Below are 144,179 nucleotides of genomic sequence, written 5' to 3'. Positions count from 1 at the left end.
AATGAAAAGCTCACTCAGAGATAGAAAAAAATTACTGTATACAGTATAGCAGAAAAGAAAGTAGAAGCATAGTTCATGACAAATCATCAGTGGGAGGGCAGCCCTGGTGGCACAGCAGTTTAGTGCCGTCTGCAGCCCAGGGTGTGATCCTGGAGACCCTGGATCTAGTCCCACATCAGGCTCCCTGCATGGAGCCTGCTTCTACCTCTGCCTGTGTCTCTGCCTCTCATTCTCTCTCTGTGTCTCTATGAATAAATAAATAAATAATCTTTTAAAAAAAATCGTCAGTGGGAGAGCCAGGGGAACATGACAAGCAGACATGGATGGCCACCCTTCACGGTAGGGTTGCAAGATCATCAGTTCTGGCATCAGACTACCTCAAGATTGAATTCAGCCTCTGCTACTCTGTAGTGTGACCTTGGGCCAGTCCCCCACCCTCCTCTGGGCCTCAGTTTTCCTCATCTATAATATGGAGATAATATTAGTACCTTCCTCACAGAGTTGCTGACCAATAAGCTGAAATAATACACGTGTGGCCCTAGAATGTGGCAACGTGCTCTATGAGTTTAGCCATTGTTATTAATCCCAAATCAGTGGGAGACAGACAAGTAGCATTCCAGTCTTTTCATCATATCTGGCCTGATTATTCCTTGACAGAAGTTGTAGCAGTGGCAAGAGGCCAATGTGAACAGTCGATGAAGAAGATCCCTGATGAATGCTAAAGAACTGAGACTAGCTTTATGGAGAAGCAAACATCAAGGCGTGAGTCATTATATGTATATGTAGGTGCATGAAGGCGCTCCCTCAAAAATGCCAACAAATTGTACCTCTTCATCTCATTTCAGGGCAGATGAGCTTGCTTCACATAGGAGGGAAGAATTTCCTGATAAGGGATTAGGTATAGAGTTCTAAGCAAGAAAGGGTACCTGTTTCCTACTTTGGGGGGCTTAAAATATAAATACATACATTCTTACCCTGCTGAAGAGGGGCTTAGCCAAGGCCCAGTGGTGACTGGTAGATGATTCCCTCCAATTTTTAGGCCTAAGAACCTAGCATTGAACCCATTCTAGTGGTTGCTTTGATTCTATTTTTCTCACACTCATCACCCCTGGAGCTGAGCACTTACTGTGTGCCAAGCATCCTTCAAGGTCCCACATTTCAGCTATATTCCAGACCCCTTCTCCTTGCTGGACCTTTCTGAAATACAGTTGTGCACATGTGCATTCAGTTCCCATCCAATCTCCATTCTTGTCCATCCTCCAGGAGCTCATTTCTGACACACAAGCACATACTCAAGTCAGCCATAATGTGATGCACTTCCCTCGTGTCTGTGCCTAAGGATGGGCTGGTGGAGACAGTGTGATGCAGGTTCAGACACTGAGAGCCTCCCCAGAATCTGGGTCTCCACATTCACTCCTAGCAAGGAGGGCCCCAGAAATCGTTAGTGCAGTGCACGGACTTCCCTCAATTTCTCAGGTGCTGAGTAATGGGGGGTAAAGTAAAGAGAAGAATCATATAAATAGACCACTTGAACAAATGATCATATTCACACATAGGAAACACAAGAGCAAATGAGAACAACAGGGGAACCCGGCACTAATGAGACCGGAAGGCTGTTTCAGTTTCTGGGCTCTGCTCTGTGGAGAGAGCAGAGCAGTTTTAAAAGGGCAAAGCGACTCAGTTGCAGGAATGTCCTGGGGGAGAGAATCCCACCAGGACCAGCTATTATTAAGCTGTCATGAAGGAGGTGGGGAAAGGCTGATGTGTGGACTGTTCTGAGAACAACCCAATGCTGGGTCTGATCAGAGATCATCCTCTTAATGCTGCCTGGTTTTGTTGTTGTTGTTTTTTGTTTTTGTTTTGTTTTGTTTTTTTGAGAAATAAATGCCCAGGGTTACCCTGCATCTTTGCAAACTCCCCAGCGAGCCAGCCCCAGTCTGGGCTTGTGCTTGGGCAGGGGCGAGAAGTGTAATCTGACGCCACCACCTGCTGGCTGGCTGGAGGGCTGGCTGGAGGGCAGTAGGGAAGGAAGGCGGTTGTTTGAGAATCTTTGTAAAGGCTTTGCTTCCTCCCTGTCCCTTCCCTCTCCTCCCACATAATTGCTTATTCCTCTGGCAAAACCCTGATCCTCAGTGGGAAAGTTCTCCGCGTATAAAAGAGGGGTGATAACATTTGTTACCCACTTTTTCGATGTCTTGCAAGGTTTCATGTTTTAATAGTTATAAAGCATCTTGAAGTTCAGCAAAAGGTGACCATTTGTAAACACCTTGAACTGTCATTGACAACTGATATTTAGTGAGCAGAGACTCAGGACCAGAACGTGTGCTTGATATTATATGTCATCTCCTTCAGGCTTCACGATGGCTTGGTAAGGAAGGTATTGCTATCTCTACCTTTCTGGCAAAGAAAAAAAAAAGCTTAGAAAAATGAAGTAACTTGTATACATTTATAGAAGTAAAAAGAGTCTGGCCCTGAAGTTTTCCCAATATATGGTTCAGCCTTTCCATGTACTTTGGATTGTGTCTCCTTGGACTTTCTGTTCATTTATCTAATGACTATCCACTGTGTGCCAGGTATTCTTCATGTTATGTTTTTGTCTCCTCTATATCTGTGTGTATGTCTGTGTCTGCTTTTCTGTATCTTCCTCTGTCTCTTGGTCTCACACACACACACACACACACACACACACACACACACACCCTGAGCCAGGTGGAAGGCAGCCAGGTTATGGATGGCCAGTAGTTCTGGGCCCTACCCCACAGAGCCCTTCTCCCTGTCCTCCTTCCCCCAATCCTATTCTCATCACACAATTCCCAGTGATGTCAGTACCTGTCCCCTGCTAACAGGGCCCGTTTATGACATGAAGCCAGCAGTTTGGAATCCTGCATCCCTAGAGTGAGCCTTCCTTGGCAAGATATGAAGAAGTTTGTCCATTCATTGTATGCTACAATTCATTTGACAATAAATCGTATATTGCTTTGTAACAGCTCTCCTGTTGTTGCTTTAACAACTGTTTGGGCCTTAGAAACTTCCACATCCTGTGTCCTGTTCCTAGAAGCAGGAATCATGTCCTATGTCTATTTCATCAACATCGCTACATATGTTTGACACATGACAGGCATTCAATAAATATTTGTTCGCTTTCTATCCAATTTCCTCCCCTCCTTGGGTCTGCCCGATTACCTCTCTTCCCACTCTCTGTGCTTTCCTGGAGGCTCCTCATCCCCTTCCTTTCTAGGCTTTTCATTCCTTCCCCTCCTCAGGTAACTTGGCATGGAGTCTCATTTACTTGCTAAATCACCTTTTTGGGTCCCATAGGTGGAAAACAAACCAAATTTGGAATCTCCTGATCTCTAAGTTTTGGTTACTCTAGGATAACAGAGTTTGCTGGCTACACGACCTTGACTAAGCCACCACATAGACTCTTATGGGCATCTATGTCTCCCCATAGTCATTGTCTCTTGTCCTCTCCCCCACTTGGACCATGTAAAGGGACATCCCTTGCAAAAGTCATTAAGGTCCTACCAAAGCTTAATGCGACAGACCATTTTCAGCCTTTTATTTTTACTTCTCAGCGCATTTGTCCTTACTGACCAGTTTTTCATAAACACTTCCCTCAGCTTTGATGACATCACTTTTGTCATACCTTCTGGCTTCTCTGGCTGCTGCTTCCTCTCATTATTATCATTCCTACTCTTATTACACATAATTAACATGATAGCTAGCATTAATTGATGCTTCTATGCACCAGGAGTTTTCTAAACTTTCTAGATACTGTTCTGTAAGGTAAGTACTATTGTTGCCCCAATACAGAGAGAGACAAAGGCTCACAGGGGTGACACACTTGCCCAGAGACAGATGGCCAAAGGTGTCTGATTCCAAAGCTTATTCTCACAAAAGAAACGAGACACTGCTCCATCTCATTTGTAGCTTCTCTTCTCTTCACTTTTAGAGCTCCTTGGAGCTCTGGCATGGGCCTGTCTCTCCTCTCTCTGTCTACCCTCCCTGGACAATCTCACCCACTTGACTTGGTAACCATCCATATAGAAATACTACTACATGGCTACCTTCAGCCCATGCTCTTTCCTGACCTTCAGACCTTTTTCTCCAACTGCCCATGCACAGGACAGTGACATATGAGGTCTCAAACATGACATGTTACCTTTCCCTCAAAACCTATTCTTCTCCCTGAGAGCAAACTCCCTCTCTCAATAAAATCACATGATTATCCATCAATTGCCCAAGTCAGAAAACTTAGTGTCCTCTGTTTTAAATCTTACTCATCTTCCTTATTCACCTTTCTTTCTTTCCAAGGGCCTTTAAGACTTGGTTCCTGCCTCTCTTTCCAGCTGTATTTTTCCTTTTAAAAAAATTTTTATTATTTTTGGGGGTGCCTGGGTGGCTCAATCAGTTGAGCAACTGACTCTCGATTTCAGCTTAGGTCATGATCTTAGGGCCCTGTGTAGGGCTCTGTGCTCAGCAGTCTGTTGGAGATGAACTCCCTCTCCCACTCTCTCTGCAACTCCCCTGCTCACACTCTCTCTAAAAAATAAATAAAATATTTTTAAAAATTAAAAATAAATAAAAATTTTATTATTTTAAGTAATCTCTACACCTAATGTGGGGCTTGAACCCACAACCCCGAGATCAAGAGTTGTACACTCTACCAACTGAACAAGCCAGGCCCCCCCAGCTGTACTTTCTCTGATTCATCCCCATTCTTCACCTAGCTGTGATCACCCTATTGCAGTTTCAAGTTGAACCAATTACTTCATCACAATTACTTTCCAACTGTTGATGTAGTTCCGTCTGTTGAAGTATCTCGAGGATCCAGCATAGTGCATTATACATCAAAGGCTCTAAAAATAATATTGAATGAATGAATGAACGAACTGCAAAATAGAGTTAATTATAACTACTTCTCTGTTATATTGGGTAATTGTGAAAATTACATGGAATAGTATTTGCAATTGTACTTTGTAAGCTATGAAATTGTAGAATCCTTGCAACGATAAAAAATTATGCATGGTTGATCTTTTTCAGAATCCCCACCTTCTTTCTGGACCCACCATCTTCTCAATAGTCAAGAAATCATCAAAGTCCTTCTGGGGACTCCAGCTGAGACTAGCCCCAAGCCCTTTGCCCATGGAAGTTCCCTTGGATCCAGAGCTGCTGATTTTGCATTCTGCACCATCTCTGTCAGTTCTATCCCTAACATGGTGCAATTGGCAGCTGCTGCCAAAGCTTTATTATACTCACCCCTCCACACCCACAGCTTGACTCCAGCCCAATTCAATTTGGTTCTTTAGGCCGATTCTCCCCACCCTAAGAAGTCTTAGTGACTGTCTTGCTAGCATCTCCATTCCCAAACACCCTGGAAGTCCCTCTTGCTTTCATTCTTTCCAGAAACTTTGGGAGAAGGAATATCTTGACCATAGATTCTCCTGGCCATGGAGAAGATGATTTGGAGAGGAATAAAATGCTAATATAGTTTTAAAGCACACCCTTAATGGCTGGATTCAGGGTAGAGAGGTTGGAAGGAATGTGAGAAAAGGGAGAAAGGTAGAAACGAGGGGTAGATGTGAGGGTGAGGAGCTGCTGGGTGGGCAGGAGAGGGACTTAGTCCTTCTTGGGCATCCTCAGGAGGCAACAGTCCATTTCAGCAAAGCAGGTGTCCTCTCTGGCCAGCTGCAGAGGTTGGGTGTCCCATTGTCATTTAGTGTTATCCTACTCAGGGCCTATGTTTGATCTCTTAGGATTTGATTTACAAAGAGATTTATTCAGAATCATTCCTGACCTTAGAGGCCAAAATCAAGGGCAATATCAGGTGATTTTGTTTTAATCATCACCAGGGGTACATTTTGGGAAGAGTAATCCCTGTATCGTCTGGTGGTTTCAAATGATGAACAACCACAACAGCAACAACCCCACTGGCTCATTCACATAAGATGGGTGTGTAAATGTGCCCTCTTCTCCTGGCACCTTAACACCTGCTCCTTACACATCCTTTGTGACTACTTGAAAACCACCCTGGATGTTCCCTAACCTGAGGTTATATGTATAAACACATGAGGATCCAAAAAAAAAAAAAAAAAACACATGAGGAAAAAGCAGTTAATGTGATCTGCCTTGGACCATCCATGCCAGGAATGGACAAGCTCTTAATTCCATAGGAGACTGGTATTTATTTATTTATTTATTTATTTATTTATTTATTTATTCATGAAACACACACAGAGAGAGAGAGAGAGAGAGAGAGAGAGAGGCAGAGACACAGGCAGAGAGAGAAGCAGGCTCCATGCAGGGAGCCCAATGAGGGACTGGATCCCCCGTCTTCAGGATCACGCCCAGGGCTGAAGGCCGCGCTAAACCCCAGCCACTGGGGTTGCCCTAGAAGACTGTTTATTTGGAAATCTGGAAGCATCTAAATGCTGTGCGTATGTTAAATTTCTTTCTCTTTTGGAGGGGAATTAATCTCTCTAAACTCCAAACAAAGTGCTGATTGGGGTCTCCAAGTGAACAGTCTTCCCCTGTGGCCACCTGCATGCAGGTGCCTTCCCCTCAGCCCTTTATGCCTCTCTTTTGGCATTGCTGTGCAGAACCTCTTTCTACAACTCAGCCTCATCCTGGCCCAGAAGCAGCACTGCTTGTATGACACTCAGGGTGCTAAGCTTACCTGTGCTTTTCCCTGTTTTTATTGGGCAATTTGGGAAAGTGACAGAACTGTCACAATGTGTATGTTGAAGTCTCTGGGTTTTAAATTCAACAGAGAGAAAAGGAGGGGGCTCATGAGGGTAACAGACACATTTTATCACTTTTCAAGATATTAGTTCTGGAGCCTCATTTTTTTTCACCCTCCAAAAAAAATCCCTGCATAACAACTAGATAGAATGATGAGCGGTGACACCTTGGAAGGCAGCCAGTCTCACACTAACAGTATTAGAGAGATAATATAATTTTAGAACTGGAGGGGCCTCAGACCTGATTTAGACCAACGCTCTCATGTTAAGATAAGGACAGAGAGGCCCAGGGAGGTGTTCTGACTTACTCAAGGTCACATGGGGAATTTGGTCTAGAAATGGTTCTCTGGGCAGGCGAGACCACTCTATCCAGACTCAGGCAGGGTGAGTTGCAAAGGCAGGGTCCATGCAGAGGGCTGGAGGGAGGCAGTGGGAAAGGAAGGGAGCGAGCAGGGCACTGGAAGAAAAGAAGCCAGGAAGGGTCACAGAGAAAGATATTTTAGAAGCATGATTTCACTTTTTTAAAAGATTATTTATTTATTTATTCATGAGAGACAGAGAGAGAGAGAGGCAGAGACACAGGCAGAGGGAGAAGCAGGCTCCATGCAGGGAGCCTGACGTGGGACTTGATCCCAGGACTCTAAGATCACGCCCTTGAGCTGAATGTGGCGCTAAACCGCTGAGCCACCCAGGCTGCCCAGAAGCACAATTCAAATGCAATGGTCAAGCCTGAGACATCTGGGCCTCAGAGGAACCAGAAGGGCCTGGAATGGGCAGAAATCAGACACGGGGAAATTCACTGGGAGTCAAAGCAACCGGAAAAGCAGAGTCAAAGCGGCTGATTTACAAACAGCACAGGGCTCTGCATACAGAAGCTGCAGCTGCAAACCCAAGGACAGCATTTAGATTTATGGAGTGTGGATAGGACTTTTGGTCAGCATCAGTCACCTCAGCCCTGTGAATCACAGCCAAATCTAGATGAGTTGTATTATTGACCATGATAATAGGAGGATGAATGGTGGCTATGATTGCCTATACTGCAATCAACCTTTTAAGATGGCTAGAAATTTTAATCTGGCCAACCCTTGGCCCAGATAATGATGTCCCAGAGACACAGCAATAGTCTGAGTAGGAGCAGCTTCAGAGACAAAGGCCACCATGTACAGCCCTATGATGGAGGGGCCCGCTTGGTCATGGGTCAGAACCCAGGTTAACATAGACCTTGGTTGGAGAGGTGTGTGTGTGTGTGTGTGTGTGGTGGGGGGAAATGGGGGGAAAGACAGCAAAAGCTGGAGAATGGGGAAAACTGAATTGTCTATTTTCATCTCATGGATTCAGAAGCCACCAATGATGCAGAACCCAAACACTAGTGCTACTGATGCTCAAATGGCAAACCTCTAAACAATTTCATTGCCAATATATTCAGATTTTTGTCACAAGTCTTGACTAAGTCACTTAACTTTGCTATGTGTCAGGCTAAATCAACACAATCCCCAAAAAACATCTGGATGAAAATGAAATGCCTCTGTCAGTTGTCTGGGTGTTTTGTCTACCTGACATCAAACAGCTGGATTCTTGGAAACATTTGGATGACGCACTGAATTCTTCATTTTTCATTCAGATCACAAAATCATAAACTCTCCAGCTTGGCAGGAACTTAAAGGTCATCTAATCCCTGATATTTGGCGTAGCCTCAAATGACCTGTTTTGTATTATTGTGCAAATCAAACACTGAGATAGGGGTATGTGTTGTGTCTAATTATACATATTGTATCTTATTTAAACACATGTTTATTTTAACATTTGTTCTCCTTGGCTGTTTAATTGAATTGTAAATGAATCATTTACAGAGTAAACTGGATTATTATATGTATGAAAATACAATGAAATCCTGTAATTAGCCCAGACTTGATTTAAGAAAAAAAGCTGCAGGTGCATAAATGTGCATGAACCTTGATGCCACAGTCAGCATGAAGCCAAGAGACTGCATGAGTTACCTTCACTCCTGAAGCTACCTGCTTAGCTTGAGAGAGACAGCAGTTTCAAAGAAGTTTGCTTTATCTCTTTTTTACTTCCTTTCTTATGGCTGCCATTTAATGAGCTTGAACCAGGTGTCTGTCCCTAGATGGAGACTGAAACAGAGTTAGGGCAAAGGACTGTGAAATTCATTAACTCCACAGATCTGTTTTAGCATCTGAATTTTTCTCATCCAGCTGGCCAAGGCTGCAAGCCACCCCAGCCTCTCTGCATTCAGAGAATTCCTTTAAAAACATTCACCTGGCATCTGAGTGGCTCAGTTGGTTAAGCGTCCAACTCTTGGTTTCAGCTCAGGTCATTGTCTCAGGGTCCTGGGGTTCTGGGGTTCTGGGATAGAGTCTGGCATTGGGCTCTGTGCTCAGGGGGGTGCCTGCTTGAGATTCTCTCTCTCTGCCTCTGCCCCTCCACCTTCCTCGCAAGCACATGCTCTCTCTCTCTCTCTCTCTCAAATCAATAAATAAATCTTTAAAAACTAAAAAAAAGAAAGAAAGAAAGAAGAAAGAAAAAAGAAGAAAGAAAGAAGAAAGAAAGAAAGAAAGAAAGAAAGAAAGAAAGAAAGAAAGAAAGAAAGAAAGAGAAAGAAAACAGTTGCCCAAATGCAGCTTCACAGAGAAGAAGAGTTAAGGAAGCTTTCTCTCCCATAGATTTGGCTTCTGGTCTCAAGTCTGTATTTCATTTCTCTGACAGTCTGCATGGAGCTTTTCATTTTTCACAAGTGGTTCTTTGAGCCATTGACTCCTTTGTCCTGTTAGGCTCCATAGAAATGGGTACAACCAAATTAAGATATAGGAGCAAATGGGAAACACATTCCCAAACTAAATAATGTGTACACTGAGTTAAAATGATGGTCTGAGGAGAAAACCAAGCCAGAAGGTTCAGCAAAAGGAAGAAAGGATGAAATGAAATCATGAGTCAATGAGGCAGGGAGATAGAAGAAGACTGTTCTGGATGGCAGGAGATGTAGATAAGGTGGTTCTTATATTTGCAGTGATGAAAGCTTCTAATAGGGTGGAGGGAAGGTGAGAGTAAATCAGTCAGCCAGCCAGCTGTGTTTGTGGGTACCCACTGGGCACAGAGCATTCTTAGTGGGGAGGTGGCCAGGCTGTAAGAGACCTTCCTGAGTGAGCTTAAAAACTAGTGGAGGAAACCCCCATAGCAAACAACACTTCTGTGAACTTAAGAGAAACCAGAACCATATTGAATAATAAAGATAACTACAATCTAAGCAGGCAGTCATACAGCCACATGTTCAAAAAATAACTCAAGCAATCTAGATAGGATAGGTTTAATACATATGTATGTCAGAGTTAACATTTATCGAGTACTTACTATGCAGTAGATATTGTATTAAGCACTTTATATACATCTTATATATGGGAAATGTGGACTAGCCTGGGAAATATAAACATCAAGTAATATGCCCGTTCATTTTGGTATGAAATGAAAGAAATGAAAGGATATAGGGAGGAGGTGTAGGAACAGATTTTGGCATTCCAGGATTTGACATAACTAGCAGTAACTATCAATGAGCAGCCCTTAAAGTGCAAGAAATGGATTAATGTATAATGTGCTCAGATCAGAATGACTTACATTGGGCAAGGATTCTCTCTTAGCTTTGGGGAGAAAATTTCACTGCCCACTGTTTGCATCTCAATACAACTTCACTGTGCTATGTATTTCATTGAATTTAGTCATTCTTCTGAAAGGGTGTTCTACTGCTTTTTATGGGGGAGAGTATAAACTATTGTTTTAACTATGAAGACTTGCCAAGACCTTATGACATACACTTCATAAAGGCAAAGGATCTCCTGATTTTACAGAGACGTTGAAGTCCCCTGTTGGCTATGGGTAAATTCTCCTATGTCTCTCTGGGGGCTGGCTCTAGGTCTGTACGTGCAGTTCTATTAGAGCTACTGCTGTGACAGCTTTGTCCTTCTTAAGTTTCCTGGGGAGTAACATCTCAGGATCATTCAGGGCTTGGAAATGGAGAACTGTAAAATGTATTTTGGATTGGCCAATCTTTTCTTCAAAAGATACCTGGCCTGGACCTCTGGTTCCCTCTGTGCTGAAAGGACAAGACCCTGAGCTGTTCTGTTCCTTGAATGAGGGTGGCCATGTTCTCTACAAGAGCCTGCTTTCTGCTCTGTAATCTAATGCATAGTCAACTCCTGATAGAATGGCAGCCAACCTGAACGTTGTCAAATAAGCTCAACAGAAGTGATGGGTAAATAGGGCAATAATATTCTTGTAGAGATTTGAACTGATAGACTCCAAAAAAGAATCAGTCAGTACAATGAGAAGCATTGAGAAGATGAATTCAGAAAAGCAGCTGGAAAGAAGGCCTGGTCATGCTTGTGATGAACAGTACAAAGATGAAGGGACCACCTCTGGGATGGGATCCTCCCAGGACCCTATCAGATGTTTCACTCACTGAGAGGTCACTGTTGCCAGATGGTCCTGTGACGTGTCTCTCTCCTATTGCCCAGTAAGCTCCCGTAGACTGAGGCAGGCTGAAGGGGTGTCTGTTCCTGGGAAAAAAAAAATATATGCCAGGACTGTCTACTAATTAAAGATCATCCCAACAGTGCTCCTCAAAGTTCAGTCCAAGGACCAGTGGAATCCCCTCACTGTTCCAATGTGCAGGAACCAAGAACAGAAAGTGAGAGTAAGCATTTGAAACTTTACTAGGAATTTGACTTTGCCCCAACATCCAGTTTTATGGCTGTTGAATAATAATGATAATAAATTTGAACTTGCGTTTTATAAGACTAGGGTACATGTCTGGGGCCTCAAAGATGTTTCCCTAGGTCACTTCTAGAGTGAGTAGATTTCACTGCATTTTTCTAGTAATTTATTTTTATTGTATTTTACAAACTTATCACCAGATGAAGGGCTGTAAATTATAAACAAAACAAAACTTAAAAACAAGTCCATAAGTATGGTTTTGTGAAACTCTGATTTTTTTCAATGTCAGTACATGTACACACACACACATGTGGTTTTGTAGAAATATACAGCAGGGCAAGGAACCTGGGATCCTCATGTTTGTTTGTAAAATATGTCTCTTTTTTTCATAAGTATAGGAAAAAACATGCACATCACTGGAAAACTATGTAGTATCTGTAGAAGACCCTTTGCATTATCTGATTTTGATTCTCTGGGATCCGTTTTACAACTCTCTAAACCAGTAGATAACAGATAGCTTTGCAAAATAATTCCTGTCTATAGATATGCAAATTTTGCCCCTTCAGGTAGAGGTTCAGTTGACTCCCATATCCCCGTGGAAGAAGTTTTGCCTCTTTTTGCACATTCATTTCAGTATTCTTGATCTAGAAACAGGTCTGCTCTCTTTGGATTCTCTTTGAACCAGTTGTAACATCTGCCTACTTCCCTCATTGATTGAGTTAAATAAAATCTCTAGGAAGATGCCTGGCTGGCTCAGTGGGTGGAACATGCAACTCATGATCTCAGGGTCATGATTTCAAGCCCCATGTTGGGTGTAGAGACTACTTTAAAACAAAAAGCAATAAGGGGTGCCTGGGTCACAGTTAGTTGAGCGTTTGACCCTTGGTTTTGGCTCAAGTAGTGATCTCAGGGTCGTGATCTCAGAATTGTGAGATGGAGTCCCTTGGGTTCCACACTCAGCTCGGTCTCTGCCCTTCTCACCGGAGCTCTCTCTTAAATAAATAAATAAATCTTTTAAAAAAATTAAAACAAAAAGTAGTAAAGAAAAAATATGCAAAAGCAAAGAAGGCATGAGCATTCTAAATCTGTATGAAAGTCATGAGTCTACCTTTTCTTGAGAATGATCTTTAACAGAAGTCATGGTAAAACTTTCATGCCACCATCAGAGTGTGGTGTTCATTGAGACAGACTGGTGTTCACTCTGGTGAAATGGGACCCCTTGATAGAAAGCAAAGCCTGGGTACCCAACAAGGCTGAGGGGCTTCTGCCTGGGTTCACTTTCTGCAGCTGCCATTACAGGAACTGAAAGGGATTTTGATTGTGAAAGACCTTTGTGAAAGACCAGGAACTGCCAATGATTTTGACTGCTGCCTCATAATATCCTTCCCATGCCTTATTCCTGTGATATTTTAAAATACACATCCCTTTTATTATATAGTTCAGAAAATGTCAAGATGCAATTGAAGGTAGACTAGGTAAATTAGAAGTATAAGGCTTCAGAGACAGCAAGAATGAACACCAGCCTGAGAATCAAACATCTAGATGTTAACCCAGCATGATCCCTAATTAGCTATATGATCTTAAGCAAGTTCTAACCTCTCTGGGCCTCAGATTCCTTGTCTGTACTTTGACCTAAGGTAATAGCTTGGGGTTTTTTTTGGGGGGGGGGGGGGGGGGGGGGGGGTGGGAGTGTTACTGGAGTAACAACAGTTTTTTCAAAAGAAAGCTTGTGAACAGTCCCAATTTGCAAAACAATGATGGGCACTCTCTCCAGTTGGGTGTCTGCTTGGTTTCAGCTCCCCACACTATGGCCTGCTCTAATTACAGAGGCACCTCAGACCCCAAGGATTCTGTAATAGCACAGCCTCAGAGACAGGGAACTCAATTGCACTAAAGTTCTCCCTAATGCTATGATGTTACAGTCAATTATTTTGTCTCTGAGTTAAACATATTTTAAAAATCCTTTCCAAAGTGTCCCACCCTTTCCTTCCTTGCCCCACCCCCACCCCCTTGCCGATTTCCAATTTTAGTTCTGACCTTTAGAGTGGTCTCCCATCCTCAGTTCCTGCAACCCTTGGGATCCACCCCATAGCTCTAGTTCAAAATATATCCATTGTATTCTAATAATCTGTTTAATTATATGCTTCCCCCACCAGCCTGTGAGTTCCCTGAGAATACAAGCCATGTCACCTTCATTCTGGGCTACCCCTCTGTTCTCAGTATATACCCCCTGGGTTCTCTCCTCCACCCCACCAGTGACCTCCTGCTCAGAACTCACCCCTAAACCTTAGGCTCACGTGTGCAGCTACCTGCCACACAATTCCACTCATAGGCTATGTTCAAAAGCAACATATCCAGGGGTGCCTGTGTGGCTTAGCCGACTAAGCATCTGCCTCTGGCTCAGGTCATTATCTCAGGGTCCTGGGATGAAGCACTGCATTAGGCTCCCTGCTCAGCGGGGAGTCTGCTTCTCCCTCTCTCTCTCTCTCTGCCCTGCTAATGCTTTCTCTGTCTCTTTCTCATGCATGCTGTCTCTCAAAATAAATAAATAATATCTTTAAAAAAAAATAAAAGCAACACACATCCAGAACTGGACAGAGCTTTCATTCAGAATCCTCACCCCATCCTATAGTCCCATCTTGATGAATGGTGCTGCAATCAACCTGCTGCCTAACACAGAAATCCTGGATATCTCTCTTTACTTCCTTGCTACATCCAACCAGTCACATGTCCCTCCGATGCCACCTCCTCTGATTCCTGGCTCCATCTGCCTCTCTCCATTCCCACTGATGCTGCCTTAGTATCCATGACCACAGGGATAATAACAGATAATTTCTTAAAAAGATTTTATTTATTTATTCATGAGTGACACAGAGATAGAGAGAGAGGCAGAAACACAGGGAGAGGGAGAAGCAGGCTCCATGCAGGGAGCCCGATGTGGGACTCAATCCTGGGACTCCAGGATCACAACCTGGGCCAAAGGCAGGTGCTAAACCACTGAGCCACCCAGGGATCCCAATAACAGATAATTTTGATAGTGCTTTTGGGATGCCAAGTGTTGAATGTATGTATGCATTTAAAAAGTGAATTAATTAATTAAGTAAACCCTCTTCATTCATTTAGCTCCTTCAATGTTCACGTCTACTTGGTAGATTAGTGCTGTTAGTAGTCTCATTGGATGGTTAGCAAATTGAAGCCCAGAGAGAATAAATAACTCTCCAGAGCCCAAAAGTATTGGAGCTGGAACTTGAATCCCATTTCCTCAAATGCTAATACTCTAGCCCTTGACCATTTCATGAAAATTGAAATATGGACTGGTGTTGTGTCTCTACCACCAGTCTTGCCCTTTTAAGTCCTTTCTCCATTCTTCTAGCTCAGGACATTTTTAAAAATAGAAGTCTTATCATGTATCTTCCACTTAAAACTCTTCATTGTTTTTCCTTTGCCTGGATGTAGTACAAACCTGTTACCAGCTCACCGGGCCTTCCCCAATTTGGACCACATTAACCTCTCTGGTCTCTTTTCTTGTCACTGTCACCCCTGGTTTCAGTCACATTGAATCATTTGCAGTTTTGAGCACAAACCTCACAGTGTCTTCCATCTGTACCCTCTATACCTCCTTTTGTCTTGTGCCTGGCAAATCCTCTGCCCCACCTCTTTACCCAGCCTGCCCCTAGTCGCACTCCAGTGCTCAGCTCAGAAGTGTTCACCACTAAGAAGCGCTGTGTGAAGCTCTGTGTGACCCACTCCCATTCCCAGAGCCCCATGGATTTCCTGACACTTGTGCTGTTACTCTACATTGGAAGTACCTGTTTATTTGTCAGTGTCCTCCACCAAAACAATCTCTCAGAGGGTGAAGACTGCTTCTGATTTATACAGTGTCATACTTCGCTGTAAGTTGGGTTCCTCAGAAGCAGGGGAGGATTCCTGGCAGATGATTTATTGAGGGAGTGCTTTCAGGTGAAACCCATAGGAATGAGGGAAACCGAATAGGGCAAGGGGAAATGTCTAGCCTCAAGTTGGTCCCAGAGGGAGTTCTGGGTCTTGCTGACAGCACAGATTGTCCCACTTGCAGTGAGCAAGAGGGTTAAGCTTTTATTCCTAGCTTTTATCCACTTGGCTATTGGTTGCTGGCAGCCCCTAGAGAGAGAGTGTGTTTGTGTCAAGGACATAACCTGGGGACAGTGCTTCTCCCCTACAGGTCTCTAGAAAAGGGTGCAGCTGTGAGTCCTTCGTGGCTAGCAGGTGGGTACACCCTCCACATAAGAGGATGTACTTACACACCGCAGCAGCTGGAATGTAGCTGGCCATCTCACACTCAATAAATAACAGAGGAATAAATGACATAACTTTTTCATTCATCTTTTTATTTCTTATTTATTCCTGGCTTAATGATTTTTCTAGTGAATTAAATCCCCTAATCTTTCCAACCTTGCTTTTATTTAAAGCTCTCCAGTGTTTTTCAACCTTCCCTGAACTCTAACCATTTTACAGGGTTCCCAAACTTGAGTAACTTTAGTTTCTCACTTAATGTGTTTCCTTAAGTACTAACCAAATATGTGCATGACTATTAATATTTCTACAATTTAATTAGTTGTTAAAGTCTGACTGGTCCCCAGTCAGATTGTACACATTTCTTCAAATCCAGTAGGATTTGTGGGGTGAAATTTTCTGTCATACTGGCAATTGTGGGAAAATCTGATTTTTTAAAATTTGATTTTTTCAGATTTATCTATTTGAAAAAAGAGCAAGTGTAGGGGGAAAGGAGCAGAGGGAAAGTGAGAGAGAAACTCAAGCAGACTCCACATTAAGGGCAGAGCCCAATGTAGGGCTCAATCCACAACCTGAGATGAAATCAAGAGTTAGACAACCAACTGTGACACCCAGGTGCCCTGACAAATTTGATTTTTAGACCATTTGTCTAGAATTATTTGCTCCAGAATATCTACATATATCCTGCTTGGAGGTCCACCCAAATATATCTGTCAATTCTCCATAATGTATATATGTGTTATTATGGGTAGGGGCCCTTACCTAGCAGTTAGCTGCTGCCTATTCAAATGGCCTACCATCAACAGCTGCCTCCCTAACTGGGAAGATAGAGAGGCCCTCTGTGGAGGGAAGAAGTTATTCCAACAAGAAGGTTCCCTTCTGCTCAAGAGAGCCAGGGCCCTGACTTTGTTCCTCAAAGACATTTTCTCTCTGGGGGAATTCAGCCCCATCAGACTCAGCCAAAAGTTAAGAACCTTCAAAGTAGAGACTGGCTCTTGTTCATCTTCACATAAAACTAGTAATACTTTACACTGCTTAAATGTACTTTCACATATAGTATCTCATTTGATCCTCACAGAAAGCACTGTGCACAAAGAATTATTGGTCCCATTCTACCCATGAGGAAACTAAGACATCTAGAGATCAAATGACTCACCTAAGGTCACATAGCTATTAAGTGGTAGGGCCATGACTCAAACCCAGGATTTCTGATGCCAAATGTGATGGTCTTTTCAGGGCACCCGCCCTGCATAATGTGAGGCTGGCATGCCATATGCCCGCATTAGCTGTTTGTTGGGTTGAATTACCTAGGGCTTCTATTATTCATATATGGGGCTCCCCTTCTTTAGCCTAGATAGCAAGGAGTACATGATGGGCTAGTCTGTGTCGGTTGAAGCATTGGGCCAGTGAGGTCAAGGTCATTGGTTCCATTCTCAAAAGACCAGTTGCTTCTGTCTCAAGATAGTAGCAAACTTAGTTCTAGGATACAGACCACTCTCCTAATTAGCCATTTTGCCTGAGTGCCATGGTCAACAGCAAGGAATGGGCGAAATAGTTTGAATAGACAGGGCAAATCCATCACTCATTCTAGGGAGCATGGAAAGGAAATCTTAATATTTTTCTTTTTTTCCAGGAGAATCAGTGGAGTTACCCATAGGAGCCGCTGGGTCAGTATTCAATGACTCGAGTGGATCTAGACCCAAAATGTTTCTGAAGGAGGAGGTAAGCCAGGCTAAAATGAGAACAGGGGAAAAGGAAGAAATGACCAGCTGGGACATCCAGTCCAGCATATGTCAGGCCTGTAATTAGGAGGTCACAGGGTACATTTTCTGCTAGAGATAACTTGAAGATTTTGAGAAGTAGGAAAGTACCATGGATCCACTGGCTAAATTTTAAATCCAGAATCCCAAATAAAACCTTCACCCAAGTTCACATCTTCCATTCCTACAACTTAGCCTATAGTGACAGGAAAGAGCAAACGCTTTCTAACAAATGCTTTAAAACTGCAGAACCTTATTGCTAATAACATATATAACCATTCGATTTAATGAACACGATTGACAGGCCTGTTGTACATCCACCACTCTACAACGCCCTGGGAGTGGAATGCATGAAGCCTCTGCCCTTAAGTTATCATCCAAGGAGTAAATTCATGGTAGGGTGTATTGTAGAGCACAGATCAAACAAAAAATAAGTGCTGATTGGTGAACGTGCTCTAGGAAATTAAGGAGAAAATCTGGCTGTGACCAGATTCCTTTGGGAAATCTTCATGGGAGAGGACTGAACAGAACTGAACTTTAAACTTTGTTGGGGGGATCCCTGGGTGGCACAGTGGTTTGGCGCTTGCCTTTGGCCCAGGGAGCGATCCTGGAGACCCGGTATCGAATCCCACATCGGGCTCCCGGTGCATGGAGCCTGCTTCTCCCTCTGCCTGTGTCTCTGCCTCTCTCTCTCTCTCTCTGTGACTATCATAAATAAATAAATAAAATTTTTTTAAAAAAAATTTTAAAAAATAAACTTTGTTGGGACCTGATTCTGAAAGCAGAGGGGAGTAGAAAGAGAACTCCTCTTGGGAATCCAGTGCCCCACCTACATTCTTGGGGCTGCTTTGCTATTTCAGCCACTGCTGCGGCAACAGGCCACAGGCAAGCAAAATCTGGCAGCAGTGCAACTTTCAATACACTGGACAGCACTCAGTTTCCCTTCCTGGCATCTCTGCCCTTGCTGCCTGCAGGAACCTGCTCAGCAGATCTGCTACACATGCAAACCTGGAAGTGTGTGGAAGTTGATACCCTACAAACAGCACTTGATCAACAGGGAACAGAAGGAGTGGACTCAATGGGGAACAGCACTGATCAACAGGAAACAGAAGGAATGGACAGATACTTCCTTTCCACCCTGTAGGCTGCCAAGTCTGAGATGCATTAGACAAGGTTCCTCAGAGGGTCCTAACTAAAATTGAGTTCTGGCTGCCCACAGATACATCAAGTCTGCATGAACTGGCTTCTCTTTCTTTGCTGTTTCAATCTTTACAGACCCCCTAAGCACCCAATCCTATTTCTTAGAATCACTTCCCCAAATTAACCACCTGCACACAAACTCTTGTTTTAGAAAGAATCTGGACTAAGGTTAAGATTGAGCTTGTTGCTTTTTCTCCACATCCCTGAAAAGTAGCTGTTCCAGAGACAGGAGAAAGTCATGCAACATGACATAGGGATGGAAGTGCCAAATCCCTCTACCAAACCTCCCAGATCCCTGATCTACCCCGTCTTTTGGCTTAGTCCTGTATGATTTCACTTCATTGAGCTCCCTGAGGCTTGAATGGTGGAGAACCCCACATCTGTGTGGTATAGGACATTTTATTGAGGTGAAGCGGCCAAACCCTGTGCCCTCCCCACCCCCACCATTGTCCTTGAAAGCTGAACAGGGTTCTTGTATTCCTGGGCCCAGAATCTTGGAAAGAGAGAGAGCTGAACATCAGCTTACCTTTAGCACCCTCTATGGGACTCTTGTACTTACCTCCCTAAGTCCCCAGGTCTCCACACTTCCCAGGACCCCAGCCCATCCAGGGATTGGCACTTGATCAGGCTTCAGATAGCCAGGCTCCCCAGACCACTCAGCCCCACAGTGCCCTCACCAGAAAGCATGCTCAGAAGGGCCATTAGACTGGCTCACTCTGATCTTGGTTGGCAATAGGCCTGATCCTCTCTGAACATAGACCATGTTAAGTTTTGTGCCTCACAAGCGAAATGTGATAAGAACTTGGGGAGGATCTCACAGGAATATGAGTTTGAGAAAATGATCTAGACTGAATGCTGAGAGGAACAGGGTGATTCAACTCAGTGAGGAGGAAGGATGTGCACGGTGCCAGTGGTCCCAGTGACTCAGGCCGACTGACCCAGACCAGAGGAGTGGACCACGAAGGTTTGAATTAGGTGGAGAGGTGGGGGAGGGAAGATTGTCAGGGAGGCAAAAGAGGAGAGGATGACTAAGTAGGGTTTCTGGTAAGATTAACAAGACTAACAAGAGTTAAGATCACTTAAGGATGAATAGAGCAATGTCCAGTGAATAATGGTGGAGGGCTTGTTCTCCTCAACAATATCTCCAGCCCTGAGTGATGCCATCAAGCTAAATTTTATCCATGTGTCTGGAAGGTGCAGGAGAATGATATGGAAAGGAGGGAAGAGAGGACAGCAGGAAAGGCAGGGAAGAAGGAAGAATGGCATCTGGAATTGCTGGTGGTACTCTTCCAGTGTTACCAGTCATCCCTACGAGAGCCTTTGATGTGGAGCCTATTCAAGAATGCAGTATGGCCTACGGTTAAGGACACTGGCCTCAGAGTCAAACCTGAGAGTCCCAGCACTGCTTTATATAGGCCAAACAACCCTCAGGCCACATGTACTACCCAGCCACAGTGTCCTCATCTAGACTGGAAAGTCGGTGAGGACCAGGACTTTGCCTTATTCACAGTGATATTCCTGCAAACTCATAGGGCACCTGGCAATACCTAGTTGCCAAATGAGTGAAGAAACCTATGAAGTGGGAATAATGTGAGCACTACTCTGTAGGCAATTAAACATCACAATAACAACATGCTCACTAGAGCCAGGCTCCTTTCATCTGAATCCAGACTCAGCCACTTCCCCAATGTAACAGGTCAGTGAAGGTTACTGAATCTCTCTACACCTCTCTGTGCCTCAGTTTCCTTATCTGTAAAATGTAGTAAAAGATAATAACTACATCTACCTCAACTGGTTGTGGTGCAGCTTAAAACAAGTTAATACACATGAAATGTATAAAATAGTGCCTGCTTATGTATTTGTTAGTTATTATCATTGTTACAAGGCTTAATGGATAAAATGCTTGGCATTTTGTGGTTTTATTCTATACCCTCCTGGATGATTCAACTCTCTGATGACGAAATATAATCAGATGTTGCTATTAATATGAAATATTTTAATATGAAAACATTTTAAAGCAGATAGCTCATTATCTGCCACATTGCAAGATCTCCCTACATGTTAGGTGTTATGGTTGTTGCTCTTTGCTTTTGTTGTAAGAAAATCATTTTGACCCTACTGGATCTGTAGGCCAATAATAAGGCCAGAGGTTCATCTTCAGGATCAGCTTGGAATGGGAGCAGGCAGTGGCACGCATTAACAGAGGAAAGATCCCCAGGAAAACTGCTGTTGGCATTGAATAGGATGGAGTAGTGGAAACTGAGCTGGTTGTAATGTGTCGCCACAGGCTAGAGAAACAGCCTGAACAAGAGCAGAACAGGAGAAAAACAGTGATGTGAAGAAATACAGACACTGAGTAGAACTTGTTGTAATTCACCAGACCAATTTCTTCTTCTGTTCCGTTTGTTACTTCCATTACTAGTCAGAGAGGCTGGTTCAATTCCTCAAGAAGTATTTACGAAATTTGTACTATTTTTTTTTTCCAGCACTGTGATCAGGGTTGTGAGAAATAGAAAAAAAATAGAAAAGCAGTTATAAGGCAGCCTTTGCTCTTGGGCTTACAATCTCCTACAGACACAATATAGTAGACAAAAAAACTAAGATCATTGGGATGCCTGGGTAGCTCAGCAGTTGAGCGTTTGCCTTTGACTCAGGTCCTGATCCCAGGGTTCCAGGATTGAGTCCTGCATCAGACTCCCCATCGGGAGCTTCTCCCTCTGGCTGTCTCTGCCTCTCTCTGTCTCTCATGAATAAGTAAATAAAATCTTAAAAACAAAACAAAACAACAACTAAGATCACCTATGAGTACATCCCTAAATGGACAAAACAGGTAACTGCTATAATACCTTAAGACAAGGGAGACATTGATTCGTTTTTGTTCATCCTTGCAAACGCTCATTTGCTGACTCGTTTAATAGACATTTACTAAGCAGCCACTGGGCCAAAGGTCATAAAGGATAGGAAGCTACTACATGCCTGCTTTCAAGGAACCTGTACTTTAAAACTGGTAGTGATCTGTTTGAGAGCAGTTCCAATATCACGCAGAACACCGTCATGTTTTAGAGGCTTGCTCAGTGTTAGCATTATCAGATGTGTCTGAGTAGTCCTGTGTGGCTTTCTGAGGATGGTGGAATTTGATTTGATTTGAAGGTTCTGTATAATGCACACATATGGGGGTAGGGGATGGGATGCCAAGAAGGAAACTCGAAGAAGTGGAGATGAACATGGTTTATATTTTGTTGATTCATCGATTCACTGAACAGATTTTATTTTTGGAAATATCCATTATGTGCCTTAAAGAGGAATAAGAAATTGTTCCTTCCCTCTCAATGTGTAGTCTAATGGGGGAGGCAGACAGCATTTTTTAAAAAGTATATGACTGTATGAGAAGTGTAACAATAGAGGTATGAATAAAGTAGCAGGCAGAGGCTGTGATGAGGTGAGGTCTCAGTGGGTGACAAGGGAGCCAGGACACTACAGGCACAAGGGACAGGAAATGGAAAGCCTCCTTAGGAAGCACATTGCAGGGCAGCCCGGGTGGCTCAGTGGTTTAGTGCCGCCGTCAGCCCAGGGCATGATCCTGGAGACCCAGGATTGAGTCCCCATGTCAGGCTCTCTGCATGGAGCCTGCTTCTCCCTCTGCCTGTGTCTCTCCCTCCCTCTCTCTCTCTACCTCTTCCTCTGTGTGTGTGTGTGTGTGTGTGTGTGTGTGTCTTATGAATAAATAAATAAATAAAATCTTAAAAAAAAAAAAGGAAGCACATTGCAGAAGCCAGTGTATAAGGGTAGATGAAGAGTCATGGGAAATCAGGTAGTTAGATTGGTAGAGATCATATCATAAGGGCACTTAGAGGACGTACTATGGAATTTAGGCTTTATTCAGAGGACAGGGCAATTAGTAAAAGTTTTCAGGGGAAATCACCTACCACATTTACATTTTGGAGAGATAATGATAACAGTATCTTGTACTATTTGGGTGGGGCCAACTGGGGTTTATAAACCTTAGCCTCACAATAACCTTTATCATCTCCAGAGAGATATACAAAGTTGGCCAAGTTCACCCAAGGAGTAAGGAACAGAGGAGGCTTTTCTGTCTTACCCCAATATGCTGCTACCGCTCTGGCTGCAGTGTGGACGGGATGGGAAGGGAAGAGGCAGAGCTGTAGTCAGAATAAAAGATAGTAAGACCAGAGCGAAAGCAGCAGGGTAGACATGTAGAGAAAGAGACAGAGTCCAAAATTATTTAAGAAGTAGGCTTTCCTGGGCACTGAGTGATTAGACTAGGCATGGGAAGAAAAGTGGGGAGAGGCTAGGATGACACCCCAGGCTTCTACCACTACAACTGTATTTCTTGTGGGGTCATCCACAGGGGAGGAGCTATAGGAAGTAAGGGAGGCAGGTATGGAGGTAATGGGTGAGGCAGTTGTGGGACACCCAGTGACGGCCCCAGTGAGTGAGGGATAGACCCAGCAGGAGTCAGGAGCCAGGCAGGGCTGGAGGAAGAGACAAGCAATCTGTCAGACCAGCCGAACGGGCAGGGCCGATTAGACTGTAGAGAGCCCCAATGACAGAATAACATATGGATTCGAGTTTGAAGGCAATAAGGAGTCACTGAGTCCCTTTGATTAGGGAAGCAACATGGTCAGTAACAGCTTTTTAAATGTCAAGCCTCGAACGAAAATATCCAAGAACTAAAACGGAACTTATTTCTATCCTCCATTCTACTCTGTGGTGAAGGTAACGTATCAGGAAGGAACGGTCAGCACCTCCACACTCAGGGTAGTGCATGGGGCTTAGCAAGCACAGGAGAAGGAGCTGGCACTTGGCTGGTGTCCCCCTCCACGTGGTGCCCTTGATACATTATCCGTCATCGTTCCTGAGGTCTGCAGGCCTGCTCTGTGAGGCTCCCAGCCATGTGCACCTCATAAGGATGGTGAGGGCTCTCCTGGTGAAAGGCCAGAGGAGTCCCAGGTCCTCTCTTTGTTTTTCTTATTCCTGGTACCACCTGGTCACTGAAAGTTAAGAGATGAAAGAAAATGTTGGGTGACGAAATGGAGTAGCGAGTATTGATATCTTGAGATACTATTCTGCCACATAATAAAAATCATATTTTGGGAAAACCAGTTCACAACATTGGACAGGGTATAGTGGAGTGAGGAGAGCCTAGAGGAAACAGGGAGACCACTTGAGAGGCCACCATGGCCATGTGGTATTGTATGGACCATATGCAGTTACTCTGGAACAAGACAGGTGAACCATGTGGGTCCACTTATATGCACTGAGGACAGTACAGAGAGAGAACTATAAATGGATTTTCTCCTCCTTATGGTGTTTTAAATAACATTGTCTTTTCTCTGGCTTGCTTAACATAAGAGAACAGTGTATAATACATATAACATCCGAAATATGTATTAATCAACTGTCTATGATATCAGCAAGGCTTCCGGCCAACAGTTGGCTTTTTGGGGGAATCAAAAGTTATACTTGGATTTTTGACTATGCAGAGGCTTGGCACCCCTAACCCCCACGTTGTTCCAGGCTCAACTGTAATTTATTTTTTTTTTAATTTTTTATTTATTTATGATAGTCACAGAGAGAGAGAGAGAGGCAGAGACACAGGCGGAGGGAGAAGCAGGCTCCATGCACCGGGAGCCTGATGTGGGATTCGATCCCGGGTCTCCAGGATCGCGCCCTGGGCCAAAGGCAGGCGCCAAACCGCTGTGCCACCCAGGGATCTCTCAACTGTAATTTATAATGGACTTTCCCCTCCATTTGATCCTCACAGGGACTCTGTCAGTTGGTCTTATGATCTGTATTTTACAGATAAAACAACAAAGAGAAGTTAAACAGATTAGACAAAACCTCTTGTTAGCTTAAAACCTTGGTCTTGTGTTGAAAGCCTTTGAGAGAAAGAACATCCCTTGTGCATTCCCCACCCATGCATATCCCACATCAACTCGCCTCTCTGGGACCATGATGTCTAAACATCAGAGCCTAAAGGCGCATGTGGAGGCTCTATCTTGAGAGAAGATCCCACTGGGAAACAAGGCTGCAAGCCTTAAAGCATTCCTCGGGGCTTTGGAAGGGACTTCCCACAGAGAGCTGCTTCCAGCCTCACACACAGCCTTCTGCGGGGCCCCTATGTAAATTCTCTGTTAAGATTCAGTGTACTCTGGGCTCTGACAACCATCCTCTGATCCGTACTGGATGAATCTCGGGTACACACGGTCAGAATCGAAGCAGCAGGTGTGGCTGCCCTGGCGCTTTGAATAGGAACTTGTTCAAATCACGTAGCCTCAATAGGAATAGTTTTTCAAAGGAGTGGTTTATAATTTCTCATCTGCAGCAGGAGTGAGGGGGTGGATTGGGAGGAGGAAGGAGGAAGTGCTGTTGGGGGAGGCAGGCAAAGAGACACCTTCCGGGATCAGAACATCAAAGATCAAAGGAGGGGGGGAATCCTCACTTCTGGAGATGAGAGGCCTGGGACAGAATGCCTGAGTAGGTAAAGGAGAGAAAGAAATGAGATATGGCAGGTGGGGCCCTCTCTAGAGAGAACCAAAGAGGTTTCTATTTCCCCACAGGAGTCTGGTATTTGGGGCTCCCTGGCCCTGCCCTCAACCTCTGCAGCCACCTCCACTTCTTCCAAGCTACCTACCGCTCCTGATCCCCACCTTTCTGGGCCTTCCTCCCCCACAGCACCCTCTCTTCCTTTCCTTCTATGGTTTATGCATTCCTACTCCATACGTGCACTAACCTGGGTTGCCCTTCCTGGATGACCCCCCTACCTTCACTCTCTGTCATTGATCAGAATCAAATTTAAATGCAGAATGCCTTGGAAGTTGGACTTGAATCCAGCCCTGATTCCCCATTACCTACACCATGCTTCTCAGACTCCGGCTCACATCAGAATCGCCTGGGGTGCAGGGGGAAGCTCTTTAAAACAGAGTGATGGGACCTCCAGTTCCAGATTCAGCAGGCCTAGGATGGGGCCTGAGAATTTACATTGCCAACAAATTCCCAAGTGATGCTGATGCTGTGGTCTGAGGACCATTAACCTGTATCATTCATGTGGCCTTAATCATGCTCTGCCCTGTATTGATACCTTAATTGAGTGTGTATATCATGCCCCCCAGATGAAACTGAACCATTCAAAGGTAGTGGTAAGTACTTGACTGTGTATCCTACTCCTCACCTTACCCGCCTCGTTGCAGTACCTAGCTGGAGTTTTCTGAGCAGGTACTCAGACCCAATGTAATTTATTAATTGGTATGAAGGGTTAGTCTTGATTTTTAGATAAAATTATGAAATAGACAGTTTGTCCACAGGAGCCTCCCATGTTCCCCTCCTTTCCTTGACCAATTTGTTTCACTCACCCTTCCTCCTCCAGGTTGAACCAGGGCCCCCAAACCATATGACTATCTTACAAACCCCAAAGTTCTATCACCCGTCCCTTGGAGCTTATCAGCAATTCTTTTTTTTTTTTTTAATATTTTATTTATTTATTCATCAGAGAGAGAGAGAGAGAGAGAGAGAGGTAGAGACACAGGCAGAGGGAGAAGCAGGCTCCCCATAGGGAGCCCGAAGTGGGACTCAATCCTGGGATCCCAGGATCACGCCCTGAGCTGAAGGCAGACACTCAACCACTGAGTCACCCAGGCATTCCGGGAATAATAGTTCTTATGCCATAGGGTTCTTCGGAAGTTTTTAAAAAATTTATTTGAGGGCAGCCCGGGTGGCTCAGCAGTTTAGCGCTGCCTTCAGCCCAGGGCCTGATCCTGGAGACCCGGGATTGAGTCCCATGTCAGGCTCCCTGCATGTCCCATGTCTTCTGCCTCTGCCTGTGTCTCTGCCACTCGCTCTCTCTCTCTGTGTCTCTCATTAATAAATAAATAAAAGCTTTTAAAAATACAAAATAAAAAATTTATTTGAAGGACACCTGAGTGTCTCTCATGAATAAATAAAAAAAATCTTTAAAAAAATTATTTGAGAGAGAGAGGGCACATGAAAGTGGTGGGAGGGGCAAAGGGAGAGAGAATCCTCAAGCAGACTCCCTGTGGAGCATGGAAACTGATGTAGGGCTTGATCCCATGATCCTGAGATCAGGCCCTGAGCCAAAATCAAGAGTTAGATGCTTAACCAGATAAGCCACCCAAGCACCCCAGGAAATTTTTTTGAGATTTTTATCTATCTGTCTATCTATCTATCTATCTATCTATCTATCTATCTATCTATCTATCTACCTATCTATCTATCTAAGAGAGAATGCATACACAAGTGTGTGCATGCCTGAGAGCAGGGGAAGGGGCAAAGGGGGAGGCAGGTGGAGAGAGAATCTCCAGCAGACTCCATGCTGAGCAGGGAGCCCCACACAGGGCTCAGTCCCACGACCCTGAGATCATGACCTGAACCAACACCAAAAGTCAGATGCTCAACTGACAGAGCCATCCAGGTGCCCCAGGAATTAAGATGATATATACATAAAGCACTGAGCACTATGCTTGGCACATAGTAAGCAGTCAATATAAGGTGGTTGTTTTGATGTTACTATTGTTACTGTTCTGTAAATAAAGTTTGTCATAATTCACATCTCAGAAGTGACCAATATTGATAGCTCTTTACATATTTTTTCGGGTTTCGTTTCTCTCTCTCTCTCTCTCTCTATCTCTATGTCTTTGCCTCTCCCTATATATGATATGGTGCCCCAAATATGTATACTATTTCACATATTTGTTCACATAACAAATATTCTAGATGATTCTCAAAACAGTCCTACAAAGTACATATTGATAATACCATTATAAAATGGATATTTGATATATCCTCTCTGAAAGTAACATCTTCACATCCCAAATGTTCAAAGGAAATCTCTGGAGGCTAGAATATAGGACATAGGTCAGCAACCTTTTTCTGCAAAGGGCCAGATAGAAATAGTCTAGACTTTGCAGATCATAAGGTTTCTGTTGCAACCACCTAATTCCATGGTTATAGTATGAAAGCAACTGTAGATCATATGTGAAAGAAAAAGGGTGACTGTGTTCCTATACAACTTTATTTGTGGAGATCAAAATTTGAATTTCATATAATTTTCATATGCCATGAAATATTCTTCTTCTTTTGATTTTTTCCAACCATTATTTTATGTTAAAGATTTATTTATTTATTTGAGAGAGAGAGAGAGAGAACATAAGCCAGGAGTGGGGTCAGGCAGAGGGAGGAGAGAGAATCTCAAGCAGACTCTGTGCTGAGTAGGGAGCCTGATGTGGGACTTGATCTCAAGACCCTGAGATCATGACCTGAGTGAAACCAAAAGTCAGATGCTTAACCGACTGAGCCACCCAGGTGCCTCCAACCATTCTTGTAAAATGTAAAAACCATTCTTAGATTGTAGACTGTACCACACAAAAATGTAGCAGGTTGAATATGGCCCGTGGGTCAGAGGCAGCACACTAGCTTGCCATTCTGGAGTGCAGTGAAAAATCAGAGAATGTAGTGTGGAAGTATTACCTTCACATGCCCTTCCTACCTTCTCAGTAGGAAGTATCTTTTTTTTCTGATCAAAATGCATTATCCTACCAAATCTGTTAAATCCTACTCAAGGTTTAGATCACACACTACATCTTCTGTGAAACCTTCCCAAAATTCCTCTGAAGAAATAAATGCTTGTTTCCTCCCCAGATTCTCTTAACACTTCTTTTATAGTACTACATATATACTTTTCACCTACCAGAATCCCTACTAGGTCTCAAGCTCCTTGTGAGTTCGATTTATTTGATGTGCATCCAGAACAAGTACACTGCTTGGCATCTAAGAAGGGTTGAACTGAGTTCCTGAGCTTCAGTCTCTCTTTTGGGGGCAAGAAAGAGAAACCCATTAGCACTAGTCTAGAGGGGAGACATGCAGGGGGTTACTTAGAATCAGGAACATTTTAAGGAACAAAATTCAGGAAGCCTCCACCAGAGCTAGAACCATGGTTTAGAAGGCAGACAGCCAAAGACTCTCTCTCTCTCTCTCTCTCTCTCAGGCCGTGTGGACTCTCCTCTCTATCTCTCCAAGTAGGTTGATTTCATTACTTTTTTTTTTTTAACCTCAGGATTTCTCTCAGTTCAAGAGCTAAGAGAGATCAACTAGCTTCTGTTAAGTCCTAATTAAATTTCTCAGATAGAGAATGTTACTGGCCAGGGGAACTGGTTGCATAGTATAAACACAAGTGCTAGAGCTTCTCTGAGCAGCTAGCCTGGGGATTATTCTCCATGAATGGAGGGAATGTGTTGGGCAGGTACCTCAAAATGCATGTAGTACCTGGGTGCCTGGCTGGCTTAGTCAGTAGAGCATGTGACTCTTTTTTTTTTTTTTTTTTTTTTAAGATTTTATATATTTATTCTTGAGAGACTCAGAGGGAGGAGAGAGGCCGAGGGAGAAGCAGGCTCCATGCCAGGAGCCTGACGTGACTCCAGGATCAGGCCCTGGGCTGAAGGCAGTGCTAAACTGCTGAGCCACCAGGGCTGCCTAGAGCATGTGACTCTTGATCTTCAGGGTCATGAGTTCAAGCCCCATGTTGGGCCTACTTAAAAAAAAAATGCCTATGATCCCTGCTGGCTTTCTTTATCCCAGGATGGCTGGCATTGTGGTTACTTGTAAATATCTCTCTCTTTTCCTCGATCCAGACAGCACTCTCCTTTAGAACACAGTCGTACTCTGTTTTGGTGGCACCAGTCCAAGCACAGTGTTTTGCACACAACAGGTAATAGCAAATGCTTATTGAATTGAACTGAAAATACCACCTTCTATTTGGTCTTTACTGCATCTTTCAACTTTATGAAAGGTACACATTCCATTGCTAGGCATAGGACGTGGCATAAAAGATAAATTTCCTTTCCCTGGCTTCAGTATTTTTTTTTTTTATTGAATTGTCTTTAGCTCAGATAATTGCATTATTTCCATTCCAGGTTTTCAGAGGTCAAACAACCTCAGGTCCAGATGTATTATGAATGCAACTATAATAGTTTCAGAGCAATTATCTCCTTCCAGCTCTGCAGGGCGGAACAACTCAAACTCAGAAGCCAGGCTAGTAAGAAATCCTTTTATATGTACCCCTCTCAGAGTCAGCCCAAAGTGAACTCACAGCCACTTAGAGCAGAGAATTACGTAGATGTGGCTGGTCGCCCAGGTAGCTGCTGCCCGTGCTGGCTTCTAAGTCGGCCTGGGAGCAGCAGAGTGCTTCAGATCATACCTGAATCCCTCTGCCATGAACCAAGGCCAGGGAAACCCAGTTCCGGAGGACGATCGGGGAGGCAGCCCTTTCCTAGCTGTCTCCAGAACTGCTGGAGAGTTTCTCTCCAGCGTTATTACAGCTCCTCTGATCTGCTCCCTTGGGGTAGAAGTTGGCTCATTGTTTACCAAAACCCGTTGCTCCCACCGGTAGCTCTGCTGCCTCTTTCAGTTCTCATGAGCTGCAAGCTTCATACAGAAGCAGCTCTCAGGGAAGGTGCATTACAGATAAAGCCCTCGATTTTATGTGCCTTCCTCGCCTAGGCTAACATCAATTCCTCAATCCTTTCTCAGGGCTTTCTAAGCTCCCTTCCACATCCTGCTTAGAGGAGATGGAGATGGGACAAAGTGGCCTTTCTGTCCCACTGATATGCCAGTTGTACTATTATACATATACTTGTTCCCAAAAGACCCTCTACAACCTGCACAGTTGGGGTGCTTAATAATGCAGATCCAGGCCCATCTTTCCCCCACACGACTGTATTTGGGGGCACATACGTAGGTGCCGCGTCTCCTCGTGTGACCTGCACACGATTTCAAGTTATCATCAGTTAACACACTTACGTGACAATTATAAATATGAATCAAATACATATGAACTTGAGCAAATATCTATCCTTCACCGCTTAATTAGGACCTACTAAAAGCATTCATAGGTCCTTTGCAACAACCAAAGAGCTTTTTCAGAAAGTTGCCTGGAAAAAAAATAAGATGAAAGAACTGCTTAAAAAATGGTGTGTTAGGGCAGCCCTGGTGGCGCAGCGGTTTGGCGCCGCCTGCAGCCTGGGGTGTGATCCTGGAGACCGGGGATCGGGTCCCATATCGGGCTCCCTGCATGGAGCCTGCTTCTCCCTCTCCCTCTGCCTGTGTCTCTGCCTCTCTCTCTGTCTATGAATAAATAAATAAAATCTTAAAAAAAAAAAAAAAGAATCTGTTTAAAAAAAAAATGGTGTGTTAAAAAAAATGGTGTTTTAGGATCATGGGGCATTGAATCTGGTGGCTGCTTCCAGAATGGTTATCCCCTCAACCACCCTACATGGAGCCCATTCTTCTGATTTATTGTAGTTTAGTTAGAAGGAAGAAGCTATATTCATTCATTCCATAGGAGAGAGGATTTCTGTTCCTCACATGATGATCTGTTTCCACCTGCCATCTCTCCCTGGAGCTCAGTAATGTGAATCTCTTGTTAATATATATTTTCAAACTTAAGTTGTGCTTCCTGATATATTTTGCCTATAAAATTGGAAGTTCTTCACTTTCTGCACCTCTCTTAAAGTTTGTAGGGAAGCATATTACAGTCTGTGGATTACCTATATGCTTTGTTCTTTCTCCTATACTGTACCTTTTGGCCACTTAATGCTCTTCTTTGACCTGAAGCTCAGCTGAGAAGAGAAGATGAAATTTATACGAATAATTTTTAACTTCTAAAACACAAGTCTGGTGGTATCTGGGTTGTTTAGTTGGTTAAGCATCTGCCTTCGGCTCAGGTCAGGATCCCAGGGGCTCCCCGCTCAACAGGGAGTCTGTTTCTCCCTCTGCTCCTCCCTTGTTTATGCATGCTCTCTCTCTCTCTTTCTCTCTCTCTCTCTTTCTCTATCTCTCTCTCTCTCAAATAAATAAATAAAATCTTAAAAAAAAATACAAACACGAGTCTGCCATAATGCTTTTCTGTGATGCTTGTACTCTACTCTGGATTACTTTGAGGGATCTTTTCAAGTAGTATTTTAAAATAATAACATCATTTCTCTAAGATGTTCTGTATAGAAGATATTTTCCTTGAGTGCTTATGTTTACAGACTAACAGTTCACGTGGGAAGCTAATAAAGGTAAAGCAAATGATGATGCAATTAGTATGTCCTTTCAATTACCTGTGGTTCAGAAAAATCAATGGCAAGATAGACAAATAAAAAAGCAGTAAAGAGCAGGAGTTGTGGGCCAAACAGAACCACACTTGGGCACTTTTTATTTATGAGCTGTGTGACCACGGGCAAAGCACTTAATCTCACCTAGTCTGTGAAATGAGAACAAACATAACATCTAACATTTGTTGGTTGCTTTTCATGTGCTGGGCCCGGTGTTAATTATGTCACATGCATTCATTATCTCATTTCATCCTCGAAATAATCCCATGAGGAAGGTACTATTAATATCCTCATTTTGCAAATGAAGAAACTGAGACTCAGAAAGGTGAAGTAATTTGTCCAAAATCATAGAGTGATTGTAACTCACTGTAACTCATACCATGCCTATCTGGCTCTAGAGATCAAGTACGAAAGTACTGTGTTGCTGTGGTGGTAATTCTTCTTCTTTTTTTTTTTTTTTTGGTAACTCTTCTTATAGGGTAAGTTGTGACAATTAAATGAGATACTGCACATAAAGAGCATGCCTGACATAGAGTAGTGCTCTTATTGTTACAGATTTTTTACCTATTACTGGCTAAAATTTGTAGAGTGCTTTACTCTTTATAAAGCCTATTGACACAGTAACTCATTACTTCATGATACCTTGCGAAGTATAAACCATGTGGCTCAGAAAGGTTAAAGGGCTTGGCCAAGGTCATTTAGTTTATAAATACATCACACTGGGACTCATCTTTTAATTCCAGAATCCAGTAACTTCACTCTGCCTTTTAATCATGGTGGGGTGGGGAGGTGGCAGGGGGCGGGGAGGTAGCTATATTTTTATGTAGTGTAATATATTTAATTTATTATTGGGAGAAGTGGCTATTTTTAGATCATGTGTTATTTAAAAACCATGTTTTAAATGGAACTTAAGCCCCATAGTGACCCCATAGAAACCTATTGTGAGCATGTGCCAGATGCAGGCAAAGGGAAATGTGGAGGAAGATGAAGCCAGGATCCTTCTTCCTTTATTTTTTTTTTTATTTTTATTATATTTTTAAGATTTTATTTTTAAGTAATTGCCACACCCAATGTGGGACTCTGACTTAGAACCTTGAGATCAAGAGTTGCATGCTCTACTGACCAAACCAGCCAGGCGTCCTCATCCTTCATCCTTTAATTCCAGACTTGCCCCCATACAATTTTTTTTTAAAGATTTTAAAAATTTATTTATTCATGAGAGACACAGAAAGAGAGGCAGAGACACAGGCAGAGGAAGAAGCAGGTTCCCTGAGGGGAGCCCAATGCAGGACTCGATCCCAGGACCCAGGGATCACGACCTGAGCTGAAGGCAGATGCTCAACTGCTGAGCCACCCAGGTGTTCCGCCCCAGTACAGTTTTGAAGCTATTTCCCTTTATTATGTCCCTACCTTTTCATAGTTTATGCCATCTTCCATAGTTTATGCCATAAGGGGTGCCCCCTTATCTTCTCTTCAGTCCCCACATCAGGCCTGAAGACTCCTCTCAATTCTAAAACTATCTACTGGCTTCCCCTTTTCACTTCACTCTGTAACCTAAATGATTTTTTTGATATGAATTAGGTATTCAGAGGAAAGTAGCTTGATGAAATAATTCACACTAATGTATGAGTGGCTGATTTTCCTTAACCCCTCTAGAGGCGTTTGCTTTTTTTAAAAGATTGTTAATATTGCAAGCGTATTTGTCATTGTTGGAAATTCCAGCAGCGAAACAAAATAAAGTGAAAAATAGCTATGACGTGAAAGGTATTTTTGAAGAGATGTGCTATAATTTGAGTAGACCGCCCGGTGAGGGTCTTTCTTGCTCTATCCCTTTACGCCATGACCCTCTCCAGCACACATAAACACGCACACATCCAAACACACATCTCATCAGCTACCTTGGCTTTTAATCTTTACTCCATCAACTGGACACTTACCAGAATGATATCATTTTCGTTCTGGTGAGGGTGCTAGGTCTAATGGCATCAGCTCATTTTATAATTAAGGAAACAAAGCTCGGCCAGAAGAGCCTGGTTCACATCCCCATGAGTGGTGGACTGCCACCAGAATCCAGGTCTACCCAAGGATTCAGGGCATCTTCTTCCACTCCACTCTTAGCATTCAGAAGTCTCATAAAGTACACTGAGAAACACTCCTGCACTAACCTCGATCACTTATCTACTTGAATTTTCTTTTCTTCCCTCTTTGGACTTGGCAGATAGAAGCCCTCAGTGCTGGAGGCAAGAGAGTCTGACTTGGTGTTCCTCCCAACATGTTCTGACCTGGAGGCTGGGGAAGTGCCTTCCTCTGCCAGGTGGGACTAAGGAGGAATTAGAGACTTGGGGCTATTTGGGGGCCTGGCACATGCTTCTTCAGTAGCCCCTTGTGGAGATGCCATGTGAAGACACTAGGATTATTATTGCCCCGCTCTTCTTTCTCTCACTGAACATTTAGATTTTCTCTCTCATGATTGGAAGGGCTCCCTGCTCCCTCCCACCACCACAGAGCTGCAGCAGATGGGTAGGTGGGGGGGAGAGCCTGGTCTCTGGAGAGGCAGGCTGCCTGAGGCCCATCTCAGCCAGCACTTCCTGCCTGAGTGAACTTGGCACTTTGCCAGACCTCTGTGTCTCAGCTTCTTCATCCAGAAAATGGGAGCAGTAACAGTTTATACCTTATGGGGTTGTTTACTAGATGGAGGAGCTTAATAAATGTCACCAGCTGTTATCATCATCATTATCATCAACACCTTGTGGGTGTTTTTAGTCCGCTTTTATTTTTTTAAGGAAGGGAAGCCTTCCTGGCCTCAGCTGCCTTTCTCCATTGCCCAGCAATCTCTAAATCGTGTGGTTACTAAAGGTTAAGTTGACCCTTCATGCAAGAAGGCCTCATTGTGTATAGTGAATCACCATCACTTAGAAGTGGTCAGTGAGTCAGCAGTTATTAGGGGGAGGTCAGAAGGTTCCCTGGCTCAAAGTGAGAGGACCCAAACAGCAGCCCTGAGGTATAGAAGGAAAACATCCATTTGTATGGCGAGTGGGGTATTATGGAGAACCGAGCTATGCAGGTCAGAGGACACAAGGTGATGGGTAAATGCTGGGGCTTTGGAATCACACAGATCTGAGTCTGATTTCAGCTCTACCCTCACCTTGCTGTGTGACCTCAGGAAATTTATTTAACCTCTCTGTGCCTCACTTTTTATCATCTGTAAACGGAGATGGTCTTAATAGAAATGACTTCTATTATAAATGCTTGGTATAAATGCTTGGGAAAGCGCTATTATAATATTATAAATTATATTATATATTATATATTATATATATATTATATATTATATATATTATATATTATATTATAATATTATAAATGCATGGTATAAATGCTTGGGAAAGCGCTAAAAATTAAGTAAATGCTCAATCAAAAGTAGTTACTATTCTCATAATCAGCAAGAATTAGAGTCAGGATAGACAGTTTTAGGGATCAGCATAATGGATAAGCAAACCAAGGTGTAAAGGCAGCAGGAACAAAGATGTATCTTTGATGTGGCGACTGTTAGGTACGACAAGACATTTAGCTAGTATTAAGGGTAAAAAGTCATAATTTATTCCCTGTTGCACCCCTATGAGGGAGTGTTTGTGTGTTCACATAATTTGCATTTTGTAGAAGATTCTGAGAAATAGACTCTAAGCTACCTTTCTGCAAGAATACAGGTCTGGTTTAGCTCCAGTGAGGAGTTAAGCTTCCCTTCAGGTCCTGCAGGTAAAGGGGCAACTTCCTGGCCTGGGCAGGGGAGACCTTGTCAGGCTGTGACCCCACAACGTGCTAAAAATATGAATGTCACATTATCATCCTGTCCTTCTTGATCTCAATTGGCCCTCCTGATTTCATGCCATCTGCAAATTTGCACATCCTTTGTGTTCCTTTTTGCTCACATGTTATGCTTTCCTTTGCCATCTCATTCTCCCCCTGCATGTTTCAATCTCTGGGTTTCCATTTTTCTTCTTCTTTTAAAAATGTGGTGGGTTTTTTTTTCCTCTCTCTCTCTTCCCTCCTTTATACCCCCACCTTCCTCCTCTCTCCACACCAATCAAATTCCTGCTTGCTTCATGCCATATTCATTATCCTACCTCATTCCCCCTCATTCCTAGAAAACAGCTCGGTGGAGACTCATTCACCCTCCCCCTGCAACTCACAGTGCCCACCCTCCATAAATTCCAGCCGCCTGGCAATCAGTAACTTCAGCATCACACTTCACAGCTCTCAGAGTTTACACTACTTGTTACTACTCTCCTTGCTACTGCTCTCTAGGGTTTCTGAAAAAAAAAAATCCGCTTTAAAAATATCCTGGGTACAAGTTGAACCCACAGTTAAAGTTTACTCGCACATTCACACATTTCATGGATTTATTTTAACTAGTAGCTCAGGTCTCTGCTCAATTATGCAGTGAAGAAAGCCCGGAGCCTGGGGAAACCAGTTTTTCTCTACTCTGGAGAAGAAAGGCATCTAAGGATGCAACAGAAACCCCAGAGCTGGATTCACCTTCTCTCTTATCTCCCAGCTCCCCCAACCTCAAGCTGATGGGATCTTGCTGTTGCGTTGGGGGTCATTTATTTAGCTCTCCCTGGAGCTCAGGCTGCCTCCCCGGGTGCGTATGTGTGCACACGTGTGTGGCCACTGCTGTTTTTCCAAAGGGCTCACCTCTCTTCTGCCATTTTACCAGGACACGGGAGGCTCTCCCGCTCTCCCGCTCGCTCCCTCTCCCTTTCTCTCCCTGCCCCCAACTCAGCCTCGGCTTTTTCCTGTCTCTTAACTCCACCAGTGCAGCAACTAGCTGAGCTGCTTGGGCGCGCGCGCGCGTGCGTGTGTGTGTGTGTGTGTGTGTGTGTGTGAGAGAGAGAGTGTGTGTGTGTGTGTGTGTGTGTGTGTGTGTGTGTCTGCGTGCGCAGCTAGGCCAAGCCTGTGAGCCTGCCTGTCACCGGAGAGTTTTAGTTTGCATTCAGAAGAAAGGAGGAGGGGAGACAAGGGGGGGGGGGGGGGGGGAAAGGGGGAGGGGGAGGAGTGGGGGGGCGCCGCCGAGGAGGGAGGGAGAATGTCTTGTTTGTGGCTTGTCAGCAATTGCTTGAGACAAGCTTCCATGTGTGAAAGCTACTTGGCATGAATGCCTGGGCCGTACCAAGTGTCACCGCAGCGAGAGGGGGAGTCAGAAGAAAAACAGATCAGACCAGAGCAGACAATAGGCCCCTAAAGTCTTCCCCCTAAGTTGCTTTGATGTTGTCCTAGTGTCTTGATACCAGGAGGCCAGGGATTGCAGGAAAAGGGTCTTTTTTGTCTTCATTCACTTTCCCCCCTCAGTTTGTGACATGATTCTCCAGAATTTCTCCTCATAAAAAAGGTAAGAGCCCTAACAATCCCTTCCTCGGTGGCAGGCTCGCTCGCCCGTGCCTGCAAGTGGGGGTCTCATTCCTGCGCTGCTCAGGAGGAGCGCCGGGGTCCTGCCGCGGAGCTGTGGCCCGGCCCCGGGAAGTCCTGCGAGGCGCGCGGGGCTGGGGACGGCCCCTCTTTCCAGGGAACCCCGGGAACACGATCCGTGCCTCCGGGTTGGGGGGGAGAAGGGGTGGATGGAGAGGGGTGGGAGGAGGGTGTGAGGGTGGAGGTGTGAGGGGGAGGAAGACGGAGCGGGAGAAAAGCCTGGAGGAGAGGGAGAGCGGCGCCGAGCCCGGGTTCAGAGCACGCAGCCTGGAGCCCTCGGAGGCCTCGCCCGCTCGGAGCTGCGGTTCGGAGGCTGAGCGAGGGCTGGCCGGGCTCGGCCGGGCGCCTGCAGGGATTGCAGCGAGCTTTGTGTGTGTGAAGGTCTGTGCGCGCGCGCGCGCGCGTGTGTGCTTCCCCCGCACTGCCCTGGCGCGCCTGGGGAAGGGGAGGTACCCCAAGCCTTCCCACCCCGAGCCCGGACTCCCAGGCCGAGCGGGGAGGCAGGCGACATGGGAGAGCGAGAGAACTCTGCCGCAGCGCAATCCAGAAACTTTTCCAGTCTCAGGGATTTCTCTGCTGATAGATACTGTAAAGGAGTTGTGTGGTGGGGGGTGGAGGGGGTGGAAGGGGCCGACGGGGGGCGGTGCCTCAGTTTCCCCGTCTGCACAATCCAGAGAGCCGAGTGGGGATGCTGCATGTCTGCCTGGGATTTGGCGAAACAGAACAGACCCTTGTGTCTAAAAGGCGTGGAGAAATCTTCAAGCTAGAGATACTGTGGAATCACCAAGTACAAGTGTTATCATTATTCTTGGTCATCATCATCATCATCAAACCATCATTAAAGACACCCCGAGACAAAAAAAAAACCGGGGAACACAGATCAAGTGTCTGAGCATTTCTAAGGAAACAAAAAGCCTTTTTCCACCTGTTGGCTTCTGTCCTTTTCTCTTGTGTCTTTTTGTTAGATTTATTGGCCGATTTGTACAGAGAATGGGGTGGGAGGGGTTGGGTTTTCCCCTTTCCTCCTCCCTTGTACATATTTTTTTTTTTTTTAAAGAAGGTCAGTGTAAGATGCTTGAAAGAGAAAATGTGCCTCCTGTTATAGTAGTTTATTCAAGTCCTTGTGTTTTCTGCCGCTGGCAGGGCTTGCAAACACATCTGTAAACTCTACCTTGGAGGTTAAAGATTTTTATTGTGGCTTTTAGAGATTAAATGAGATTTATTTACAATTGCTGTTTATCAGAGAGTAAATATCTTACTGTGTGTGTGAGGGTAAGAATGTGAAGGCTCTTTACTCACTGGTGGTTTTGTGGATAAAACCTTTTGCTTTTTAAATTGACATCTTGAGAGATGGGAATAGAAGGCTAAAATCAGTGCCTAATACTCTGAGTTTTTTTTAAAGAAAAAATGTCTGCTTATTTTCTTAAACTGTGGATTTCCCCTCTTCTCTTCTTACACGGTGATTGCTTCAAGGCTCTTAGTTGTAGCTCTCTGAATTCTCTGGGGGAATTTCGCTTTCTTACCTAATTCCAGGTTTGCTGTGACTCTGCTAGTTGTCCAAAAAAATCTGCAAAAGTCTGGGAGGCTGTGCCTCCTTCCATTCTAACTGCAAATGTTCATCAGACTGACTCCCTGTTATAGCTAGAGATTGAAGCAAAGGTCCAGCCCTGGTTGAGAATATTTATGTTCTTCTGTTGGAAGCCTGGAGAACCTGACTTCTGGGTATGAGAAAGGATGAAGGCAAGATATTTAATTGGCCAGGATCTGGCAAGAAGCACCCTCCCCACACACACATAATGTTTTGTTGGAATAGAACTGAACTTCATATTTTAAAACTTAATTTTTTTCCCCACTTTGTAAGCAGAAGATCTTACCATGGTTTGTCTCTGACAAGATTTCAGGTTCTGGATGTCTTCCTAAAATGTTAGAATTTCAGAAGTGCAAGGAAAAGAAAGGTTATTCATCAAGTTTTAAATGAGGACACCAAAGCCCCAGAAAGACCAGCAGTGATCTGAGGGGCTCAGTGCAGCTGTGGTAACATCCAGACCACACCCTGGGGTGTGGGTACTCCGAGGGTTGTCATGCCAGCACCCTTACCTGGCTTCCACACTACATCTTGTACAGCCTAGCACTTGGGCCTGCCAAAAAGACAAGCATCTTTTGAAATCTGCTTGTTGTGCTGGACTATGTAGCTGTACATTCAGCCCTGCTTGTGACACATGGAGCAAACATGGCAGCCACGTGTCACAGCATGAGTTCGTGTGAACTCATTCATGTATTCACTTGCTTATTCAAGTGATGTTTTAGGGGCTATTAACTATGCACCCAGCACCTTGCTGGGCACTGAGGACATAGGAAAGAACAAGGCAGATGTGCCCTTGCTCTCAGGGAGTGTAGCATTTTGGTGGTGTAATCAACATTAACCACATAGTTAAATTAGTAATAATAATAACGATAATTTACACTGAACAGCACGCAGATACTATAATAGGACAGAGGGGCAGCCCCGGTGGCGCAGCGATTTAGCGCCGCCTGCAGCCCACGGCGCGATCCTGGAGACCCTGGATCTAGTCCCACGTCGGGCTCCCTGCATGGAGCCTGCTTCTCCCTCTGCCTGTGTCTCTGCCTCTCTCTCCTGCTCTGTATCTCTCATGAGTAAATAAAACAAAATCTTTAAATATATATATATATATATATATATATATATAATAGGACAGAACATAAAGTTGTATAAGTGATTGTCCTAAATTTGTAACTAGGTGTAAGCTCACTGTCCTTTCCTCTTAGCACATTGCTGTCCCAGCCAACACCCATTCCCCTAGAGGCATTCCTACTCACGTAGAGGCCCAGTGTTTCTAAAGACAGTAAACAGCTCCCCCCCCTTCACACAAGGCAACGGAGACACCAATAGTAACTATTAACCCTTTACACTTGTACTATTAAATAATTCCACATACCTTGTAAGTTGGCTTCTGGAGCAGTCATCTGGGTGATTCACGTTAGCTCTAGCCTTTGCACATTGTGAAACTCTAATGGGTATTGGAAGAGACGTGGTTAGTGAGGCTCTTGTCTCATTTCACTTACTCCTTAGTTTCTCCAGTTGTTACTAAACACTTAGCTGCAGGAAACTCCACCATTATCACTGTCATCTTGAAATTCCAAAGACAATAGTGTAGTAAAGGGCTTTTCCCATTTCTCCTAACAAGGACACATTATCTATAAAGGGGGGAAAAATTGCAGCCTCTTAATCTTACCACAGTCCCATTTTGTTTGGGTTGTTAAAATCGTACTGGTTTGATCTCCCAAAGCAGGAGCATCCTCCATCCCCATTTTGGTCTTGGATGGAGAGAAGGTATGGTGGAAATGCCGGGAGTTTCCATGCTGGTTGATTTGTGTTCATGCTTGTATCATCATTTTCTACATTGTGTGTTTCCCTAGTACTCAAAGGAGAATCGTCTTCAGTGGTGTCAAGCTATCTTTTTTTTTTTTTTTCTAGACTAATTTAGTAGTTTAAAGGGAAGACAGACATGCCCACCTACACAGAAATCATAGGTTTGGTGCCTATACTTTGGGAACCTACACAGGTCATGTGGTTAAATCGTGTGATGAGCAAAATAAGAGTCATTTCTATGTACCCAACGTTGTTACTCAGTGCAGTAGCGGCCCACATTGTAGCAACAGCCCTACCCAGAGCTTGCCATAGTCATCTGCATTTGGCACCTGTGGCCACTGCCTTCTCCTGTGAGCTGTACGACTTCATTTGCAAGTATTTGATCATTTCCGACACCCTCTGCCCAACCCCCAATGTGTTACTCACTGGGGCGCTGCCTCTGGGGGAGGCAATCTGAGTCGGCTTCTTCTTCAGAAGAGCAATCCAAAGAGAGGAGTGATCCAGGAGTGATCGAGTGGGGGAAGCTAAGAAGTGGATAAAACAAGGATCTGGTGGAGGGAGAAATTGAACCAGCTGGGGAGCCAGACAGCAGCAATCAGGTCATCTTTAACTCTGGGGGAATAAAAATGAAGACTGATCACTGCATTGTGTGGATTCTGTGTGTAAATAAAAGTGGAAGAGCCCCTAATCCGGTTGAAGGTAAAACCAACACAACATGTAGAACATCCCCCAAACTTCTTGGTTACAAATACGGCTTTTGCATGTAGGTCTAGTGAAAGGAATTGTGTGTGTGTGTGTGTGTGTGTGTGTGTTTGTGAATGTGTGTGTTTCCCCCCAAGAGACATAAATATAAGATGTAAAATGGAAATTTTCTCCATTTCTTTTAAGCCTTGACATTTTAATGCACTTTAAAATATCTGCTCAGTCCTCTCTTATAATAGCCCTGTGAATTAAGTAATATCGTTATCCTTCTGTTATATTTGAGTAAGATTATGTGACTCACCCAAGGACTCACGAGAAAATAAGGGGCAGGATGGCTTGATATTCTAGCCAAATTTATTCTTTTCTTTAGACACTTAGGATTTAGAGTGTCAATCAAAAAAAGAAGGGTCCCCAATTCTAGTTTAATCATTACATGTTTTTTACAAGTGCATTGGACAGCTTCTGGTTTTGGTTTTGCCCTTCTATGACCTAGGTCTCCCTATTCTGCTCCTCTGGACCTCTTTCAGAATGAGGGGCTGAGCTACATAATTTCTGTTTCCTTCCTGTAATTCCGCATTTCTCTAACTCTATGAATAGAATATTCCATGGATCTGGTCTTTTGGTCACCTTATACAAAGCCCAGTTCAAGAAACTGTGGTTCCCAGAGGGGGGATGTTGTAAGTTTATGTATGTAGGGGATTCATTCTTATATATCCGAACTATGTTGGCATTTTGAAGTGAAAAGCACAATAGGCAAAAGTGGGATTTTAATTTATGGATTGGAAAGAATTGGCCAGTCAGCACATAGGCACATGTGCAAGGAGACTAAAGAACCATTTTCAAAAAAATAGGCTGTTTTGAATGCACATCTTCCTGTATAATAAGTATGAATTGGAAATGGATGGGCCCTGGGTACATCTCTTAGCTTCACTGTTCTTACTGCTTTCTCACAGAAACTGAATTCCTTTTTGTACTGTGCTTACAGATTGTTTTGAGGGTGCAAGGGACCAGTTTAAGCAACTGTAGTGCTGATGATACATGCTATGTGTTAAGCACTATGCTTTGGGGAATGATAGGGCTACTGATCATCTTTATGATATGCAACTCCTGAAGGATGTTGCTGAAGACTTGCTGATATGATGTGAGATATATATATATATATATATATATATATATATATATATATATATAATATATATATATAATATGTAATATACCTTTAGATGTGAATGATAAACTGCTTCTGAAATGTAGCCAAAAGTGAGACAGGCAGGGTAGAGAGTGAATGATGTTTTTATTAATCATGTTTGTATGAGTAGTTCCAGACGCTATTCACTTAAAACTGGTTAAGTCTTTGGAAAGATATAATTTAAAAATTTGGTAGCTCTTTATGTAATTTTCTGAATTCAGAGTAAGATCTTCTACCATGTTTTACGAATATCATCTTGCTTGTAGCAAGGAAGACTGGTTCAAGGCTGCTTTGGGGATTAGTAAACCACTGGCATTCTGAATTGGTCTTATTTCTGTCTGCAAAAAAAAAATGTAACATATAGTTAGTTTATAACTGGTGGAGGGAATTTGGAAGACTATAAATCATAATTTTTTGACTTATACTCTTCCTGTTTTCCTGGTTGCTTAAAATTCCTAACATTGGATATCTTGCTTAACTTCATAAAATCCTAAGAAGTAACTACATAAGAGAACTATATTACTGACTTTATAGATGGGAAAATATGAACAGGCTTGTGAAATGATATGCCAGCAAGCATTTTTTTTTAAATTTTTTATTTATTTATGATAGTCACAGAGAGAGAGAGAGAGGCAGAGACACAGGCGGAGGGAGAAGCAGGCTCCATGCACCGGGAGCCTGATGTGGGATTCGATCCCGGGTCTCCAGGATCGCGCCCTGGGCCAAAGGCAGGCGCCAAACCGCTGCGCCACCCAGGGATCCCAGCAAGCATTTTTTGAACATAAGAACATACTCTATAGAAATATGTGAAATGTGGTTATTAATTAACATCAAACTTATAGGAAAAGAAAAGTATATTCTATGTATTATTGTTGCTAATCTAACTTTTAATGATCTCAGTAATTATCAAAAATATTTTTATGCTGTGTGTTAACTACACTGGAATTAAATCAAAAACTTTTAAAAAAAAAAAACTTTTTTTAAAAGTATTTTTATGTTAGTCACTTAAAGGTTCAAAATGCGATTAATCAAAAGCTTTGAGGAGCTCTCAGTAATTTCCATGAAAATAATAATTGTTCTTTTCCTTGAAAAATGAATACACAAACTCAAAATTAACAGTAATGGCAGTTGAAAGAAGCCAAGCCATCATTTGCTCAGAAAAGAAACTTGGGAAGCCTGAGGTCACTTTATTTTGTCTAATACTGGATACATTGTACCTTCTGTTACCTTGGGGCTTGTGTGGTTAGTGTATGATTGAAGAGAAAAATTTTGCTTAAGGTATATGAATAAGGGACTTTTTGAATGTGGGTCAAGGGCATACCTGCCTTTTCTAAAGATGCCTGGATGGGGTTTAATGTACATTTGTACATGTACATTAAAAGTCCATGATATACTGGGGTATTTAAATCAACCATAGTCTAAAGAATGCAGGGTTTTAATAACTGTGCTAGTGCCCGGGCTTCTACCTTTGCCTGGACATCCCTCTGCCTCATTTGTTCCAAGCCAAATCCTACCGCTCCTTCGAAACTTATCCTGGGTATTTCTTCTGGGAAGCTTCCTAGACCCCATCTCTGTTTCACCACCTCTTGGACTGGGTGAATGCTAATGTGGCCCTTACCACACTGCACTCGTACCCCTACTGCCTAGCAGAGGGTGAAATAGAGCAGGTGGTCACTAATTGCTGTCAAGTGAATACATGGTACACATTGAAATGTAGCTTATTAAGAAATTTAACTAAATACAAAAAGAAAGACATGTAAAAATCTTAAACTACACAACCTTATGTCCCTTCTTATAAAAGGAAATTTTTTTTTCTCAAAGATTTTATTTATTTATTCATGAAAGACACACAGAGGGAAGCAGAGGCACAGGCAGAGGGAGAAGCAGGCTCCCTGTGGGGAGGCCGAGGTGGGACTCAATCCCAGGACCCCAGGATCACACCCTGAGCCAAACAAAGGCAGACACTCAACTGCTGAGCCACCCAGGTGCCCCCAAAAAGGAAATTTTTAAAGATATTCACCCTTCTCCCCCTTTGCAAAGACTAAATTCATAATAAAGTACTATGAATATCCCTGAATCTTTCCTTTTCTTATGCTCAGCTTTTCTCCCCTAAAACTTGTTAGTTTCTCATTCTTGGGCTTTGTGGTTCCCATAAGCTAAGAGTTTACTTTTTAGGTCAAAGGATCATAGGTGATAAATGAGTGGTGAAGTTTGCATTGATATTTAGGTAGGAGCTGGATGGAAGTTTTTTCTATCTCAGAAATGAAAAATAAAGAGATCTTTGAAGAAGTCTGGACAATCAGAGGATAGTAAGGTGAATGCCTGACTTCCAGGAGTCCGCAGCTGTGACCCACCAGAAACAAAGAAGGGGACAGTACAATTAACCTTCATTTTCTAAAGAAGGTTTTAAGTGCTGAACCCTCTGGAAAAGGCCTTCTGGTCACAGAGAACTGACTCACTATAGTTTCCTTGAGGAAAGGGGGGATTCACTGTGAGTGTGTTTACAAATGGGACCTAAAGTTAGAATTGGAAGTTTTCAGGTCTGGAGGTAGCTTTAGGGGCAGCCTCTTCTATATCAAACCTTTCCTCTCACTGTGTGTTGCTTTACTTGGGCTCCTTTTGCTATGTGCTGGTTTGGTCTTCTAGCTGGACTTTGAGTAACCTCTCTCAATCTCATAACTTTTGCTTACACCTGCCATTATTTCCTTGACTTGCCAAGACTGCCACATCCAGAACCCTATCCTCTCCACCCTCTTTCCCTTGTTTCTTCTTCATGTCTTCTTTCCTTACATTCTTTCAATTGTACTTTTTCCTGATAATTGCTTCATTCTCTCAGATTTTTCTAATCCAGATACCTGAGAAAGAATCCAGTAACCCAACTCATTTTTTCATTGCCTTCTTCTAGGTCCCTAACCAGCTTTGCCCAAGAGTCAGACATGCACCTCTAGCCCAGGGGGCTGTGGGTGGGGCAAGGGGTTGTTACTTGGTATAAAACTTTCTTTTAGTAGGAACTATGGAAGGGCCATCTTCCCCTTCGTGTAGGCGGTGACAAATATATTTGATATATCTAATATAAATACATTACGGAAATATAAGAAATTAAGGATAATCAGATTATTAAAAATTAAACTGTTTCATAGTTGACAGTTAGTAGAACGGAGATAAGAAGACTGGGAACAAATAGCAAATTTATAACCAGGAAAGAAATTGGGAGAGGGAAATGTGTTAGAGTTAGTTATTAGATGAGTGACATAATTTCATGCATTTATTAGAAAGCAGGAGTGTGTGAATATTGAAAGTGAGACTATATTGACTCAGGTTCCAGAGGCTGGTTTAAAAAGCAAGCATAATCCCGAAACTGGAGGCCGGGATGGGGATAAACAGGAATACTAAGCTTCCTGGGGAGCCTCTGCCCATTCTTTTTTTTTTTTTTTTTTAAGATTTATTTATTCATGAGAGACACAGAGAGAAAGGCAGAGACGTGGGCAGAGGGAGAAGCAGGCTCCCTGTGGGGAGCCCCATGTGGGACTCAATCCTGGATCCTGGATCCTGGGATCAGGCCCTGAGAGAAGGCAGATGCTCAACCGCTGAGCCACCCAGGTGTCTCTCTCTGCCCATTCTTCTTGCCTGTGTTTTCTTTCTCTGCTTCTTATTCTGCTCTTGATCCCTCTTACATTAGCTTCTGGAGCAATCTGTCATGAACTAGTGATGTGACCTTGGGCTGGTTATTTATTCTCTCTGAAACTCAATTTACTCATCTGTAAAATAGGGATAATGATTATTATTTCAATAGCTTAGTATAAGAATTAAATTAGATGGCATAATATATTTAAAGTGACTGGTACACATTACCTAGGATGTAATAGGTGCTCAGTCAATTGTACCAATTATTCCAGCACACAGGAAGGAAGGAAACATTGCCTGAACAATGTGTTAGGTAATATTTTGCTTGTTATATCATTTATTTCATGTAAGAATCCTGAAGGACTTGTACTGTTATTTCTACTTTAGGAACAAGGCTACAATTTTAGTACTTAATTGAATCTTTGCTATGTGCAAAGCACTGAGTTGAACCCTTTCATGTGTTGTCTTATTTAAGCCAAGTTAGAGGCTATTTATGTTTTTCATCTCCTGGTTGAGGAAATTGAGGTCAGAGAATTTAACTTGCCCAAAGCCATATAACTAGGAAGAGACAATGAGAACTTGCATGTAACTCCACCTGAACTTAGGTCCAGCTCACTCCAGAGTTTTCCAAACTCACCTAATGGATGAATGTGAATATGACTGAATCAAGATTCAGGTCTTGGGTGGGGCAGTGCTTTTGCAGTTCACTGACTGAGTGACAGACAGATGAGTAGTAGGAAGACATACACACTTCTGCTGCATCTGAATCTGAATGCTGTGATTAGACAGACAAGGGCAAATTTTGGAAGGACGACAAAGGAAAAAAATTTTAATAATTAAAATATGTCAAAATAGGGTCTCTCAGACCTGATGAAATGATTTAACCAACATGTGTTGAATGTCTACTGTGTGTCAGGCAATAAAAAATGACCTTGGCATGGTGGGATGCAAGGCAAGTAAGGCTGAATTCCTACCTGTAAGGTGGTTTCATTCTGGTGGAAAGAGATGGAGACTTGCACAACTAATAAAGCATATAGCAATGGATCAGAGAACTGTGGTAGTCAAGAGAGAGAACGGTTACTTTTTAAGGGACTGGTGGTCGAAGGAACTGAGGAAGGGGCACCTGTGGCTCAGTGGTTGAGTGTCTGCCTTTGGGTCCTAGATCAAGTCCTGCATCGGGCTCCCTGCTCAGCACAGAGCCTACTTCTCCCTTTGTCTGTGTCTCTGCCTCTCTCATGAATAAATAAATAACATCTTAAAACAAAAAAAAGATGGAACTGGGGAAGGCTTCATTCAGGAGACAACATTTGCAATAGTCTTTGAGGTGACAAATACAGAAGTACCAGAAGCCTTCTACAGTTTCTACAGTTTCCTTCTTCTTTGTATGAAGTAGCTGATTATTGTGGTAACATATAGACAGTAGTGTTTTCCAAGGTTCTTTGACCAAATGTGGAGAAATATCTATTCTTATTAATGATAAGCATATATTTCCATTTTCTGGTCTGCGGTTACCTGTGTCTCTATTGAAGGAGCCAGAAAATGGAATCCTGTTTTCTATACATTCTAGGTTGAGGATCTATAATCATCCAGCAGTCCAACAAGAAGCTAACGAATCCCTCAAGTGGCCAAATGCCCCAGTATCAGCTTTTGGGTGTATTGTGTGGTGTTAAGTAGTACTAAGGTACTGGCAAGTGGGTCATTCATCCATTTAAAATTTGGATTGGAGACTTTAGTCTGTGGTTGGGAGTTCCCAATTTTTCTTGCATGCAATACCAGGTTTTCTGGAAAAAAAAAATCTTTTTTTTTTTTTGGATACAGTCTCAATTTAAAACATTCTGCCTTGTCTTCATAAGTATATTCCTGATTGGTAACCTATGTGTTCTGTTATTTAAGGTTGATAATTAAATTGAGTTTCCATGGCCTGATCCTGTTTAAAGACGCCTGTAGACATCTTCTGCTTGCAGGTTTTGTCCACTTGAATGAGAATGTATGTACTCATCTTTGCAGTGTAAGGTAGAAACCTAGCCAAGAGCCTTTGTTTTGGTTTGGTTCTTTGCGTGATGTCTCCTTTTTTCTAAACTCTGTTGATGGACATTATATTCATCCTTCCTTCAAGGCCTGGCTCAAATGTCACTTTTCTTACAGTCTTTCTCAATTCCTAGAGCCTGAGGACTGCCTCCATCCCCAAAGAGTCCATATTATCTTGTTCTTTTTTTGATGTGATCATAATATCTATACATGTTCAATAGCACAAATCCCTTAATAAGTGATAAACAAGAGGGAAGGGATGTAGGCTCCATTCACCTATGGATCCCTCTAAACACCCAACATAGCCCCTGCCCTACAAGTGGTTGGTGCTCAAAGATGTTTACTAAAATGAATTGAATTGAAGTTTGGGTTTTGTTGGACTGGCTTTGGGTATGGTAACATTGAAGTTTGAACTCCAGTTCCTTTTTGGAAAAGGATGCTTAAAAAAAAAGGCTTTTAACTGATTTTAGAATGAAAGAAACTGTGTAGTATAAACAGCAATTGTAATTATTATTAATAAACATCATTAAAATAGCATGAACTGATAGAAGTACTTCCATGCTTGCTTTTGCTGGCAGTGTGGGCAGGCCTGATAAACTAACTGGTCTTTTCCATCTGTAATATCTATGATTCTTTGAAATTTTATGTAGACAAGTGCAAGCTAATGTACACTGGAAGGAACAATTGAAACAGCTCATACTCACTGATGGGCTCTGAATTACTCTACTTGTAAGTGCTCAGGAAAAAGATCTCAGATTCATTGTGGATTGCTCAATGGAGACATCTGCTTGCTGTGCAGAGGCAGCCAGAAGAATGAATGAGATATAATAGGCTGTATTAACTTTGAGAATGGGATAAAGAATGATGCAGAAAATAATATAGTGCACATAATTTGGCATTGACTATTTCTGTAATTACAATAAAACATTTTAATGATATACATTGATGTTATGACTTCACCTTAGAATCAGAATTCGGCATTGGGTCCTTTCAAAGAAAACAAAGCAGAAATACAAAGGATCCAGAGAAAAACAACAGACTGTCTCCAAGACATGCAAAGGATTTGCCTATAATGAGAAACTGAAAAGACAAGGATGTTTTAATTTGGATAAGGGGGGGACGACGACATTGTATAAATTTATTTAAAATTAATGGAAGTTTCAGAAAATTGCTAGAGCTAGCTTCAGATTATCCTCGGTAATGGAGATCAGAGATGGGCAGGATAATTGAAATCCCTGATAATCTCCAACCCTCATTTTAGCTATTAGTGGCAGCATCCTGTCCTATGAAAAGTTTTAATAAATGAACAAATACAAGACATTGCAACACAGGATTTGTGAACTAAATGACCCAGGAGAAAGGCTGCCAGTTGTGTTGAGAAGCTCACAGAGTTTGGAATTAGGTGACCATGGGTCTAGTCCCTATTCTTTGTCCAATCTTGAGTGATACGCTTGACTTCTATGAGACCCAGTTCCCTCATCTGTAAGATAGAGATAACAGTAATATTTATTTTATGGTTTTATTGAGAGAGCCAAATGAGCTCATTGGAAGTGGTAGGTGAGTTGTGATATTTGATACTGAGGGCTGGTTGTTAAGAGTACCTACTTTCCCATTTGGCTTGCTGGTCTCAAGGGCAGACATGGCTCCTGGCACCTGGAAGATTACATCACACCTTCCCTTCTCTTGCACTTTCTACGTTTTATGTTCATGGTAGGAGATTTTTAAAAGATCCTTCATCTCCAGGATCATCCACAGACTGTCCTACTTCCTTGCTCCTAGAAAGCCTTAAGATAATTTTGCCATGTTTTTATTAACATATGATCATTTAAAAGTCATCTCCTGTAATTTTCACAGCAGCCCTTTGAGGTGTAGACTGCAGTTGTCTTCATCTTCTAGAAGTGGACGCTGAGGCACAGACTACTTGCTTATGGATATATAGTGATGGCTGATAGAGTCAGACCTGCATTTTCTTGCCTCTGGATGGATTGACATATTCTAGAAAACTGACTTATGTGACTATACTGATCCCTTCCCTGGGGAGTGGCCGGCCTTTCTTAATTCCCAAGGAACTCGTACTCTACCCTTTGCACACAATTCAGGACTCATGTCCTCCATAGAGCCTGTCCTAAGCCCTCTGTTACCCTGGAAGAAGTCATCTTGTCTGCCTCAGCACCCTGTATTGTAACTTTTAACATACTTTATGTTAACAGTAGAAATCCTTGTACTCTATGCAATTAATAGTTGGTAATTAAAAAAAAAAAACTAGTTGGAGATTTAGTTGAACAAGGAGTTAAAGCAGGAATCATATAAACTATGGAATCATTCCTTAAGCTTTTATTTCAACTTAAAACATCGCTCAAGTTTCTGATGTAAGGCCAAGGCCTCCCTTGTCTTTTGAGTTTCAAGTCTCCCATTAGAGCCCTGCATCCTATTTCTCATATAAGCCACTCCTCCAAGGCTTTTGCAATCATTTTGTCTTGGTTTCTTTTAAAGTGGAGCAAGATCTTAAAGACATTCTGTGAGGCATTCAGATTTTTCCAGGTTTTTTATGATATTACAGGTGGCTCTCCCACACACAAATCGACAGCATGTGTTTTTAGTAACTCACCTTAATGTGCCTTTCCCAGACATTCACCTTAGATCTTGTAGAAACAACTTCTCTCTTTTTTATTCACATTCCTTCCTTTAAGTAAGTTTAATTAAATTGTGTAATACCAGTGATTATGGTTTTGGGGAACAAACAATGAGTTTAGGGAAAAAAACATGCTGACTTCTGGTGAACAGACAGCTCTGCTGTGGCAATAGCAGAGTGCAGGCATTCTAGAGGAGCCTACTACTGGCTATGATCATCCCACATTGTGGGCCTTATGTCTTTACATTTGCAGAGGGAATGGAGGCCATAGATTAATTAGTTTAGTGTCCATCACTTAAGAGAGCTTCTGCTCAGGATGGCTTCTGTTCCGTGTCTAGCCTAGAAGATGAATTTCTTGAAGGCCTAGCATTCATCTTTCTAGCTAGTCTTAGAATCTAGCACAGGGATGGCTATATAGTGAGCCCTCAATAAATGTCAGCTAATTGGCCAACTAGCCATACCAACAGAAACAAAACTCAACTTTGCCACTGAACATCTGCTGCCATGAGTACTAAGCAGCAATCAACTGTCCAGAAGTTGGGAGAAAGAGGGAAGTAGGGAGAAAGGAAGAGCCAGCAAGTGAATTTCTAATATTAATATAAGGTAAGACAATGTGTACCATTAAATAGTTAATGTAAGGTGGCTATAAAGAATTGGATTTTTGTGTCATATGTAATTAACCTAGGTAACTCAATAACACAAAATAACATTGAGACAAGCATGCTTAATAACATTTTATAAAAGACAAGATATGTTCTTATGTGAGGAAAAATCCACACTTAACATCACAGTATCTGACTACAAAAAGCCTCTGGTGATGATGTTCAGGGCCAGCCAGGTCATAAAAAAAATTTCCTCTACTGACATACCATTGGAGTGTGGAGTTTATTATATGCTTCTTGTGACAAAGTAAAGCATCTTGCATTGAGCACCAGAAAAGGAAAGAAGGCAAGTCTGAAGAGTATTGAAGCTGACAGAGACATTCTGTGGTAGGTGATTGGTTTGGAAAATGGTGGAGACTGCTGGTGATGACAGGGACGTCCTCTTTCCTAAGATAAATTAGGCAAAACATTTAGCCTTGTGCTTAATAAATGTTGGAACCAAAATAGACTTAGGAAGCAAAGTCGGAAAATCATAGCAAGTTTGTATGACCATAGGAAATAGTATGATAAAGAAAAATATGTGTGTGTGAAACATATATGAAACTATTTGTAAAAGCATATAGAATGTATGTCTGGGTAGAATAGAGATAATGCTTCATTTGAGCATTATTTTCACAATGAGTATGAACCTTCTAATTAATTTTCCATTGTGAGAATCTGTAGACCAGTTCCGATTATTAATTCTTAAGGACCTCCCTGTTTCTCAAGAGGTTGTGAAGCCATTGTCTAGCAAAGGAAGAAGGGAATTAACATGGCATTGAGCGCTCATTGTGTGCCAGGCATTATGCTAAGTGTTTAATGTATGTTATCATATTCCTTTGAATATAAGTTGTCATTGATTTGTGTAAGGTCCACATTACTTTATGTGCAACTATGAAAGAAAAAAAACTCTCAATTAAACTATGGCACACCAGCAACATTAAAATGGATCTTGATTTCCTAGCTATTAAAATGTGAAGAATATCCATCTTAGAATCAACGTGAGATGGTATCTCATTTAATCCTCCCAAAAACCCTTGAAGTAAGTATTAATACTGCCAGATGAAGAAAGTGAGACTCAGAGAAGTCAAGCAATTTGCATCAAGGCAAACTGATGCAAGTGTCAGAGCTGGAATTTGACCCAAATTAGTGTCTCCAAATTCAATCCCTTTCTCTCTCTCTCTCTCTCTCTCTCTCTCTTTTTAAGATTTTATGTATTTATTCTTGAGACACACACACACACACACACACAGAGGCAGAGACACCGGCAGAGAGAGAAGCAGGCTCCATGCAGGGAGCCCGACGTGGGACTCGATCCCAGGTCTCTAGGATCAGGCCCTGGGCTGAAGGCGGCACTAAACCGCTGAGCCACCTGGGCTGCCCCCAATCCATTTCTCATAGTCTTGTGCTGCTGATTGAAATCAGTGCTTGCCCCAAAACTCAGAGATTTTTTAAAATAAAAAATAGAAACATTGTATTCTAAAAACATTTACCTTTGTACTTATCTCCCAAAGATGTTTCCTCGGGGGAAAGACTGGGAGTGACACTGGGATCCATGATGGCCATGGATTTCTAAGGGTAGAAGGAAAATTTGAGTTCCCCTGGCTAGTCTCCCATCTGATGTTTGAACCCCCGATGATAACACTCCCCCAAGGGGCCACATGGCCTCTGAGAATCAACAGCAGGACAATCACTGGATTACTTGGACAGCTCAGTGCACCTGTTGTGAGCGCTGCTTTCATCTGCTTCTTAGTACTGGTTCTATCGTGGAAATATATAGAGTTGGCCTCACTGTCTTAACCCCTTGTGGCCCTTCCCATATTTGAAACAGCTATAAGGGACCCTGTAAGTCTTCTTTACTCCAAGTTGAACATTCCGAGTTCTTTACAGGACACAGTCTAGAAATTTTTCTCTCTGGCCATCATACTGAATGCATCCCAGTTTCTCTATGTTCCTTTTACAGAGAGGCATTCAGAATTGATCATTTTGCTCCACAGGAATGAGAATGATCATCTCCCTTGCTTTAGGTACCGTACCTCTCTTGGTGTGACCTGCAAGTACATCTGACTTTTCCAGCACCTCATCAGAGAAATGTAAGCTCTCTCTTCCCTGCTCTTTCTCCTTCCTTCCTTTCCTGTCCTCCTCTTCCTTTTTTTTCTTCCCTTGACCAAAAAGGTCATTTCTGACCTTTTTTTTTTTAAACACATGCTGTTATGTAGGCAACCTGGAGTTTGTAATTTATATGTTGGACTTAAGTTGTTCTGCTTTCATCACTTTGAAAGTTCATTTTGTTAGAATTGACATTTTGAGGATTTTTTTTTTTACTTTGGCTTTTTGTTTGTTTTCATTTCATGGTCATGACTCCCAATTTTATAACATCCATAAACAAAAACATTTAAAAATGTTTTCTATAGTTTTAACTAAATCACTGCTGTACGAATTGAGCATGACAGGGCCAAAGACAGAGTCCTTTGGGAAGACATAGGAAATCTTTTTTTTTTAAAGATTTTATTTATTCATTCGTAGACACATTGAGAGAGAGGCAGAGACACAGGCAGAGGGAGAAGCAGGCTCCATGCAGGGAGCCGGATGTGGGACTCGATCCCGGGTCTCCAGGATCTCACCCCAGGCTGCAGGCGGCGCCAAACCACTGCGCCACCGGGGCTGCCCAGTCATAGGAAATCTTAAGATTTTTTATTTTATTTTATTTATGATAGACATAGAGAGAGAAAGTGAGGCAGAGGGATAAGCAGGCTCCATGCTGGGAGCCGGACGCGAGACTCGATCCCGGGACTCCAGGCTCGCGCCCTGGGCCAAAGGCAGGCGCTAAACCGCTGAGCTACCCAGGGATTCCCCATAGGAAATCTTTTAGTTGTTGAGTTACCAAGCCACAAGCCATGACCTTTTTCCATCATGCCCCCCATATGTCTCTATCTACTCTGGAAGAATATCAGGTGTTTCACATGTACCATCACACGTAACCTGCGTGGTTACATGCTCCTTTTTTATAGCTGGGCAAACTGAGGCTCACTGGTGAGGGAGCTTGCCTGGGATTGCCTGTTTACTAGGAGTAGACTGGGATTTGCACACAGGATTTCCTATCCCATCTGCTCTGTGTGGCTGTACCCATTGTGAATTACTTTGCTGAGATCTAGAGATGCAAATATTACCTCATTTTCCTTAGTTACAGGAGAGCATTTCTGACCTCAAAGAGCAAAATATTATAGTAGAAATGCATTCTCTTCCTCCTTTTCCTGGAGAACCGCAGGCAAGAGTGTGGATACTTCACTCCTCTCTAGGGATAGGACTTAACACCATCACCTTCCCTTTGACCTCTCTTAGAGTAGATGTAAAAATAATGTTTGAAAAGGACTTCCTGGATCTTCTGGGCAATTTGAGTAGTTGGGTCCTGAAGGTGAGGAACTAGGCACAAAGAAAACAGATTTTTAAGATGCTGGTAAAAAGTTGTTTACCTAAACTCTTGGTAATAAAGTCACACACACACACACACACACACACACACACACACACACACACAAAACCAGAGTTAGAGAGCCTTGCTTTTTAGGACATGCTACCAAGAGTTCATATTTTATAATAAATTACTATGAAGTTTAGGGATGCCTGGGTGGCTCAGTGGTTGAGCATCTGCCTGAGCATCTGCCTTCTGCTCAGAGGGTGATCCCCGGGTCCTGGGATTGAGTCCCATGTCAGGCTCCCCACAGGGAGCCTGCTTCTCCCTCTGCCTGTGTCTCTGCCTTTCTCTCTGTCTCTCATGAATAAATAAATAAAAATAAAATATTTAAAAAATTACTATGGAGTTTAGAAAGGACAGAAAAACAAATAAATGATACAGGGAACTACTGCTGCTCAAACCACAACTGGTATCTAGCTTGTTGGTAGGCAAGAAAGTGTGTTTGGCATAGTTAGGATCCATGAGGGGCAGAAGCCCAGGGGGAAGTAAGCCATCCTGAGGAAGTATCAGCTGCCACATTTCTCTCTCATTGAGGGACTGATCTTTGGTGTATCCCTGAATCTTCTAGGAGGAGTCCTGTTAACTATTAAGAAGTAATGAAAACAGGTACCATTGCTTCATGAGAGCTTCATGAGAGCTTCATGATTCTCAACTATAATTAATAACAGATGGTTTGCAATGAAACAATGCACTAACAGTATGTATAGCTTAAAAAACAAGGACCAGGCACCTGGTGGGGCTCAATCGGTTAAGTGTCTTCCTTCAGCTCAGGTCATGATCCCAGAGGCCTGGGATCAAGTCCCTGCATGGGGCTCCCTGCTCAGTGGGGAGTCTGCTTCTCCATTTCTCTTTCCCTCTGCCTTTCCCCCTGCTCGTTCTCACTCTCTCTCTCAAATAAATAAAATCTTAAAAAAAAAAAATCAGGGGCACCTGGGTGGCTCAATAAGTTAGGCACCTGCATTCAGCCAAGATCATGATCCCAGAGTCCCAGGATGGAGCCCTACACAGGCTGCCTGCTAGGCCCTCTGCCCCTCCTTCTCATTCTCATGGTCATTCTGTCTCTCACACTCTCCCAAATAAATAAATAAAATCCAAAAAAAAAAAAGAAAAAGAAAAGAAAGAAAATATTTTTAAAAACAAAACAAAATAACAAGGACAGCTAGTTATCCCCTTTCATAAAGAGAGTCAAGGTCAGTGCATGAAACAAAAGATAGTAGTGAGGAAATGTTGCCTATTTGCTTCCCCAGCAAATGTACCCATTACCTACATTAATAGAGGCCTTTTCTCTGTGAGGAAGTTCATTTAGTATCTTTCTTCCAAAACAGAGTCACTTAAGATAAATGAACTTACAACACAATTGATTGAGGTAAACCCCAACACACTAATTCAGTCTTTCTGGAATGCTAATATACTCCAGTGAAGAATTAGGGAATTAGATGAAACTTTTATCTCTTTTTCTGCAAAGGAACTGCTCAACTCAAAATTAATTGCTAAGGGAAATGGTTCTACATTATTTCCCATAAACCTACCTTGGGGACTGAAGGACTGTGGGTAGTGGGGAACCCCAGACATGGAATCTATGTCCTAGGGCACTGCTAACACAGTGCATAATTTTCAGCAACTCCCAAGTGACTTTTTCTGACATCCATTCCATGTAAAACAATGGAAACCTATTTCCATGCTTATTTGTGTTTCCCGGGAGCCCTTAAATGCCATGGTGAAGATGAAAGGACTAGACCCTTTTTCTTACTCCCTTTAATGATTATTCATAATTTTCTAAAATCATTTCATGGAGCAATGCCACCTGAAGATGAATTTTAGGTCTATTTGTCTATTTATTCATTTGGTCATTCATTCATTCCACAAATATTTATTAACTACATCTTAGCAGAGATCTAGGGACTAACGAGCATAAAAGATGAGTAAGCTTCAGTCATCATCCTCAAGGAACTAAACATTTTGTAGAGGAGTAAGACACGTATGCAGATAGCTGTATATAAGAACAATATAATAAATGCTTTAAAAAGGTTCAGATAAAATCCCGTGGGAGGTTCGCATCCAGTCAGAAAGAATAAGGAAAGCATCGTGAAGATGATATCATTCGACTCCAGGGATAGAGCGGTTACAGGATCTCAACAGAGGCAACTGGAGGAAGCATCCGTTCAGACCCAGGAAACCACACAAACAAAAGCAAGGCATGTTCTGAGAAGAGCAAGTAGACCAGTTTGGCCAAAGCATAGGAGGGAATTGTGGAGAGAGGCACAGTTCAGGATATATGCTGGGGGATCTCAAACACTGGCTTAGAGAATTACATTTTAGTTTCATGGGCAGTGGGAAGCCATTGAAAGTTCTCAAGTAGAGAAGTGATGTAGGCAGATCTTTAGTTTGGGAAGATTTGTTTGCTGTGGTATGTGAGGTGGGTTGCATGCAAGGAGAGCCCAGAAGACTAAGGAGAGCTACTGAAGTATTTCTGGTGCAAAGGGCTGAGGACTGAGATTAGGATGATGGCAGTGAAAATGCAAACGGAGGTTGAGCTTCAGAAACACTAGAGGCAGTTTGGCAACAGATTGAATAGGGGTGGAGACACACACACACACACACACACACACACACACACACCAGCTGGCAAAATGGCGACACTCCTAAGAGAAACTGGGAGCATGCACTTGTACACTTTCACTGACGTGTTGGGGCAAGGGGATGGTAGGATTAGGAGTAATCTTTTTAAAAGGCAGCTCAGATCTCATTGCTCCCCTGCTGAATAATATCTAAATGGCCCTCCACTGTATTTAGAATAAAATCCAAACTCCTTGCCACAGCCCAGTGTAAGTTCCACGTGAACTGGCTCCTGAGCTGCTCCAACCTTATCTCTTGGCACTCTCCTCTGCTTCAGCTATAGTTCCATTGGCCACCTTGCCATCCCTCAGATGCACCAAGTTCATTTCTGCCTCAGGGCCTTTGCTTTTACTGTGCCCTCTGCCCACAACACTCTGCCCTCAGATCCTCACCTGACTGGCCCTTTCTTGGCAGTCAGGTCTCAGCTTAAATGTCATCTCCTCATAGAGGCCTTTCCTACCCAATCAATTATCATGCCCTTTGCCTACAGCCACCCTTTATCACATCATCCTGCTTTTTATTCTTCACAGCACTTCCCATAATCTGAAGTGATCTTATTTATTTGTTCCCTTTGTGTATGTCTGTTCCATTCTACCAAAAGCAAGCTCTAAGAGTGTGTCTTGTTCACAACTGTAGTCTATTAGAACCACGCCAAGCACATATGAGGTGTTTCATGAGTAGTTGTCAAGCAAATAAATGAATGAGTGAATACGAATTCTTTTGGGGGGAATGTTAGCTTTTTATGCAGGTGTCACATTCAGGTAGAGATGGGCAACAAGGACTTGGGTATGTGGCGTTAGAGGCTGAGAGAGGGCAATGTATTACATTTGTCTTACAGGAGATGAAAAGTCAGGACAAGTCACTTCCTGGGCCATTTTGAGGAAAGGTATCTTTTCACTGCTTCTGCCTCAATCACTGATTTTTTTTTTAAGATTTTATTTTTATTTATTCATGAGAGACACAGAGAGGCAGAGACATAGTCAGAGGGAGAAGCAGGCTCCCTGCAGGGATCCTGATGCAGGACTCAATCCCAGGACCCCAGGATCATGCCCTGAGCCGAAGGCAGCTGTTCGACCAGTGATCCCTCGATCACTGATCTTAACTTCTAGTCTCCAACTTAACCTACAATGTTCCAATGAGTGTCTTTTGTCCTCCAGGACTGTCTACTTGGCAGACTTCAGCAAAAAAAGCTACCTTGTCTGAAGTAGTTTTTTAAATTCCTGCTTCAGAATTGCTCACAGAGTCTGCAGCACCTTAATAATATTGTGAAATATTAATAAGTACTATTCACTAAGCACTTGTGCCAGGCACTATACTAAGTATTTTCAGAAATTGTCTCACCAAATCCACCTTAAAACCTTATAAAGTAGGTAAAAAGATTCCCCAGTTTTGTGGTGAGAAACTGAGACCCAGTAACATTAAATCCCGTGAGCAACGTCAGATCTGAGGTTCCAGTGCTGTCTGAGGGACTCTGAAGCCTGCATGCTTAACTGCTGGTCAGTGTCTGCGGTGAGAGAGAGAGCTTGTGGGAGTGAGGGAACGGGGTGGGAATCTTTCTTTCTTCAACATGAATGTGACTTTGGGAAACATCCAGGAGCTGTAGAACAGAATCCTGGTTATGCCACTTGATAGATGTGTGATCTCAGATGGGAAACTTTCTCAGTAATAAAATGCTGCTGCAAATGCTCCTCATAGAATTGTGTTGCCAGCTATAATCTGTAAAATGCCTGGCACACAGTGGGACTTCATTTTGTACTCCTTTCTTTCTCTTATCAGAGAACTAACTCTTGATTCGTTCAGGATTTGATCATCTAGTTGGTGGAAGAGCGAGTCCCTTGCTTTTCCTCAACTTTCTTATTCTTATCCTGTTATATAATTTGTTTCCACTTCTGTGATGAAGTTGGGCAAGAGGAAGGATTGGAGGTTGTACTGTGTGAGAAAGGAACTAGAGGAAATGCAGTCTGAAGTGATTGCTTCAGATTCCTACTTCATTTTTGTTTTAAGCCTGTGATCTGGGGCAAGCACCCAGGTCTCAATTTCCTCATCTGTAAAATGAAATAATATTATTTCAGAAGAAATATTTTTGTAGAAGACAAAATAATACTTGTCTTCTACATCGCAGGGTTGTTGTGAGGATCAAATTATAGCCTGAAAGAAATTTGGAGAACATAAAGTTATATACAATTGTAAGGTGTTCTTATCATTGCCATCATTACAAAATGAGAGTCCATCCTTCTTTTTAGAAGTTCTAAAGCAATAATCGTGCTCTGTTTGTAAATTGCCCAAATTAAACTTGTGCCTTTCTTTATTCTTCAATTGAAACAATTCCCAAACTACTCCCTTAATCTTTTATCTTACTTAAAGTTCTGGCTTAAAATGAGGTGGTATCTGCCCTATTCCATCCATATGGTAGCCAATATCTACATGTGATCATTCATATTTAAATTAATTAAAATTAAGTGAAATTTAAAATTCAGTACTTCAGGGGCACCTGGGTGGCTCAGTCAGTTAAGCATCTGCCTTCAGTTCTGGTCATGATCCCAGGGACCTGGGATTGAGCTTGAGCCCGCCTGGGGCTCCCTGCTCAGTGGGAAGTCTATTTCTCCTCCTGCCCCTGCCTTTCCCCTTGCTTGTGCTCTCTCTTGTTTTCTCACTGTCTCTGTCTCAAGTAAATAAATGAAATCTTAAAAATAAATTAAAAAAATAAAATTCAGGTCTTCAACTGCACTGGCCTCATTTCAAGTACTCAGTAGCTATATGTAGCTAATGGCCACCATATTGGACAGTGCAAATAGAGAACATTTCCATTTTGCAGGAAGTTCTAATGCACAGCACCATGGCTGATTTCCCTGAGTTCCATTTTTCCATGCTTTCTCTTAATGCTATAGGCATGATGAAACCAAGCTAGCTGTTCTTCAGATGAGGACATTGAAACCCAATGTTCTTGCCAATGCCTATATGATAGAATATCAAGAATTATAAGAATGTTTGCATCATCTATTCGAACTTCCTAATTTTACATATGAGAAAATTTAAGCCCAAAGAGAGTGAGATCACTTGCTTGAGCCCATACAACTCTTTAATGGATTTCCACTGCTTTTCTCACAGTGGAACTGTGGATTCAAGAGTAATAGAGTAGGCTGATATTCCTTTTGCAGGGCTGCTAATACCATCCATCTCAGCAGAAAATATGCCTGAGACAGAATTTACAAGTAGCTTGCTATTGTGATTTGGCATCCTTTTCCTGCCTGGCCAAGTGTTGCAGGTGAGCCCCCACTCTGTCATTGTGAAGGTGTGTTGGAAGCTAGCGAACACGTCCTTCCATGCTGCCTCTAAGTTACAAGTGTCCTAGAAAATGGTTGCTTTGAGAACCAGAATATTCCATGTTTCATAATTTGAATAAATTTCCCAGATCAGCTCAAATTCCCTGAGATTGGCTTCATCTTTGCACTTATTTAAATCATGAAATATTGATCTTTAAGCAAACTGCTAGGGAATTTAGAATGGGGATGGTTATTCCCCAGAGGTATATGCAATATAGATGTAAAATGCTAAATAGCATGTGGTACATAGTAGGTGACCAATAGATGTTTGATTCCATCCCTCCAGCTTCGCCTATTTCCACTCCCATCCTCACCCCAGCAACCAGCCCTTTCCTAGGTAACTGACACAACACTTGCAATTCCCAAGTTGCTAGAACTCCAAACTACTGTTTTTCAAAAATCTTATCCCCTCTGATTAATCTTCAGTGAGCGCCTACAATCAAGGGCCCAGTGTATTCACAGTTTGTAAAGGTATGGGGGGGGAGCATATATTTTTTAAATTTACCATCAAAACAAAGGATCTAGTTGGTTTCAAGCATTTCTAGAGACAACAGGGTGCATTTGAAGTAGGAAGTGTGCCAGAAATTTTGCACTGTGTGGTTGCTCTACCCTTCCATATATGTATGTAGATTAAATAGCATCATCAGTAAGTTTAGGAGGAGAATTCTACTCTAGCCTGCTTTTCACAATCATAGATAGCTTATTTCCAAAATATTCTAATTGTATTGACATTTCACACATTGATGTATGCCTAAGGGAAATCCAGGAGGGAAAAACAAAATGGAACCCATTCATTTATTTTTGAGTCAAGTAAAAGCAAAGAGAAAATACTTCATTTTTAAACACCAGATATGCTCAACAATTAATGATACAACAATCAATATTTTCTTAAAGCATCAAACTTGGAGTGTAACTGATCCTCAGTTGGGAATAAAGCCTAACTCTGTTAGAGGGAAATATGGGTGGAAATAATGAGACCATAAGAAGTGAAAGCCTAAATCCGTTCTCCTCCTAGGACTCCCACCTCCACTCCAATGTCAGGAACCTATCTCTCCTTCCTCCCAATGCTGAGATCTACTTTGAAGGTGGCATTGCTAGTGACCCATCAGGTCTGACTGCCTTTCCACTCTGCTCCTGGCTATCTATCTCAAATTGTGCTACGTTTCAGCTCTAATACTTGTACTTTCAAATTGCATGCAAACTGCTCTGCCACTCCCTTGCACACACAAACACCAGCAAACTCCTTGACAAAGCAAGCTGCATTCTCTTAAGAATGGAAGCCCTAGGGATCCCTGGGTGGCGCAGCGGTTTGGCGTCTGCCTTTGGCCCAGGGCGCGATCCTGGAGACCCGGGATCGAATCCCACATCGGGCTCCCAGAGCATGGAGCCTGCTTCTCCCTCTGCCTCTGTCTCTGCCTCTCTCTCTCTCTCTCTCTCTCTCTCTCTCTCTCTCTCTGTGTGACTATCATAAATAAATAAAAATTGAAAAAAAAAATTTTAAAAAAGAATGGAAGCCCTAGCATATCAAGCGTTAGATATGCTAATGATCCCACCTACCTCTGTAGCCAAAGCCTTATCTTTTTAGAACCCAAACTATTGTCTCATCCCAAGAGAGTTGTAGTCATGTTGCTTTTCCCCAACATGGCTCTGTCATAGGATTGAAATGTCTTAGGGCAAAGCTGTGGTCAAATGATCTCATAAGAGATGTAATTCCACAGCTCTGACTTTAAAACCTGACAGAGCAAATTCTTCGTTACAAATGCCCTATTGACCCACACAACACAGAATGCTGGACTTTGTGGCACTGCGAAGTTTCAGAGTTGTGACAAGCCACAAAATACCATTTGGTCCAACTTCTAACAATGCTTAAATGCCTTTTCTCATTAAATTTTGTACCTGGGTAATGCTGAACCAGAAAGATTGTTGAGGGGAAAAAAGCAAAACCAAACAAGATTCTTAGTCATTTCACATGGATCCAAAGAGAACAAATATTAATAGTTTGTGATTTCTTATACTCCTACCTGAGGGAGAGGCTTGTACTTTTTTTTTTTTTTTCAAATATAGAAAGAGCTCAGATGGAAAAGGAGGGCAAATTCAAGAGACTTGTTAGCAGTCTCTTATCTGCAACCCTCTTTCCCACAGATCTTCCCAGAAGATACGGTAAATGACATTAATTAGACTTGAGGACATCTTTGAAGAAAGACCTCCTTCTGTCTAGGCCCAGAGCAGAGGGCAGTCCAAGAAAAGAGGCATTTCTTTATGTGTATTATTGTATATGTGCTTACGTCTTCCTCATGGCTTTCTTTCTTTTATTTTTAATTTTTGTTTCTTTATTTTTAAGTAATCTCTACACCCATCGTGCGGCTTGAACTCACAACCCTGAGATGAAGAGTTGCACGCTCTACCGACTGAGCCAGCAAGGTGCTGCACCCATCGCATGGCTTTCTTCTTCAACTGTCTCATCTCCCTCACCATTCTCATCATTCATTTATTTATCCAGTCATTCCCTGAGTACCCACCACTGTGTCAGGTGCTAAGGATCCCTCTCTAGAAATCATAAAATAAATGCCTTCCCTTCTGGCAGTGTACTGTGTTGTATAGCAATGAATAAACAGTCCAGTCTAAAGTGGCAAAAATTATTAATAGGAGCCTAGAGGAGGGAATGTGACTACTGGGCAGCTGGAGGAAGCAAGGGAAGGAGAAAAGTCTTATTATTTTTTTAAGATTTTATTCATTCGTTTGTGAGAGATGCACAGAGAAATGCAGAGACATAGGCAGAGCAAGAAGCAGACTCCTCTTGGTGAGCCTGATGTGGGACTCGATCCCAGGACCACAGGATCACAACCTGAGCCAAAGGCAGACGCTCAACCACTGAGCCACCTAGGCACCCCTGGAGAAAACTCTTAGATGGAGCTTTACAGGTCTAGAAGAATCTTTTGGGTGAACAACTGGGGAAGAGAGGCAAGCAGAGGAAAGGCACCTCGTAGGAGGGAACAGAAAGTTCAAGGTCATAGAACCATTTGAGAACCAAGTCTTCATAGTGAATAATGATTTTCTTGAAAAGGATTCTTTTCAGAGAAAGTAGAAGGACATGAACACAGGGTTAGTGGAGGAAAGATCTGTCCCATGACAAGGAATTTGAACTTCATCTGACAATACTTTGGAATAGGGCAAGACTGGGGACAGAGACATTAACCAATCGACTGTCACAGGGAAGCAGGAAGGAGGTGGTGAGGGCTATTGGAAGGGGGAATGAGGAGAAAGGGGACATGTTGAAAACATTAGAGATAGAGTCTGCAAGGTAGTGTGGAGTGAGGTGTGGAAAGTCTAGGATGACACTGGTTTCCTATTTAGGCATGTGGGTATTAAGGTGCTATTTTCTGAACAAAAAGAAAACAGAAGTTAGGAAAGGAGGCTCAGCCACAGGAGGCTAGTTTTGTTTCTGTTGAATCTAAAGACTACGGGACATCCTGATGGCAATATCTAATGGAGCTTGTGGTTGGAAAAGTCTGGCTAGAACTCAGCTCATTTGTGCAAACATTTATGGTGTGCTTTCTGTGTGCCAGCTGTTGTGTTCCACAGGATGCCTGAGCTAGAGATGTGGGTCAGAACCATGTGTTTGTAAGTGGCAATTGAAACTATGGACAATCACCTAGGAAGAGCACACTGAATAAAATGATAGGTCTAGGGATGGAACTCTGGGATCCCCAATCCTTGATGAAAAGGTAGAGGCTAAAGCTAAAAAAAAAAAAGTAGTGAGTGAGAGAAGTAGAGGGGTGATATCAGAGATGCCACAGTCAGGGAGAGAACCAGAAGAGGCCCTGGGGAGCTGACAGTGCAAATCCTGCAGACTCAGGCAAGGTATAGGCTGGCAAGTGCTTCTTCCATTTGACATTTTGAAGCCATTTGTGACCTAGGTGGAAGCAGCTGATCTGAAGTAGGAAAGGTGGGAGATTTGCATCCTCATCTTCTTTGGGGTAGGGGTTGTGTTTTCAAATTCTTACTCCACCTTTTGCTTCTCTTCGTCATCCTATTCCTTTGCCCATCCCTGCTCCTTCATACAGCATTATTATTTTTTTTTAATTTATTTATTTATGATAGTCACAGAGAGAGAGAGGCAGAGACACAGGCAGAGGGAGAAGCAGGCTCCATGCACCGGGAGCCCGATGTGGGATTCGATCCCGGGTCTCCAGGATCGCGCCCTGGGCTAAAGGCAGGCGCCAAACCGCTGCGCCACCCAGGGATCCCTATACAGCATTATTGATTGATTGCTATCCTGAATTCCAAACACAGTTTAAACTACCCATAGACATCTCTTTTTTTTTTTTTCCCATAGACATCTCAACCTTGATCTTCCACCTTGAGCAAAATAAAACACATTCACTTTCATCTAAAAAGCCTGAGTCTCCTCCGGTATTCCTTTTCCTAGTTAACTCATACCATCTTTCATCCAGTACCTGAAGCCAGAAACCTTGGACTCACTGAATTCTTTCCCTCACCTTCTACACCCAAATGGTCATGAGGATCTATTGACTTCACCTCAAAAATGTCTTCAAATTCAGCATTTTCTTTCTCCACCTGGTACCGTGTATGTACTTCTTTTAGGATTTATTTCATTCCATCATAGTTTTGTGTATGTACATACTTCCCCCTTTAAATCCTGAGATCCTTGGGTGCCTGGGTGGCTCAGCATTTGAGTGTCTGCCTTTGATGCAGGTCGTGATCCCAGGGTCCGTGGATCGAGTGCTACATGAGGCTCCCCACAGGGAGCTTGCTTCTCCCTCTGCCTATGTTTCTGCCTCTCTCTGTGTCTCTCATGAATAAATAAATAAAATCTTAAAAAATAAATCCCGAGATCCTTGATAATAAGGTTGTTTTCCTTTATTTAATCTTATGACTCTGCCCCTAGTACAGTGCCTGGCACCTGGCTGATGCTCAACGCATATAAGCATCACTGAATGAATGAATGAACAAGATCTTTCCAGATGTGACATTTGCCTTCCTGTCTAGAAGCTTATGGAACCATTTTTGTGTCTGTAGTTCTGACCTTTCTGCTCTCTGGTCTGCCTGCCAACCTACCTCCTTCACTTTAGCTCTAGTTGGATGACACATGATTTTGAGGAAGAACAGATGCATGAAACCAACCAGTTATGAATTTGCCCCTCTCCACTCCTCCAATAGAGGAAAACATTTCTCAGATAAGAAAAATGATAGATCATCCAGTCTTTAGGGGTGGAGATGTGGATAATTACCAGAGTAATCACTCCTTCATTGCAGGACTACTAATTTCTGAAAGCTATGTCTCATTCAGAATAGGAACCAGTGTCAGTGGAACAAATGAATAAATGAATGAGCAAAAGTTTGAATGCAGAAGAGAAATGTGAATCAGACATCCAACTTCAAAATTTTTTTAAAGATTGGTTGATTTTGAAAGAGAGAGAGTGAGTGGTGGGGAGGGGCAGAGGAAGAGGGAAAGAGAGAACCTCCAGCAGACTCAACATGGGGGACTTGATCTCACAACCCTGAGATCATGACTTGAGCTGAAATCAAGAGTTGGATGCTTAACCAACTGAGCCACCCACGTGCACACCCTAGACTTCCAACTTTGAAGAAGAACCGCTTTCATACCTCCAGGAAAGATTAGCTTTAAGGAAGACCCATTTTAAATTTGAGCATTATGGTGAAGTGAAGTTCTTGCTAGAGACAGTGTAGCCTTTCAGCCCCCCAGTTGTGCCATCATATTCTTTTTTTAACAGATACTTGACATGATAGTGGATAATAGTTTCAGGACAAGCATATTCCATAAAGGGGATTGGGTATTGTGTATACACTGTGTATTGGCATACACAGTCCCCAGTTGGCCCCATTTGGGGTTTGTCCTGGCCAGATGGGGTACAAGGACAGGACATAGACTCCCTAACAACTGCCTCAGGTGACTTCCTGGTACCTCTGTCCTTTGCAGGAGTCAGTCTTGGATTTCTCAGAGTCTCCTATTCACAGGGCCATTTCTGATGCTTACAAATGGGAGGCCTTGTTTTTTGGCAGCTTCATTGACTTTCCCCCCCTAAAGCAACAAATGTAAAATGTTTTTGTTTTTCTTTTGCCTGAGAGGAGGAAAACTGGTATGTTTTCTCAGGCAACTATCCCAACATGCTGTCTTCAGAGGAGCGTAGTTGTGTAAACTTTCTGGGCCACAATTTTCTCATTTGTCACGTGAAAGTGGTTGGTTGACTTACCCACATTCTTCCTTAGACTGCTATGCTATGATCTGGGGGTTCATAATATTTCCCTCACCACTCTCACCTCTCGGTCTGACATGCCCTAGCAGCACAGGAAACTGAGTTATCTCAGCTGTGTTACGGAAACAAAACTGATATATTGAGACTCTGTATTAACACAAAAGACAAAATGAGAACCAGGAGAATGGCACAATGATCCTTCTTATAAAAGGTTTCTTCATTTTGTGAAAACATTTATTTATTCATTAATATATGTATTCATTTTTCATCCTCTTAAGTTAATTGCTTGTTAGTTTTTTTTTTCATTGTTGTTGTTGTTGTTGTTTTATGTAAGCTCCACACCCAACATGAGGCTCAAACTCACAATCCTGACATCAGTAGTCGGATGCTCCATTGCCTCAGCCAGCCAGGTGCCCCATGCACCTGTTAGTTTTTAAGGCCTGTGCTAAGAGGCTGCTTCCTGCTCTGTTTCAGGATTCCTCATAAGTTGCTCCTCTAATATGTCACACTGGGGTTCCCTGGGACCAAGCACCTTTCCCTGAGTCCCTCACTTGTTAGGTCTGCCCATGCTCTGAGTCATTGGTAAGGAACTCTGAGCTATGGTAAGGAACCATGATAAGGAACCATGCTGTAACACATGAGGAAGGAACCCTTAGCTCCTATAGGTGTTCATCCATATAAATCCATCTCCAGCAAAGTAAAGGATGGAGGCAGGGAATACCACAGGTGTGTTATTTGCATCTTAGGTCCAAAGCTCTCGGGCCATCCTGCCCGATGAGCCACCAGAAACAGTCCCTGGCAGAGGCAGATCAGTACTCCATCTCAGGGAAGCTGCCAACGCATCTCCTATCCACCACCCTGTATACATGGGGCCCACCCAGGTGCCCCTGCGTCACAAACATTGCTAAGCATATCCCATAACTAGAGACAATTACTGGGTGAGAGGTAATAACTCACTGTTATGTGACATCTGCAGTGTGCGATCAGTTGTGGTGCTCGTTATCTCCTTACCATTCTGAGGTGAAGAGGATTGCTCATATTATCCCCATTTTATGTAGGAAGAAAGTGAGGCTGCTGGTCCGAGACTTCAGTGTTCTGATTCCAAATCCAGTATTCCTTCTTTCTCCTTGTGCTTTCTGACTGGCCATCACTGACACTCCCACCCTGCAGGCGAGGGACCAACTTGACACCTCCCCTGCTCAGAGTATTTTAGGCAGGCAAGGGTGGTTCAGGATTTACCAGTCTCCCAAGAATTAGCTGCAGACAGAGATCCTCTTTCCATCAATGCCAGGCCTCTGGGTTGGGAGGAGCTCAGTGATCTGGACATTGGGGCAGGGTTCACCCCCAGCCCCACCCCGGGTGACACTGAGGTCCCTGGTTCCTCCTCCACAGGTAAAAAAGCACCCTTTTCCCAGAGAGACCCTGGAGTGATGGGAATCAGAGACAGGGACTGCCTTGCCCACAGGGTAAGGCTGTAGGAACCCTCTAGACAGGAGTAGAAGAAGAGTCCAAGCTGCAGCAGGTTACCTTCTGAGAACATGCCACAGGTGGAATGCTCCAAAGGCAAGAGACCTTCACATATCTGAAGAGGTGTACAAACTTCCTTAGTTTTGCCCCTAGGTGCCTGCACTGAAACTCAGTACTCTATTCATTGGCTTAGTAGACATTTATTAAACATCTATTATATGCTAGGCCCTATTCTAAGTACTAGAGATGAAACCACACAAGACAAGTCGGTCTTCCTAGAGTTCACATTCCAGTGGGGCATAGGCCAGAGGCTAGATTGAGACCAGACTTTTGCTGCAAAGGCTCCTAAGAGTCAGGTGACAGATGTGTTTCCATCCTAGCTTTTTCTAGTATCAATAGAAATCATTTCCAGGATAGGCTGTAGCTCAGATGGCTCAGGAAATTCTTGACCTGAGCTGACCATAGGTGACCAGCCAGTATTGCTTTGTGACCTCATTAACACTTCTCTAGAAGGAAAGGTGTACAGGTTGAAGATTTCAGTCCTCTGTAATACTTAAGAACAGAGGTTTGGGCTTTGTCTATTGGTTTTTGTTTTCCCCGAAAAAGCATTCCAGCAAAGAATATCTGTGTTGTGTATATGTACCCACATATTTGTGGAGTCTTTTATTAGACTGTATAGATAAGAGAGGACCAGAGAAGCCCTAGAATGTTTTTCTCAGAGAAAAAAAAAAAAAAAAAAAAAAAACAAGTGCTAGAGCCCAGAGAAGATAATATAAAGATTTTCCACAAATAGGTTGAAGTTAGTTCCATTGTTGTGAAAAGAGTTAAAATATATAAATTCTGATAGGGAAAAATGTTTGTCACAATATAGGAATTCTAAGGCAGGTAGTTTAATGAATATAAGTTTGTCAGTGTGTTGGTGTCAGGGGGGCATCTTATTCTCCCTAGGATGAAGCATATATTAGACATGCAATAGAGGGTGCCTGACTGGCTCATTTGATAGAACATGCAACTCTGGATCTCCAGGTCATGAGTTCAAGCCCCACCTTGGGTGTGGGGCCTACTTAAAAAAAAAGAGAGAGAGAGAAAAGATTCACTCTTTGTAGGGGCACCTGGCTGGCTCAATTGGTAGAACATGTGACTCTTTATCTTGGGGTTGTAAGTTCAAGCTCCACATTGGGTGTAGAGATTGCTTGATAAAATCTTAAAAAGAATAAAAGACCTCTTAGTTGAGGGTTGCTAGGTAAGAACAAGGTTGAGGCATTCACCCACAGGACAGAACCAGAGGTTCTTAGCCAGAAAGGACCCTGGAGATGTCAAGTGGAAGGGAGAATAAGGCAATTCAATGTAATATATATTAAGAGGGTAGGCTATGGAATGAGTCCTGGGTTCAATTCCTGACCTTGCCCTTTTATAACAGTGAGGGTTTTTGTTTTTTTCGGTTTTGGAAAATTATTTATTTCAATCTGTTTCCTCATCTCTAAAATTGGGGAATATTACTTAAAGATTATGTCCAAAAATTCATGTAACCTGGCTCAGTACTAGAGTGAATGGCATTTTCCAGGCGGGAGAAGTGACTTGCTCAAGTCACACAGCTAGTTAGACAAACTGGAAAATAATGAGGATCCCCAACTTCCTGTCATGCGCTTTCTTCTACTACCACCGCACCAGGCCAGAAAAGAGAAGCAGGACAGGTAAAATGTAGGCTTAGCTGAGAAGTGAGTAGTATTATGGTGCCTTGAAGACAAAAAAAGAAGTCCCTGTTACTTACTGAGGGCAGCTATGTGTCAACCACTATCCTGCATTCCAGATAATTCTTACTAATCTTCACAGAGACACTACACAGCACTGTTATTATCCCTGTGCTAGGGATGCAGCTCTGAAGTGTAGGTGTAATAAATAATCTCCCCAAACCCATATCTGTCTGACCAACCTCCAAACCTGTGACTTACTCTTAGCCATAAAGGCTGTGGTAAGAATACCGAGATGCAGGAAACAAGTCAAGGTGAGCGGGCTCTATGAGGCTGCTGAGGGATCCCCTGCTTCCTGCTGTCACTGCTTTTGGTGGCTGCCCTTCTTGAGATTGTGATTGTCATTTGTGGAAAGACACGGTGGATTTGAGCGGACACTGTTTTTACATTATTTGTTCAACTGTGTAGGAGAATCTGTGTAGACAAATGAAGATCCTGCTGCCATCTGGGACCAGAATTCCAGGGGAGCAAGCCGGCTGTGCACCTTGATGGCAGGGGATGGCGTTTTATTTCCAGTGTGAAATGCCAAATAGTCCAGGAATGATAAAATCACCCTCGTTTTTCTTATGAACTCCTAGAAGTCATCTTTGTTGGTATAAATGAGATCATTTAGCCTAATTAGTTCCAAGCTTAATTAGCAGTAATTATCCCAACATGGGAGTAATATCCAAGCAGGAAGTGCCGAGTCCTCGATTAGATAGATCTCTAATTGGTGTTACAATATTGTAATTAAAGCGTGTTTGTACGCCTCTGCCGCAGCACACGATTTGTTTCATGTCTGATTAAACAGGGAGACCCAGCAGCCTTTGAGGGGGCCAGGATTTCAGATCTGACTTATAGAACATGTTAACCCTGTGACAAAAAATATGAGGGGGCGGTGGGGAGGATTGCCTTCATGGTCATGGTGAGTGTGCAGCCTTGAGCCTTCCTGCTCAAGGCTGTGTGCTTGATCTACTCACCCCTACTGCTGCCACAGTGTGTGTGTGGAGGAACTGGAGCATTTAGCACAAGGGCCGTTTTGTAAGCTTCACACTTTTGAGGCTGCCTCATAGGTTACCCGGAAGAGACTCTCCAAAACAACCAGGCAATAATAGCTATCATTTATTGAGCATTTACTATGTGCCAGATACTGCACTAAATGCTTTCAATATCAAAATTTATTCAGTCTTCAGAGAAAACCTCTGAGATTACTAATCCCTGTTTTACATACAAAGGCCTGAAGGTGAGGGAGTTGCTTCAGCAAGCTAACTGCAAGGCCACCCTCCCAGGTCCCATCTCAACCATCAGTCTCCCTCCAGAAGGTCACCTCCGACCTGAGACCAGGTACCCTCCCCCCCAGAACTCCTCCTAGTTTCCCCTCTATAGCTGTATTATAGTTTTATGCTCCATCCGCCCCTGCTCTATGCCCAGTACTCCAAACCTAGCGAAGAGCCAGCAGAGGACAGGTGTGTAACAAACAGGCATTAAATACATTATCAGAATAATAAGCTGGGTGATCAGAACTCAGCTCTGTGTGCTGTTTAAAATCCCAGAGTTAAGTTTCTAGGTAGTACACATACAGTGAACATGTATTTTGGTGAGGGATAGAAGAATATATTTTCTTTCTTTTCTCTTTAAGATTTTATTTATTTATTTGAGAGACAGGGTAAGCAAGAGAGAGAGAGAGAGAGAGAGAGAGAGAGCACATGAGCAAGGAGAGGGGCAGAGAGAGAGGGAGAAGCAGACTCCGTGCTGACTGGGGAGCCAGAGGTGGGGCTTGATCCTAGGACCCCAAGATTATGCCCTGAACTGAAATCAGACACTTAAGTGCCACCCAGGCACCCTGAGAATAGATTCTTTCCTCTCATTTCAAAGTGCTTTCTTACAATTTTGCAATAGATCCCTTAACCATTCACATATTAATCTATTCAATGCTTCATCTTATATTACAATGTAGAGATTTTTGTCTATATTCAAAAAATTAATAATTAGATCTAATAAGCACAAGAGAATTTGAATAAACCAGATAGAATTTATGTGTATTTGGGACACCTGGGTGGCTCAGTGGTTGAGCATCTGCCTTTGGCTCAGGTTGTGATCTTGGGGTCCTGGGATTGAGTCCCATATCAGGCTCCCCACAGGGAGCCTGCTTCTCCCCCTGCCTATCTCTTCCTCTCTGTGTCTCTCATGAATAAGTAAATAAAATATTTTTAAAAAATAATTTATGTGCATTTATACATCATTGGATTCTGCAAAATTTTAAAGATGTGATTAGCATTTTCAGAATCTGAAATTTAGTGGTTCCCAGCTATGGTTTTGGTGCATCCCAAGAATGTCTGGTTATTTCAAATTGTGATCAAAATTCTCAGAAATTATTATTTAATTCTGTATAATTAATATACAGTGTTATATTAGTACAATATAGTAATTCAACAATTCTATGCATTACTCAGTGCTCACCACAACAAATGAACTTCTTAATCCCCATCACTTATTTCATCCATCCCCCTTCCCATCTCCCCTCTGGTAAACCATCAGTTTGTTCTCTATGGTTAAGTCTGTTTTTTGTTTTTTGTTTTGTTTTGTTTTGGTCTCTTTTTTCTTCATTTGTTTTGGTTCTTATATTACATATATGACTAAATCATATGGTATTTGTCTTTCTCTGACTTAATTCACTTAGCATTATGCTCTCTAGCTCCATCTATGTCATTGCAAATGACAAGATTTTATTCTTTTTTATGACTGGATAATATTCCATTGTATATATACACTACATCTTCTTTATCCATTCATCTATTGATGGACACTTGGGTTGCATCCATATCTTGGTTAGTGTAAATAATACTGCAATAAACACAGGGGTGCATTTTCTTTCTGAATTAGTGTTTTCATATTATTTAGGTGAATACCCAGGAGTGGAATTACTAGATCATATGGTAATTCTATTTTTTATTTCTGAGGAATCTCCATACTGTTTTCCACAGCAGCTGCACCAATTTACATTCCCACCAACAGTGCATGAGGTTTCCTTTTTCTCCACATCCTCACCAACACTTGTCACTTCTTATGTTTTTGATTTTAGCCATTCTGACAGGTATGAGGTGATATCTCATTATGGTTTTAATTTGCATTTCTCAAAATTCTCAGAATAAAACAAAATTAACTTTGCTGCTGGGGTGCCTAGCTGGTTCAGTTGTAAGAGCATGAAACTATTGATCTGAGGGTCATGAGTTCAAGCCCCATGTTGTGGGCATAGAGCTTACTAAAAATAAATAAACAAACAAATAAAAGATAGATAGATAAATAAATAAAAAATAGACCCTATGGTGCAACTTTTGAACTCTGCTGGATGTTTAAAAGAAAATATGACACATGATGAATAGTGGAGGAATAAGAAGCAGGTTAGATCAGAATGGAGCCAACACCTTTAAAACTTCGGAAATCAACTATTTAATCTTGGTCACTGCTAAAACATTTAGGAGATAAGAAGCTCAAAAAGAATATTTGTTTATTTTTTAAACTTTTTTGTTTCTATTTTTTTTTTTAGAGAGAGAGTATGAGCAGGGGGTGCGGGGAGGGGGAAGGGGCAGAGGGAAAGGGAGAGAGAATCTCATGCAAGCTATCTGCTGAGCATGGAACCTGACTCGAGGCTGGATCTTAGAACTCTGAGATCATGACCTGAGCTGAAATAAGAGTCAGTTGCTTAACCGACTGAGCCACCCAGGCACTCCAAGAATATTTGTTTATTCATTGAAAATCTTTTAAACATATCTTTTGCAAATGAGTAGATGCTACACGAAGTATAAAATTCACAGTGTGTGTAAATACCATCCCTCAGCCACTTTAGAACAACCAGTTTTTGCATATACCTTTCTAGAAATATTCTATGTATATGCAAATATATTATTGTTTTGAAAGACATTATTTCTTCCCTTTTTTTTTTTTTTTAGATTTTATTTGACAGAGACAGAGCACAAGTTAGGGGGAGCAGCAGGCAGAGGGAGAAGCAGGCTCCTTGCTGAGCAGAGAGCCCAATGTGGGGCACTGAAGGCAGACACTTAACTGACTGAGCCACTCAGGTGTCCAAAAGGCATTATTTCTTGACCAAACACTATAGCACACACTGAATCATAACAGTGAATCAGCTCACTTCATAGTCTAGGCAGAAACAGGAAGGGAGAATGAGAAATTCAGTGCGTAGAAACCCAAAGCGCAAAGCTCTGTCAGTCTATTTTTTAACAAAGCTATTACTAAACACTGGGATGATATTTTGAAATTCGAATGGTACTAATGGTACTGGTACTAATGGATGAGAAATGCTGCTTGATTTATGACAATAATGACATCATCAAGGGTGAGTCCTGAATCTTCCTGGCTTTTTCTGTTCTCTTAGGATGAGGTTTCCCCGGGGCTGTTTACTTAGTACCAGCAAAATGAGGCAGAGGGAATGGGTTCCAGTCACTGTTAGCAATTTAACTTACTGCTGGTGTCTGTCACTAAAGGAGTTAGGGGAGAAAGTGAGAATGAATTCATGCAAATTTTGCACCTCGAAAGAGAAAAGTTTCTTTATATAAAGATCATCACCATTATATTATTTTGTATGGACAGGACTCGGTGTATATCTTGGATGACTATTTTAGTGTCAGAATAATCCACTAAGCCTCCTGCAGTATTGCACTAATAGTTGGGAACTTTTTTCACTTTTGAATTACCAGAAATGATCTGACCATGATACTAAAATAATTGGATTTGCATTTATACAAGTAACAGGCGAATGAGGTTAAAATTGTTGGGGTATGAGTATCTTATGATGCCCAAGGAATATCTGGCCAAGGTCATCATCAGCTTACTATAGTTTATATTTAGAATTTATTGAGCCCTACACATGCTAGGCTTTGAGGAAACCTGGTGCCCCGGGAACTAATAAATAGTCTTAAGTTATTTATCATCTCATTTTGTGTATCAAAGACTTGCCTAGAATCCCTGTGGCTTTTATTTTCACCAAGGGCTCACCTTGGATGGAGATAGACTCTGATGCTTCTTTTCTGGCTGTGGTAGTCTCTCTTGACTCTGAGTAGACTACATTCTCTTCTGAAATGCTGTGGAATGTTCTGGAAACCTCATCTAGGACCACAGCCTAACCTTTGGTCTTTATTTTAAATACTCTCCTCCATGACACCTGTAAACACATTTATAGCTTGTGTCCCAATTTTTGGCTTAGAGAACATAGCCACTAGAGCTGGAACAAAGTGGCTCTAATTTGGGACCTGACTTTTTTGCCTTCCTTAGTGGAAAAGTAACTTTTTGCTTTGTTTCTCTGGACCTTGATCTTTTCGTTTGTAATAGGATGTTGGACCAGTCTCTAGGGTACCTTTTGTCTTTGGGATTTGACCATTATGAGCTTTGGGACAGTGTTTCCAAAGTTTTTTGTTTGTGTGTGTACATTTAATGTTTTCATGATATCAAGCTCTGAATGAATATGGCTATAAACATTATGACAAATTAAGACATTAGATCTATAAGGACAAACTCCAAATATTTTTGAGGTAAGAATTGATTGTTCCCTTTTACTCAGCTTAAATCTAGAAAACCTTCCTCCTCTGTGATGCTTCAATAAACTTTGAGTTCTCCTTCTCAAAGTATATCCCTTCCTGGTTCCCGGCGGGTTTTTCTCTGCCTTCACAATATTTCCAAGAGTCTGCTTTTCTCCTACCCCTGTGTGACTTACTTCAGTTATTCCCCTTCTGCCATTAATAAACTTAGTAGTACTGCTCGTCCAGGGCAGAGACCGTGAGATATTATTATTCATCTTATTGGGCTTTCTCTCTCTGTGTCGAGTGCTTTGTACGTATTGGGCTTTTTGAAATGGTTGTTGATGGAACTGAACTTCTGACAATTCCTACCCAATCACACCCTTCAGAACTTCTTCCAAAGAAACCTTTCCGGACTAACTCAATTCAGACTTTGCCTTCCCTTTATTTGTATGCCATGATACATATGTACATGTGGCTTTTATCATATGAACTTGTGCAGTTATTTGCCCTAGTTCTTCCTTTTGGGACACAAGTGAAATATGAGAGAAAGGTCCTCAGTCTTGGAGTTAGAAAAATTGGGTTTTGCTTCTGCGAACTTACTAGTTGCGTAGCCACGGACAGTCACTCAGCCTCCCCAAGTCTCAGTGCTGGTGTTGTTTCTGTTTAACCTAAAAGAGGGAGAGAGGGAAAGGATGAGGATGGATCTAATGATTCTCGCCTTAGGACCCTGATTTTTGGCATAGTGGCTCCCTAACAAGATGATAAACTTCTCAAGGGCAAAGATTTTCCTTTTTCTACAATTTGGAATAGCTAACACCGCTTGACAAAGATGGTACTTAGTAAATTCTTCCATAGAAAATGACTGTTATTCTACCCCTTCAGGCAAGAAAGTTAAGTCCACGAGTGCCCTTGACCTGAGGCAGCTCTTGGATCCACTCTAGAAAATGCTGTTCTGGACTCGGCCGTGAGCAGCTAAGACCAGCACACCATGTTAGTCGTGAAGTGGAGGGGTATACCTCACAGCTTTGCCTTTTTAAGTAAATGTGTTTATGGTTTGTGCTGCTTTCCTCAGTAAGATCATTTCCTTACAAGTAATGAGAGCTGTGTGTGATATGGTTGAAATCCTGTCCCTCGGCTGAGATGGAGAAGTCACGTGATGCTGAGTGGGGCCCATTATCCCAACGGCACTCACAGGAATGCTAAGTCTGGCAAATATTAACTCGGGAACCACAGCAGCAGTGAGGAGACAGCTGTCTGCCCACCTTCCTGAACCTACCACTTTGGGGGTATTTTCTGATTTTCCTTTCTGTGGCTTGGGCATTGCATTTATTTCCCCTTTCATTCATTTTCTTTCTCTCCAAAAAGACAAAAACAAAAACAAAACACACACACACAAAAAACCTAAACCAAAACAAGAACATTATATTTCCTCCATTTGTCTCCAACTGGAAACCCTGATGTTCTCATTCATTTTGGAGCAGGAACCTTTTTCTCTTTTGCCTAAGTGATGTACAGTACACTTATTCATCCTCTCTGCCTCCAAGCTGCAAGCCTGGGCATTGGAAGAACTCTGGAGTCTTCCAAAGGTCTCCTGGAACAGGGTCCCATGCAGGCTGCTATAGAATGGATGGGTGTGAGAGCAGCTCAAAACCATTCCTATGTGCTGGAGACGCTTTCCTCAGAGGAGGAGAGGCATATGCTATTTATCCATATGGCAGAGAAGGGAGTGACATATTAGGGGGGAGAAAGCTAACACACATCTGAATGGATGTAAAGAAACAACTTATAGCAAAAAGGGAGGAGTTGTGGTTTAGGCTAAAACCACAAAGGAAGTGAAGGACGTTACCACCTTCCTCTTTGTGGGTAGAAGATTCTCCTTTGGCTCATCTCATGGGCTCTCTGAGACTGAGTCTTCCTACAGGAATATGTTTATTGCTCCTGCTCTTCTAGAAAAGCACCGTGAGCAACGGTTTATGGTCCTAGAGAGTTTGGGCTTGATTTTTAAAGCATCAACATGCCTTAAAGCACCCCCATTTTCAAACCTGTTGTCCCAAATATGCTTCCCTTATTTTAACTAGAAGAGCAAAGAATTAAAGATCTCTGGGAAATGCACAGAAGAAAAAAAAATATATATGTATTTATGTAGTTGTGTTGTCTTAATAGCAACCATTTATTGAGGACTTATTATTGCTAGGTATTTTCCTTATATTATCTCTGAACTTCCAAAAGTTCTGAGAGATAGGTTTTATTATTCTCATTTTTAGAGGTGAGAACATTGAGGCCAAGAAAAATCAACTTAAGCTATGATCTTGAACCTTGAACTCCAGTGTGTTTGATGGTAACATTTGTGCTCTACCCTGCCTCTTCTTAAAATCTGATTTTAGTATTTCAGCCATTGATACTGGAAGCTTGGAAGTAAGATTTGAGACCTGCCTCTGCCCCTTATTACCTAGATGACCCTGGGCAAATTACTGAATCCCTCCAGGCCTTATCTGGTTATGTCTTAATGGATATGACAACTGCTTATGTTGGGAAAAGTCCTCCTTATTGGCCTCTTCTTACACTTAACTGAAGCAACCAATATAAAGGTGTAGCAAATCGATCGGCATACAGTAAACTCCTCAGAGGATAGCCATACACTAATTGTATACCCGTCAGGTTCTAGACCAAACTGTGAAATGGTTGAAGTGTGCTTCAGGGAAACATCCCTCTCTTTAAACTACTCTAACTCCTCTCTGTCTCTCTTTAGCAAAAAAATGCATCCAGGTGTAAATGGCTATGCCATACTTGGGAAGAGAAAAGTCATACCTCTTCCACACTAGAACAAAAGAAGCAAGCCTTGGTTGTACAATTCTAATTTTGTCCTAAAACTTGAGGTAAAAGCTGTTTTGTGGTTTATTGTTTGGGGGAAGGTGGGGGTGTTGGGGGTTAGGAACAAGAAGCCATCTGTGCCCCCCCTCCCCCCCAGCCCCACACCCAAGGCAGCCTTTTCTTCTCATACTTCTTTTTCTGGATATGTTCAGTTTAGGGGCAGTTGTAGATTCCAGGTCTCAGCTGCTTTTGATCAGAACTTTTTTTTCCCCCTCCTGTGGTGATTTTGCATGAATTTTAGACCCTGGCGACTTTCAGTTGCCTGGGTCTGGTTTTCATTGCAGATTTTGTCAAGATTTTACATTTTGGTTGTATTTGAAAGGCTTTTTTTTTTTTTTCCTTCTCTCACTATTCTGTGTGAACTTAAGGTTCTGGACTTTTCCCACCAGTTTATTTTATTTTAAATATAGTATTAGTGTACTTTCTTTTTTAAAAGATTTTATTTTTAAGTAGTCTCTACACTCAAGACGGGGCTCGAACTCACAACCCCAAGATCAAGAGTCACATGCTCCACCAACTGAGCCAGCTAGGCACCCCAGTGTATTTTCTTAATTACAAAAGTAATAACTATTCACTGTAAAGAATTAGAACAAAAGAATAGGGATCCCTGGGTGGCGCAGCGGTTTAGCGCCTGCCTTTGGCCCAGGGCAGGATCCTGGAGACCGGGGATCGAATCCCATGTCAGGCTCCCAGCGCATGGAGCCTGCTTCTCCCTCTGCCTGTGTCTCTGCCTCTCTCTCTCTCTGTGATGACTATCATAAATAAAATTTAAAAAAGAACAAAAAGAATAAAGAAAAATGTAATCACCCGCAAACCCAGCAACCAAGACTCTATTCACATTTAATGAATTTCCTTCATTCTTTCCTCTATGCGTATACATGTTCCTATGTAAATTGTATTACATATGTTTTGCAAAACTAGGAAATAGACATTTTGTCTTGTTTTTTTTCACCTAACTTTATATTGTGAGCATTTTTTGTATGTCATATGTTTTTTCCAAAAGATTTATAGCTGCATAATATTTCACTGTATGAATGTATCAGATGTACTTAAACCATCCCCACTCTGCTCAATGTTGAGATGCTTCTTTGTATAAATTTCCGAGTTTCCCCATTTCCTTTTTCCTTATAAATGATTCCTAGGGAGCGAATTATTAGGACAATTGGGGAAAATTGTGCTTTTTTTTATCTAAAGAAGTATTCGTACCTGCTTATTGTAATACCAACCTGTGCATAGCCTTTACAAAGTTTCTTGATTAGGGGATCCCTGGGTGGCGCAGCGGTTTGGCGCCTGCCTTTGGCCCGGGGCGCGATCCTGGAGACTCGGGATTGAATCCCACGTCGGGCTCCCGGCTCCCGGTGCATGGAGCCTGCTTCTCCCTCTGCCTATGTCTCTGCCTCTCTCTCTCTCTCACTGTGTGCCTATCATAAATAAATATAAAAAAATTTTTAAAAAAAGAAAAAAAAACAAAGTTTCTTGATTAAAAAATAAACAACAACAAAGTTTCTTGATATATAGTGTCAAGTTGATTTCCAGAAATGTTGCTCTAGGACAGGGAAAACTATACCCATGGGCCAAATCTGTCCCATGACATGTTTTTGAATGATTACTAATGGTGATTTTTATACATTTACATGGTTGGGAAAACTCAGAAGAACAATATTTTATAACACGTTAAAAATCATACGGAATTCACATTTAAGTTTGCACAAAGAACGCATTTTGGGGACACAGTCATATTCTCTCAGGTACATGTTGTCCGTGGCTGCTTTCACCCCACAGTGGCAGAGCTGAATACTTGCAACAGAGATTGCCCTTTACAGAAATAGTTTGCGGAAACAGTTTGCTGACCCCTGCTTTTCCTACGTCCTCCTACAAACTACCAATGGGATTTTCTTACTCTTTGTTAATCTGAACAAGTCAACAAATACTTACAAAGTCAGTAACCATATGCCAGGCCATCACAGAAAATACAATTGCTGTTTCTTCGATTACTAGTTAGAGTGAATGTTTTCACAAATTCAAGTGATTTTTTTCTATCAATTTTCTGGGTGTGTGTGTTAAATGGTAAATTTCAAAATGTTAAAAATTGCAATGTCAAACTTCAACTCAGGCGTTTTTTTCCTATTGCTTTATCTGAGTTTTTTCCATACTAATAAGAGTAATTTCTTTTCAGTCATATTTGTTAAAATCCTATTTGTTGGAAATACTTTGTTTCCATTAGGTCATTGGTCTTCTAGTTTTATGATTTTTTTTTCACACACAGAATTTTACATTTTTATGTAGTTAAATCCACCAAATTATTTATTTATTTTTCCTTTGGTTTTATTCTAAGAATATCTTTCCCTGTCCACAAGGTCAGATAAATATTCATCTATATTTTCTTCTAGTTTTTTTTAATTGATTCACTTTTATATTCATCTCTTTAATCTCTCTGATTTATTATACGATGTGAAATGAGGATCTTAAATTTTTTCCAAACAGTAAACAATTAATTATGCCAACAGTATTTCTTGAGTAATCCTCCCTTTTCCCTACTTATCTGTGGTGCCACCTTTACTAAATTCTTATGTATCCTGGGATGTGTTCCTGGCCTACATTCCAGTTCTCCATGTGTGTGTATGTATATGTTTTGTTGTTGATTTCTTATGGATGTCCAAATCACTGACGAGGTCCATACGGTAGACAGATTTTAGTTGGACTTTGGCATTATATATTTTTTCTTTCTCTGGAGTGTTATTCCTTTAACGATGGTAAATTTCAGTAGCATCACCCTTCTCATGGTCAATTTGTCAGGAAAGCAGCATAAGCTTATCTCCTAAAAGTAAACAAATGGTAAGAAACCTTCCTACCAAACGAGAGGTAAAGGCCAGAGCCAGGCCTCACACACATGTGACCCGTGAACCATAGTACTTATTCATAACCACTCCAGGTGACAAAGGCTTTAGCTTTTGTAACCTAGGAGGTTGGAGGTTTTCTACCTGAATAGTATCAACTGGCATAAAAAGAGCAAATCTCTGGAAGGGGTTCCCAGAAGAGCTGTTACATGATGCACAGTCCCTAACCTTCTGTTAACGGCTCACCCCAACCCGACCTTGGTTCGCAGTGGAGTTATTTCATTTACCAGGTGTGAAAATTGGATTTTACCACAAAGGAGGGGAATTATTACCTATCAGGTCTGCTCTTTAGGGGAGCAGAGATTGGTGTGGGATTTATTAAGAGATGTGCTATGCATGGAACATACCATTAGAGATGTGTTACTTTACAATGGATTTGCAATCTTTGTCATTTTAGGAGTGCTATTTTTTTTTCTTTTACTTTTTCTGCCTGACAGCCTTCTTTCCCTTGTAGATTGCACGCATCCTACCTAGGATCTGAATATTTTATATGGCACCATTCTGCCAAGAGAGGGACCTCAAGGGTGTGACAAAGAGTGCAGCATAGGGGGATGGTGGGTACTGCCTGCAGTTTGGGTACTATTAGTCACACATAGATACTTAGAATGGGAGGTGGGATGATATAATAATTTTCATGTTGATTAACTGCAGTCTGGCTCAGGCTCTCGGTTTGATGGAGGTATTAGGGTCACTCAGACTCTCTAATAAGGGAATTCTTGAAAATCAAGAATTTAGATCTAATTACCTTCCTATTAGAAGCTACAGACAGCCTCGAAGCTGGTACCTGGTTAGCCACATCTGTTTTTGAAAAAAGACACCTTGTTTACTATCATGGTGGAGGAGGCGGCTGGATTTGTTATTATTTAGCATTTCTAGCACACTTTGTTCTTGCTGAGTGTCTTAAACTTATTTATGTATGTATATTGGTTGCTCTCCAGCACTCCCATGAGATGAGCGGGTGATAAGTTTTATTATCACCTGCTTTTCCAAAGAGGAAACGGTAGCTCCTGAGAAGAGCAGGGACTGGCCTGGGTTTACAGCTCAGAGCTCCTGTCACCTTGTTGGGGTACCCTCCACGAACCGGTGAGGAAAGCCGGCCCTGCAGCCTTTTCTGCCGCGGGCCAGTCTTGGCGGGCCACCTGTGTCTCCTCCTATATTCCACTAACCACAGTGTGCCCTCACTCAAAATAAAAATCAACAGTGTTCTCAGCCTGTGACCGTGCCAGAGCTTTCCATCGAAACACACAGCCTTCCTCACGCAGGCGCTTCTCTCCCCTGCTTTTCTGGTAAAGGTCCTGCTGTTTTCCTCGTTGCCCAGCTCCAATCTCTGGAGTCATGTGTGACTCAGCCCCTCCACCCACTTCAGTTGCCCAGTGAGCCACGTAGGTTCTGTCACCAAACGTCTTTACATTTGCCCCTTCCCTCCTCTTCCCTGCGCCGCTGTCGCCGTGATCATCGCCACTGCGATGATTCAGGCCCTCGTGACGCCCTACCTGGACCCCTGTAATAGCCCTTTCCTGGGTCCCCACACTTTCCATCCTCAACTCTTCAGTCCCCTAAAGCTTCTTCAGGCACCGTCGGCTCGGCAAACACCTTTCCCCCCCTCGGGGTCCATTCTCCGCAGCGCCGCAAGGCCTCCAAGGGGAGCGCAGATTCTTAGCCCACCTTCCCGTCTGGCCTTTTCTCCGGCTCAGCCCCTCAACGATTCTCTTGCGCCTCAAGATCACCTGGGGCGTTTGGAGGACAGGCTCCAGCCCCAGAGGTTCTGACCGGGGGCGTCGGCTCGAGGGCCAGGGACCCGCGCGGCCACCACCGCGCCCCGCCCCGCCCCTCCAGCCAGGTGTGCGCCGCTCGCCGCCTCCCTGCACCTCGCACCGCGGCCGCGCGGTCCCCACCCGGCCCTGCGCGACCGGCCCCTGCTGGCGGTGTCCCCGGAGCCCCGAAACACTCCCCGCCCGCCCCATCTCCACCTGTTGACGTTTGTTTAATGGTTTAATGGCCCAGCTCAAACAGGAAGGCCTTCCTCCATGAACACTGCCTGGTTGCTCCAAAGGAATGGGGTACAGATTCCTCCGCGTTAAATTTAAGATCCTTTCGCAGTACAACTCGGTTTTACAATTGCAGCCCCGTCTCCTCCCAGGTTCCTCCACTACCCCAGACTCTCACTTCGGATGCGTCCCCAGAGCAGGCCCTCCACCCACACCTCTGCCAGGAATGCGGTGCCCCTCTCCCCTCCCTTCCCCCATCCTATCTTTAAAACTTTTCCTACTAGGCTCAGCTCCTGTGTCACTTCCTCTGTGCCACATTCATCACAACCCGCAGTCTTTCTGGACCCTCCCCTGCCCCCACTGACGCCCCCCCCCCCCCCCCCCGGGCTTCGCGGGCCCCGTGTACCTAACGGAGCTCTCAGCCGCCTAGCTTACTTGATGCTTTACCTGTTGAACGCAACCCCAGGCAGCGAACTTGGCCAGCGCTGTATTCTGAGGTTCATACTCAGTCCATCCTGGAAAGTGTGCTTGGAGTCCCTTTCCTCCAGGCCATCCCTTCCCCTGGATGCGCTTTGCTCCTTGCACTTCTCTGGGACCATTTCTCTTCTCCTGTCTTTTCTGCACTTGTTTTATTCCTTCCACTAGATTGCAAACACCCTTGAGAGGAGAAACCTTGGAGGATTTCACTCCCCATCCCTGAGCCTGGTTTCTTACCCGTGGCAGGAGCTCAATAAATGTTTGTTTAATTGAATTGTAGGGTGTTGTGCTCAGCTAGCTGCTAAACAATCCCATTTAAGGGGTTAACTAATAACACTCGGAGAAGTTCTTCTCCTTTGGGGACATTTGCATTTTAATGGGAATCTTAAAAACCCAGAGGAAATGTTGGCTAATGGTGGGATTGCCTGCTTTGTAGGGAGGCTCATTTTTGGTGGTGCTGGATAGAGACTGGGGTAAGTTTTTCCAGTCCTGGAGTTTTTCGACTTTTTTGTGACATGGACCTGCCTTGGGCTGTCTGGTGAAGCCGATGGATGGAATTATGACTTTAAAAAATACATAGCCTTACAAAAAAGAGTTATACTGAAATATGATCAAAATATCAAAAGCATCAAATCTGTGGTGTACTAATATATATGCTTCTTTATTAGAACATTAATAAAAGTCTACTGGCAGATTTAATAACTACCATAATGTTGCATCATCAGTGATGAGTATAAGCAATATTTGGGATATCTGCTACAACGGTAAAGTGATAACAAAAATATCTGTGATTCTTATCAGTGAAAAAGTCCTGAATGGCTCATGCCACCTTGATCTATTGCCTATGTTTGTATTTGAAGGCAATGATAAATTTGAGTTAGAAGTTAGTGAAAGTAAATGTATCTTTTTTTCCTCTATCCAGAATCCAGCCTTAGGCTCCAGGTGAACCTGGGATTAAGAGACTGCTTAGCTGCCCTTCATAGTGTGATGTGAGTGGGGTGGTCCTGAAGTTGGGGGTCAATGTTCCCAATCCTGGGCTTCTTTCTCTATACCCTGCTGTCTCTATCCTGAGCTCCCAGGTTCTTTTTTTTTTTTTTTCTCCCACTTTATTTCACAACCAAGGACAGTGGTCTAAATTTGTTTCATTTTCACCGAGATGTGAAAGGAGAAACAAAAAAGGGCTGTCAGGCCTTGGGGGAAGGAGAGGATCTTTAGTCCCTAGCCTGGAAGGATCCCTCCCCAAAGTTCTCAGCCTGGGAGGGGGCAGAGGAGGATGGGTCACCCTGTTCTGAGTTGAGAAAGCAGTTGCCAAGTTTACCTGAGACTCTGCTGGCTCCTTCTAAATTCAGAAGTCGATATGGAGGCCAAAAAGCCTGATTCTAGGGTTGGTCCAGCATAATATCCACCGTTTTTGGTGGTTAGCGACTAAATGAAATGTCATTGCTCTCAAAACACCACACTCCCTAATGCTGATGTTATTTCTAATTCAGGTGAAAGTATTTGTGCAGTTCTCTTTTTAGCCTCAAAACACAGAGAATACATTCAGTCCATTTCCACTTATCCTTGTGTATTTTAGTCACTTAGAGGCAATTTTCCCCCACATAGACTGACCGTGCTGTTTGCCATGCCTTGGGGCACATACCTCTGCGCTCGGTGGTACGAGCTTAGAGAATATAAGTGAATTTTAATATTAGTGGGACAAATTGTTACCAAGGTGAACATCATTATTAGCCACCACAGTTATCCCTGCCCCTGGTGGTAGTGACACCAAAGGTTTTATTCTTGACATCTTCCTTTTATCTTGTGTGCCTTTTTCCTGGGTGAACTAATTCATTTATATTGCTTCAGCTATTTTTTTAAAATTTTACTTATTTATTCATGAGAGACACACAGAGAGAGGCAGAGACATAGGCAGAGGGAGAAGCAGGCTCCCTGCAGGAAGCCCAATGTGACACTGTCCTGGACTGGGATCACCCCCTGAGATGCTCAACCACTGAGTCACCCAGGCGTCCCTATTGCTTTGGCTTTTACTTCCGCACCTAGCAGGACATCTCCACTTCAGTGTCCAGTTGTCACCTATAATTCTAAAACAACTCTTTTTTTCTTTCACAAGCTAGCTTCACTTTAGGTAAAAAATAAAAAGCTTTATTGAGATATAATTTATGCACCATAAGTTCACCCATGTTAAGTGTATAATTCAATGACTTTTGTTGTGAATTTAGTGTTGCGCAACCACCACCAAAATCCAGTTTTCAAATATTTGCTTCACCCCAGAAAGATCCCTCATGCCCGTTTGCTGCTGATCCCCATTCCTGACCCCACTAATCTGCTTTCCATCTCTATAGGTTTGCCTTTTCTGGACATTGCATATAAATGAAATGATGCAATATACAGTCTTGTGCATCTGGCTTCTTTCACTTCGCACAGTGATTTTGAGGTGCATCCATGTTATAGTGTGTATCAGTACTTCATTCCTTCTTATTGCTGAGGAATACCACACCACGTTTTATTTACCCATTCATCAGTTGATGTACATTTGGATTATTTTCACTTGTTGGCTGTTAGGAATAATGCTGCGATAGAACATTTGCATACAAGTCTGTGTGGGCCTGTTTTTATTTCTTAGGTAGACACCTCAGAGTGGAATTGCTGGGTCATATGGTAAAATGTTTAACTTATTAGGAAACTACTGAATTGTTCTCGAAGGTAGATGTACCATTTTACATTTCCACCAGCAACACTCGATGTCATCTGTCTTTTCTACCATAGTCGTCCCCAGTTGGCATATAGTATGTCTCCCTGTGAACCAGTGTCATTTTTAAACCACTCTTGTTTCTGACCACAATGCTCACCACCACTTCCACCCATTTTAGGCTTGAAACCAAACTTCAGCTTTTCTTTCTTCCTCTTATGTTCACATGCTTCAGAAGTGAGCTACTACAGCCTTCCCCAGATGGCGCCTAGATGTGCCACCTCTTCACTGTCCCCTAAGTTACTCTGTCTGGGTCTGCATCACCTCATACCCACATTTCTGCAGCCTTCCAGCTGCTCTTCTTGCTTTCCTGGAGCTGCAGAGAGATTGTTAGAGGGCATACATGGATGTGGAAACTTGGGAGCTGTGCTCTTGTCCAGGAATCACATTCCTTGAATGAGTTCTGCAACTTATCTGAGGCCAACCTCTTTCATTAAATTTTTTAACCTCTGTGAGCCACACACAGTATCTTCATGTGCAAGGCAAGAATGATAACAGAGCCTATCTTACAAGATTGCTGTAAGTCAACCACACAATCCACGTGAGGCCAGGTGTATGGGGAGCATTTGGTGCTGCCTAATATTATTTTAGTGATTATTGTGACTTATTATTATTCATTATGATCGATGTTGGAGGTATCTTCTGAACCTCTCACATGGTTATCCTACAAGGATCAGATGTGGCTGTGAATATGAAAACACTTTGAAGAATGCCATACAAATTGCAGCAGTGTTATTTTTACCCAGTTTTTCCCTTGCCCAAGGAGAGAGGCAGTGTGAAATAGCAGCAAGAACACAGGCTTTGCTGCCAGCCTTGTGTTCAGTTCTGGACTGTGCTGTTTAATAGCTGTGAGGCTTGGCCAAGTCATTCAATGTCTCCATTTTGATTTTCTCATCTGTAAATTGGGTATAACTCTAAATCAAATTCTGGATGATACTGTAAAGAAGACTGCCTGTTCCACAAGCAGTGTTTGGTAAACTATGATTTTTGGTGGTGTTTTTTTTTTTAACCTCACAGTATATAATTCTTGCATACTTTCTTTAAATTATATTCTTCGTGGGACACCTGGATGGCTCAGGCAGTTAAGTGTCTGACTCTTGGTTTCAGCTCAGGTCATGATCTCAGAGTCAGGAGATCGAGCCCCACATTGGGTTCAGTGCAGAATCTGTTTGGGATTCCTTTTTACCTCTTCCTCTGCCCCTCCTCACGCTCTCTCTTTCTCTCTCTCTCAAATCAATAAATCTTTAAAAAATAAATTATATTCTATGTAATGAATTCCTACCCTATTTACTCAATTGTATTTTGCCACTGCATCCCAATACTTGCACCAAGAGAGGCTGTACTGTAGAAAGCTAAGAGCTTTCAACTCAGAATGACTTGGATTTTCGTCATAGCACCCACTTAGCCACATGATTTTAGAACAGTGACTTCTCTCTCAAAGTCTCTGGTCCCTTGGGATTCCTGGGTGGCTCAGCGGTTGAGCATCTGCCTTTGGTTCAGGTCGTGATCCTGGGTCCTGGGATCAAGTCCCACATCAAGTTTCTGCATGGAGCCTGCTTCTCCCTCTGCCTGGGTCTCTGCCTCTCTCTGTGTGTCTCTCATGAATAAATAAATAAAATCTTTAAAAAAAGAAGTCTCTAGCCCCTCAACTGTAAAATGGGAACAATAGTTCATACTTTGTGGGGTCATTGTGTGTATTAAGTGAGATGATATGACTATAGTCCTTAGAATATTGCTTGGCACATGCAAATACTAAATGCTCAGTAAAGGACAGTTCTCATGATGCTTGCTCTCATCATTACTATTATTGTTTTCTGTCCACACATGCTGTTCTCCTTTGAGTCTCTTGCTTGGCCCCTGGGACACCATCCCCTCCTAGAACCACTCAAATCCTATTCTTCAAGGCCCAGTTCAACTTCTGATGCTGCAAGTGATCGCTCCAGACTCTACTCATTGCTTTTTTCTTTTTTTTTTCTGGAAGTCCAGAGTTTGTCTCATGTCTGTCATATCTGTAATACAATTTAGAAATCAATCGTTATTAAACTTTTTGTGTTTTCTCAACTGGGCTGTGAGATTTCTGACAAGGACTATTTCTTCACCTTTTTTTTTTTAAAAAAAATTTATTTATTTATTCATGAGAGACACACAGAGAGGCACAGACACAGGCAGAGGCAGATGGAGAAGCAGGCTCCATGCAGGGAGCCCGATGTGGGACTCAATTCCAGGTCTCCAGGATCACACCCTGGGCTGAAGGCGGCGCTAAACCACTGAGCCACTTGGGCTGCCCTTTCTTCACCTTTTAAAAAATATTTATTTTGGAGGGAGGGAGAGGGAGAGAGAGTGAGAGAGCACGTGCACAAGTGAGGGAGGGGCCGAGGGTGGAGAGAGAGAATCTCAAGCAGACGCCCTGCTGCACACAGAGAGAGCCCGGAGCCCCAGTCGTGGTGCTCATCTTAGGATCCTGAGATCATGACCTGAACCTAAATCAAGAGTTGGACACTTAACCGACTGAGCCCCTCAGGCACCCCTATTTGTTCAACTTCTAATGAAATTGTCACTCTACTTAATTTGGCACTATGACACATATTAAGTGCTTATTCATTTTTTATTAATAAATAATAACTAAGAAAGCAAACATGTAAAAGTCATTACGAAATCCTAAAGCTAGGGATTTCTTGACTACTTGTATAGTCTCCTTCATTGACATGATTCAACATTGATCCTGAGTGAAATTATTTATTCTGAAACACAGCAGAGTAGAGAAAGGGACAGTGGATGGAGAGTCCCCAAATCAAGGTCAGTACTGTTTGTTAAGTTAGTAAAGCATGTCTTTACTGACACAAATGACCTTGTTTTTGTTTTCTTCATTACTTCTTGGCATCTCTCTCCAATCCAACCCTTCTTCCAGTCCCAGAGGACCTACTGCCCTCAGAAAACCTGGCTTCAATTCCTGGGGAAGGTTGTCCATGCTTCAGAATTAGCCTTTTCTTTCTTCCCCACAATATTTCCTCAGTACAGTTAATAGTTAAGGATGATAGATGTCTGGCCAGATGATTATTAAAATAAAACAGGGCTAACCCTTTGTTGTGTTACCCTTCCCAAGGCCTTGGGGAAGTGACATCTTAAATCCAAAGGTATGAATATCTAGTGGCAGAATTTGAAGGAATGTGTTAGGAGAGTGGAAGAGATACCAGTGAATGAGATTTAAGTGTGGGAATAAGTGAAGTATTGAGGAGGTAACCTTCTCAGTGCTCCTAAAATCTCTGCCTAAAGCCAATCCCGTGGATAATCCAGAGATGATGAAATATATTAATAACTAACATTTATTGGTTAGGCACTTACTGTGTGCGAGGCATTAGTCCTACGTGTTGACATGTAGTTGCTCATTTATTCCTCATGCTACCCTGTGAGGAAAATATTATCGATGTTCCACTTTATGAAGTAAAAGACTGAACCCTAGAGAGGTTAAATAATTTTTCTAACATCACACAGCCATCTGATGGCAGAGCTGGGATTCAAAGCCAGGCGATCTGATTGAGGGCCCTAGAAATGACTCTGTTGAATCTTGAGTCTCCCCTTATAAGCATTCTAGGAAATCAGAAGAGCCAACCTCATGAGAAAAACCTAGATGTCATCATCATAGCTGTCATCATCATGACAGCAGGCAAAGTTTGTGCCATTGTGTGCAGGGCGCTGCATAGAATGCTGAGAAGACAAAGGTGTCTGGCCCCACTGCAGGTCTGGATCAACACGACCCCAGACTCCTTCATGTTGCCTCAAATGCCTCCACTTCCATGAAGCAGTTGCTGCTCATCTCACTCAACCCCTTCTAAAATGTATCTCCTCTGATTGCCATTTTACTTTTTGGCTCTACTTATTTATTACTTTCTATCTTGTATTGTGGTTATTTATATACATTGTCACACAGCTGAGCCTTTGCACATTGCTGAGTCTTTTGCCTGACTGACTCCTATGCATTTTTTGAGATTCTGCTCAGGTCTTGTTGAGTTCCCTGACTCTCCTGTCTGGATTAGATGTCTCTCTTCTGTGTGCCCCCAAACACCTGGTATTTATCCATTTCATAGCATTTATTATAATTGATTATAAATGTTCACTTGTCAGTATTCTTACCTAGATTGATCTCAGGTCCCAAAATGAGGGGACTTGTCTTACACTTATTTGAATCTTTGGTACCTTGCATGATACCTGGCACTTACTGAACTCCCCTTCCCCCAGCACATCTTTTTTTTTTCTTTCTTTCTTTCTTTCTTTCTTTCTTTTTAAATGAATGAAGCCTCTGTATAAGTCTGATTAGATTTTGAAGACAAAGTTGGATACTTTGGATACTTGATTCATTTTTTGTACTTCCCCTAAGATGTCCTGCACTTAGTAGATGCTCAATAAATATAACAACTACTAAGTGACTGCAAAATGCAGAGAAGTGTACAATTTTGTTCTCAAGATAGAGGGCAAGACTAGGAACCACCTTAAGACTACTTTTTTCTTCTTTTTGAAATTACTTTGCTAGTAAATTGCAGTCCAATATGCAATCAAACCCAGGTCCAGGTGACTCTAAAGCCAATATTGTTCCTGTTTAACCACACTGTTGATCTTAGGGTAGAGGGGGTCCTATAATATATTATAAACAGGTCTTTTAGGAAGGTCTGTCTGGAGAAGGAGCATGGAGAATTGGCTGATTCAGGGAGAGGCTGGAGGCAGGAATGACCATTTAGAAGCTATTACAACAGCCCCAGGTTGGGACCAGAAAACAAGAAGTTGATTGAAGGAGAAATTTGTGGATGCAGGTGACTGAGTAGAGATTTAGAAGAGATAGATAGATGGAGATTTTGAATTAGGATTATGCCAAAGTTTTGAACCTAAACTACACTTAGTGTGGTGGTCATTTCACCATATATATATATACATCAAATCATTACATTGCGTACCTTAAACTTATACAATGTTATATATCCATTATATATCAATAAAATTGGGGTGTGTTTAGGGACACAAAACCAGAATATCACTGAAATTCAAAATATAAGAGATTCAGAAAGGAAATGATATTCATTGGATGCTTTGGGCAATTAGGTTTGGCCATGTTGAAGAGAGAATTCTTGCAGAATGGTTGGGTGATTTACAGAGGAGGAAAAGGATTTGTGATAATGTAGGTTACCCTTTGGATAAATTGAGAATAAAAAGAAAGGGAGAAAAGAGTATTGGAATAAGAAAGATTTTACAAAGGGTAAGTAAATGGAAGACATTACCAAGCAAAAAACCCCTTTAGAGGTGCGGTGAGACAACAAGGTAGGTCTTGCAATGTAGAAGGCATAGTGGATAGAATTTGGAATAATTGTTGTGGGAAATGATATAGGAGGTTATGAGGATACACAAAGGGGTTGCCAAGTAAATAGTAACGAAGTTCAGTTGAATTTCCATCACCTGAATTTTGGTCGGGGCTTACTTTCTTTGGTTTTGTAGGTTTTTTCTAGTAACGTCTGGCAGCCCAGGAGGGAAAACAAAAATGTGGGTTGATTTATTCCTTACATATCAGCATTAGGAATTGCCACTACTGGAATGATGGGTGGCCAAGGATTCCAACAGGGCATTGGAACAAACACAAACCATGGAGGTGAATCAGGCAGCAGTAGTTGGATAGCAGTTCCAGAGAAGCTGGCGGAGACGATGACTGTGGGAAGTAGGCGGCATCCTGCATGAAAGGTAGAACCCAGAAAAAAAGAAAATAGGTGGATCTGAAGGGCCGCATTCTGAGAGAAATATCTGGAAGAAGAAAATGACATGAAACGTAGAAATACTTACCCAGAATTATTGTTGGGAGCAAGGTGAAGAGTAAAATGAAATAGTAAATTAGTGGGATTTGAAGAGCAAAGGGGGGCATGGGACTATGAGGACAGGTGTGAAGAACTGGCATGAAGATGAAGGGGGTTTGGGGAGAAGTGGTTGGAGCACACGGAACACCCCCGTTGCTTCTGGTTAAGCCATGATGGGCTCCTGGAGAGGAGGATCAGCATTTATACATCAATGATTTAGGACTCAGGAACTAGCAGGCTGAAAGTCACAAAGCTTGACTTTGAGAAGGCAGACAATGAGGATGGGAGACACAATCATTCAGGTTTGAGTGTGAAAACAAAAGGGAAACAGGGATGGGAACTTTTTAAGGAATCTGAGGGTCAAGTCACAGATCCAGCCAAGCATTCACAGAGAGGGTGCCTGTAACTCCCAGATTGTTGGCAGCAGACTTGTGGTGACACAGAAGGAGACCCATACTCACCTCAAAGTGCCAGTGGCCCCAGGAGTAGCTGTAAGAAGGAAGGCAGTGGGGAACATTGATTTCTCCCTTTCTTCCTTACAAGACACGCAGCCCTAAATTTTCCCAGTAGGGATAAAGCTGGAAGACTCCCCACTGACTTAAATGGACTGGTGAAAGCTGGGGTAGGGCGATTTGTTTCTTCTTCATGGGCACCCTAACAAAGAAATGGTTTCTTGGCTATTTTCTTACAGCATTGGGCAACAGGACTGTGAAGGTCAAGACGCCCTTCCATCCTAACCCTTCACTGTCAGTCACAAATGACTCTCTTGGTGGTATTCCTTTGGGGTTGAAACTTGCCCACGTTGGTTTGGACAATGACATAGTTGAATTGGTAAGGAACAGTATGAGCAGCAGGAAATTATGGACAAACCAAGGGCTTTAACCAAGGCAAGAATTCGGTGGGGGCCTCTTACAGCCCTAGCACCAGCTGGCTCAACCTGTTTGATTCTTACTTTCTTCATCACGAGGGTAGAACTTCATGTTCTTTGCTGCAGTGATAAATATTAGTGGGAATGAACAAACCACGGGAGTTAGAACCAGGCTGAAGAGTGTTGGACTTAAATTCTACTCCCTAAAAATGGACATAATCTCTGCAAGTCATTAAACCTCTGTGTCTTAGAATTCTCCTCTGTAAAATAGGATGGGGTTTCTTCCAACCCTAAAATTTTGGGGTAAATTTATCAAGAGCTGAGGAAACAAACATTTTGAAAGCAGAATTTACAGGCAAAAAAGACTGAAGGCAAACTTAAATAAAAGATACTGAGATTAGCTGAAGAACCAAGAAGCCAAATTTATACCATCCATGTTTGCATCACAGTAAGTACTTCTCATCAGCATGAGAAGCCAATTTCAAAACGGAAAAAAAATCAAGCCCAGGTCTCTTTGGCGTCAAAAGCCTTTATTTTTAACAATGTTACCATTTGGATCAAAAAATGATTTCTCCTAGAATTTCTAGAGTAGCAGAAACAGTTTGAAGCGTTTATTTACAGGATGCTTTTAAAAATGATTTCATCATTATCCATTAGTATTTACGTGTAGACAGCGTGCTAGAGCTCTATACAGCAAAAGAGAATTCTTTCTCAAGTGAGATGGAAATGAATGGAAGTTAGAAAATTCAGAAGACAAAAATTCTAGTAAAATAAACTATTTGATAAAATAAATAATATTTTGAAATGCAATTCTATCCCATGTGCAAATGTTGCTAAATTTACATTACTATGGAGACTCTAACCTTTAGGTTTCATGACTTCTAGCACACTTTATTCTTAATATTATTCCCCCTTTACCCTAGTGTTGCATGTTTAGTATTCATTTACACTTTTCTTCTGTTCAGTAAATAATTTTGAATTTTGACACATATCTTGGAGGGTGTAATGCCTAGTAAAATGGTTAAGACTTTTTAGTATGTGTATTGTTATAAGGAGCTTGTCTTTGAGGTTTCCGAGTAGAAGTGATGTGGTCTGGAACACTCCACTCAGGAGCTTATTTTAGTAGTGGTTTTCTCTTATAGGTACGCTCTGTAAATCCTTTCTTTCCACCCACAACTGCAATCCCAAATGTTTCTTGCATATTTCTGCGTTTAGCTGTCTTTCCCTATGTGCACACCTTACTTTTTCCCTCTGCTTTCCTTTACAGAGGTTCTGACCTATCACCAAAACTTGACAAAAAGCATTTTAATTATTTCCCGTTTGGAATCCTTCAGCCAGTCTTGGGTTTATATTGTTTAATGCGTACTATCATGCTTTTTTCTTTATTTCAATCACCGGTCATAATGTAAGACAGAGAAAACATCTTGCTATGAAAAAAACGTTTTGCACGGGATCTAGGCTGCGGAGACATGGTATAGAAGCTTACATGGTCACTCAAGAATTTTAAATGTTTTGGAAAGCTTTATCGCTCAGGCTTCTCCTGCACCATCCTTTACAAGCTGCACCATTCGTTAAAAGATTGCCCCTTGGGCAAAGGTTTCCTATTTTATAGACAGGGAAACTGATACAGCATGAAGTAAATCCTGGTTAAAACTATGGGGGGCAGAAGCAAAAGCAGAAGAAAACTTATCTACTTCTCTTGGCCGCGTCGCCTCGGTCTTCAGGGAGAATACGCAGCTCATTATAACATAACCTAGGCAGTCTCCGCTTAACTGACTCAGAAGGGCTGTGGGGCCAGTGCACGTAGTTGCAGAAACCTCTTAGATCGAGCCTCTCCAAAGCACAAACACAGAGACGTAATAACAGTGTGTTCTGGGGAGGACCGTCAGTAGACAGGTCTGTAATAACAGTTGGTCACGGCAGCAACAAGGGCCACTAAGACAAAACAGGAGTAGCCAGAATCTGAGCCTTCTTCAGCAGCATGCGTTCACCAGGATGCCGTCATTTTTCCTTCCGAGGAAAAGTGCAACCTAAGGGGTTACCTTCTCACGTCCCCGGGGACCGGGCCGGGGTGCCTGGGTTTCGAGCTCTCTCTCCAAAGCACAGGCCTTCCGAAGCCATTCGAGGATCTGGACCCAGGTCCTCTAGGGCACTAGGTAGCGGTGCGTGAGCGGGGCTGGGCTGGGCCCGACGGGGAGCGAGAGACCCCGCGACAGCCACCGCGTCCGCAGGACCCCGGCGAGGGCGGAGAAGAGGGCACCCCCGAGAGGGGCCTGCTCCCTTTGGGGGTGGGGGGGAGAAGCCGGCAACCGTGAGCGCGGTGCACGGATCGTGCGGTGTAGACAGGGGGCCGGAGAGGGTGCGGGGAAGGCTGATGGCATCCTGGAACTGTGCGGAGGTGGCCTTGAAGACTGAGCACTAGGCCGGCAGCAGGGCAGCGGGAGAGTGAGGGAAAGACCCCTTCCTCTGGCAGCTTCCAATTCTTTCCTGTCAAAGATGGCCAAATTCCACGCTGCCCTGCCCCCCCCCCCGTTTTCTGCAGGTCCTTGGGTTGCTCCCCCGTGCTGCGGCAGGCGGTTGGGGGGGGTCCGGGTGCCTCGAGGAAGGTGCGGGGAAGAAGAGACCCGCCCCGGCCGCGTCTCCCACCCCGCCGGCCCTCTGGGAGGTTCAGTTGAGAAAGAGGGCTCTGCCGCTTTAAGGCGGGGAGTAGGCGTCCCCTCCGGCCGGGTGACGAACCGGGGCGGGGACCCGGTGGGCGTCTCCATGCAAAGCAGGAGGTCGTGCCGGCGGTGGGCGGCCCCAGAGTAAGCTGCTCGGGGGCGGGGCGAGCCCGGGTGGGCGGGGCGCGGGGCGCGGGGCGGGGCCTCCCGGGCAGGCCGGGCGGGGGCGGGGCGGGGGCGGGGCGGGGGCGGAGGCGGCGGCCGGGCTGGTACCACTGCGCGCGGGCCGGGAGGGGGGCGCATGACATTCCCGGGGAGGGGGGCGGGGCGGGCCGGCGCCGAGGCGGGGAGGGGCAGGCCCCGTGCCCCGGCCGGGCGGGACGCCGGGGCCGAGGAGGGGGCCCTTCTCCGCTCGCGTCCGAGGCGGGGCCGGCGGGACCTTCCGTGGCGCGGTGCAGCTGGGGGAGGGCCGAGGGGAGGGGGAAGGGGCGGGCCCGGGAGGGGGGAGCCGGAAAGGGGGAGGCGCCGGCGGACAATGGAGCCTATGTGTGCCTGCGGGAGTGGGACGGCGCCGCCGCCGCCGCCGCCGCCGGGGGGAGACGCTGCGCCGCCGCTGCCGCTGGCCCCGGCCCCGGCCCCCCGGGGCTGAGAGCCGCCCGGACCGGAGCCGCCTCCCCGGCCCCGCTCCCCTCCCCTCCCCCACTCCCGCCTCGGGGGTAAGTGGCACCTCGCGGGGAGGGGGAGGAGGAGGGGGAGGGGAAGGACCGGAGCCGGGGTGGGGGGTGGGGGGCCCGGGGCCGCGTCCGCGTGTTTTGAGCCGGCTTGGGGGTAGGGGCGGCCGCGGCCGCTGGGAGCCGGGAGCCGGGAGCCGGGAGCGGGGAGCCGCGGGGTGGGGGGGAGGGGAGGTAAGGGGCGGGGGGTCGAGGTTGCGGATGTAAGTGAGTGGAGTCTGGAGAAACCTGTGGGGGAGGAGGGGGGCGTCCTCCTGAGCGGTGGGAAGGGACCGCGGCAGCTCCGGATTTTTCAGAGGTGGTTTCCCAAGCGGTGCCTGGGAGGCTGCAGGAGGAGATGGGACGGTCCCAGGGTCCGGGGATGAAGGGGCTTTGGCGGGGCGAGACCGAGAGCTAAATAGGGGGATTCGGATCGAGTTTGGTGGGGTCTGTTAAGACCTCGGAGGCGGATAGAGAGCCAAAGGGGACTTTGCAGGCCAGTGACTTGTTGAAGGGTGAGGGGAAGTGAAAGCTAAGAAGGGTGTCTGAGTAGTAAAGGGCTCCATTAGGTGAGGTGGTGATGTCTAGGTCACTGAGTCATTGTGGGGGTCGTGGACACACCAGTGATTTCCAAAGTGGAACCCTAGTCATTGACCTCTGAAAGTTGCAAAGACTATTAAGATGTCACTGGTTCGTGTTGGGGGAGCCTGGTGAAATGGAGATATCCTAAGGAAAACAACAGCAGGGTTGGTTATGTTCGGAGGGAAGGGCTAGAGGCCTGCAATATTGTCGCTGGGGGCCTCACCTGAAGGCTCCCAAGCCTGAAGGAGGAGGCCTCGATCTGTCCTCCAGGGGCCCTGGTCGGTGCTAGAGAGGAGGGACTGAGAGCCAAAATCACAGTGCAGTAGGGGACTGAGAAAGTTAGTAGACAAGGCAAAGAGATGGACATAAAGTATCCCTTGATGGAGAGGGCCTCTAAGGTGGGATGGAACTGGAGTGAAGTTAGGCAAACACGGATAGATCCCTGTCAGTGACTGTTTGGCAGTGACTTTAGTGGGAAAGTGATACGGTGGCTGTGTAGAGAGATACATTTTGGTCGGTGATGTGTGGTGGATTACCAGCATTTGAATATTCCAAATATTCAGGAATTAAGTGTTTGTTCTTAGACCAGAGATTTGGACTCTGTGCACAGAGCACAAAATTATGAATCGGAAGTAGCAGGTGGGAAGGATGAATAGTAAAAGAGTTGAGAAATGGGGGTTGGGAGAGCAAAAGGATATGGTGGGTAACAGTCATATGTGGGTTAAGACCCTTTGACTCTCCATGGAGACTGCATTGTGATCGTCCTGTTGATTATGGTTTTGTCTTGATACTAGTGATTTGGGAAATTTTAGCAAGGAGTTGATGTTACTGTGAATAATGTTTTTGGTCCTCAGTACAATTTTAAGAAGTTAGTTAGTCCTTAGTAACTATTGAGAAAAGACCCAAGCTATTGAAGACAGAGATGACTTAATGAAAGCACAAGTTAGTTAGATGACATGAGGATGCTTGGAAGAATGAGGATTCCAATAACTGGTGGTTTGAAAAAGAAGAGAAAATTTAAGGCAAAGTTGGGGCAGAGGTGACATTTCGTAGTTTTAGGACCTTGGATCTAATGGTATTAAAACCATTGTAGTAGTATTTTGTAATAGGCATTGAACATAAGATGATCACAGTTCCACAAGATACAGTAGGTAGATAAGGAGGTCATGGACTGAAAAATGAAGGAACAATTCCACACCGTTCTCTTCTTAGAAGGCAACTAACTTGTATGTAACGTGGCTTTTGAGCTCAGGACCCCTGACCTAGATTTTTAGAGGAGTAGCATAGGTGGAAAAAGTACTATGTACATTGGAATTTATTCTATGGGATATTAGCCCCATAGCCTTCAGAAGTGTCTGCTTTTGTGAATCAAAAGAAAATGCTCTCTGGCTTATGGTGGGGGGTTGGGGGGACATACAGAGGTTTCACAAGCTTTATAATCAACTGAATATTTGATCATGGTAATTTGGTATAGTGGAGCCTTGAACTTGGAATCAGGAAACTGGCTCTCCCATTGATTTATGTGACTTTGAACCAGTCTTTCATATTTATTCTCCAGTTTTCCCATTTATGAAGTGGGGATACCACTGCTGTGACCACTCATAATACATTGCAGCATTTAACAAGTAAATGCCTGTCTACAAAGTGCTTTGAACACTTCTGAGAATGAGGGATTATGTAGCCCAACATTTTTCTCACTTCTGAAAGACTACTCTCTCTCAGGAGCAGACCAAATTCAGCTTTTGTAACAATTATGTAACAACTATCAGCATAGTTGATCAAGGAAGAAAAACGAGTACCTTATGCGTCTGTCTTGTTCTATCACCTGGGTTTTGGTATTCTACTAATTTTGAAAGGTGATACCTCTTCCCTATTTAGTAGGAAGGTAGTGATAGTGATGACAATTGTAGAATGTAAGAAAAGGTCCCCATGGGAAAGTAGGAATACATGTGCTGTGAATGCTCACCTAGGCTGGTGCCCACCTAGGCTGATGCCCACCCTAAATTTAAGTGACCTTGGTCATATTATTTGGCTTCCTGGTGGCTTAATTTTCTTCCAACTATGAAGTAATATTGGAATAAATTACTTGTCTACCTTGTTGACTATGATGTTAGAGTCTATAGGAGGTCACCTGGGTGGCTCAGTCAGTTAAGCATCTGCCTTTGGTTCAGGTTATGGTTCAGGTTATGATTGTCAGGGAAGGAACCACATGTCAGGCTCCCTGCTCAGCGGGGAGTCTGCCTCTCCCTATGCCTCTCCCCTTGTTCCTGCACTCTCTGTCTCTGTCTCTCTCTCTCTCTCATGCTCTCTCTCTCAAATGAATAAAATCTTAAAGGAATCTCTAGGAACTTTATTTGTTCTTGAACAACTTTCTTTGTTCTTAACTTCCTCTGTCCTACATACCCCTTTGGCAAACTAACGAAGTGTAGGACGACTTTTGAGAATTGTGTTTTTAAAATGCATAAAAGAGAACATGTAGACTTACAAGTGACATGGAAACAGTTATAAAAATGTTAAACGATTATGATACAGTAATTTATCTGCTTCCTTCTAACACATTAAATAACAGAATGTAGCTGCAGGTCTAACCATATTGTAATTTTGAAGTAGGGATGACTGTAAATATTGTGTTGAGATCTCTGCAACAAGTGTAATGTGACATGAAAGTGTCCTGTGGTTTGTCTTGGTGACAGTCACAGGATTGCTAATACTATCACTGGTTGTTACCTTCCTCTACAATTGAAGGCAGTGCTAGCTTCTGCTAGAGGTGAGTGAGGGTGAATGAAGATGGAAGTTTTCCCCAGTAAGTTCACAGCTGTCACTAAGTCTCTCCACAGACTCCATGTGAGGCAGTGGATCCCACGTTAAGACCTCCTGCTCAAGACCAACTGATTTTTGAAAGTTAAATTATCTTATGGCCACTTGTACCTTAGGCTTTGCAGTATTTTTTCAGCATGTCCATCACGCTAAACACAAGGGCATAAAGAATATATGAAATAAAAGTTCATTTTGCAACCTTTTGATGACTGTTCTTGGCTGTGGAGCAAGTTAAAAATAATGATTAGCATGAGGCTTAGTGTCTGGTGGTTTTGCCTTTCTAAACAGCCTTGGCTTCAATGGTATGGATTTGGGCTACACTGCTCTATCTTCTTGCATTTTAAGTTTTAGTGGTTTTGCCTTCCTTCCTCATTTTTGACCTAATTATTTTCTTACTGCTCCTTCTAAATACTGTTTTGGCTACAGAGCACCGGGGAATGGGTGGTTTTCTTTGCAATTGGTGTGAATTGGGGTATGAACTTTTCTATTCTTCTCATCCCTGTAGGACTGAATGTGGGGCTAGCTGGTGTCACTCTACTTTGACCTAATAACTCCCTTCTGTTTGGGAGGCAGAGATCATTCTTGGAAAGTTCTTCTGTGTCCCAATGTAGAAGAGAGAGCAGATTGGACATCCTGAAAGGTAAAAGAACCTGATGATGAGCATATGACTCCTGTGATTCAATCTGGAGTATGTTGGATGTTTGTTTCTGTTTCTGTAGGGTCTCTTGTAAGTTAAAATCATATTTGTTAATTGCTGTAGCAGTTGCAAAGGCAAAAGTCATCAAATTAAATGCAAGTCAAAACCATAAACGTGGTTACCTTCTACTTCCTATAAGCAGGGACTTCCGTAGTAGCTCACCTCATGGGAAAGGCAGGTGGTGAGAAATTAAACAGGTACTTAGCATGTCTTCATTGGTTTGTGTAAATGTGAGGCAAGGGTAGCAAAAGTTATGCTCCAAGCTCATTATAAGCCCTGGATTGCCCAGCATTTCTTGAGTTTCTCCCGGATGTTGGGTGCTGAGATGATGACTCTTTCCTCAAAGGGCTCTCTGTCTACACATAACAGGGATACAGTTTTTTAAGTGTCATAGTAGCATTGTGACTATAATGCTGTAGGGCTCCAGAGTATGTTCCTAGGGACAGTTGGGAATCAAGGAGAATTTCACAGAGAAGGAACATTTGTGCTGAAATCTTACTTTGGGGGATGCCTGGGTGGTTCAGCAGTTGAATATCTGCCTTGGGCTCAGGTCGTGATCCCAGGGTCCTGGGATCGAGTCCTACATTAGGCTCCCCCTAGGGAGCCTGCTTCTCCTTCTGCTTATGTCTCTACCCCACTCTCTGTGTCTCTCATGAATAAATAAACAAGATCTTAAATTTTTTTTTTTACTTTGGATAGCCATTATTTTAAATGATAGAAATTCATTTTTGAATGCTTTTGTCAAGACTCTTTAGTTTGATATAAGTTACTTGGTTGCCTAAAGACTTGTTAGACCCAAGGACAATAGAGGCATTTCGACCCTTGCGTGTGAAAACATCCTTTAGTATTTTGTAGAGACCTGGGCTTTCTGTGCATGCACATGCTCGTCGTACAGTTTTCTTTTCTCCACATGTTGGGGAAAGGTTGGTTCTTTCTCTTGTGTACTTTTGCTGAGAGGAAGCCTGTTAGGAGTTGACGTGCCAGAAGTTAAGAATGAGCTCGGTTTGGAATCCTGTGGCCTTTTAGTTCTACATTCTAAGTTTGATACTCTGCCTTTTATGGAGTAGTGGTCATAGCATAGAAATGAACTTTGTTAAACATGACATCGTTGCAATAAACTTCTTAGAGCAGGAAAGTGGGAAAGGATGATTGGAGCAATTGAAATTGGACTCATAGAAGTGATTCTGAGCCTGGTCAGATTAATTGTGAATTTATTTACAACTTTGTGACAACCATATAGAGTTTACTTTTAAAGATTCCAAAATAATTTGGCTTTAGGACAATCTGGAAATTGGGTCTTCCTTGCAATTTCAAAACTATAAAATCTGAGCAAAGGGGGTCAGTGATATAATTCTGTTCTATAAGGACCAGTGTTAGAATTTGTCCCGCTTGACCAGTAGCTTGTTTTATTGACTTATCCAGCCCCGTTCAACATAGCGTTTTGCACACAGTAGGTACTGAATCACAGGAAATCATCTGGTCAGGTTGTTCGGCCCCAAGTTCTCCCCAAAGCATGTGAAAATACATTTCCTTGCTGAGTACTTGCTGTGTGGGGTTATGGTTGCGGGTAGGGAGGACTGCAACTGAGTTCACCCTGTGAATTCAACAGCACATCTGCACTTTTGTCTCTTTTTCCTTCCCAGTCAGCTCCAGTTCTCTGTACTAATGAGGAATGGGCAGAAGCAAATGTGTGAGGGGTTTTTTTTTCCTACTAAGTGCCCAGAAATTTAAAAAGTAGAAACATTGATTTTCTTTGCCCTTCGTATTTCCCAGTCTCTGAAAGTAAAACATTTTGTTGGGGAGGAGGGAAAGTCACAAGGGCCTCGAGATGTCTCCAGATTGGATGATATACTCATTAAAAATTGGAAGTTGATTCCCTTTACGTGGAAGATGACAACTGCTTCTTAATCTAGCATTCTAGAATACATAGGAAATCTGTTCTTAAGCTATTCAGTAACAAGACATATAGTTGATTTTTTAAAAATCCATTTATAAGTTTTTTTTCCTTATCCTCATGCAGGTGAGGGCACCTTTGAGAAAGGGGTTCCTGGACTCCTCCCACTCCTCACCTCCAGGATGAGCACTGCAGTATCGTGACCCTTGGGGTTTTGGTGAGTAGCTTGACAGATAGTAGCATTAGGGAACCTGGCTGGTTTAGAAAGATGATCTTGGGGAAAAGCTTCAACTTTTATTCAAGAGAGATTTTTTGAGCAAATTCCCTGTGCCAGGTGCTATAGTAATACTGGGAAGACAGGGCTGACCAAACCACTCTTGGTCCCCGCCTCGCCTTTCTGAAGCAGAAGTTCTGAAGCCAAGATTCCATTCATTTGGCAAAAATATTCAAACTCAATACGGAGGGTTGAGGTGAAGGAGGGACTTGTCCAGAAAACTCCTGTGTTTGCTGCATGAGCACGTGGGTGGGTGGAGGTGCCATTTTCTACGGTGTGGAGGACCGAAGGACAAATACTTTGGGGAGTATTTGTCTGGAGATAAAGAACTCCCCTCCCATCTTGTTTAAGTTTGAGACTTCTAGGGAGATGTCAAGGCGGCATCTGCGTGTGCGGGTCTGCAGGGCAGAAGCTGAGCTGGGAATGAGAATTGGAAGTTGTTGGCTTGGAGAGAGCATATGGGATGAGAAGAGAAGAGAAGAGGTCCACGAGTCGTGGAGCTTGAGTAGGCAAGGGGCTGGCACAGGGGGCAGACAGAGTGACTTGGCGACGTGGGAGGACATCTAGGAAAGTTCAGCACCATGGAAACAGAGAGAGGAGTGTTCAAGAAGGAAGCCATTGGCCAGCAGACTAAGAGATGGAGTAAGGTGAGGTTAGAACAGTGGCCAGTGGTGACCTTAACCAATAGTGGTTTCTGTGATTTGGGTAGGGATCTGGGGGTGGAAGTTGGTTTAAAACGGTGAAAGGGTGAATGGCAAGGAAGGAAGTGAAGACCATGTGTCTTGTTAACCCTGTGGAGAAACCTGGCTCTGAAAGGGAAGAATAACATGCTAGGGCTGGACTTTGTTTTCCTGTAATTTTGGGTTTGTTTTTATTTTTTCAATGCTGGAAGAGACTACCACATGTCTGAGTGGTGATTGGAAATACGCAGGAGAGAGCAGGGAAAGCCAAAGGACAGAGTGAGAGCTCTCAGAAAGCTGGAAGGGATGGGACCTAGACCACACGTGGTAGGCTGACCTTTGAGGAAAACTGGGCTGTTTTTTCTAGTTCAGGAATAGAGAAGAAGGAGAGGATAGGTACTCTGAAAGTAGGTTGGCACATTTGGTGGTGAGCATGTCACATCCTGCCCGGTGACTTCTTGTTAAGTCCTGGGCAAGACCATGCATTGAGAAAGGGGAGGAAAGGCAGGAAGGGGACAGTTGGAGATGAATAAGATATGAAATAACATTCAGCAAGATGAGCCAGCGTGCTGGCTAGAGAGTAGTAGTCATCATAGTCATAGTTAACCCCGCATGTTCATGCTCTGCTGCCAAGCACTATATTTTGTGCACTGGCTCCCCTTGTCCACCAAGTCCCCATCCTGAAGGTGCCAGAGTGATGACGAGCACAGCCAGGGTGCCTGGCCCAGTGCCAGCTCTCCCACTTACTGGGGTATGGCTAACTCAGGTGTGATCCACCTTGTGCTCCGGCAAACAGCTAAATACTTCTGAGGCCCAGTTTCCTCATCTCTCAAGTGGGGAGAGTGGCATTGTGGTCTGTGAGTTTAGTATGCACAGACAGTGCTTAAAAGAGTGCCTGACACCTACTTCGGAAGAATGTTAAATAAGATCTAAGAAGAAAAGGGAGAAACATTGAATAAGTAGATCTTAAAGTTAGGAGATTTCATTATATGGGAGGAAAAAAATCTCTCTGTGGCTATAATGAAGCATCTTCTGTGGAACAGCTTTTCCAACCTTTCAGGTAAACAGGTGAGTACCACCCTACAAATGGAGGAGCCAAAGAACCTAATTCTAATCTTTGGGAATATATGATAAGACACTCGGTGGATTTTTTTTTTTTTTTTTTTCTCAGCCAAGGCTAAGGCAAGGGTGACTTAGTTCAGCAACTCCCCTGGATCTTGGGTTGAAAACCCTGCATCTTGTTCCCTGTCATCACTGAGTCCGCATGCTAGTTTCAGCCTTCCATGCTCTCTCTCCACCCATAAAGTTATGATGAAGAGGTGGCTTTGAGGAAGAGCAGAGTCAGGGAGAGCCAATGGCAAAACCTCAGAGAAGCCACACACACCAGTCATATGCACTCTGTCCATTCATCTGTAAAATGCCTGTTGCTCCAGGTTGAGCAACTTTCGAGAATAAGAAACTGTCTGTAGGAGTACTTTGAAATACAAGTGTTACATGCTCACAGTATTATTAGAAATAATCATTGCTCCTGACTCTTCAGAAATGCCTGGCAGATTGAGGTGATTTGGTATTTGTAATAGGTTTTGAGTTCCTTTGGAAAAAGAGTGCAACACAAATGCCAGGTGTTTCCGTTCTGGGAGAAGCTTGAGTAAGTCACAGAGGGTCCAAACACATCTTAGTACATCATGCTGAGTATCAGAGACAAGCCAAAGAACTTTTTTTTTTTTTTTTTTGCCAAAGAACTTTAAAACAGGATTCTTGTCTTCAAAGAACATAGTCTTCATAGGGAGATGAAACATAACACATAGGACTATTCAGTATGCCATATGATCGAGTGCTCGAAATGTGTGATGCAGACAGAAAGTGCCAGAAGTTATAGAAGGGGACTATCTAGGTGGTAACTGCTTTTCTGTTCCTGATATAAATGTTTTCTGATGGCTTTGTCCGTGCAAGATTCATTTGCTACTTCTATTTTACCGGTGTTTGCTGATGTTGGTGAGAGGTCACAGAATTGTGTATGATCACGTCTGTCAAATTTGACAACTGCAATCAATTTTATAGTTTAAACTGGAGAGAAAAAAAAAGCTGAAAGTGGTGGGGGATGAAAATACAACCTTAAGTATAATCAAGACCAAAATGTTTTTTAGGATGTTTTCTCCTAAGGTCGGCATAGAAACATTCTGTAACATTTTATTCTAGTTCTTTTTCCTGACTTCTTCATTTAAAAAGAAAAAAATGCAATCGTGTGTACCAAGAACCTCCACCAATTCCTTTCAGCGGCTCAGGTTAAATAGCTGGGACTATTGCACTTTCCAAATGAAAAAAATGGACATTTCACACTTGGCAGTGATCCTGCTCAATGCCAAAACCTGGACTAGAACTACTCTCCTTTGTCCAGTCCTGGAGCCTCTCAAAGTGCCTATATATATAAGCTGGAACACCTGAGCTACTTCTAATTCCCTTTGGTTCTTCAGGCACTAACTAATCCTGCATCTGGCATCTTCTTCCTTCAGCCCCATACCCTAGCAGCAAGATCACAGGAGGAGAGGAGGGAGTTGAGGAGAAAACCCTATTGGGAACTTCCCTGGAAGGAGCAGTGACTGAAATTGTACCTTGGTTTTCCCTGAACTAGTTTAGGCTTCCTTAAGTAAAGGGCTTTCTCATTTGTTCTCTGGCTAGGTTTGGGAGTATTTTCTTGACCTTTATGCTTCGAATTAGCCTTGCAAATTGGCTCAAAAAATATCTTAGCTTTCAAAGCTGTTCTTTTACCTTCAGTATTATGGATCATTCCCATGCTTACCCATGCCTGTGGTCCCTGTCATTAAACAGAGCTCAAGACACATCCTTGGCATAATTTAATAGAAAGATCATGGAAGTCAGGGGGCAGAACTGATTGTATTTGGTATTGGCTCGATAGCTGGTTTCAGGAGTACCTCCTCCAATGTCTCTCCATCCTGAGACCCTGAGAATGTAAACACAGATTAATTTGTTTCATGGTTGGGAATCGGGATGGGTTTGTTACATTTCAGTGCCATCGTTTCCCATCGGAGGTGAAACACCAGACAGTTGCTTTGGATTTGGAGTAGTACCCTCTGGTTGCAAAGCATCGTTTTGAAAAAAGAAAAACTCAAGCTTTGGACGGGTTTGTATTTGAAAGTAGAGAAATGTAAGGGAGAATATGTGCCTGAAGATAAAATGTTTTTCTCATGTGCTTACAAACGCCTGGTACATGATTCTTGGTGGGAGGCTCAAGTGCTTGGCAGAAAATCTTGTCACTCTTCAGCTGCCTGAGCGCCAGAGCATGAACATCGCTGCTCCCTTAACCCTGTTGGAAGCTGAGGAGTGATCTATCTGCCACATCCTCGAGTTGGCTAGTGCTTTAACTTTGATCCTGTTGTAAGGGTGTTTTGTGTCTTTTGTGTTTTTGCTCCCAACCCTTTTTGGGTGGCCTTTTCCCATAGTGTGCCCTGGAGATGCGAGATTTTCCTTTGGCAGCAGGAGGCACACACCCAGAGAATGCTGGAGCTGCAAGGGGAAAGGACCCACTTCCACAGCAAAGAAAAACAAAGAGGAAAAAGGCATACAGGTGGCCAGCGCTAAGGGACGCACCCAACAAGCAGCGGGCCGCTGCCACTGCCCTGAGCAGCTGCTTCTGTTGCTGCCCGAGAGGAACTCGGTGAGCCCATCCCTGTTTGTGACTGCAAGCTCAGGATTTCAATCAATGCATTCCAGTAACCCTAAAGTGAGGAACTCCCCGTCAGGAAACACACAGAGGTAAGGGCTGGGACCTACCCAGTTGCCCCTTGGGGATTGTCATAAGTGGACCTCGAACTCTCACTGAGGGAACAGTGTGTTCAAGCGGAAGCAAGTGGACCCAAGTGGGGAAAGGAAGAGAAAACAGAGAAGTAAATAGTGTTAGAATAGTAAACGGGCCACAGTGCAATCAGATTTTCTGTTAGAGTTTTCTATTGTTATTCTTTTGCCAGCTGTTCTTTGACTGTGCTTCTTTACCACCACCTCCCTCCCAAAGCACAGAGGAAAGGACCTTAGAGCCCACCCAATACAATGTACTAAACCAAGGCCTGGGATGGTGACAAGGCCTTGGGTCTTAGGACAAAAGGACCAGCCCCTAGTCCCCCGCTGTGAAGTATTTTCCTGTGTTCCACAGTACTTAAATTGATATGTGTTTTTTAAAGATTTTGTTTATTCATGAGAGACACAGAGAAAGAGAGGCAGAGACATAGGCAGAGGGAGAAGCAAGCTCCCTGCAGGGAGAGCCCAATGCGGGACTCAACCCAGAACTCCAGGATCATGCCCTGAACCAACGGCAGACGCTCAGCCACCCAGGTGCCCCTATTTTTAAAGAGAAACAGAGGGAGAGAAAGCATGAGCAGGGGGAGGGGCAGAGGGAGAAGCAGACTCTCTACTGAGCAGGGAGCCCAACTTAGGGCCTGATCCCAGGATCCCAGGATCATGACCTGAGCTGAAGACAGACACTTAACTGACTGAGCCACCCAGGTACCCCCAAATTGATATTTTTTAAAGAATTTTTTCCTCATCCTGTGGGGTTCCAGTTAGTGTATGTGCTCTGGTACACAATACTGCTTGTTGGAGGGATTCACATCCGGCAGGGTTTCCCTAACCCTCCACTCACCAGCGGGTTTCCTCTCATGCTCTCTGGGTCCTGCCCGTATTTTCCAGCAGGGAAGCTAGATTCCCGTTACAGTTGTTCCCTGTCATCAGCTGGGGTAGGTAGTGTTTTGATCTTAACGATGCCTGTTTGTTTACTCTGAGCTAGTCTTAGTGTGAGAGTGAGTTCTCTATGTACATAGAGACCATTGTCCTTTACTGACAGAAGCCCTAGAGATGGGTCCCCACGTGACTGTAGGATTCCCCAGCCCAGGCAGGCCTGATCCTCCTCTCTGTCAGCTCCAAGATGAGAGCGGGGCTGGAGGGATCAAGGAAGTGACTGAGGTGAAAGGTGGGGTGGTCCCTCAGTCCTTTGCATCTCCTTAACCTACTCTAGAAACTGCTTCTCCCTGATTTGGGCAGACCAGCTGGATCCGGCATCTGATCTCCCTTTGTTATTTGTCTCTTTTAGTAGCCCTAAGTCAAAGCAGGAGGTGATGGTCCGTCCTCCTACAGTGATGTCCCCATCTGGAAACCCCCAGCTGGATTCCAAATTCTCCAATCAGGGTAAACAGGGGGGCTCAGCCAGCCAATCCCAGCCATCCCCCTGTGACTCCAGGAGTGGGGGCCATACCCCTAAAGCACTCCCCGGCCCAGGTGGGAGCATGGGGCTGAAGAATGGGGCTGGAAATGGTGCCAAGGGCAAGGGGAAAAGGGAGCGAAGTATTTCCGCCGACTCCTTTGATCAGAGAGATCCTGGGACTCCAAACGATGACTCTGACATTAAAGGTATGTCTATAAGATCTTTGAGACTCAGAGGGAAGTAGCTATTCCCGAGGGAAGGCCTCTGACATTGGTGGATGCTGGAGAGCCTCAGAGCAGCCGAGTGGGGAGAGTAGGTACCAGGTTCAGGAGTTGTCGCAGCTTGTTAGGGTGGAACTGCTTCCCCTTGTTTTCCCACTCCCTGAAGAATGGTCTGGGACTGCCTCGTGGAAGAGTTCTTGCCCTTCAGGATGCACATGTTACGGGGGTGATGGCAGGATTCTCTCAGTCCTCACCACGTTCTTGGGGATGTTTCTGGCTTCTGTGCTGTTTCTCCTTCAGTCTCGAGCTCCCGTTTGTCTATGCCAGGGGCCTACACTGGAGCAGTTTTCCCGGCATCTCTTATTCTCCTCTGTCAGTTGAACTCTGTGAGACTGGGGTTCTCTCTGGTTACCACTTTGCCACTAGGCATGAGAGGAAGCCCTGGCAGTAGTGTGGGTCTGTCACAGCTGATTCCCGTGTGGCAGAAACAAGGGGTGACATGTGGTAGAAACGGGGGAGGCACCAAAATAGAGCTAGCCAGGAGGAATATGGGGCCAACGGCTGTGGCTTCAGTTGTTTTCCCTCCTAGTAGAAAACCAGAAACCTTAACTATGGCCAGAGTGTGAAGTCGCATTCCAGGGGTGGAAGTTTGACACCCCCCCCTCACTCCTTCCTGCCAGCCCACATTAGAAGTAAGAATGTGGGTGATTGCTCCCCCATCTTTCCTTTCATCCTCAGGTATTTGTGGGAGGCCTGCCATGAGCGCCGCCAGCACTATGCTGCGCGGTAGGGGACCATGGTCACAAGATGCAGCTGCCATCCCCAAGAATTTGAGTGAACCTGGACTGCAGATCATTAAACAATTATGATAAAATGTGATAAATGCTGAAATAAGAGGATTTGGGGGCTGTGGTTCAACTCACTGGGGCATCTAGTCCAAGAGGTTCCAAAAAGGTTTCCAGGAAGGAGGGACACTTGTGCTAATGTCTGAAGGGTGCATAATAGACAAGTAAGGAGGTGGAGGGAAAGAGTGCTTAGTGCTTAGTAATTTTGTCATTTGGGGAGAAGCGTTTTGGAATTTTTATGAGTTGAAGAGGTTTTCTCTTAGCAAGGTGCTTCCTTCTTAAAATTCTCAAGGTGGGTTTGTGTTGTGCTGTAAATGCTGGCAGAAGCAGATTTTTCCTTTCTCTGACACCACTCTTCTCATTCTTTTAGAATGTAATTCTGCTGACCACATAAAGTCCCAGGATTCCCAGCACACACCACACTCGATGACCCCATCCAATGCTCCAGCCCCCAGGTCTTCCACCCCCTCCCATGGCCAGACTACTGCCCCAGAGCCCACACCTGCTCAGAAGACTCCCGCCAAAGTGGTGTATGTGTTTTCTACTGAGATGGCCAATAAGTAAGTTCACAGCTGGGTCTTGCTGTTGGCAGGGCTTGTGTGTTTGGACGCCTGAGTTCTTATTCCCACTGAAGGCTAATCCTTTTTTCCCCCACATGTGTTATATCACTTGAAGTTAACAGTACAGAAAGGGGTAAAATAAAATAAAATACAAAACCTCCTGACCCTCTCTCCCCAGAGGCAACCACTGATGATACTTCTTTGGCTTTCCTTCCAGAAGGTTTTTGTGCTTGTAAGATACAGATCTTTTTTAAACATAAAAGAGATTGATTACACAGTAGACACTTTTTTCTAATTTAGCATTCTGTTTTAAATAACACAAGTAATACTTGTGTCTGTCTTAGAATGATTAGAAAATATAAATAGCTAAAAAGAGAAATATGTCTGGAATAGAGGTAACTACTGTGAATGTTTTGGTACCTATGTTTCTGATGGATGGGTCAGCAGATTTTTTTTGCTTATTTAATTTATACAAAATGTGAATGTACCCTACATACAGACAGAGTGAATTTCCACAGCCTTAGTTTATTATTATGTGTTGAGAGAGTTCACGTTTGCTTTTCATGTTGGGGTTTTGAACTAGGATTCTATAAAACACCTACCACAGTGTATTGGTTGGAAGGAGAAAATCTTGGGGTTTTTTAATGCCTCTTTTGAGATTTTGCTAATAGTTATCATTAGCTTCCAGAAGTCTGATGGTAAATGATAGACACAAATAATGAAAATTTGTGTTTCTTGATTCTTACTCAACATTTCTGATGGCTCTCTGCACAGAACCACCTTCCTTTCCGCACTTACAAGTTCACTCTGGGGTTAAAGTGTTTTGCAGTTACAGGTAGTGGAGTAGAAGCAAATCCTAGTGTGTGCATCTCTCTTGTCTCTGCAGAGCCGCAGAAGCTGTGTTGAAAGGCCAGGTTGAAACTATCGTCTCTTTCCACATCCAGAACATCTCTAACAGCAAGACAGAACGAAGCACAGCCCCTCTGGTAGGCCATTTTGGAAGTAGAGTGTGGTTTAAAGGCTCTCTAGTGTCCATAAAGGTGGGAGATAGTCTCGATGGTGTAAACTGCATCCCGGGCATTTGACCTACTTGTGGTATTATGTGGTTTCAGGCAGATCATGCTGTACTGGCCTTTCCTTTAGCAAGCAGGTAAACTGAGGGATTACTAGGAGAGAAGGACACAGGATAAAACAGGAGGTATATGAGGAGATGTCCGATTTCTTTCATGTAGCCATCCCTGGGAAAATCTGAATTCAAACCGTGTGTACAGGGCAGGTTTTTAACAGCTAACAAATGCTCTTGAGTTAGTTGCAGAGCAGAAGAGGAACGACTCAAGCCTTCGTACTGGAGTACATGCTGCTAATCTGCTAATTAGAGTCTCAGTGACTTTCAAAATGATTCTTCCTTACTTCAAAGTGAGAGGACCATTAAATACTTTTAATTGCTTGATATTTACAAAATTCCAATAAATGTTATTGTGTCTCCTGTCTGGAACTTAAGTACCTACCATAAGCCACGTTAGAAAAAACGTGCAGTGGTTGCTTGAATCCATGTAGCGTTCCACGTGGAACCAAAAGTTGTTTCTGTGACTGGCATTGTCAGGGCATCCTGCCAAATGCTGCTGGGACACTAAGAGGTTCAAGACACAGACCTTGCTTTCAGGAAGCATAAAATCTAGTACTAGTACTGGGTGTAGTCTTTGATGTGGGAAAAGTTAAGTGACAATAAATGAGTTAAATGACAAGTCAAGATAAAACAGTGACATTTTTGTCTTTGTCATGGATCAACAAAGTCCCTCTCCATTGACATAGCAGAGCTTGGGTTTTCCTAGACTTAAAAAGGCATTTCACATTCTTCGTATACCTCTGCTATTCAAGAAGAGAGGAGGATGGACGTACATGATATTTAAAATGTATACATATCTTAGTTTATGCTTAAATATTTTATACGCATGTATACATAGTATTTAAAACTTTTATCATCCCAGGATGCACAGGGTACATTGTAATGCCAGCCAGTATTTCATTGACACTTGGCAGCAGATCTTATTAGGGTTTGCATCTCTACCTTCTCTGGTGCTGAAATGAGTCAGAAATGGTGTTAAGGATGGAATTGGGGATAATCCAATGACCATTGCTCCAAATCTCAAATCAAAAGGGTGGCACTAAACTACTACTTCTATCCTGGTCACATGACACGAAGTCAGTGCCCATCCCAAACTAACCGACCAACCGAACCTGGCCAACAAAACCAAACCTAAAATGGCACCAGGAGGAAAATGAAAGTGACCTCCACACTGCAGTACAGGAGTCAGGGATATGGGAGACATGTTGAGCATGTGGAGTCATGCAGGTTCAGCCAGCCTTCCCACCCCAGTCTCTGTGTGCAGACATATGTGCACGGGTACCTGTGAATGAAACATTTATATACATATTCACAGAACAGAACACATGAAGATAGTCTTTGTGTTTATGCAACACAGACTGTTCGATGCAGAGATACACATGATTCGTGTACAAATTTGCACACAGGAAAGCCTTCCAGAGAGCAAGTGGGGAGGTAAGAAAGAGCCTCAGGGGTTTGGAAATACAGACAGGATTAAGTGAGCAAGTAGGAACAAAGGAACACCCAAAGGAGGGTACATGCGGCTAGCTGGAGGCTGGCGAAAGATCCCCGAGATGGGGTTTGTAGGCTGGGCCCCTCTGTGCTTCTGCAGTACCCCCGACTTGGGCACCGCCAGCAGTGCCAGAGTTTAGACCCAGGGTACACGTCCTTCTTCCGCACGCAGACAGCATCCGTGTCACCGCAGGTGCATGTGCTTTCACCCAGGACTTAGTGTAGCGTCGGTACCTAATAAATAATAATGAGGCTGTCATCTGACCTATAAAAAGGGCAGTCTGCTGTCTATTGGAAAGAACAGATCAAGAGACACCGTGGGCTAGATAGCCTCAGATTTCCCCACAGACGCTTCCTGCTTACGGATTATCTTACTACAGTTAATGTACAAGTTCTTATCGAATATGGAATCAGTGATCACAAACTGAAAACAGAAACCAGAGCTATCAGGCCCCCTGGAAACTCAAGGAGAGGAGTACTGTGCTAGTCACCATGTCAGAAGAGACTCTCACTGAAACAGCGTAGCCTTCCCTGCTTCCTCTGGCTGCTAGAGTACAGAGCTGTAAGTGACAAGTATAGTCCCTTGCAGCTGAAAACATCAGACCTCTTGACTGACAATGAGGAGCCTATATACCTAGTTGTACTTTCGGGGAAAAGAAGGGTGTTAGGTACAGCCTCCCACATACCAAGAAACTAATCTCTCTTTGAATCAGAAATACACAGTAGACATGTGATATCAAACCTGTTCCTCGAAATAGATACTCAAATATATTCACTTTGGCAGAGTGGCTCTCCCCTGGCATGCTTATAAAGTTATTGAAACATAATCTTCAGCAAGGGAAAGACGATGCCATTTGACAGGAAAGTGGAAGAAAAAAATCAGAACGTCTCCATGTCCAGACTGGGGTTGTACATGGGCAGTTTCTGCAGCAAATGTCAGAATAGATTTATGTGAACTGGGACAAATCCTTTATAACATGTCTTGCTTTTTTAATTGCCTTTCCATACCATTTACCAATGATTTTTAAAATCTTGTTTATCTTCAGAACACACAGATATCTGCCCTTCGGAATGATCCGAAAACCCTCCCACAACAGCCCCCAGCTCCAGCCAGCCAGGACCAGAATTCTTCCCAGAATACCAGACTGCAGCCGACTCCACCCATTCCGGCACCAGCACCCAAGCCTGCTGCACCCCCACGTCCCCTGGACCGGGATAGTCCTGGTGTAGAAAACAAACTGATCCCTTCTGTAGGCAGTCCTGCCAGCTCTACTCCACTGCCCCCAGACGGTACCGGGCCAAACTCGACACCCAATAACCGAGCAGTGACCCCTGTGTCCCAAGGGAGCAATAGCTCTTCAGCAGATCCCAAAGCCCCTCCGCCTCCTCCAGTGTCCAGTGGAGAGCCCCCCACGCTGGGAGAGAACCCCGACGGGCTGTCTCAGGAGCAGCTGGAGCACCGGGAGCGCTCCTTACAAACGCTCCGAGACATCCAACGGATGCTTTTCCCCGATGAGAAAGAATTCACAGGAGGACAAAGTGGGGGACCCCAGCAGAACACTGGGGTATTAGATGGACCTCAGAAAAAACCAGAAGGGCCAATACAGGCCATGATGGCTCAATCCCAAAGCCTAGGGAAGGGACCTGGGCCCCGGACAGATGTGGGAGCTCCATTTGGCCCTCAAGGACATAGAGATGTGCCCTTTTCTCCAGATGAAATGGTTCCACCTTCCATGAACTCCCAGTCTGGGCCCATGGGACCTGACCACTTGGACCATATGACCCCCGAGCAGATAGCTTGGCTGAAACTGCAGCAGGAGTTCTACGAGGAAAAGAGGAGGAAGCAGGAGCAAGTGGTCGTGCAGCAGTGCTCCCTCCAGGACATGATGGTCCATCAGCATGGGCCTCGGGGCGTGGTCCGAGGGCCTCCTCCTCCATACCAGATGGCCCCAAGCGAAGGCTGGGGGCCAGGGGGCGCGGAGCCCTTTGCCGATGGGATCAACATACCCCACTCTCTGCCCCCAAGGGGCATGGCTCCCCATCCCAACATGCCAGGGAGCCAGATGCGCCTCCCTGGATTTGCAGGAATGATAAACTCGGAAATGGAGGGGCCGAATGTCCCCAACCCAGCATCTAGACCAGGTCTTTCTGGAGTCAGTTGGCCAGACGATGTGCCAAAAATCACAGATGGTCGAAACTTCCCACCTGGCCAGGGTGTCTTCAGTGGTCCAGGCCGAGGGGAACGCTTCCCAAACCCCCAAGGATTGTCCGAAGAGATGTTTCAACAGCAGCTGGCAGAGAAGCAGCTGGGTCTCCCCCCGGGGATGAGCATGGAAAGCAGCAGGCCCAGCATGGAGATGAATAGAATGATCCCAGGCTCCCAGCGACACATGGAGCCTGGGAGTAATCCCATTTTCCCTCGAATACCCGTTGAGGGCCCTCTGAGTCCCTCCAGGGGTGACTTTCCGAAAGGAATGCCCCCACAGATGGGCCCTGGTCGGGAACTTGAGTTTGGGATGGTTCCTAGTGGGATGAAGGGAGATGTCAGTCTAAACGTCAGCATGGGATCCAACCCTCAGATGATACCTCAGAAGATGAGAGAGGCTGGGGCAGGCCCTGAGGAGATGATGAAATTACGCCCAGGTGGCACAGACCTGCTGCCCACTCAGCAGAAGATGGTGCCCCTGCCATTTGGTGAGCACCCCCAGCAAGAGTACGGCATGGGCCCTAGACCATTCCTTCCCATGTCTCAGGGTCCAGGCAGCAACAGTGGCTTGCGGAATCTCAGAGAACCACTTGGGCCCGACCAAAGGACTAACAGCCGGCTCAGTCATATGCCACCACTACCTCTCAACCCTTCCAGTAACCCCACTAGCCTCAACACAGCTCCTCCAGTTCAGCGTGGCCTGGGGCGGAAGCCCTTGGATATATCTGTGGCAGGCAGCCAGGTACATTCCCCAGGCATTAACCCTCTGAAATCTCCCACGATGCGCCAAGTCCAGTCACCAATGCTGGGCTCACCCTCGGGGAACCTCAAGTCCCCCCAGACTCCATCGCAGCTGGCAGGCATGCTGGCGGGCCCAGCTGCTGCTGCTTCCATTAAGTCCCCCCCTGTCTTGGGGTCTGCTGCTGCTTCGCCTGTTCACCTCAAGTCTCCATCACTTCCTGCCCCGTCACCTGGATGGACCTCCTCTCCAAAACCTCCCCTTCAGAGTCCCGGGATCCCTCCAAACCATAAAGCACCCCTCACCATGGCCTCCCCAGCCATGCTGGGCAGTGTAGAGTCAGGTCAGTATGCTTGCGTCCTCACAGCAGTTGCACCTTGTAGCCGGAGATTGCAAAAGCCTCATTTATGTACTTTAAGAAAACTGGTGTCCTAATTTGATTATGCAACCGGAGGAGGTGGCCTTTGCCGAGACGGACGTATCCGTGGCCAGGTGCGTGATTGGTGCTTCCGCGGGGTTACGCACTAAGTATCCAATCCTGGCAGAGACACACAGCTCTTAGTGCAGAATGTGTTTGTCAGGTAGGACTGTTCAGAGGAAGAGGGAGAATGGGACACATGTGTCACTCCACAGAATAATTTACATTTGCACAATGCACGTGGGTTGGTGAAGTAAAATGCCTCGGACAGTGGGTAAATATGACTTCTTTCAATACTAGACCTGCCCACTTGAAGGGGGCTGCCCTCGTGTCCACAGGCCCTGAGTATAATCCTAAGCAGAAGGGAGGCTGTTGAAAGACTTTAGTGGTTCTCATAAATACATGCTGACCACAGAGACAGTTACCAAAAACCTTCTCCTTGGTAGACTGCTGTTTTCACAGATCAGCTGCAATTTCTCAGCATTTTCTTCCTGGGGGAAGCTCTGGCTAATGATGGTAGTTTTGTGAATGGGGCCGGAGGTGGTCAGTGGAAGATGAGCGTCGGGGTATAAATACTAGGTCCATGTGGTCTCTGCTTGAGAAAAACTAGACTCAGAATAAGATAGAAGATGTATCCCAGCCAGCTGAAGCGTCTCTCTCCCATTTGGGTAGCGGATCACAAGAGCAGTACAGTAGAACCAGCCTCCTCAGAACTTCTCAGTGCAGACGTTGTGGTTGTGGAAATTAATCAAGAGCATGTGTAGGGTGACGCAATTAGCACCTGGGGTTGAGTCGCTGGGCCGGCTCCACGGCGTCCTAAATACCTGAGTGGAATTCTGAATCATGATCGGCAAGGGAGAGATCTGCTTATTTTGCATTCTTTTCAGTGAAATAGTTGTCCCTACACCATGCCCTTCCCAAGCTTGAGGTTCCGTCTCTACTGCATTCTTGGTGTGTGTGTCTTCACGTCTTCTGGTGCATTGCATCCCTATCACACTGTGGTCACCCCTCTGCACACACACACAGCTTGACCAGAAGACTGATGATTTGTGCTCTGGGTCTAATAACACTGTCCTGTTCATCCATCTCATTCTTGGCCTTGCTAGTTCATAATCATAAGCCTGATAGCCTTTAAGAGGAATCTAATTTCCTGCCCATTCTTGTTTTATTTTGCTTTCTTGTAGGCGGCCCCCCACCCCCCACAGCCAGCCAGTCTGCCTCCGTGAACATCCCTGGAAGTCTTCCCTCTAGTACACCTTACACCATGCCTCCAGAGCCAACCCTTTCCCAGAACCCGCTGTCTATTATGATGTCTCGAATGTCCAAGTTCGCAATGCCCAGTTCTACCCCTTTATACCACGACGCCATCAAGACTGTGGCCAGCTCCGATGACGACTCCCCTCCAGCACGTTCTCCCAACTTGCCATCAATGAATAATATGCCAGGTAAGAAATCAGGAAGCTAGGATACTGAGCGAGTGTTAGACAAAAGAGAGAATTCTTGCATGCTTTTCAGCCGGCTGCAGACCCCCAATGGATGGAAGCGGCACACGCTGGGAAGTACCGTCAGTAGAATCAAGTGTCTTAACTAGAGGAAGAGAACGTGAACAATTTTGTATTCATTTGATTCAGTGTGTTTGTTAGAAAGCAGGTTTCCTTAGGATTCTTACAGTTTCCTCAAAGAAGTTCTGATGCTTCTGTTTACCTGGATGGGTACTTTTTTCCCTTTTGAGGGGGTGGGAGGGCAGTGGGGGTCCTCCTGGAAAAATACTGAGAGGTGTTTCTTTTTAACATGCAGATCGGAGTGTCTTTAATTCTCAAGTGTTTTTCTGGAAGGGCTGCCTCCAACCACTGAGCAGCCACAGGATTTCAGACAGGGCACAGCCTGTTTCCTAGCACCATCCTCACCATACCTGGTGGTTATTCTGTAGAGACACCAACTCCTTAAATGGCTTAGGGACTATAGTAGAACCAGCATGTTGCCTTATTTCTGATTCCTGGATTTGTAGGGCTAATCCTCTCTGTCCAAAGAGGACCCTTCCTAAGTGATTCAGACAAATTCGTTTCATCTATGTTCCATGCCTCCCATGAAGAAGGCTGAATTAATTTGTGACTTTTCACACAGACTTTCTTCCTGGCTATTTTCTACATACCCTTACGTTGTAAGGTTTACAACATATGTAGTCTGAGTTTAAGACTCAGAATATATCCTCTTGTAGGGCTGTAGGCCTGTATGCTCCAAAATGTATTTTGATCTCCCTGAGGGCAGGGATTTCGTGTTGTATGTTTTCCTAGCAGAGCCCCTTGCACATTTGATACACAATGATCTTGTTGTTGTTAATTGGGTTTATGATAGTTTTTCTAAAGCTGCTCTTGGTTAAGGTGATTCCTTTGATATCTTTATTTTTCTAGGAATGGGCATTAATACACAGAATCCTCGAATTTCAGGTCCAAACCCTGTGGTTCCGATGCCAACCCTCAGCCCAATGGGAATGACCCAGCCACTTTCTCACTCCAATCAGATGCCCTCTCCGAATGCCATGGGACCCAACATACCTCCTCACGGGGTCCCGATGGGGCCCGGCTTGATGTCACACAATCCTATCATGGGCCACGGGTCCCAGGAGCCTCCAATGGTACCTCAAGGACGGATGGGTTTCCCCCAGGGCTTCCCTCCAGTACAGTCTCCTCCACAGCAGGTTCCGTTCCCTCACAATGGCCCCAGCGGGGGGCAGGGCAACTTCCCAGGAGGCATGGGTTTCCCAGGGGAAGGTCCCCTCGGCCGCCCCAGCACCCTGCCCCAGAGTTCAGCAGACGCAGCACTTTGCAAGCCTGGAGGCCCCGGGGGTCCCGACTCCTTCGCTGTCCTGGGGAACAGCATGCCTTCGGTGTTTACAGACCCAGATCTGCAGGAGGTCATCCGACCCGGAGCCACTGGAATACCGGAGTTTGATCTGTCTCGCATTATTCCATCTGAGAAGCCCAGCCAGACACTGCAGTATTTCCCTCGAGGGGAAGTCCCAGGCCGTAAACAGCCCCAGGGCCCTGGACCTGGGTTTTCGCACATGCAGGGGATGATGGGTGAACAAGCGCCCAGAATGGGACTGGCATTACCTGGCATGGGAGGTCCAGGGCCAGTGGGAACTCCGGATATCCCTCTCGGGACAGCCCCATCCATGCCAGGCCACAACCCAATGAGACCACCAGCCTTTCTCCAGCAAGGCATGATGGGACCGCACCATCGGATGATGTCACCAGCACAATCTACAATGCCTGGCCAGCCCACCCTGATGAGCAACCCAGCTGCTGCCGTGGGCATGATTCCTGGCAAGGATCGGGGGCCTGCTGGGCTCTACACCCACCCTGGGCCCGTGGGCTCTCCAGGCATGATGATGTCCATGCAGGGCATGATGGGACCCCAACAGAACATCATGATCCCCCCACAGATGAGGCCCCGGGGCATGGCCGCTGACGTGGGCATGGGTGGATTTAGCCAAGGACCTGGCAACCCAGGAAACATGATGTTTTAAGCTGCTAAGATTGGATGTGCCGATCCTTGTCAAGATGAGATTCCAGGTCCTGCGAGCTGCTTTGAGGGAGTTCCAGGAACACCGTTGGTCATGCAATAGGAGAACAGAGACCCGAGGGCTGCTTTGGGGGAGGGGGGAACTTGAGAATGTATGGATTTACCTGAAAACAAATGATTCATTTAATCAACAGGTGTGTTTTTTTTAAGATTTATTTTTTAAAAATTATTTTTGTGGACTTGGGTATCCTGTGATGGCACCTACTTTTGGGAATCTGTAGCTGTGCTTTGAGAATTGCCATCGGTCATGTGTTGCACCGTTCTCTGTATGTTTACGTCCTTTGGACTGGCTTCTCCCAGGATTCTTTTCTGGTTTTGTTTTTTGCTTTGGGCTTTATTTTTTTGTGTACTGTACTATATTGTAAAAGGGATTTTAGCAGAGACTTTAGTCTTTGGGACAAGAGGAGAACAGGAATGCTGGGCTGTTTACTTTAGGTGGAGAATCCATCTTCTGACCTTTGGACTATTTTCTTTCAACTCCAGTGTATAGAAAAAAAAAAAAAACCAAACTACGACCTCAGAGCAGAGTATTAATGAAAAGCACAAAAAAAGGAACTAAGTTCAGCGAGGGGTGGGGGGAGGGGGGAGATTTTTCTTTTTAAAAATAATGAAACTTAGGACGTTTGTTTTTCAGTTCGAGTGCTCTCCGCACTTGTCTGTCTCCCAGTCTGCAAACCCACCTTCACATTTTTCTCTCTTCCCTCCCTCTCCCTCTCCCCTTGGTTGAGTGTGTTTCCTTCCCCCCACAGCCTGCCCGCCACTGAGGACGACCTCTGCTTTCCTCTTCTTTCCCTTTGGCAGCTGCAATACCCGGTGTTACTTGGGGGAAGTAAATCTAAGGAAGCCTCGCCTTCTAGGCCAGGTGTCGCCTTCCAGGCCAGGTGTCGTCCAGGCCCGGCTCCGGCTCCGGCTCCGGCTCCGGCTCCCGGAGGGAAAGGCCTGTGTTTGGGATGCTCGGTGGGCTGCTTTTCCCTTTCTCTTCCCCAACACGCCCTCCCCTCCCCACCTTGTTTTCTGTTCTCCTTTTATTAGGAATTCCCAAGTGAATTTTATCAATGTGGGAGTGGAACAGATGCTAAAAGCTATCCAGGATTTTGTTTTTGTTTTTAATTTTGTGGTTCCTCCCTTCCCTCCCCTCCCATGCGTAAAACGTTCTGTGTAACCTCCATTAAATTTGGTACAAAACCACTCACCAGAGCTGTGGTGTCAGAAAAATAAAATATATTGTTTCTTACAAAATTGAATAGCCTTTTGTGTTCATTTCAGTTCCGGTCTGCTTAGTACTGGGCGTGGTAGCTGCCACACAACCCAAGGAACACAGTGGCTTTGTGTCCCAGCAGGTGGATGAAGGTGAGGGGAAGCCTGCAGAAGTGCCTGCCCAGGTGGAGCATCTTCTCTGGGTGGTTGAGGAAGAACCACTAGAAGATTTGTCCCGGGACCAGTCCTGTCTCTGTTGTGAAGCCTAGTGGTGGGCAGAAGAGCAACCCTGGCCCCCGGTGCTGAAATTTACCTCTCGGGGTAATGAATGGTCTCTACCAGGAATTTTTGGGAGAGCCAGTTAAATGGTGTGAAGCAATTCAGGCCAAGGGTATATTTTCACTCTTGCAGAAGCTCTGAAGTGTCCCTGAATCTTGCTAAGGTAAAACATGACCACTGTGCCTGTGAGCCGGGGTTTTCCCCAGCCTGTGGGGGTGTCCCCTGCCTCGCTGCCTGCGGCGTCCCCACTGTAGCCCCATTCAGTCTGGGCACGGCTCATCGCCCACCACTCGTGCCCTCGGCACGGCAGTGTGCATCCTGCAAGCCATGTGTGTCTCTCTGCACTTGAATTTGCCCTGGTGTGTGTATTTCTTCATGTTCTAGGTGGTTTTAGCTGAGTGACTGGGCGTCTGGGTGTGAGTTTGTTCACAGGTGAGAGAAGAAGGGAGGAGCAGCAGGTGCAGAGTCATCTGCAGACAAACTGGTACAAATTTGGGCTCTGCTGGCGCTCTACAGTCGGAGTCCTTCCTGTGACTGGTGACGGTTTCTACGATAGGTGTGTTTGAGAGCCAATTTCTCTTCCACTGTTGGCTGCCCTGTCATCTCAGAAACACAAGAGCCCCAGGCAACAAAAGTGAGATGACTGCTGCGGCACCTCCCCCACGAGTCACCTCCACGTGTGTGCTCCTGCTAATCTTTGGAGGGCCTAAACGGTATGTGGTGTAATCATCTCCTTTGCAGATGAGAAAGCTGAGCTCAAGTTTAAGAATTCAGGCACAATCGGATCTATCTGTGTGGTGAACATTTTATGTTAGGAGAGTAAAATGAGTGTTTTGTTCCATAAATTTAGCCATATTCCTCGGTTCTCATTCCTCAGTTCTCTGGCTTCGAAGTTTATGGAAGTGAGCAGGGAAACATCTAAGCACGGGGAACGTGAGATGCGAGCCCCAACCAAGGAAGGTTGGGCCCTGGCATCTGTCCCCCGGACTGGCTTCTGGGTGGCCCTGCTCCCGGCTGCACCTGACAGTGCTGTGGTCCCTGTCCTACTGGCCCTCGGAGGGAGCCCAGAGCCAGCTCTAGCGGCACGGTGGCCCCTGCTGGGAAAAGCTGGGGATGTGGCGCTGCTCGCTCGGCCCCCTGCTGGACAGCATGCAGCAGTGCGAATGAGCTGTCCACTGCCCCGAAGTTGAGTTTTGAAAAGACCCCTTCATAAATCATTCATTTACATTGTCAGCAGATACCACCATTTCATCATGATGATATCTGATAAACTGAGTTCATTTGGGGTTTAAACAGAACAGTATCTAATTTATTAAGAATGCTGTGAAATAAAATCACATTTGAGAGACTTGATACTCCTATGTCAAGAACTAATTTTTTAAAATTAGCAAAAGGTTGATAAAGATATTTCTTGTTAACATAACCCTGTGAAAGCCCAGCCAGTCTCCCCCAAATTGGGGGACTGAGTGAAGGAAATGCAATAATGATGTGTTTACTTCATTTCAGGGGTTAAGTGGTGGGGTGTGGGTGATATAGCATTATTTCTTAAGGACTAAAAGAGTTTGTGTTGTTTTTCCTAAAGCAAAGTGAAATAAAATAAATTTTGAGAAAATCTGTACTTCTAAATGAAAATAAATTACTGTAGGGGTCTTACGAGGCGTGAGGCGTGAGAAAATAGAAATTCTAAAACAAATTTTACAGATTTTAAAGCTACTTTTAGAAAAAAAATTGATACAAAAATTTTCCCAGCCTCCCTACTCTCCTGCTGTCACCAGGGCCAGCTTCCATGGCTACATGTGACCTGTGTAGCTGCCCTGGGCTGAGGCTTGGGCTGCTGAAGTTCTCAATAATCTGGACAGGGGACCCCACATTTCCATTTTTCACACACCCCCCTCCACTGTTGGCTGCACAGGGGTGTGAAAAAGCCAGCCCTGGCTATTGTAAACTAGAGAAATCACAGCACCTCCACAGCCGTGCTGGGCTCTTGGCCTCACTCTTCTTCTTCCTTTTCCCCACTGGCAAGGGGGTACCCCAGGTAGGGTGGTGGTTGTGTTTCCTTTAAATGGTCTCTAGTCATTTCCTTTTCCTTTTCTGAGAACTTTCAAAGTGCTGAAAGGACAGGGAAGCTGTATTCAACACAAGGACTCATTTCCTCAGCAGCTACCACCTAGGGAGCACCTACTGTGTGTCTGGAACTGTGCTGAGGCTGGGATGAGGAAACAGGTGCATGAATTGATCATGACAGTGCAGTCCGGTCGTTGCTGTGGTGATGGCTCAAAGGGCCGAAGGCCAGAAAGGAAGGTGCCACGAAGCCTCAACGGGAAGATGATTTTTCCTGGGTGGAAGGCAGGTGGCAGGCATTTAAACAGAGGAAGTGGGGCGGTAAAGGCACAGTAAAGGCCAGGAAACTGGAAGGGTACTATAAAGGAGGTGGGGTAATAAATGAGCAGAGGGAGAGAGGTCACAGGGAGCTGGGTGTGGCCCCCCTAGGAGCCTGAAATTCAACAACATTTTAAGGGAGGGATTTGAGTGATCATCTTGGCAGTTCAGCAGGAGGAGTGTACTGTGGTGTAGGAGACAGGCTGGGGGTGGGAGGGAGAACGCAGGAAAGTCACTGACAAAATCCTTCAGCTCACAAACTCATCTCTTTTGCTTTAAAAAACATTAAATTGAGTTGTACTTTCTGTGCTGTTTAAAGAACTTGAGCCTTACCGCCACATTCTTTTCTCCAACCCAGGCCAGTAATTGTTCAAAGTCACCAAGTCACAGCATCTTAATTTGGTGGTAAAATTCTCACAACACCTCTATAGCAAACAGTTTGTAAAGCACAGAAAACAGTCTGTGGCCAAACATTTTATGTTGGAGGGAGTTAAATAATAAACTAAGTTAAAAAGAAAGTATGCTATGAGGACCAGAGGAATAAAAATGATCTCTCTCTTTAACATGGCTCTTTATCTGGTTTACTGTAATAGGCGTGATCTGTTTTCTGCTTACAGGTGTCCACACTCTTAACTTTCTGGCTCAGTGCTCAGTTGTGCTTGGCAACCGGTGCTGCTAGAGGAAGAAGGTGAGTATATGATCACAGAGAAGATAAAGAGAAGGTTCAGAAATTATTTCCTTACACATATTTAAAGCATGGAAAAATGCAGCTATTTCACCAAACACACAAGAACTCAATTTCTCCTTGCAAAATACTCCCTCAGAGCCCAAAGCAATTATGAAGGACCCCGAGATTCCAAAGAACAGCTTGAAAAAATCCAGCCCCAGCAAAGTGCAGGTCTTCGCTGTGGTGGGGAGACAGGGACAGGACAGGACTGGGATGGTGCTTGGCTCTGGGAAGTCTGGTTCTTCCTACCGTACAGCACAGCGTGCTCACAGCTCTAGGCTGGCCACCCACTTCCTTTCCCCAGTGTCTGGAGCTAGAGTTGAGGACAGAAGGAAGTTACAAATCTCAATGTTATTCAATGTCTACTTAGTTAATGGTCAGGATGGATTGATGTTTTTAAGAATCTTTTTTTTTTTTTTCCTGCAGCCCAAGTTCTTTCTGTTAAAGACCCCTGGGAACTTGTGTTTATTTCTCATCTTTTCCAAGCTTCACGAAGCTTTCTTTCCCCACTTCTCATACAGAAACCCTCTGTGAGCTTCTTTCCCTGGAGACTCCTGCCCATCCTCACACATCGATCTGATCCAAGCATGAGTGTTCTGCTCTCAGTGGTGCTGTAAGAGCTCTGGAGCACATGCTTCTGGCTTCTTGGTTCTTAGTGTCAAATGCAGCCGAGCAGAGCCTAGCACCTTGCTAGAGACTGAGACATCACCACTGCCTTCAATCCAAATGTATTTGGTTACAGGGAATCATGGATTACTGTGATTTATTTTGTCTCCAACTGCAAAAGTTCTCCCAGGCTCTGGTGAAGTTCTTTATTCTAGCTGTCAGTACTTGTGCTATTAAGAATTTTTACACACACACACAGATTTATTTATACAAGTGTATATGCACCTTTGATTATACTAAGGTATGTAAATAATTAAATGCCAGTTTTGAAATGTCAACATGCTGCCGTGCAGATTAGTTTGTTTTTTCCTTGTTGATGAAGCTGAAGAATCCCTAGAATTCTCTTCATCCTTGTTCTTAGTGCCTGCAAGAAAGGCATTTAAAATATAATCATTGCTACCTAAAAGTGTAATAATACCAGTAAGGAAATACAGGGATCATATCCATGAAAGAACCAGGCATCACTTGGCCCAGGAAAGAAAGGATCTATAGCATTGTGTAATGGAGTTCATGGTCTCAGCAAGGACCTTTATAAAAAGTCTTACTACCACTTAATCAAGAAGCGCTGAGCATCTACTTCATATCCTGCACTGTGCTGGGCTTAGGGGAATCTAAGGAAGGTATGGTAGTTGCCTGCAAGGAATGCACATACGTTTTAGTGAGAAGATACATGGTAGCAATGAGTATGGAGTGTGACCATTCTCTGCATCACCATATTCCATGTTCACATTACACGCTGACTTAATTACTGAATTTGCCAATAAAGACAGACTAGGGCCACATAGAATGAAGTTACTGGTTTTGTGATTATACCTCTGATCCCCTTCCTGCATTACTAATCTCTCCCCTTGCTTTCAGTCATTCCCATCATCATGCAAGCAGGCCCTTGACTTGGTCCCAGGCCTTTTGCCTATTCTTCTAAGTCATCCGGTCATCATCTGGCTGCTAATAGCTCTAGGATTTCTATCTCACTCTCTGCCTTTTTGTAGGACATCTAGATTTTCAGTCAACTGGCACCATAACACTGCTTTGTGAGATTCTTGCAGGCACTTCGAACTTACCTTCTGAATTTCCCCCACATCAAATCTCCATAAATGATATAGGTCCAACCACCTGCTTCTCAGATCAGACACAAGCAGTCAGTCATTCATAATTCTTTACTCCTCACGTAAAATCATCAGCAAACCCTTTTATGTCTATTTCCAAATATATCTTAAATCCATCTACTTCTCTCCATTCCAGTTCAAGTTACCATCTCTCACCTGATCTATTACATTCATTTCTTTTTTTCTTAACTTTTTATTTATTTATTCATCTAAGCAATCTCTACACACAACATGGGGCTCAAACTTACCACCCTGAGATCAAGAGTTGCATGCTCTTCCAACTGAGCCAGCCAGGCGCCTCTACCCCCACATTCATTTTTTTCCCCACATTCATTTCTTAACTTCTACTTCCACTCTTGCTGTTCTTCAGTCTACTCTCCACATAGTAGCCAGAGTGATCTTAAAAAGTTGAGTTCATATACATCAGTACCTTCCTTAAAGATCTTTAATGGCTTCCCAATACAATTCTAAGATCCTTCACATGGCTTACCAAGCACCCTGGCACCTCTCCAGTTTCACTTCATGCCCTTTCTATCCTTATTCACTATGCTCCAGACAAACCATTCTAAGTCCAGTATCTCCAGTGTGCCAAGTTCTTCCTCTTGCTTCTGTAATCACATACTGGTTCCTTGGGCTAGCATGCTCTTGACTCTAGCTCTTCCTAGTGGCTGACACCTTCACCTCCTTAGGTCCCAGCTTGTTACCTCCTCAGAAAGGTCTTTTCTGATTATCCATCAAAACACCCACCCATCCCCAACACACACACACACACACACACACACACACACACACACACACAATTTTGTATCACAACATCCCATTTTTGTTCTTAACAGCATTGTTTATTCTATCTCACCCACTCCATGATGTCAAGAAATGGATTTTTCTTATCACATATTCACTAGCATCTAGCACAGTGCTTACATTCTAAGAGGAATCCGTAAATATTTCTTTTTTTTTTTTTTTTAAATTTATTTATGATAGTCACAGAGAGAGAGAGAGAGAGAGAGAGAGAGAGGCAGAGACACAGGCTGAGGAAGAAGCAGGCTCCATGCACCGGGAGCCTGATGTGGGATTTGATCCCGGGTCTCCAGGATCGCGCCCTGGGCCAAAGGCAGGCTCCAAACCGTTGCGCCACCCAGGGATCCCCTGAATCCGTAAATATTTCTTAAATGAATGAGAGAAATGAAGGACCCATGTGAATTTGGGTGGCCAGGAAAGATTTCATGGTGGTTGTGATACATGAGGTGGTCCCTATAATAAAGCTGGGGGTGGAGGACCCAAATAACACAAATGATGGAATGGACGTAGGGAAGAACAGGGGAAGATGATCAGACCAGTTGACACTAAAGGAACAGCTGCACTAAAATAGTCTTTTGAGTAATAGAATGAAATTGAAAAGAAAGAGAAGGAAGGATGGCCCAAAAGCCAAGAAATCTCATCTTGATGTGGGAAGCTGTAGAAACCACTCTTTGGTGTAATTGGGGAAATTACATGATAAGATAATTACTGTATAAAATGGGTTTGACAGGGGCAAGCAAGGGACAGCCCAAAAGCTGGGAAAGCTGACTGGTGGCATGCACAAGTCCTCCAGTGGAGGAGGACAAGGAGGTGAGGCTGCTGGCAAAGGAAAGTGAAAGGTGGAGCCAAGAGAGCTGTGAGGGAAGAACTCCCAAGATTTCATCAGATACTGGGGGGGGGGGGGGGGGGGGGAAGAGGGAGGAGTCAAGATGCCAAGATTTTGAGACAAAGAAACTGAAAGAAAGAATCATGCACATTGTTGGAAAGGACAAACCCTCTGCTCTGCAGTAGTACCGCCAGGTGGGCCATCCAGTAACAGGAGGCCATGCTATTGAATGTCATTGGTTCCAATATTTAGAACCACAATGAATCAAGCTTCTTTTAGCTTTTTGTCCATCCCAATTTCACCCTTATGAGTAAATACAAAACAAGGACAGTCCTTAGTTCATATGCCAGCCTTTCAAATATTTGAAAACAGCTATTAGGTCCCTCCTAATTTTCTTCTTTCCTGGCTAGTCCCCTTCCTAGCCCATCAAACAATACCCATGGGGTCCAAGTTTTGAGTTCCCTAACAGCTCCCATAGTTCTATTCTTTTTTTTACAGTTTATAACCTTCTTGAATGTACATTGCTAAGAACTAAAGACAGTGTTTGGTGCCCTCGTACTGTCTGATCAACACAGAGCACAGTGAGAAAATTGCCTCCTTTTATCTAAACACAGTTCTTCTAAAAGGACAAAGTTTACCTCCCTGCCTCCCGACCCTCCCCCACCCCCTCTGCCCTTACTATGGGATTACTTTAGAATTTTAGGAAATGAAAACCCCAAGATCTTTTGCATGTAAAACAAGTCATTACTCCTAATTCCATATATTTTTTGGTTATTTTTTTATCTTGAATCCAGAATTTTACAATTAATTCCTCTTTAATTTCAATGCTAATTTTGACCTATCATTCCAGAATCCTAAAGTCCTTAAAAACCTGTTCTAACATCCTTTGCATTGGTTCTGATTTTTGTATCAAGTATGTTAAGACTTTCATCCAAGTGATGAAAGGTCCCAGAATAAAATCCTGAACTTCACAACTATAGCTACATTTTTTAAATCCGTTTGTTTTTATTGTGGTAAAAAATAAAAAAATACATAACAAAATTTACCACTTTACTAAGTGTATAGTTCTGCAGTATTAAGTACATCATTTTCTTTTTTTTTTTTTTAATTAACTTTTATTGGTGTTCAATTTACCAACATACAGAAAAACACCCAGTGCTCATCCCGTCAAGTGTCCACCTCAGTGCCCGTCACCCATTCCCCTCCAACACCCGCCCTCCTCCCCTTCCACCACCCCTAGTTCGTTTCCCCGAGTTAGGAGTCTTTATGTTCTGTCTCCCTTCCTGATATTTCCCAACATTTCTTTTCCCTTCCTTTATATTCCCTTTCACTATTATTCATATTCCCCAAATGAATGAGAACATACACTGTTTGTCCTTCTCCGATTGACTTATTTCACTCAGCATAATACCCTCCAGTTCCATCCATGTTGAAGCAAATGGTGGGTATTTGTCGTTTCTAATTGCTGAGTAATATTCCATTGTATACATAAACCACATCTTCTTTATCCATTCATCTTTCGATGGACACCGAGGCTCCTTCCACAGTTTGGCTATTGTGGCCATTGCTGCTAGAAACATCGGGGTGCAGGTGTCCCGACGTTTCATTGCATCTGAATCTTTGGGGTAAATCCCCAACAGTGCAATTGCTGGGTCGTAGGGCAGGTCTATTTTTAACTCTTTGAGGAACCTCCACACAGTTTTCCAGAGTGGCTGCACCAGTTCACATTCCCACCAACAGTGTAAGAGGGTTCCCTTTTCTCCGCATCCTCTCCAACATTTGTTGTTTCCTGCCTTGTTAACTTTCCCCATTCTCACTGGTGTGAGGTGGTATCTCATTGTGGTTTTGATTTGTATTTCCCTGATGGCAAGTGATGCAGAGCATTTTCTCATGTGCTTGTTGGCCATGTGTATGTCTTCCTCTGTGAGATTTCTCTTCATGTCTTTTGCCCATTTCATGATTGGATTGTTTGTTTCTTTGCTGTTGAGTTTAATAAGTTCTTTATAGATTTTGGAAACTAGCCCTTTATCTGATATGTCATTTGCAAATATCTTCTCCCATTCTGTAGGTTGTCTTGTAGTTTTGTTGACTGTATCCTTTGCTGTGCAAAAGCTTCTTATCTTGATGAAGTCCCAATAGTTCATTTTTGCTTTTGTTTCTTTTGCCTTCGTGGATGTATCTTGCAAGAAGTTACTGTGGCCGAGTTCAAAAAGGGTGTTGCCTGTGTTCTCCTCTAGGATTTTGATGGAATCTTGTCTCACATTTAGATCTCTCATCCATTTTGAGTTTATCTTTGTGTATGGTGAAAGAGAGTGGTCCAGTTTCATTCTTCTGCATGTGGATGTCCAATTTTCCCAGCACCATTTATTGAAGAGACTGTCTGTCTTCCAATGGATAGTCTTTCCTCCTTTATCGAATATTAGATGACCATACATTTCAGGGTCCACTTCTGGGTTCTCTATTCTGTTCCATTGATCTATGTGTCTGTTTTTGTGCCAGTACCACACTGTCTTGATGACCACAGCTTTGTAATACAACCTGAAATCTGGCATTGTGATGCCCCCAGCTAAGGTTTTCTTTTTTAAAATTCCCCTGGCTATTCGGGGTCTTTTCTGATTCCACACAAATCTTAAAATAATTTGTTCTAACTCTCTGAAGAAAGTCCATGGGGATCCCTGGGTGGCGCAGCGGTTTGGCGCCTGCCTTTGGCCCAGGGCGCGATCCTGGAGGCCCGGGATCGAATCCCACGTCAGGCTCCCGGTGCATTGGAGCCTGCTTCTCCCTCTGCCTGTGTCTCTGGCTCTGTCTCTGCCTGTGTCTCTGGCTCTGTCTCTCCTTCTATCTCTCAAGAATAAATAAATAAAATCTTTAAAAAAAAAAAAAAAAAAGAAAGTCCATGGTATTTTGATAGGGATTGCATTAAACGTATAAATTGCCCTGGGTAACATTGACATTTTTACAATATTAATTCTGCCAATCCATGAGCATGGAATATTTTTCCATCTCTTTGTGTCTTCCTCAATTTCTTTCAGAAGTGTTCTATAGTTTTTAGGGTATAGATCTTTTACCTCTTTGGTTAGGTTTATTCCTAGGTATCTTATGCTTTTGGGTGCAATTGTAAATGGGATTGACTCCTTAATTTCTCTTTCTTCAGTCTCATTGTTAGTGTATAGAAATGCCATTGATTTCTGGAAATTGATTTTGTATCCTGCCACGCTACCAAATTCCTGTATGAGTTCTAGCAATCTGGGGGTGGAGGCTTTTGGGTTTTCTATGTAGAGTATCATGTCATCGGCGAAGAGGGAGAGTTTGACTTCTTCTTTGCCAATTTGAATGCCTTTAATGTCTTTTTGTTGTCTGATTGCTGAGGCGAGGACTTCCAGAACTATGTTGAACAGCAGTGGTGAGAGTGGACATCCCTGTCTTGTTCCTGATCTTAGGGGAAAGGCTCCCAGTGCTTCCCCATTGAGAATGATATTTGCTGTGGGCTTTTCGTAGATGGCTTTTAAGATGTCGAGGAAAGTTCCCTCTATCCCAACACTCTGAAGGGTTTTGATCAGGAATGGATGCTGTATTTTGTCAAATGCTTTCTCTGCATCTAATGAGAGTATCATATGGTTCTTGGTTTTTCTCTTGCTGATATGATGAATCACGTTGATGGTTTTACGAGTGTTGAACCAGCCTTGTGTCCCGGGGATAAATCCTACTTGGTCATGGTGAATAATTTTCTTGATGTGTTGTTGGATCCTATTGGCTAGTATCTTGTTGAGAATTTTTGCATCCATGTTCATCAGGGATATTGGTCTGTAATTCTCCTTTTTGGTGGGGTCTTTGTCTGGTTTCGGAATTAAGGTGATGCTGGCCTCATAGAACGAATTTGGAAGTACTCCATCTCTTTCTATCTTTCCAAACAGCTTTAGTAGAATAGGTATGATTTCTTCTTTAAACGTTTGATAGAATTCCCCTGGGAAGCCATCTGGCCCTGGACTCTTGTGTCTTGGGAGGTTTTTGATGACTGCTTCAATTTCCTCCCGGGTTATTGGCCTGTTCAGGTTTTCTATTTCTTCCTGCTCCAGTTTTGGTAGTTTGTGGCTTTCCAGGAATGCATCCATTTCTTCTAGATTTCCTAATTTATTGGCGTACAGCTGTTCATAATATGTTTTTAAAATCGTTTGTATTTCCTTGGTGTTGGTAGTGATGTCCCCTTTCTCATTCATGATTTTATTAATTTGAGTCTTCTCTCTCTTCTTTTTAATAAGGTTGGCTAATGGTTTATCTATCTTATTAATTCTTTCAAAGAACCAACTCCTGGTTCTGTTGATCTGTTCCACAGTTCTTTTGGTCTCGATATCATTGAGTTCTGCTCGAATTTTAATTAACTCTCTTCTTCTGCTGGGGGTGGAGTCTATTTGTTGCTTTTTCTCTAGTTCCTTTATGTGTAAGGTGAGCTTTTGAATTTGAGATCTTTCCAGTTTTTGAATGTATGCTTGTATTGCGATGTATTTCCCCCTCAGGACTGCTTTTGCTGCATCCCAAAGATTTTGAACAGTTGTATCTTCATTTTCATTAGTTTCCATGAATCTTTTTAATTCTTCCTTAATTTCCTGGTTGACCTTTTCATCTTTTAGCAGGATGGTCCTTAACCTCCACGTGTTTGTGGTCCTTCCATACTTCTTGTTGTGATTAAGTTCTAATTTCAAGGCATTATGGTCTGAGAATATACAGGGGACTATCCCGATCTTTTGGTATCGGTTCAGACCCGATTTGTGACCCAGTATGTGGTCTATTCTGGAGAAAGTTCCATGTGCACTTGAGAAGAATGTGTATTCAGTTGAGTTTGGATGTAAAGTTCTGTAGATATCTGTGAAATCCATCTGGTCCAGTGTATCATTTAAAGCTCTCGTTTCTTTGGAGATGTTGTGCTTAGAAGACCTATCCAGGGTAGAAAGAGCTAGATTGAAGTCACCAAGTATAAGTGTATTATTATCAAGGTATTTCTTGAGTTTGGTTATTAATTGGTTTAAATATTTGGCAGCTCCCACATTCGGGGCACATATATTGAGGAGTGTTAAGTCCTCTTGTTGGATAGATCCTTTGAGTATGAGATAGTGTCCCTCTTCATCTCTCACTATAGTCTTCGGGGTAAATTTTAATTTATCTGATATAAGGATGGCAACCCCTGCTTTCTTTTGAGGACCATTTGAATGGTAAATGGTTCTCCAACCTTTTATTTTCAGGTTGTAGGTGTCCTTCTGTCTAAAATGAGTCTCTTGTAGACAGCAAATAGATGGGTCCTGCTTTTTTATCCAGTCTGAAACCCTGCGCCTTTTGATGGGGTCATTAAGCCCGTTCACATTCAGAGTTACTATTGATAGATATGAGTTTAGTGTCATCATATCTATTCAGTCCTTGTTTTTGTGGATTGTTCCACTGAACTTCTTCTTAAAGGGGAATTTTAAGAGTCCCCCTTAAAATTTCTTGCAGAGCTGGTTTGGAGGTTACATATTCTTTCAGTTCCTGCCTGTCTTGGAAGCTCTTTATCTCTCCTTCCATTTTGAATGAAAGCCTTGCGGGGTAAAGTATTCTTGGTTGCATGTTCTTTTCATTTAGGACCCTGAATATATCCTGCCAGCCCTTTCTGGCCTGCCAGGTCTCTGTGGAGAGGTCTGCTGTTACCCTAATATTCCTCCCCATAAAAGTCAGGGACTTTTTTTCTCTTGCTGCTTTAAGGATCTTCTCCTTATCTTTGGAATTTGCAAGCTTCACTATTAAATGTCGAGGTGTTGAACGGTTTTTGTTGATTTTAGGGGGGGATCTCTCTATTTCCTGGATCTGAATGCCTGTTTCCCTTCCCAGATTCGGAAAGTTTTCAGCTAGGATTTGTTCAAATACATATTCTGGCCCTCTGTCCCTTTCCGCGCCCTCGGGAACCCCAATTAAACGTAGGTTTTTCTTCCTCAGGCTATCATTTATTTCCCTTAATCTATCCTCATGGTCTTTTAATTGCCTGTCTCTTTTTTCCTCAGTTTCCCTCTTTGCCATCAACTTGTCTTCTATGTCACTCACTCGTTCTTCCACCTCGTCAAGCCTCGTCGTTAGGACTTCTAGCTTGGATTGCATCTCATTTAATTGATTTTTAATTTCTGCCTGATTGGATCTAAATTCTGCAGTCATGAAGTCTCTTGAGTCCTTTATGGTTTTTTCTAGAGCCACCAGTAGCTGTAAAATAGTGCTTCTGAATTGGCTTTCTGACATTGAATTGTAATCCATATTTTGTAACTCTGTGGGAGAGTGGGCTGTTTCTGATTCTTTTTTTTGAGGTGAGGTTTTCCTTCTAGTCATTTTGCTCAGTGCAGAGTGGCCAAAAACAAGTTGTATTGGGAAAAGGAGAAAAAGAGAGAGAAGGAAAGAAAAGAGAAAAAGAAAAAAGAGAAAGAAGAAAAAAATAGGGGAAAAAGAGAAGAAAAAGAAAGAAAGGAGAAAAAAGAAAAAAAGGGGGGGTGGGGGAAGCAATCAGAAATCAAGAAGAAAGAGAGAAAAAAAAAAAGCACAAAACAAAACAAAAAAAACAAAAACAAGAACAAAAAAACAAAAAACAAAAAAAACCACGGGGGAGTATCTTCCAATTCTGTGTAGTTTAAGTCCCTTGACTTCCCTTGGACCTGGTCCGTCTCGCTGGTCTTCTGGGGGAGGGGCCTGCTGTGCTGATTCTCAGGTGTTAGCACTTGGGGGAGCTGCTCTGCCCCTGCCTGGTGCAGGGCTCAGTGGGGGTGTTCACCCCGTGAGGCCCCGGGAGGAAGCCACAGTGGCGGGGGCAGCTCTGGGACCCTGGAGTCAGCCCCCGCAGTAGCTCCGGGGCTCTCCGTCTGCAGGGCCTGGGGGCTCCGGGGCGGGGCCGCTGATCTGCTCAGTTCCAGGCAGGAGCGTCCTTGCTGTCCTGGGCCCTCCCGGCCTCTGCCTGTCCGGGGAGGCCGGATCCTGGGCTGTGTCCCGGCGCCCTGTGCTCCGGGGCCTGCGCTGTTGGATTCGCGCTCCCGGCGGTGCAGCCCCCTCCGCGGAGCCGCCGCCCGAGCCCCTCCGAGCTGTTCCCGGAGCCGCGCCGCCCCCTCCGCGCGGAGCTTCTTCCTCCGCCCGAGCCGCCGCCGCCGAGCTGTTCCCGGAGCCGCGCAGCCCCCTCCGCGGAGCCGCCGCCCGAGCCCCTCCGAGCTGTTCCCGGAGCCGCGCAGCCCCCTCCGCGGAGCCGCCGCCCGAGCCCCTCCGAGCTGCTCCGGGTCCCGCCGAGCGCTGCAGCCCTTAGGGAGCTCGGCGCATCTCCCGGGGCGCAGTTCCTCTGTTACTGTCCCAGGGAGCCTGAGGGCATCCCCGCCTTTCTGGGGATCCTGCTCCAATTCCCCGGGAGCCCCTTTCCGCGGGGAAGGTTGGTGCAGCTCCTGCTCCTCCGGGACGGGGCTCTCCTGTCCTGGGGACACTCGCCCCGGCCTCAGCCCGGCTCCTCGCGGGGCCCCTCCCCCTTGGAGGCCTTTTGTGTCTTTATTTCTTTTTCCCCGTCTTCCTACCTTGATAGAAGCGCGAACTCTTCTCACTGGAGCGTTCCAGCTGGTCTCTCTTTAAATCTCAGGCCGAATTCGTAGGTTTTCAGGATGATTGGATGGTTTTCTAGGTAATTTGCTGAGGACCAGGTGACCTGGAGACCCTACTCTGCCGCCATCTTGCCCCTCCCCATCAAGTACATCATTTTCATGCAGCCATCACCACCATCCATCTCCAGGACTCTTTTCATCTTGCAAAACTGAAACTCAATACCCAATAAACAATAATTTCCCATTTTCCCCTTCATCCAGCCCTGGCAACCACCATTCTATTCTCTGTCTCTAAGATTTTGACTACTCTAAGTACCTCACATAGGTGGAAACATATGGTATTTGCCTTTTATGAATGGCTCATTTCATTTAGCATAATGTCCTCAAGGTTCATCCACATGGTAGCATGTGTCAGAGTTTCCTTCCTCTTTCAGGCTATATAATACTCCACTACATGTATTTAGCACATTTTGTTGATCCATTCCTTTGTCTATGGACACTTAGGTTACTTCTATCTTTTGCTATGGTGAATCATGTACATGTGTGTACAAATATCTGTTTGAGTCCCTGCCTTTACTTCTTTTCTCTTTAACTATTTTTCCCCTAAACTTATTTTAACTTCTTTTCAAATATTTTTACTTCTTTAACTACAGAGGTGAAATTGCTGGATCATATGGCAATTCAAAGCTTAAATTTTTTTTAAATTTTATTTATTTATGATAGTCACACACACACAGAGAGGCAGAGACAGACAGAGGGAGAAGCAGGCTCCATGCACCGGGAGCCCGACGTGGGATTCATCCCGGGTCTCCAGGATCGCGCCCTGGGCCAAAGGCAGGCGCCAAACCGCTGCGCCACCCAGGGATCCCTCAAAGCTTAAATTTTTGAGGAACTGCCAATACAGTATCCCACAGTGGCTATATACCATTTTACATTCCCAACAGGAATGTGCAAGGGTTCTACTTTTTCTACATCCTTATCAATATTTGTTATTTTCTGGGTTTTTAATTTTTATTTTTTAGATTCTATTTATTTATTCATGAGAGACACAGAGTGCCAGAGACATAGGCAGAGGGAGAAGCAGGCTCCCGATTGGGAGTCTGATGCGGGACTCAATCCTGGGACCCTGGGATCATGACTTGAGCCAAAGGCAGATGTTCAACCACTGAGCCACCCAGGTGTCCCTTAATTTTTATTTTTTTCTTTTTTTAAAGATTTTATTTACTTATCCATGGCAGACACAGAGGGAGAGGCAGAGACACAAGGCAGAGGGAGAAGCAGGGTCCATGCAGGGAGCCTGATATGGGACTCGATCCTGGGTCTCCAGGATCACACCCTGGTCTGAAGGCAGCACTAAACTGTCAAGCTGGGCTGCCCCTTAATTTTTATTTCTTAAAAGATTTTAAGTAACCTCTATATCCAACATGGGGCTCAAACTTAAAACTCTGAGATCAAGGGTTGCACGCTCTACTGATTGAGCCAGCCAGGTGCCCCTGGGTTTTTTTAAATAATAGCCATCCTAATGAGTGTGAAGTGGTATCTCATTGTAGTTTTGATTTGCATTTCGTGATGACTAGTGATGTTAATCATCTTTTCATGTGCTAAGGGACTATTTGTATATCTTTAGAGAAATGTCTATTTAAGTCCTTTGCCCATTTTTGAATTTTATTTGTGTATGTGCATATGTTTGTGCATTGAATGGTAGGAGCTCTTTATATATTCTAGAAGCAATCCTTTATCAGAAATATGATTTATAAAAATTTTCTTTCATTCCGTGGACTGCCTTTTTACTCTATTGGTAGTGTCCTTTGATATATAAACGTTTTAAAATTTTAATGAAGTTTAACTTGTCTATTTTTTTCTTTTCTTGCCTGTGCTTTTGGTGCTGTATCCAAGAAATCACTGCCAAATCCAATGTCATGAAGGTTTTCTTCTAAGAGTTTTAGTTAGAGCTAACCTTAGACTGACATCAGTTCAGTAATTTATTAATTTTTAAATGTACTTTTGCAATCACTTATAAGTCTATTACCACCCAGCTCACATTTTACATCTACTTATTAAGTAACTGATTCTTTTATTTTTTTAGTCAGAACATACAAAACTAGGAACTATGGATACAGCAGCAAAATAGGCATGATTGTATCCTGTCCTCATCAAGTTCATAGTCTGCTAAAAAAGTCAGACATTGAACAAGTGATTACAAACACAGGTATGGCATGACTGAGGAAAAGGAAGTTGCCAACATGAAGACTAAAAACATCACCTGGAAAGATTTTTATCAAATTTCTTGGGAATATTTGATTTATTGGTCTGTTAACCAAACAGAAAAGAGATAGTTTCACTAACTATGATTCCTAATGCTGATTACTGCTTTCTTTCCTAAGTGCTCACAGACTTTTACTTATTTAAGAGTCCACTCTAGATGCTACTGGGGACAAAGAGCCCTTGGTCTTCAGACTCTGGAGTCTCTCATTTTATAGATCTTGAAACACTAGGACCACATTTGCCTTTGTATTTTGGTTCTCTGAAACTAAAAATCCAAAAGTATCTTAACTTTTCCTAGACTGTTCTCTGAAGTAACATCTAGAACTTCTTTTGCTATCTCACAGCATTATGCATCTGTATATGAAGATCTGAACTCATTTCTTTTTACTTCACCAAATGATTTATTCCCTTTTCCCATATTTGGAAATCCCTTATGATCCCTCAGACAGTTCTAGAGCAAGCTTCCTCCTTTCCCCCAGCCAGCCCCAGTGGTTCACTGCTCTGGGACTAGGACAGGAGGTAAGACATGTGACTGTTTCTTCACTGGGAAGGATCTGAACTCATTAAAAACAACCTGGCACTACGTAGTCACCTACGTTTTCATCCATCCCAACAATGTTTGGCCTTTTTTGGCTTGAAGATTGGTTCCATTCCTAGGAAAGACTTATTAGGGAGGAGAGAAGGATCTGGAGTTAAATGGTTTCTTTTGTTGTTCCTCTATGAAATCCTTTTCCCCAGATACTGAGCCTATTTTTTACTTCTTATTTTCTCAGAATGTAGCTTAGAGGCCTTTAGCTTTCCCCCTGCCATACCTCATCCAAGCCTCTGGTATCATGGGTAAAAATTGGGGAAGTTGGGAGCCAGTGTTCTTTGGGGTTGAGGAAGTGCTAAGTATGAAGGGATGATGTAGCATCTATGTGCAGACAATTGGACATAAGGGCAGGGAGGGTGAGAGGTTTGGAAAAGCTATGGAAATATGAATTCCTCCACATGGAGATGAGTGTGGATTATTTCTTCATGGAAGTAAGAGAAGAGAACTAAACGGAGGGCAAAGAACTAAGTCATGAAGGACCGGCACAGTCAGAAGTGGGGGAAGAAGTTCCAGCAAAAGAAACTGAAATTTATAGTATAAGAAGAAACCCTAGAAATGACCCTAGCCCACCTCTCTCATGTAACTGATGTGGAAATGGTTGTCCAGATAAAGAATCAATCACTGAAGTCGCTACAAAAGTATAGAGTTACCCCTGAGGGGGTGGAAGAGTGGCTTTTAAGAAATAGGAGGTGATCCACAAGGCCAAATGCTACTGAGGAATCAAGAAAGGTGAGAACACTAAGAATGGTTCTCAAAATTGATCAACTGATGCTGTGGTCTCCTGGAGGGCATTTCTGGTAAAGAAATAGAAGGCAGATGACCAGGGAAAAGGGTCTGAGTATAAAAGAGACTGGGGGCCATGGAATTATACACACTCAGTAGGTTTGGCAGTACTAGTCAAGAGAAATAGGATGATAGGTAGAAGGAAAACAGAACTAAAGTTTAAGATCATGGAAATATTATTTTAAGAGAGGAAGAGAAGAACCAATTGAATGGCAGGGACTGAGGATACAAGAGAACTCATGCCATCCTTGGCAGAAAGATCACAAGAAGGAGGTAAAGAATCAGAGCATGGTGGAGGTAAGCTTTGGAGAAAGGAAAATACCAAAAGGAAGGAGGCAAGCAAAGGGAAAGCAACACTCCAGAGGACAGATGTGGGGATGTGGACAGAGATCAAGCTGACCCTGAGGTCAAAGGTGGGAGTCTGAGTCCTGCCTCTGCCTCCTACTCAATTAGCTGCTTTAAATTTCAGTGTCACAGAGTTTTTGGGAGATGGGTATCAGATAACATATGTGCATATGCCTAGCACAAGCTGAGTTATCAGAGCATTTTTGAGATTTACCTCAGGCTTGCAATGCAGAGATCTGAAATGGCTGTTCTATTGAGTAAATTCAAAAGCTTCACAGATGTGCTGGCTGGGCTGTTAGAAGATTCTAGCTGGAGATGGGAACTGTTTCTTCTTTCAGAAGGGAGACCCACAGAGCCTTCTTGTTGCTCTCCTGGCACTGAAAATTCACACAGAAAAGCCTTGGAGAAAGCTGCACCAGAGTGGAAATTCTAAGATGGGATGGTGGTAGCAGCAGGACTAAAGTATTCCCTGGCACCTCCAAGCCCAACTGGCCCAACATGATGGATTTTTTTAAAGGGTTACAGTGAGGTCACCAGATTCTCAGGCACTTCCCTCTTCCTTCTTTAAAGTTCAGAATCATCAAATTAGGGGACCAAACCCCATCCCTGACCACATAAAAAGAAAAATGAGGCCTGCCTCTGACTCAGACTGTTCATAAGGAATGAAAGATGCTGTGCAATCAGAGCCATAGATTCTCAGGGTGGGTGGAGACTTTAAAAGCCACTTATTCCAGCGCCTGGATGGTGTATGACCCTTTACAACACTCTAGCTAAATGCCAGTGTAAGCTCAAAATCCTTCCGTGACAGGATTCTTCTAAAGTAGCCCAATTCATCCATGGCCAACTTGGATTATTTCACAGATTTTCCTTATATGAACCTAAAGTCTGTATGTCCCTTTAGCCTACACACTGGTCTGAGTGTGATCTTCAGCCCCTTTGATCCCTCCTCCTTGATGGTCCTTCTCCAGTTGGCACGTTTGCTTATTTCTGCTAGCAAATCTGGCTCCCACATCTGAGCACAGTTCTCTGGGTGTGCTCTGAGCTGTGCGGGATGGAACAGGACCATCACCTCTTTCATTCCAGGCACATTTAAAATTTTGAGAAACACATCATACTATTGATTCACACTGAACAACCTTGTTGTGGGCAATTGATTTTGAAATCAAGAACTTCGTATTTATTCCTAGTAAGTTTTATCTCATAATATTTGGCCCAGGATTAAAAAAAAAAAAAAAGATATTGGCATGGACATATCAAATATATCCATCATTTATTCACTCATTCATTCAGTCATTCAATAAGCTATTCTTCCTGGTTTTATGTCTTTAGTAAGTATATCCAGCCTGCACCCTCTGGTTATTCAGTTGTATTTTTCCTCAAACTATTAAATAACATGTCCAAATGGGCAGAGGCCTAGAGGCCTACCAAACAACACAAAACACTTCTCTGAAAAAAGATTGACTACTGAATTGGTTACTTTATTAATTTGGCAAATACATTCAATAAATATGTATTGATGCCCTACTATGTGCCAGGTCATGATCTATGTGCTGAAGAAACGTCCAGCAGTGAACAAGCCAGACAAGGTTCCTGGTGATTATAGGAGGGGAGACATAGCATAATAAAAATAAAAACAAAAAATAATAATGGCTGACATTGAGCATTTCCTATGTGCCAGGCATTGTTCTAAACACTGTACATGTTTACTCTTCACAAGGTCTTGTGAGGTAAATACTATCATTATTCCCATTTTCTAGATTAAGAGTCCTGAGACACAGAGGAGTTAAGTCACTTGCTCAAGATCACACAGATCCTAAAAGATGGAGCATCAACCTAGGCAGTCTGGCTGTAGAGCCTGTGTTAACCACCGGGCTTCTGTTGTACCTCTACAAAAGTAAATGTTAAACTAAACATACACATAAACGCGTAAGGAAATATTCCACCTGAGACAGAGTCATGTTTAAGCTGAGATCTAGATGACAAGCAGAAGTCAATATCGCGAGAATTGAAGGGAGAACAAAAGGCAGGGCATGAGGCTGAGGGGTGAGAGCAAGGGTCCTGTCATGTGGGGTTATGTAATACCAGGGATTCAACCAGTTATGAATATACATAACTGTTTCAGTATTCAACCTATACATACCCATCTTGCCCACAAATATACAGTGAATGATACCTTACCCCTACTCTGTGATACAGGACCCCCTCTTTCTTCTGGCCAGTTCCCTTCCAGCTGTCACCATCAGTGTAGCACAGCAAGATGCACTCTGGATGCACAATCAGGACCCAGAATCCATTACAGTTCCTCCATGCTATGTGACCTTGGCCAAGTCACAGCCTCTCTGATCCTTCAGTTTCTGGGGATTTTTCCCATTGCTCATTCCCAGAGTAGAACCACTAAGGTACTGAGCATTTGGGGATACTTCAACTTAGGGAGCAATCACTTATCCTTTCGCCTTGCTGAGCTCTTCCATCCTCATCTCCATAGGGCCCAGGTAAGCTGTATCTACTTTATGCATCTGGCTTCAGTTACTAACTGCTCCAGGGACTGCTCTCTCATCTCCCAGAAGCCCTGCTGGTTTGACCCCATCAAGTTCTACTTACCCAAGTGTTATACAACCCTCCCCTTAATTACACACTCAATCAGTTCCTTCCGAGCTCAGCAATTTGTGGTCTCTGGGCATCCCCAGGCTGCTTTCCTGGATGTAGCTCCCAGGCTGGGCCTTGGCAAGCCTCTGAAGTGCCGACTGGGTTTCTAAGGCCATGGTGCCCAGAGCTGAAAGCCTTGCTGCTATTTCACACTCTATTTCCTTCCAAATTAATTCTCTGATGAATACTGTCCTTTGCAGTGATTCAATGCAGGCCATTTCCTTACATCTCTCCTTTACCTTTGAGACTTTTAATCTCTCTTGAAACCAGATTTTCCTCTGCGGAAAGCCTGCCTCAGAGAAAAATGCCCTGCTTTCCCAACCAATATATACAGCCCCACCACCACTGGCCCCAATCTCACAGCATTCATCCTTTACTGGCTAACCTAGGCTATATCTTTGATTTTTTTAAAGATTTATTTATTTATTCATAGAGACCCACAGAGAGAAAGAGAGGCAGAGACACAGACAGAGGGAGAAGCAGGCTCCATGAAGAGAGCCTGATATGGGACTCGATCCAGGGTCTCCAGGATCACGCCCTGGGCTGCAGGTGGTGCTAAACCGCTGCATCACCAGGGCTGCCCTATATCTTTGATTTCAAAGCACATACCTGCCTTCTCTAAAAATCTTGGCAGCACAAGGAGTGACTCAAACTTCTGGACATATGGGGAGCCGCTGAATTCTAGTTTAAGGCCCAAACACATGAAGATGCAGATTCTAAGTTTACACTTGAGCAGCTACCATGATCCGGATCTTTCATATAGTGATTTTGCTTTCACTCTCTACCACTTGCCCCGTCCCACTCACAGAGAGCATCCTCCTTCTCAACATACAAATGAAGAGAGGCTCTGAGTTGTCCAAGGTCACAGGGCATAGGAAAGTGGTAAGACTGGAATCTAAATCCCTGACTCTTTACTCCAAGGTAGATGCTTCTACCATCCCATAAGTGGCTGAAACTCCCCTAAAATAGTCACTAGGATCTTATCACCAATGGCACAGTATCCAGGACTGGATGCCCATGCCTTAGGAACCCTCAGAAGAACACTCAGAACACTGCCTGAGGAACACTCAGAAGACGTTTTTTGAGCAATAATACAAGCAATGCCCTACATTTGTATAGCACATTTCTCTTCACGTTACTAAGTGCATGACATACCTAATCTGTGAGAACCCTGGGATGATTCTGTGAAGGAGACACTATATTACAGTATCATTTCACAAATGAGGATATACTGGCTTGTTAATAGCAAGTTAACAGATTTACCCCAAATCACACAGATGGTACATAAGGAAGTAGGACTTGAACTCACAGCCTGTGACTCCAAGACCAGTGCTCTCTCAAGTTCTGGCACTAGTTTGGATCTTTACTTCCAAAATGGGAGTTTTGGGACATTCTACTCACCCCCCTACACACCACCCCACACTCCAAGTCCAACCTTCAGGGAAGCTTACATTTCAAAAGCCAGGTAGAGAAAAAGGAGTCCTGGAAGACTAGTTGTGTATTGAGGATAGTGCTTTTCAGCTCTCTCTCTCCCCACCCTTACTTAGACAGGAACCAGGTTCCTAGAAGCTGGCAGTGTGGACTGGGAGGGTCAGGACTGTGAGGCCAGTCCCCGCAGCCACCAGGAGGTAGGGATTGAACAGAGCAGAGCCCTCTTCCTAAAGAACTCCCCAGCCAGGCAAAGGAACTCAGACTTTCTCTTAGC

At 43.8% G+C, this 144,179-nt stretch overlaps 1 protein-coding gene, 1 long non-coding RNA gene and 1 pseudogene across 8 annotated transcripts; 1 reads left to right on the top strand and 2 right to left on the bottom strand.

Moving 5' to 3' along the window:
• Window positions 1-36,872: 36,872 nt before the first annotated feature.
• BCL9 (BCL9 transcription coactivator) lies at window positions 36,873-121,521 on the top strand. 7 transcript variants are annotated; one of them, XM_041755459.1, is made up of 11 exons: window positions 36,873-37,213; window positions 53,525-53,590; window positions 100,840-100,974; window positions 103,052-103,142; window positions 107,341-107,653; window positions 108,981-109,297; window positions 110,528-110,717; window positions 111,604-111,703; window positions 114,381-116,622; window positions 117,882-118,142; window positions 119,109-121,521. In XM_041755459.1, exons 5-11 carry the CDS (start codon window positions 107,601-107,603, stop codon window positions 120,224-120,226), a joined length of 4,281 nt encoding a protein of 1,426 aa, XP_041611393.1. In that variant the 5' UTR covers window positions 36,873-37,213; window positions 53,525-53,590; window positions 100,840-100,974; window positions 103,052-103,142; window positions 107,341-107,600; the 3' UTR covers window positions 120,227-121,521. The 7 variants fall into 7 exon arrangements, with proteins under 7 accessions (XP_041611393.1, XP_041611396.1, XP_041611390.1 ...); XM_041755462.1 differs by lacking the exon at window positions 53,525-53,590 and having other exon boundaries at window positions 119,145-121,521; XM_041755456.1 differs by lacking the exon at window positions 53,525-53,590.
• On the bottom strand, window positions 113,174-116,637 carry LOC121491062. The gene is made up of 2 exons (XR_005987830.1): window positions 116,585-116,637; window positions 113,174-113,568 (listed from the first exon to the last, which is right to left on the bottom strand). It is a non-coding gene; the product is annotated as an uncharacterized LOC121491062 (long non-coding RNA).
• A 17,023-nt stretch (window positions 121,522-138,544) lies between the features above and the next one.
• LOC121492275 lies at window positions 138,545-138,657 on the bottom strand (annotated as a pseudogene).
• Between the last annotated feature and the right edge of the window lie 5,522 nt (window positions 138,658-144,179).

Source organism: Vulpes lagopus, chromosome 5 (genome assembly GCF_018345385.1).
Source record: "Vulpes lagopus strain Blue_001 chromosome 5, ASM1834538v1, whole genome shotgun sequence".
Taxonomy (NCBI): domain Eukaryota; kingdom Metazoa; phylum Chordata; class Mammalia; order Carnivora; family Canidae; genus Vulpes; species Vulpes lagopus.
The sequence above is the reverse complement of the archived record's forward strand: the minus strand, read 5'-3'. Positions and strand labels throughout refer to the sequence as shown.

What these genes read in the sequence shown, in the direction of transcription:
- BCL9 (XM_041755461.1), top strand. Translation starts at nt 107,601, where the DNA reads ATGCATTCCAGTAACCCTAAAGTGAGGAACTCCCCGTCAGGAAACACA. An exon ending in CCGTCAGGAAACACACAGAG is followed by an intron (nt 107,654 to 108,980) that starts GTAAGGGCTGGG and finishes TGTCTCTTTTAG; the next exon opens with TAGCCCTAAGTCAAAGCAGG. An exon ending in ATCAATGAATAATATGCCAG is followed by an intron (nt 118,143 to 119,108) that starts GTAAGAAATCAG and finishes TTATTTTTCTAG; the next exon opens with GAATGGGCATTAATACACAG.